We start from the raw sequence: 143844 nt of genomic DNA, 5'->3' as shown, positions 1-143844 counted from the left end.
AGAAAGAGAAGCTGGCAGGTTTCTCTGACCTGTGTTCATCTTTCAGGCTTCATGACGTTTCTTTCTGTCTGACACCCTTCCAGGTACCTGAGGCTATTACCAAGTGCCAGCGTGCAGGCATCACTGTACGTATGGTTACCGGAGACAACATCAACACCGCCCGCGCCATCGCAACCAAGTGTGGCATCCTGCTGCCCGGCGAGGACTTCCTGTGTATGGAGGGCAAAGAGTTCAACCAGCAGATCAGAAACGACCAAGGAGAGGTGAGACCAGTGCAGAAATGTTTTACGGAAGTTTACCGCAGCAAACGAGGACGTGTTAACATTTTTGTCCACAAGATGACTCCACCAATTTCACAGCAACTAAGGCTTGAATTTCTTGTTACTTATCAGTCAATGTATACACAATACGATATATCTGCAATAAGCTAATATCGACTGATGCATTGGTCTAGCTTTCGTTTAGCTGCTGCAGAAGATTTCTGTTTCTCACTCTTGGTCCAGTGCCAGGGTACTCTGGTGTTTTAATCCTGGTTTGATTGGTAGCTCAGGGCTGGACCATTAATCAAGTAATCAAAACTTGAAATTCACAACCTCTAACCGATGTAAGTTTCCCATGTCGGTTAATTATTTTTTTTAATCCTGCCCTACTTCAGTTGTTGAGCATACTTACATTACAGACCTTGTCAGTGAACTATCAGTGCAAAAACACAAAAACATATCGGTCATATATTCCAGCCCTATGGTAGCTGGTTGCTGAGTCTTTAAATGAAGCCCAGACTACCATTCCTCTACTCTTAATGAATTATTGTTTTGTGTCCAAAAGTAAAAAGTTTCCCCATAATACAAGTAAAGTGGAGGGTTATCTTTAAATGAGTCTATATCCACGATGTTCCACTTCCGGGATTGCTCCGCTGCCGTAGGAAATTCCGCTGGATGCATGTTATTTCGCCGATGTCCGTTTCCTTCCGCTTTCTTTGTGTTGTTGGAATCTCGGATTTCTGAGGACTACGGTTAACTGCTCCTCAGATCTCTGCAGGGTAAATTCAGACAGCTAGCTAGACTATCTGTCCAATCAGAGTTTTCTGTTGCACGACTAAAACAACTTTTGAACGTACACATGTTCCACCAAAACAAGTTCCTACCAGAGGCTATTTGGCAGCGGCTCCATGTGGAGCTTAGTGCCGCCCATGACGATTGTGATTGGTTTAAAGAAATGCCAATAAACCAGAGCAGGTTTTTTTTTTTTTTCTCATCACGGAATGCTGTGTGGACTAGCCAGACCCTCCTTCGCAGCACTGTGGAGGATGGTCTGGCAAAGCGAGACTATCTTTACATTGATGAAGGTTTTATGCTTTCATTACTCTGGCAGGGATTGTAATTTCACAGTATTTGGTACATAGTGGTGTTGTGTAAAAAAGGATTTGGTGAAACTATTTTTCTTTCTCAAAATTCCTAGGTGGAACAAGAGCGTCTGGACAAAGTTTGGCCCAAACTGCGCGTTCTGGCTCGTTCCTCGCCAACAGACAAACACACTCTTGTCAAAGGTGGGTTCAGTATTTGACCATGTATATTGTTTAGGATGTTTTACTGCTGCTTATATGTTTATTTGTCTTTGTGTACCAGGTGAGATAGGTGTAGTTCTAAGCCAAGTCTATTATTGGTTGAACTCTAATTGAAGTAATCGTGACATGTTTGTGTTTTTAAATAAATTTGTTCTTCTTTCTGTAATGCTCATTCAGTCACTCAGGGTTGCCAGGTCTGTATGACAAAACCTGCCCAATGGCCAATAAAACCAAACCCAGACCAGATCTCCCAAAACATATTACACTAAACCTTATTCTGCTCTTAAAGTTCAACAGCATTACTATAATTGCCAAATGTATTGTAATATCTGCAAAGTAACACCCTGGATGTGTAGTGTAAATGGTGTACCAGCATTAGCAGTTTGCCCTTAAAGTTCATCCACCTAGGTCCTAAATTTTCCTTGTGTAATTAGATACAGTATATTATCATAAATAAATATGTGTGTGTGTGTGTGTGTGTGTGTGTGTGTGTGTGTGTGTGTGTGTGTGTGTGTGTGTCGGTCTGGTCTATCCAATCAGCGGACAAAACATTCAACCCGCCGCAGCACTTTAAAAGTAGCCTAATTCCGTGGGAAAACCGCAAACCTGGCAACCCTGCACTACACTGACATGGAGTATTGTTTTTTGTTTTGTTTTTGTTGATCAGGTATCATCGACAGCACGGTGGGCGAAACCCGACAGGTGGTGGCGGTGACAGGAGACGGTACCAACGACGGCCCCGCCCTCAAGAAAGCTGATGTTGGCTTTGCCATGGTAACCTCTTCCTTATATTTTCATCTCTTTTTTTTCCCCACAGCTCTTCACTGCTTTACTCATCTGCTGCTCCAGTTTGCTCTGCATCATAAAGAAAAAAAGAAAGAAAAAACCTTTGAGTTAATTACGTGTGTGTGTGTGTGTATGTGTGTGTGTATGTGTGTATATATGTATATATATATATATATATATATATATATATATATATCATACATACACACACAGTCAGGTCCATAAATATTGGGACATCGACACAATTCTAATCTTTTTGGCTCTATACACCACCACAATGGAGTTGAAATGAAACGAACAAGATGTGCTTTAACTGCAGACTTTCAGCTTTAATTTGAGGGTATTTACATCCAAATCAGGTGAACGGTGTAGGAATTACAACAGTTTGTATATGTGCCTCCCACTTTTTAAGGGACCAAAAGTAATGGGACAGATTAACAATCATAAATCAAACTTTCACTTTTTAATACTTGGTTGCAAATCCTTTGCAATCAATTACAGCCTGAAGTCTGGAACGCATAGACATCACCAGACGCTGGGTTTTATCCCTGGTGATGCTCTGCCAGGCCTCTACTGCAACTGTCTTCAGTTCCTGCTTGTTCTTGGGGCATTTTCCCTTCAGTTTTGTCTTCAGCAAGTGAAATGCATGCTCAATCGGATTCAGGTCAGGTGATTGACTTGGCCATTGCGTAACATTCCACTTCTTTCACTTAAAAAACTCTTTGGTTGCTTTCGCAGTATGCTTCGGGTCATTGTCCATCTGCACTGTGAAGCGCCGTCCAATGAGTTCTGAAGCATTTGGCTGAATATGAGCAGATAATATTGCCCGAAACACTTCAGAATTCATCCTGCTGCTTTTGTCAGCAGTCACATCATCAATAAATACAAGAGAACCAGTTCCATTGGCAGCCATACATGCCCACGCCATGACACTACCACCACCATACTTCACTGATGAGGTGGTATGCTTTGGATCATGAGCAGTTCCTTTCCTTCTCCATACTCTTCTCTTCCCATCACTCTGGTAGAAGTTGATCTTTGTCTCATCTGTCCATAGGAGGATGTTCCAGAAATGTGAAGGCTTTTTTAGATGTTGTTTGGTAAACTCTAATCTGGCCTTCCTGTTTTTGAGGCTCACCAATGGTTTACATCTTGTAGTGAACCCTCTGTATTCACTCTGGTGAAGTCTTCTCTTGATTGTTGACTTTGACACACATACACCTACCTCCTGGAGAGTGTTCTTGATCTGGCCAACTGTTGTGAAGGGTGTTTTCTTCACCAGGGAAAGTATTCTTCGGTCATCCACCACAGTTGTTTTCCGTGGTCTTCCGGGTCTTTTGGTGTTGCTGAGCTCACCGGTGCGTTCTTCCTTTTTAAGAATGTTCCAAACAGTTGATTTGGCCACACCTAATGTTTTTGCTATCTCTCTGATGGGTTTGTTTTGATTTTTCAGCCTAATGATGGCTTGCTTCACTGATAGTGACAGCTCTTTGGATCTCATATTGAGAGTTGACAGCAACAGATTCCAAATGCAAATAGCACACTTGAAATGAACTCTGGACCTTTTATCTGCTCCTTGTAAATGGGATAATGAGGGAATAACACACACCTGGCCATGGAACAGCCAATTGTCCCATTACTTTTGGTCCCTTAAAAAGTGGGAGGCACATATACAAACTGTTATAATTCCTACACCGTTCACCTGATTTGGATGTAAATACCCTCAAATTAAAGCTGAAAGTCTGCAGTTAAAGCACATCTTGTTCATTTCATTTCAACTCCATTGTGGTGGTGTATAGAGCCAAAAAGATTAGAATTGTGTCGATGTCCCAATATTTATGGACCTGACTGTATGTATGTATGTATGTGTGTGTATGTATATATATATATATATATATATATATATATGCAATTTTCTCTAAACGTCATCCACAATAACTCTTAAGTTTAATGTCATGGATTCGGCTGTTAAATGGAAAAATATATCAATAAATATTGAGCTGCCACTCTACTGTCACATTACTGCGCTTATTCGCCAAAGACCAACACTCACACACAGAGGGACAACACAGGGACTAATTGTGTCTTTTATACTTCTGATTTATGTATGTCTAATATACAGACAATAATATCAGTCTTACATCCTGGTCACATGATATGTTACATGTTATAAATTATATATAAATACATAAAGCTAATAAACCCTGGTCCCTGATCTCAGTCCTTTTAAATATCAGTGAGTTTTGTCCTATTTAGTAAAATATGCATATACTTTAATATATCAATACTAACAATTTTACAAGCCATGCTGCTGTGTTTTAGACTTTTGGATGTATTTCAGAAATCTATTGGTTTTCCATTCATTGCTGTGTTGTTCATAAGCAGCACTCACCTGCCAAATTATGCCCAACATACAGTAGTGTTGAAAATAATAATATGACATGTCTCTCTAAGACATGTAGTGACTGCAATTAACCCTGTAAATAAAGGGTGTGAGAGCTCTGCTGGTTCAAAGGCTTAAATGCAGTCATGAACTAGCAGCAGCCCTGAGAATTACTGCTGAAATAGAGACCGTTGAGAGAGCAGACACTGATTTGAAACCTGAAGCAGTTCTGCTCACTGCCACAGTGTTTATCATCAATGAATGTTTCAGCTGATCAGAAAATACTCCGTGTCGTTTCTCCCAGCTGACATCAGAGCACAAAGAGTAACACAAATGATCAGCTGATGGTATAGCCCATACTGCTAAATTGAACATCAGCTGCCTCCTCTGTGTGTTGTTGTGACCTTTGTTTACTGAGGAAAGCGTCTCCTGCAGGCTGCTGAGCAGCTGCTGTGCTGTCAAACACTAACTGTTCCTAAACACACTACAGAGGCAGTCTGGGGATTGAAACCTTTCAGTCCTAATGTGTCCCATTTGGAATATTTTCAGTTTACACCCAATTGTCCCAGTTTAATTATCACCTGTTCAGCTGGAAAACAGAGAGCGATCCACCTCTGTGGGATCCTTTTTTTTTAATTTTTTTTTTTAAAAAGGCTCGGTACTTTCCTTAAACAGCTGGTCACTGTATTGTTTTCCCCTCAAACATCTTTTTATTGAGCAATTATATTTCACATACCTTACTTTTTCATAGGTCACTGTAATTTTTAACAAACGTCACTTAAACCGGAAGAAATAGTGCATTTATTGGGGACTCTTTTCAGCGGTAGATTAATCCACATTTGGCGCTCTAGCGAGTAGTTGTGGCAGAGGGACAGTGTATGAATAAATAATAAATGAATAAACTACAATGTGTGTTCATGGTAATGACGGAACATGTCACCCAGTGCAACAGTGTGGAACACTGATGGGTTTTCAATAGTTTTTGGACAACAATGGAGCTCTATGGCACAGAGGAAGAAGCTGCTATATGGTCATTCAATCTAAAATCATGAACCAGGATCTGATCGTCCCCCTCTGCTTCTTCTTATCAGGGAATTGCCGGCACAGACGTGGCAAAGGAAGCGTCTGACATCATCCTGACTGACGACAACTTCACCAGCATCGTCAAGGCCGTCATGTGGGGAAGGAACGTCTACGACAGCATCTCCAAGTTCCTGCAGTTCCAGCTGACCGTCAATGTGGTGGCCGTAATCGTGGCGTTCACCGGCGCCTGCATCACACAGGTAGGCTGCAGGCTGCACACTGACGATTACTGCTCATGGTGTCATCACAGTTGCTCAGACAGGTCTGAGCTAACATAAGAATCTACTGGTAAAGCTGACATTACCCAGCCGGTTTGAACCAGTTCATTTCCTCATTTGTTGGTGTTTATAACTGACGGTTCAGTCTCTGTTACAGCTGGTATCTTTGGTGTTTTTATGGAAGTCCCAGGCTGCCAATATCATCATGAAATCATTCAATCAAATTACAATTTTATTGTCCATGTGTGTGCACATAATGTATGACAAAATTACATTTTTTTTATCCAATTTTTTGATTTAATGTTTGTGTAATTTTCTTAAAGAATACACTTTATTTTCACATCATTTTCCAGAACAAACTCTGATTGGTGTGATCCAGCCATGGGAATAACATCCTGTTCGGGGAAATAAGGACATTTCCACTTGATTTTTCATTAAAACTGAACTCAAATAATGAAAATTCCAGTTTACAGTTTCATTTTCAAGTTTAGGTTTCACATCATCTACCAATTTAAAAAAAAAAAAAAAAGTCCATGTCACACATTTCATTATCATAATGTCAGTGTTTAGCCTTGGAGTACACTGACAATAATTTGTCTGTTTTTTTTCATTACATTTTTCATCTTGTAAGAAATCATTTTTTTAACATGACATTATTTTAAGTTTCCTATTTTGTCATAAATCCTCCACATAAATGGAAAATGAAATTTCAGTTTCATTTTAGTATTGGCACCTCTGGACCTCTGTGTTTTATATCCGTATTAGTGGTATGACTCTGAAGTCATGAACTCTGACTCTGATGAAATGTTGATCGGTCCATTACTCCACTACTATTTGATGGATTGTCCTGATATTTGGTTCAGACATTAACGTCCCGCTCAGGTTGGATTTTAAAAACGTTGGTGATCACCTGCCTTTCCATCATTAGGTCAAAATACTAATTTGTTCAACACCTTTCTTTATGACCAAATACCTGCAAAACTGTCATTCCAATAAGGCTTAGCTGTACTTTGTGTTTACTGCTAATTAGGCCCCCCCCCTTGTGACCCTAAATACGATAAGCGGACAAGACGATGGATGGATGGATGGATGGATGGATGTTAGCATTGACATTGTGAGCATGTTAGCATTTAGCTCAAAGCACTGCTGTGCTTATGCCCAGACTCAAAGAGCCGCTTGCACGTCTGTTGACTCTCAGTCTCGTCAACTAGTTGATGGTTAAAAAAAACCTTCGGACACATTTAGAGACAAGAAATACTATGTACTTCTTTGACAACTGGCAATCTTTATCTTCTACATTATCCGACCCTACTGCCTCTTGAAGTTTTAAACTTAAGGATGAGTTGTGGGCTTAGTTTGACTTCCTACAAGATATAGAAGTCAACTTTTCCTCCACAGACTTCAAGTTTTAATATCACCAGGATTAAATGTTCCATGTCCCTGCCATCAGTCAGCTGAATCAACCTGATTCAGGATGCAAATGAAAGCTTGAGAACAAATGAGTTGTGTAACGTGGTGGCTGCTCTGCATTCTGTTGGGGAATCAGTATTTCTACCTTCTCTGTGGATTTTTGATGTTTAAACATGAACTGTAGCTCATGTCCTGATAGTTATATTGAATGTTGAGGCTCACTGTTGTGTTTTCTGCATCTGCAATTTTCGTTTTGATCAAATTTCCACAGAAACAAGGACGAGAGAGTGTCTGAGCGCTGTGAGGAGAGGAGGCAGCCGTGTCACATTTTCTTTGTTTCATAATGTATCTCTAATCAGGAAACTGAACTCCTGGCACAATAAAAAAAAAAAAAAGAAAAAAAAAGTAACTAGCGGCTGTGTATTAAATGAAAGGCTCACAGCTGGCAGGACAGATAACTAACTGGGCTACAGAGTCGAGAGCACAAAGTAGGCTAAGATACAGCCTGAAACCATGGCAACATGTCGCCATCATAATCCTGCAATATAACGGGAACTCAGCAGGTCTGTGGTCTCTGTGCTGTGTTTATACTCACTGATCATCCGTCGCTTGGTCTCTGTTAGGCCACTGACATGTTTGCTCAGATCATTAAAAGATGGTGAACCGATTTATGTCTTTATTGTATGTACAGAGGAAGGTCTCTGGGGTCCAATAAAATGTGTGTAAATGCTTTTTCCTGCTTTTATATGCATTTAAATCAGTCTAGCAGACAACATTATGATATCATTGGTTATTATAATGGTAGTATGTATTTAAAAATATACATACAATGTAAATCTCTGTATTTTTAAAGCACAAAACCTACTCAAATGAAAACTATCAATTTTACACATCAAAGTATGTTTACAGGTGTTGGGGAGTACTACTGTGTGTACTTGCCTCAAGTGATATCACTTCAGAATCAGAATACTTTATTGATCCCCTCTGGGAAATTGTTCAGTAACACACACAGTTTAAGACATACTGTAAATAAGAGTAAAGTAACATAGTGCAAAAATTAAAAGTCAAGTAAAAGTAAGTAAAATAAGACTAAAACAATTATGTTGCTATACAATGTACAGTATACAGTAGTAGTAGAGAACAGTATTCCATTGAGTAATTATTGCACATAATTGTCGACGTCGATCGGGGCTGAAGACTACAAGTTTAACAAATGGAGAGAAAGAAATTGGACGTATGAAGTTAGTAAGAAGTAAGCTTAACATCAGCATTAGCTGATTTTCTGTCCTGAAAAACATGCAGGAGAGGTGGAAGTTCGTACTTCAGTCCTGAGTACTGTCTGCAAGTGTCATGGTTGCATATGGGCTCAACAACATCCACCATTACAGTACAGTACTTCAGTCAGGACCACTTTGTCAAAATAGATTCATCTGCAATTTGTATTTGGCGGTATGGCTCTGTTCTGGGGCCTCCCCGCACTTCTACATGCATACGTAGAAAGCATGAGGCAGGAAGAGCACACCTCCCTGCCCTTCCATGTGCATGTATGGAAAGCCTTAAGCGGGGAGAGCAGCAGTGCAGGATCCCTATAGGGTACAGAATAGAGCAGCATCAATGACAGAGACAGACATTTAAAAGGAAGAGCTGGGGTGGAGGTGGGTTGCAAGCGCTAGCAGAGATGCAGCAAGGTAGGCAGGGAAAAGCAGTTTAAGTAGAGCGCGCTATTTGGAAATCCAATCAAAAGAGGGAATCGGCTAAGCCATCAGCTGGTGTGCTGGCTTAGGAACTGTCAGCTATAGGCGGAGATAATAGCCGAGCTTGACTCCATGACCTGCCAGAACTTACGCTATGCTTCATATTAGAGGTGTGACTCTTCACTGATCTCCCGATTTGATTCGATTACGATTATCAGGTCTTCAATTCGATATCTCGATGCGTCACGATGCTATTAAAGCCATATAGGATATTTAATTCAAAGCTTTTCAAGCTCAAAAAACAAAACATTCTGCAATGCTCCATTACTAAATAAATTGGATACATAAAACTACAGCACTGAGCACATGGCACGATGGCCGATTATCGATGCAGCATCGTCCATGTCCACGATTCGATGCATCGATTATTTGATTAATTTCAACACCTCTACTTCATATGTGCCATTGGACATTGTGCTTCATTCAACTCACATGTCTTTGAATGTCTCTGAGTTGGCCCGGCTGGGGTCAAAGGGCTGCAGACACAATGTCATGAGCTGACGCTCTCAAAGTGGGTTGAGAAGTGAATTTTAGAGGCGGCGAAATTGCATATGAAGTCAAACCGCTGTTGAAAACCTGAGGTGAAGAGGCGTTTGTAGAAAAATGATTTAATTGGAGATGAAAAATGTTGCATTTATCCCCAAGCTGTATTACTCCAAATGTGCCATGAGGGAGGTGTATTAATGGTTGCGTTTGCTTTGTGTAAATGAAACTCCTGAACTCACCCCCTCCCCCTCCTGCAGGACTCCCCTCTGAAGGCCGTCCAGATGCTCTGGGTCAACCTCATCATGGACACTCTGGCGTCTCTTGCTCTGGCCACCGAGCCGCCCACCGAGTCTCTGCTGCTACGCAGGCCGTACGGCCGCAACAAGCCTCTCATCTCCAGGACCATGATGAAGAACATCCTGGGTCACGCCGTGTACCAGCTCGTCATCATTTTCACCCTGCTCTTCGCTGGTGAGTTTAACAACTAACAACATGCAAAGGGGAAAAAACACCTCTGTGGAAAAAATCTGTTTGTTCAGGTCTGTGAGATCTTTAATTTTTGGAATTATTGTTCAGTTTGGAAAAGTCAGTTTGTGAATCCAGGTCAGAGGAAATTCATGTTTATTATTTGTTTGTTTCTCAGGTGAGTCGATTTTCGACATGGACAGCGGCCGCAACGCTCCCCTGCACGCGCCGCCGTCGGAGCACTACACCATCGTCTTCAACGTGTTCGTCATGATGCAGCTCTTCAACGAAATCAACGCCAGGAAGATCCACGGAGAGAGGAATGTGTTCGAGGGCATCTACAGGAACCCCATCTTCTGCAGCGTAGTACTGGGGACCTTCGTCCTGCAGGTAACTCCACCACCACCGCCACCATCGTGACATACATCATCATCTACTGCAGGGATTCGCAAACTGTTTCTAACATACCCTTCTTTAAGAGATACATAGATTTAAATTAAAGTGTAAAACATGATGAAATTAGATCATTAATATAAATGGAGGGAGGAAGGGGATCAGGGAGTTTTACCAGCTGAAGATAGCTTCATTCTGAAGTTAGTTTGATATTCACAGGGCTGAAGCTAGGCTGACATATACACTAATCTGTGTCGATAAATCCCATTAAACGATCAAAATCAACAATGTGTTAGTCCGTCTCTCAATTACTTCTGACTTCCCTTCTCTGTCTGTGGCTCTCAGCCTCAAGCTCTTTGGTTCCTACTGAAGACATACATCTTTCAAAACAGCTCACAAACATAGTTTCATTTTTAATAAAGTCTCAGTTATGTACCTAAAACCGCTGGTCACTGTAGTTTTTAATCAAACCAAGAAAAGGAAATAGTGCTTTTTTGTGGGGTGAATTAATCCACATAAAGTGCTCTAGTTAGTATTTTGGAGCAGCAGGAAGGTGTATGTGGGTTTGATTCAAAAGAAACTACAGTGTGTGTTCGAGGTAATGAAGTCTCCCAGTGCAACAGTGTAGCTGTTTTTTTGTATAATGAGGCTCTATGGCACAGAGGAAGAAGCTATATCAGACTTTGGAAACACACACAGACACTTGTTAGTCGGATCAATTCATTGTTAGTCTGGGCCTACACACGGGATTTGTTTACAATAAGAAAAAAAATAGAGGTTTACTCCTCAACGCAGCGGCCTCGGGCTTGACTCCGCCCTGCAGCCCTTTGCTGCATGTCATTCCCCCTCTCTCTCCCCTTTCATGTCTTCAGCAACTGTCATGACTAACTGTCACTAACCCCCACCCCCTCCCCCAACTATCTTGTCGGTGTTTGGCTGGAACCTGTTTTGTTGTATTTTGGTGCTCAGCCTGTGCCCCTACTGTTTGTTTGACGTTTACGACCCCTGTGTTGTCTCCTGAGACCGGGCTTTTTCACAGTGTGTTCAGGGGGCAGGCAGCTAGCGGATCAAGGAGAGATGCCTACGATTTTCAGACAGAAATGAAATCGCGCTGAAACCATACAGGAACTCATAGTGCACCTTTAAGACTGAACCATTACTCAGCTAACACGTCCCGTACGTTTCTTTTCCTCCTCAGATCATCATCGTTCAGTTCGGAGGGAAGCCGTTCTCCTGCACGGCTCTGACCATCGACCAGTGGCTGTGGTGCGTGTTCATCGGTGTGGGAGAGCTGCTGTGGGGACAGGTGAGACCAGAACCAGAACCATAGGTGTTTTAGCTCTGAACACACGGCTTCAGTGCTGAATGTGGAACACCAGCTTGAGCTCTGGGAATAAACACGTACTGGGGAGAAGATCAAGAGGTGGATACATCAGGTCTGTGGCAGCAAACTGTTGCCTGTCACATTTCTGCTGCTGCAGGGTTTCCGTCGCGACCATCGCTATGGTAATGAGCGCAGCACATGAAAGCAGCGCTACTCCCATTTACGTGCACCGAGGGAAAACAAACCCAGCATGTCAGTCCCTCTGTGGATGCACACAAACGCACCGTCACATGCAAGATTCTGTTAACATGTACACACACAGACGCACACACAGGCTTAGAAAGCATGCAATATAGAGAGAGAAAAAAAGTTCAGTTACAAGAAGCCTGTTGGGTTCAGTTGGAGGGCAGAGACTACAGAGAGACAGAAAGATGCTGACAGAAACAGACTGATCTGAAGTCTGTAGTTTATTTTAGAGGTCTTTTGAGTTATAACAGAGCGAGAATGTGACAGAAATGTAAAAAGCCGATGTGCAGCTGCAGCAGGAGGCTGGGTGTGTCTCTCGCCTCTATTCTTCTCCTTTAATCCAACAATAATAGTTCAGTCAAAACACCATTACATCACATGTCCATTTGATTAATAATAATAATAATAAGATATGTAAACATAATAGTAATGGAAATAAACAAACAAAATGCATTGTGCAAGGTTGTCATATATATTGGATATATTCCGTTTATTGTTTAAAGTGACTATATGTAACTTTCAGTTTATGTTGATTCTAGCGGCCCCTTTGGACAAAAGCGGTATTGTTTTTACCACACCTGCTGTCATTGAGGTCTTTTCTTTACGGTGCTGTATTGCCCACTGTATATTACTGAGTTAGCGTTACCGGGAGGTCATATAGTTGTGATGAATGTTTTGCAGTGACAGAAAATCATTCATTTACAATAAGAGAATACGTTACAGATGCATCGTTGCATTTCAAGTCTTGCATACGGTAACTTAGCCTACTTTGGATGTCTCGTGAGCTAAACCGGGCAACGTTATCACTGTCACGAGCCAGAGCATTAAAAGATTGTTGTAGCAACTAACAAAATAATGATAGTAATAACTTAATATAGCGCATTTCATGAAACCCAAGGACACTTTACAGGTAGACAGTACAGGGAGACAAAAAGAAAATAGTAGGCCAACACAAACACGGAACAAAAGGAATAACACGACCGCGCTAAATGGAAGGGGGACGTAATTTAATGTCGGCTACAACGTACAACCAAATCTTGCATTGCAAAGTTATTTTATGAATGAAATTACATACCTGAGGGCCAATTCGGGGTCAGTTGAATCATTTACAATCCCGTAATTGTCTCCATCTGTCGAAATCCTGACCGAGTGTGACTCAGGTTTCGGCTGTCGTCTTTCACTTTCCCTTTTAGCTTTTAGTTGTTCAATTTCCTTCTTTTCTGTGATGGTCCTGCCCCAGTATCAGCCATAACTACAACAGATAACTTCTAAAATAACATTAAAATACAAGATAAAGAAATCTCCTGCTACCTTTTACCTGGCTGGATACTCACTAACACAGGCTTTTCCAGTGTTACGCCGAAATCTGTGACCCTTCAGAATGTGTTAGTGTAGCGCCGTCTACCTGCCGGGAATCTTTTTGTGACTTGACAGGAAAAATCGGACCTGAGCAAAGGCATTAATAAAAACTATATAAAAATAGCGTGCTTTTCACCGTTAGTCTTATCTGACACAGTTTCAGAAACATTTAGAATGTACGTATAGTTACTTTAAGGAACAATTGCTTTTTGATTAAGAATTTTACGAGTAATATGTAAAAGACCAAAATTAAGGTGATTTGTTAGCATTTCTACAGTAAAAAAATAAATAAATAAACAATTGAGGTTAATGAAATTTCATCCAAAGAAAGTCGTCAAAAACTTTCCCCGAAACTTAGAAAAACCTTCCTTCATGATGCTGATCATGGTAGATCAAGCACCAGAAACATTGGATCCTACATTTCCCATAATGCAACTGGATAGCATCTTTTTTTTTCTTTTCTTTTTTTACCCTTGCCTGGTAAACACCGACTTCTTTTAAACTCCTCTCCTCCGGTTTGAAATGCAGACTTTGTATGATAAATATATCGTCTCCAAGCCCAAGCTTAATGCTGAGTAGATTTCATATTGACTAGTAAACTGACCTCAATGTGTAAAATCGGTGGAGTGATCCTTTAACAAAATGTTTAAATGTTTACATTCTCAGCTGATCTCGGCCATCCCCACCCACCGCCTGAAGTTCCTGAAGGAGGCAGGCCACGGCACCACCAAGGAGGACATCCACGAGGAGCAGATGACGGAGGGCGCCGATGAGATCGACCACGCCGAGATGGAGATGAGGAGAGGCCAGATCCTCTGGTTCAGAGGGCTGAACCGCATCCAGACGCAGGTACGCCCGCCGCACAGTGACACCCAGCACACCGCCAAGACCAGCTTTACCTGGAACTTCACTTTTCGTTTCAGGTTTTTTTTTCTGATATCACATTTCCAAGGCGGTGACTTAAATATCTATTGTGTCATAATAGCTGCAGAAAACATCAGTTGCCATAGTGATGCAGCGGGCTCTGGAAGAAAAACTATGACTTTTTGGAGTTGTTTATTTTTTGTTTTCATATTATTTTTTGTTTGTTTGTTGTCTCACTAGGAAATTGTCGTTTAAACCTGCAAGCTGTTCAGGTACATTTCTGATCGCTGTCGTCGGCAAAGCAAACTTAAAATCCTATTCAGCTAACGCTCCTAGTCCTCGACTTCGTCCTCCTAAAATCAAACACTCGTCAGCTGAACCAAAGGGAGGTACAGAACGGTGTTTCAACAAGACCAAGAGGAGGGACTTCATTTTTTTTTTTTTAAACATTTCTGTCCGTTTATTAGAGCCGCAGATTCAAACGGGAGTTAGTAGTAAGAAGTTTAGATTATTAGCTTGAACGTGTGCCATTTTGGGCTCAGTGTTTTTGCAGAAAACAGGTAAACACAATATCTTGATAAGAATTATGTCAAACAAAAGATCTTTTAGTTGTTATTACAAACTATAGAAAAGTAGCAGATTAAATGGTTTCTGCAAACCTCGGAAACTACCAGCAGTAATGTTAAAAACAAAAAACTACATACATGCACATACATGATGGTCTATTGCACAATAGTTTTCCTGTCCTCAAGAGAGAGGGGAAAAAAAGGCATAAATACTGTATTTATACATAACCACACTAAGCAGCTAATAACATGTCTCCACTCAGTTTATGTAACTGAGAACCAGAGGCTGAGGGAGAATAACATGTTTCTTGGATTAGAGGTTGGTACTTTAGTGTGGATTTATTTTTGCTGAACTCTGAAGGAAACTACGAACCTCTGGAAGTGAAAAATGTTTTTGGTGTGACATGCACATTTTATGTTCACGTTGTATATTTGCTGCTCACATGTGACAGGTCAGACTCTGAAATAGAGCCGATGAACTGAATTTTAAATCCAGTTCAGACGAGCTGATTGGTTATTTGTGTCTCTGAATGGAGCTTCATGTCGAAACCGTCCTCCGCGTTTAACATGTTCAGCCACGTTTTCGTGGTAAATTAAAACACAGTAGAGTGTGTGGAGGTAAAACCGGGAATATTTAACACAGACACTGTAATTGTTAATTTCACACTCTGCTGCAGAGCTTACAAAAATTAAAGACTGCATCCAGCGTGGGACAAAAGGCTCACTGGATATTTTTATTCTTCAGCCAGTTGGTGGTGGTGGTACACAGCAGCACCTTCACAGAGCTGTCTTCCCTTGTGACTCATCTCACAGTCTGAGACTCTGCTGTGTGTGTGTGTGTGTGTGTGTGTGTGTGTGTGTGTGTGTGTGTGTCTCTCATCCTCCTACAGGATACATCTACACTCACAGAGCATTAGCATGTCCACAGGCAGTCCTATTCAGTCCCTATGGGGTTCATTAGCCTCGATGCTAACACCCACCTACAGTAACAACAGCCAACGCTCTGCTCTCTCACACACACACACACACAGTCAGAGAGGTCAGGTGTTTAACTCTCAGCAGTGGACTAACTTATAGTTATTGTGGCCGCAGGATGAACACATCTGAATTCATAACAACTGATATCTTCTTCTGGTCTTGAGTTTTTCTGTTTAGCCCTTTTGAAAAAGACTCAAACTAACAGACAGAATATCAGACTTTACTGGTGTCTTGTTCCAAATGTGTTTTCCAGACACAACCAACAGTATATTAACAGTAACAGTATCTGGCTGCAACAATCAGATTTACTTTTTTATTTAAAGCAGCTATATACAAATGTTTTTATAATAAATATGATGAATAAATGACTTGTTTTGCAAAGCGGCCAAAGAAAGGTTTAAAAGCTGAGGTTCAAAGCTCATTCTTGACCTGGAAACAGTAGCTTACAAACAGAGTTAGTAGCTGGATGAGAAGTTCTGAAAAATGGAAATTTAAACCTCTACAATTCAATGACAGCTTTGCAACTCCACTCCACTTATAAGCTCATGTGATACGATCTGAGGCCACAAAACGGACGGGCAGGTGCAGACCTGAGATGGAAACCCTGATTCTGATGCGCAGAGTGTCAGAAAATAACCTCCACCTGGCCTTCGTGAAGCCGTAGGGCATCGTGAAAGAAGGAAGTGATGCGTGGAGGAACAGAAATAAAGCTCTGCTGTCCCCATCATCAGACACGCTGTAGAGAAAAGTGGAGGCTCTCTCTTTTCTTTTCATGTCTGTGTATCTGCAATATCAGTCTGTCATCCTCCTGGGATGGGAGGATGAGGGGATGGAGGGGGAGGCAACGAAAGGCTGCAAGCTAATTAGGTTCTTATCTCTCCACGCTCCTCTTCCTGTCCTCCTCCTCTCTAATCCTGGTGGGCAGCGTTATGCCGCTCAACGCCTCGACAGTCAAACACAGTGGGGGAATAATTGGTACAAGCAGCACCTCGCTGCCCAAACTTTATCAGTCATTCGGAGTGACACATTTTCTCCTCTTCCTCCACTGCTTCTTCTCTGAGTGCTTTTTGAGTCTGATTCAAAAGCTCTTTATTCATTGTTGCGTTTTTTTCCGCTATCCCTTCGTTCTATAAGAGCTTCTTCTGGATTTTCACATTTCGTCTTTCACTAACTAAATAACGGCTTTCTCTCTCTCAAAGCGTCCTCCTCGTCTTGTCTTTGTTTCATGTTCTTCTGTGTCTTCTCTGTAGCAGGTTTCTACCAACTTCATGATAATGTCTTTATACTACCGAACAAAGTTAGGGAAAGACTTCTGTTCTTTTGCTCTGCACCGTAGAAATGAAAACTGTCAGTCTGTCCAGCCTCTTTAAAACTCTCTGTAACCTCTCCACAATCTTTCCTCCCTTCCTGTTCCTTCCTCGCTCTGTCTCTCTGCTGTCTAACGGTGTGTTGTGGCTGTCCTTCCTTCAGATGGATGTGGTCTATACCTTCCAGACGGGCCAGGCGCCGGTGCCCGGTGCCCTGCGCCGCCAGCCGTCGGTCGTCAGCCAGCACAATGACGCCACTGCTGCCAAAACTCTCTCTAGCCCCACCCACGTAGGGCTTAGCCCCTCCTCCTCTCTCACCAACTCGGCCGGGGCTCCGCCCCCTGCTGCTGCTGCTTCCTCCTCCACTGCAGGCAGTGAGTCGGTGACCAGAGGCCAGCTAACACCACGCTTCACCCAGCTGGACTCTCTTTCTTTTCTCTCTGTTTGAACTGCATGAACGCTGCATGACTCACCAACACTAAAACTCCATTTCTGTCATCCTGTCAGGTGTCTGCACATCCTGAACTAATTTGAAAGATCTAGATTATTATCTTAGCTATTATTATAAACAACTGACTGATAAAACACGATGTGAATGATATGTCAAAGTTGTTTAGAGTAGAAATATCAGGAAGCGTAGTTAGCATGTGATAGCCACTGTAGTCACTTCGGGAAGTGCTGAAATGACCACTGACCAGTAAAGCTGGCATCGAATCAGGATTGGTATTTCATCATTCAATAGTTTCTGTTTCGGACCGTTGTTTTTTTTTATTTAGTAATTTGCATGTGAAAAAGACATTTAATAGTATTTTTCTATAATGGGAACCGAGCCGAGCTGGCAGACAGTATTTGAAAGTGATCCACTGACAAAATAGCAACAAATAATAATAATTATTTTACAACTATAGTTTTTATAGCACCCCTTACAACGCGCCACTAATCTCAGAGTCCCCTAAATTGCATTGTCTACTGCTGCTTCACAATAAAAGCCTCCCAAAAGGTTTTCCAGTGGAAAGCCTTTAATGTGAAGCAGCAACAGCAGGAAATGCTCAGTTTGCATTTGCAGCAATTAAAACAGAAAATAAACTGAAACAGCTGTAGTTAAGCAAAAAGTAAGCAGACCAAAAGACATTTGAAGCTATAAAAGTACTGAAAGCTGAACGTGGGGAACACTTATACTCGTTTTTTTCTGAGAGTGAGATGAGAAGGTGGATTTCAATCTCACGTCTGTTTGTTAAGCTGGAGTCGAACGTGGTTAGCCTAGTTTAGCATAAAGACTGAAAGCAGGAGGAAACGGCTAGCCTTGCTCAGTTTAAAGTTTAAAAATACACCTCTGAAGCTCCCTATATACACATTGTTTCTTGATGGTTTAATCCTTACAAAACCAGAAATGTAAAATACACCTCTGTCATTTTTTAATAACCGAAATTATATATTTGTGAGCTGTTTTTCAAGTGGTTTCAGTAGGAACCAATAAGATTGGGGCTCAGTGCCACAGACAGCGTAGGGAATTCAGAAAGTATTTAGAGATGGACAACATAGTTGCTTCTTGGTCTGAAAACCGTCTAAAAGAGAACCTGCAGATAACGTGATCTTTGTTTCCACACTGTGCTTCCTACTTCACCTTCCTCTGCTGTAGCTTTTTTTTCTCCATCTTAATCTTTTTTTGAAATACCTGTCATTACTTCCCTCTCAGCCGCCTGCTGCCTCTCCTCCTCCTGCATGTTGTAGAGATTTAAACTCTTGAATATGCGTCTTTTAACCCTGATGTGACTTGCTGCCTGAAGACTTGATGACAGATCACAACTGTTGGCCGACGAGAAGAGAAAGAAGTTGGGAATTGTTCTTATTCGTGACAGAGTGGGGGGGGAAAAAATCCTTCTCTTTGTTGCTTTTTTCTTCTTCTCTGAGGCGACAGCCTGGGCACCAAGATAATTGTATGGGTTAATCCTGAGCAGGGTTAAATCTGTCAGGCTCAGCAAGTCTCTCATGGTTTAACAGCCAAGAGCTTTTTACCGTGTGTGTGTGTGCGTGCGTGCGTGCGCGCGCGTGTGTGTGTGTGTTGGTTGCATGTATGCTCTAAGCTGCAGTTCTGCAGCTCTCCCGTGGTTCAATAATAGAGAGCTTTGAACTGCAGGGTTATTAATTATGACAAAGAGTGTCTGCTGGTGCGTATAAATCAGTGTGATCAGCTGCAGCCTCTGTGGATTCATGACAGAGGAAACGACTTAAGGCAGAGAGAAGAGAGCAGCTAGAGGACGAAATGATTCTGGCTCTGAATGCGATTATAAATACTTACAGTATGCATGTGTTTGTTGTTTTTCCCAAGTGTGTGTGTGTGTTGTTTACTGGGGCCGGGTGTCGTTGGAAACTTCTGTACTGGTGCTGACGCACTCAAGGTTGAAAAACTTGTTGCCAAAGCAGCCTCAGAGCCCCAGGGGCCTCAAAAGTCAAAGCATGTCGATTGGCTTTTGATATGTAGGCTATACATATTTGTTAATGCAACTAATTTTAATTAATATGTGTAATACTGTGTGATATATATATATATATATATTATTTTTATAAGTAGGAATGCGGCCATCACATACAGCTTACTAAACAGGCCTATTCTGGTGTGTTCTTCTGTTCCAACTGGCTGAATGTGTACCTAAACAAGCAGATAGATTTTTGGATTTGTAGTCCCGAACTGCAAACTACAAAAATCTAACCACAGTCTAAGCTACCATGAGCTAATTTTAGCTAACGTTAGCTAACATGTCAAACGGGGCTAGGCTTTCAACGGCTCTGGGGATAGTAAATCAGCATGTAGGAGAATGTAAAGTCGCACGTCAACTATAAAATGGCAAGGGGACCAGTAAAACTACAGCAGACGACTACCCTTGGCTAAAAATAACTTGCTTTAAGATGCTTCTTCAGGTTGGAGGTGGAGTAATTTGGACGCTGAAAGGAGGTTGGTTGCTGGCAAGCAGAAGTTTCACTGCAGTGCAGTTATATTTCGTTCTCCCTTCTCTTTCTTTGCTCTGTTGTGCCGGTTTCGGCTCCATCTTTACCTCTATCAGTGATCACGCAAATGGCAAATTTTTTCGTTTTCATATTGGGGCTTCTGGGAAATGCATGGAGTTGCGAGAGTGAATAAACCCGTGAAACAGAGAAGTATCGTCATGTAATCTATTGATTTCAACAATGTAAATGTATTCTAAATACCAACTATTTAAATTGTAACTGTAACAGAATACAGTTACTCATAATTTGTATTCTGAATATGTAACGCCGGTACATGTATTCCGTTACTCCCCAACACTGTATGTGTGTGTATATATATATATATATATATATATATATATATATATATATATATATATATATATATGTGTGTGTGTATATATATATATATATATATATATATATATATATAGTGTGTATATATATATATATATATATATATATATATATATATATATATATATATATTATAAAAATATGAGCGTTTTTGCTTCTTTTCAATAGAATACAGGTAAATCAGAAATTAAGTCAGCAAGATGATGAATCAAACTTTTGAATTTTGATACTCATTTTGGTCTGAACCAAAAAAAGTATTGCGGTATACTACCTATGCGTAGGGTAGGGCATACAGTAGACTGTACGTATAACTGAAGCCAAAATATCTTGATCGTCCCTGGTGGCTGGCTGCAGTGTATTTAATAAGCCCCGCCCCCTCCATGTTGGTGGATGGGACAAGGGCCAAACAAAAAAATCAAAAGGTGGGTGTGGGTGTGTATGGATGTGTGTGTGTGTGTTGCGTGCGTGCGATTTTCAGCTGTTGTGGTTTGATGGCCCTCCACATTTAGCCGTCTGTTGGTGGTTTTTTTCATCTCCGTTTGTCTTCCTGCACCCAACTGCCTCCAACATCATGTCGACCGTTTTTTTTTTTTGTGTTGATGTCATGTAAAATTTTGGTTTTAGTTCTCCCATCCAGCCGACTTGTGTTTCACGTTGTGTTTTGTGGTTTTGCACATCCCTACCCAGATTCAGACACACGACCACCATGTGTCCCATCAGCCTCTGCTGCTTGTGTGACATCACGCTTTCATAACCGTCTCTAGCTGTGGATGTGCTCGTTCTTTGACATTTCTCTTCTTTCTTTGTTTCAGATTAAGGTGGTGAACGCGTTCCGTAGCTCCCTGTACGCGGGGCTGGAGAGCCCAGAATCCCGTAGCTCCATCCACAGCTTCATGGCCCATCCTGAGTTCGTCCCCCAGTCCGAGGAGGAGGCTCGCATTCCCACCATCGAGGAGACAGGAGACGAGATCGACCTCCTCCCCAGCGCCTCCTCTGGGGCCGGGGGAGGAGGAGAGCCGCCCAGCGCCTTCCCCCACAGCTGCAAGTCATCCATCTGAGCTCCTCCTCCCTCCTCCCTCCTCTTTATCAGCATCATCTGTCATCCCATCAACTGAGCTGTCGCGCTGAGGAGGGAAGTCACTCTGCATCCCCTCATTCTGCACACACACATGCTTCACATCGTATTCACCCCTCTGAGTCATTCCTGCCACGTTGTGTATTTCATACTGACTGTGGCGTCGTCCTGCCTGTAAGTTTGTCCCTCCACCACCACCACACACATGTCTCAGTAGAGGGTGAAGGCCTGCCCATTCATGTATATTTTTTACTTGATGGTCCTTTTGAAAAGCTTTTAAACTATGTTGGGTTCGATCTTTGCGGGACTCGCAGCAGCATGTCGTGTTCTGTACTCGCTTCATTCCCGCTCAAAAAATGGCACAGAACTTTTCAGAGAGTGCAGTGATTCTCATGTACATACGCTTTCCGCTCCTCTACACAGCTAACAGCCGGGTTTGGTGATCAGAAGATTTTTTTAGGCAAATGCAAAAATGTAATTTAGTTTTGTTTGTTTGTTTTGAAAAACCTCTAACGATTGTTAATCGATAGTTCATTCAAACTCCTGAGAATGTCTTGTGAGTGTGACACACCAGTCTTAAAGGTTCAACTGTTAAAAATATGTTCTTCCCTTTTTGGTGTCTGTATGGGTTGCTTTTTCTTTTATCAGCTGTGTTGCTTGTTGAAGGACAGAATGCTTACTACCCAAAAATATCCAACGTGGCGGCGTCCAGAGAGGACTCACTCTCTGCTCAGTGAGGGTCTGACCTCATCTCATCCAGTCAGGGTTCTGGTTCTCTCTGCCCCCCCCCCTTCAGTACGTCCACAGTGTCGATAGGAAATGGGAGTGTGATTTAGGTTTCCAGCTCTAGTAGGATGCATGTTATGTTTCATTCGTGTTGAGTCGCATGATAACTTAGGAATGAGTATTTGGGATTCTGTTTAGACGACTATATGTGTGTTAGTCTGCAGCAGCACCTGTTCAGCGCTTCATTCACTTCCTGTCTTTATGACTGAACTTCCCGTTACCACAACAGCACAAAAAAACAGACTCATCAATACTATGAAAGTCTTGACATACTCCACAGCAGGGGTGTCTCAATAATATGCGTGTACTCCACATGGTCCTAAATGTTGTTCTTGCGAACATGATTTACCCATAAAGACCCGTTGGTTTCCGTTCATTTAGGCGAACAAATAGACCGAAACTAAAGCAGAATATTTCACAGATGAGTGATTTCATTCATTGTAAGTCACGGTCTCAATTGCCAACTTTTCTTGCGTTCTTATCACCTTCCTCCTTCCCCCTGACAGGCTCATATTAGAGAAGACCCGCCCTCTTGAAGTACTGCAATTAATCAAAAATGACAACCTGTGACCGTGACACTGTGAGGCGACCCCCGCTAAACACTGCCCCACTGTGCCACAGATGCCAAAGTTAATGTCACGTGGACCCTTACAGCTATCTGGAAACATTTAGCTCCCATCTTTCAGGGTTTGGACTCCAAGCTGAACACTACTGCCACAGGATGACAAGTATTCATCCCTTTGTCCCTTCAAAAGAAAAGAAAAAAATCCTTAAAATGATCCTATTTTCCGATGCTTATTAAGATCTGGGTATTGTGGCACCAGACTAAAAAAGGTAGCCCCAGCTTATCTTGTCTTCTCGCCAGACACATCTTGAAGCGTTTCCTCGTGTATCCCGAGGTGTTCCCAGACCAGATGGGAAGTGTAGTCCCTGCAGTGTGTTCTGGATCTGCAAGGGGCTTTCCCCCAGTTGGACATGTTGAGTTAATGCCCACAGGGAGGCGTCCTGATCAGACGTTAAACCACCTCCACTGACTCCTTTCAGCCAGAGCTCAGATGAGAGTTTGAATGTACGTAGATCGACTGATAGATCGACATGACTCCAGTATCGATGAGTCTGTTTTAGGTCACAGTGCAGGAAATTCAGTTACAGCAGACAGGAAGTTGATGGAACTCTAAACAGGGCCTGGACCGTCTCTCTCTGTGTTGAAGACAAATCTTATTACCAGTTCTGATGTTTTTGGTCCCCTCGTTTGTCAGATATTTATGAACAGAAAATAATCAGCTGTCAGTGACACACGCTGAGGTTTATGGGAGACTGATGATGTCACCAGTCAGCCTGTAAACTAAAATGCACTGTATCCCTGCTGCTGCTCAGTACTTCCTGCCTGCCGTTGTCCTCAGATTACTGTCATAAAAGAAGAAGGAATCATCTTCCAATCAGAAGCAGCGATGCGTGTAATCCCCCCCCTTAATCTGACTAGCAGCCATCAACCTATCTACGAACTAGGACACGTTATTGACGTAATGTGCTACTACTGCCATATTTCCAACTTTTTTGTCATGACTAGGTTCTTCCTCTCCCCTCTGATGAGCTTTTTCTATGTAACTCAGAGCCATATTTTATAGGTTGTCTGTATTGGGTTTTTTTTTTTATCTCATTGTTATCGAGGTTTCCTTTGGACTTGTTTCACCCCTAACCCCCCTCCCCCTCCAACCCCTGGCCCTTTTCTCCAAACATGACCAAAAAGCAAAGAGAAAATCTTCAGTCGTCACTGCCGAACCATGTTTAAAGGACCTCTACAATGTTTACATGAAAAGCAAGTGGGTGGCAGTTCGCCTGCGCTTCTCTCATCCCACCACTTCCCTTTCATTCCCTTGCTTTCCTGAATCTTAGAGTTACTATTTAACTAAATGGGGAATCTTTCTTGCATGGTTTTCATATAAAATTCAATGTTTTGCTCATTTTTTACAATTCTTCTGTATTTTTATATTAAGTACTTTTTAATATTTTGGAGATATATGAATATGTATGTATAGGCTGAAGAGTTTGGTGACAGTGCAGTACATGAATGAGATGAATCTGACGTGGACTCTGTCTTTTTACAGCTCTCTAAATATTTATGCCACGTGTGTCGTCTTGGTAACCTGACGTTAGGGCTCAGAAACCTGCAGTGACTTGTTTACTTCCTGTCGGCTGTTCAATTGGAATCTCAACAATCTATTCTCATCAGCCCCCTTTTACATGAGTATATTCACTTTATTCAAGATGTTGTGACACACTACACGCTATGTGATTTCGCAGTTATCTAACTAGAGTTCAGCCAATACAAGGTGAATACAGCTAACTGTATCAAACATTAAATGGGAGTGTATAATTATTTATCCAACCTCTGGGTTTCTTTGTTTCTGTACTTTGAAGATACTACGATTGATATCTTTGAATGAGTTGACTGATGCTGTTTTCCAACTAACTGGTGTCGGAGCTGACAACTTTAAAGAGGATCACAGCTGTGTTCCGCTTCAGGCTCCGCCTCCTTTGAACGGGGCATGGCCTATTACGTCCAAAACAAGCTCTGACCCTCTCAGACGGACCAAAACTTGAGAAAGTAACCTGAGGACCAAAGCAGAGGCCGGTCCCAATCATAAAACAAACCAATGAGTTGCTTTGAACCCCTAGCCTTGAGGTCTTTAAAGTGGACCCATGAAAAACAAAAGCTACCCAAACCTAACTTGCATAAATCTTTAAAGAGACCCAGTCCAAATTGCTCTGACACCTCGGGCAAAACAGCAGGACCCTACACACCCCAATTAAACGTAGTTATATAATATGAACCCAGCTCGACTTGGGTCTTGCTGGAAACCAATGGGACCTAAGAAGACCTCCGCCAACATGGGCCAACAAACAAAATGTGAACTCTCTTTGAGTTCGTCTGTTAATTTATTTTTCATAATCCCAGTATTTAAAGATACAAATAATTACTGTGACCAGCAGCTGTAAAGGCTTTGCGGGTTGACTTTACAAAATGGTGTATTTTTTATAATTTGAATTTTGATATTTGCACATCCCACAACAACTCTGTGCCAAACAATTTTCGTTAATTTAAAATTTTTCTTTCACTGATTTAATTGTTATAAATTGTACTTAACTGCTGCTGTGCTTCTTTGTGTACTGGGGTGGGGGGGCTGTCTAATCATGACTAGGCTTGGGCGGCCCTGGACCTCAGGTTAACTTAGCCAAAAAACGAGGGGATGCCAAATTTTTGTTTTGGTCATGAAATCCGCACATTAAAGGGGGGTGGGGAGCCTGTGACGGTGCACAGCTGCAGCTGTAGATGTCATTGCCATTTAATACAACTACCAACTTCAGAAACATTTCCCGGGAAGAGAGCAAGACTATTAAAGCGCTCGTGACATCACTTCTTCTTCCTGCCGTGTGTCCGTCGGCTATAAATGAGACGCACCATTCCCAACGATGGCGCTTTTCCTCTTTGTTTTTGTTCTGCTGAATCTGACAGAACACCTGTGCTCCTGCAGCCAGTACAATGTAAATATTGTCATATAAGTAAATGAAGTGTACCTGCTGTCTGTGTCGGTGACAGGAAATGGGAGAGGGGGCAATCAGCCAATCATCACCCGGCAAAGCTTTAAGGATGTTCGGCCAAAGTCGTTTTCTCTTTTCATTTTTTTCTTTTGTGCAAGTTTGTTTTTAGAAAGTTTGCAGTCACATGACCCCCCCCTCCTCCCTGCCTCCCTCCCTCCCGCCTGGATAGGACTGGCCCTCTGCTCCTGCCGTAGCCTTTCTGTGGCTGTGGCAGTCGTCTGTTGGACTGGTTGCCCTCACATCTCATGCCAGGTGCACAGTACAGCCCCACCATCAGAGACGTGGAGTTCAGAAGATCTCAGTTTTCCAATAGGACTTCTATATGGAAAAGGAACTCACTTCTTATCCAGTCATTGTTGCATTTTGACTGCTTCCTCTTCAGAGCACCGCCTTTTACCAGAACAGCTTCCTGTTGTCGGATTTTAAGGTATTCTTTGGAGAACCTTCACTTCAACATTCACAAATCAAAAAAATGGTTCAAACTAACTGGAATTTCACAGTTGGAAAAGTCATAACCACTCAATATGTGTGTGTGTGTGTGTGTGTGTGTGTATGTATGTATGTATATATATATATATATATATATATATATATATATATATATATATATATATATATATATATACACACATAAATATACACACATAGATAAATATACATAGATAAATATATGTATATGGTTTCTCAGTTGAACTTCATTGCAAAAAAGACTGAAAAAGATTTGTTTTCTGTAATTACTATGATACACAGTAATAGGCGTTGGTGTTATTTTTGTATAAACATAATATCATCAATGTGGCATGCATGACATATATACAAAACTTGGTGGTTTAAAGCAATATGTCCAACCTGGTGCGATTGGTTCTGTCGTGTTCCGTGTAGCCTAAAGCCACTCCGTGCGAAAAGAGTTTAAAAAAAACTAACTTAAGTATATGTGTTCAGTGTTCTGTGTTCTGCATGTTTTAGTATGGAATGAAACATCCCAAAATGTTGACTTGTTTTTACCAAATGAATCTCAAATACACGCCCCAAACACACGCACGCACACACGCACACACGCACACACGCACACACACGCACGCACGCACACACGCGTATTTGCACTGTAAAATGAAACACACTGAGGAAATTACAACTGTGTGACTTCTGATGGATGGATTGATGAAAGATGAAGATTCTTATTTTTGTTAACATCGTCTCATTTATACAGAAAAAAAAATAACTTGGAACAGATCTGTCTGCTCATCCACCTTTCCCCTTCTCATCCTACTGTCCCAACACACACACACACACACACACACTGAAATACACAGATTCTCCTGAACCCATCATCCAGCCATCTGTGCAGTGAGAGGAGGAGGAGGGAGATGATGACAGTTAACCTGAAACATTCAGGTAGGCTTTATCATCTCACCGATCACCGATCCATTGATCTCCATGATCCATTATCATCTGCTTCTCTCTACTGGTCCAGGTTGTGGAGAAAAAAACGAGGATAATGGAGTTTGTCGCTCACCTGTAAAAATGTGTGTGTCCTTGTTAGAGCCCGACCGATATGTGGGCTGATTGTATATGTCACAGATTAATCCGTATATGTATCAATATCAAAGTCTGCTGATAAGAAATGTTGGTACAGAAATGGTCATTTAGTAATGTGTCCACCTGACGAGTTATGTATGGCTGAAACTAATGGTTATTTTTAATATTGATTCATCTGCTGAGGATTCTTTTTTTTTTTTTTTTGGATCGATCGATCAATATATCGTTTTGTATAAATCAGTGGAAAAATGCGCCCATGGGTCCAAACCCCAAAGATATTCAGATCAACTTCATATGTGACAAAGAAAAGTATCAAATTTGAGAAGCAGAAATCAAAGAACGTTTGACATTAATAAATTATCAAAACAGTGGCTGATTAATCGATCAACAGAAAATTAATCAGCATCTATATTGTCTTAAAGGTTTAGCTCCAGTAAAATATCCCACGCGTTCAACTTCTTTAATAACCAAATGTAAGGGATCCTTATAAAATATTTTTTTGTTGTTGTTGATCGTTTTTGTTTATCGTTTGTTTATTCATGTGTTCAGACACATGTGACATCGGTATTGATCAGGCTCTAATTCACATCACTGTCAGTCTGATAGTTAAAACTCTGGATTTCCATTTGAATCTGATCATTCACTGCTCTGGATTTTATTCTCATCGTGGTGTTAAACTCTAGAACAGCATAAACACAAGACACCAGAAAAAGTGCTAAAGCCACAACATCTCCTCTTTAGATTTCTATTCCTTCACCTGAACAATAAACGACATACAACAATGTAAATCAAACAGGAGTTTTAGGATTCGATTTAATTTTCTCTCTTTTGATGGAGGTAGACTAGCAGTTTCCCTCTGCTTTCAGTCTTTGTGCTAAGCTAGGCTAAACATGGCCTTGTCCTATCTATGTGTACTGGAAAAACAGAGATGAAAAATGATCTGAAAATCGGACTGGAAAGGAGAGAGAACAAAGGCAACGGGATTCAGAGAATAGTGAGTGCTAATCTACCAGAGTGTATGTTTTCATACATCTGCTCAGACTCACTTCAGTTATCAAGTCAGTTTACCTGTTAGAAACAAACTTCTGACTTCACCATAACGCAACTGAACATTTCTCCTCAAATTTGAAATCCGTATAAAAATGTGTCTTTATTGACTTTTTGGTTTTTATCTGGCTGTAGAAATGGCCGTCATGGCAGCAGTGTTGACAGCTGTTTTGCATCAATGTGGGAATGAATGTTGGACTTTGTGGTCATGTTAAAGTTCACTGAGTGTGTTGAGATGGTAGTTTTGGCAAATCTGGCAGCCAGGATTCAGGACAGAGAGGTCATGAATCCAAATCGCTCTCAAATGCAACCGAAAATAAAGTCTTGTTCTTTAATTTTTTGGATTTATGCTACTTTATTCAGTTACCGGTTCATTTACTGTATATATTTTCTGTATAGATTATTCCCTAACATGGAGGTCTAAAATTTCAAAGCCTTCTGGCGAGGTCAGTTTTTTTACCTAAAAGCAGTCCAGTGATTTCTTTGGTCCATGCTGAAATATCCTCAACTATTTAGTAGATTGCTATAACATTTTGCACAAACATTAATGTTCCCCAGAGGGTGAATCCTTATGACTTTGTTATTCCTTGATGACTTTTCCTCTAACATCACCATGAAGTTCACATCAGTCGTTTTGAGTGAAATGCTTCAACAACTATTAGATGTATTGTCATGAAAATTGCCAAAAACATTCATTCCCCCTAATAATTAATTAGAATAACTAAAGTGATCCTCTCATTCTGAATATAGTGCCATCATCAGGCCAAAGTCTTCATTTTTCAAACAAATACCTGTAAAACTGACATTCCCGTCAGCCTCAGCTGTACTTCGTGTCTAGTGCTAGTTAGCTAATCGTAGCATGTTACTGTAACAGGCTAAACTGTGACAGTGAGCCTGCTAAACATCAGCATGTTAGCATTTAGCTCAAAGCACTGGCACATGACTGTAGACTCTTGTTTAAGTGAAGAGAGGACTCCACCTTGCTGTCTTCAGTCATCCTGTCTGGCAGATTCTGAGCCTCAGCAGTGATTTGTTGTTTGTTAGTCAAAATAAAACTTCCTGTGCTTCCGTGTGTGTGTGTGTCACATCCAGTCTGTTTCGATCAAACACCCTCCTCCTGTTTGCTTCAATCTATGCAACAGAATCCTCCAGTTCAGCTCCAATTGATTCATCTGGTTTCTCACTTTCTCTCCCTCGCACTCTCACTCTGTCTGCCCGTCTCTCGTCTCTTTATCGGCTTTTTATTTTTCAGTTCTTTCTACAAACAGAACCACTGTACCTGTACATTGATGTATGTGTGTGTATGTGTGTGTGTGTGTGTGTGTGTGTGTGTGACAGGTGCACACACACTCATGTTGTTTTCTTTACTCTTTTGTAAGATATGATCATGTGGAATGCCTTGGTCTTAGTGTCATGTCGTTTGAACTTAAGCTGAACAAAAAGATGATAATCAAGCAACTGAGTAAAAGTTGTGACATAATATATAATATATAAATATATATAAATATATACAAATATATATATACATAAAATAAAGCCATTGGAATTTGAAATAAATCAGTGTCAATTTGTGATTTTTTTTTTATTTAAGATTGTTTTCATACAGATTTCTTTTTTATTTACTATTTACTTTTCTTCTGAATGAATGGATTCTACTGGGAGAGGAAGGATCTCAACACCATGAATTATTATTAATATTGCTTTAGTCAAGAACAACGGTTTAAAGATTTTTAGACGTCTTGTCTTTAAAGGTCCATTGTGTAATGTGTTTAGTTGTTTATTATCAAAATCTGTGTTGTCCGTTCACAAACTTGTCCTTTTTCATGAATATTTACCACCACCATCAATTCCAAGTATTCCTTTTGGCTTGAAATTTTACATTTGCATTTGCATGAACTGGGGTAGACGCTCCATATTCATGCACCATCTTGAAATACGTTAGCCGGTAAGGGACATACAGGACATACTGCTCCGCCTTTCACGTTTTCGCTGTCACATGATAAACTCACAGGTGCTGCTAATGCGGCTAATGGGTATCGTAGCTTCCCGGCCCCGGCAAGTTTGAAGAAGGAAACATGGAGGACCACACGCATTCAAAATCCAAATTTCAGGAACAGGAGTCTTCTTCTTCGCCGAGAAAAAGAAAAAAGATATTAAATAGAGCAAGAGACCGGCTTTTTGAAGCGTGAAGGCTACCGTAGCTGTAATGCGCACTTTGAACTGCGTGGTGCGAGAGAGTTGATTGACATATATGACCTCAATGCTAGATGGGAGAAATTCCTACACAAAGCATAGATCTTCAACAGGGTGTCCGGGACCCCTAGGGGGTCCTCAGAGTTACTGCAGGGGGGCAGCCAAATTATTGTTTATTTATCGGAACGTTTTTTTAATTAAAATATGTCTGAAGATATACATTAACATGAATCCAACATATTCTTGGCAAAGATGAATCGGCCTATTTATACAAAAGAAACTATATATTCAAAACTATGATAGCCACTATGGTAGCCATCCACATGTACAGCTAGGCTGTACATGTGGATGGCATGATGTATCAATAACATATGAATATCCATCCATCCATTTTCATCCATCCGGCCCAGCTCAAGAAAAATACAGAATAAAACTAGATTTATCCTTGATAAGAACCTCTTTTTTTAGGGATACTTTGCCAATTTTAATCCATCTGATTTAAATCAGCAAAATATCACTTTAAATGATCTGATGCTCTAATTTTATTTACTTGAACAGGTTTATTTGGTAATATCCCCATTGTTTTATTGGTCTTATTAAAGGTACCCTGACTCCCAAAGTAACTATTTGTGTATGAGCTCTGTGTAATTATTAGAATCATTTATTATTAAAATGCTTTTAAAGGGGTGATAGAATGCAAAATCGATTTTACCTTGTCATAGAACGACAAAGAAAAAGAAGCTAACTAGCCGCGATCTGTACACACAGGATTGAAGGGACAGTAGCAGCTAACGAAATCCCTAATGTTCACAAAAATGCATTAAATTGCAATCGGACACCATTGTTGGCTTTATAAGACCTTGGGGTATATGTTATATAAGTGGTGTGACGAAATTCAAACTGTAAATATGCTCTAGTTATGCCGGCAGCTGGCAGCCAGCCAGCTCCGCTCCGAGCCGGTAGTCCAGTAACCGAGAAACGGTGACTTTCACTGGGTATGGAGGTTGCTGTTTTCTCGTCAGACTGTGTGGAGCTCCTAAAGTCCGACACGTCTTACCAAATTTGCAATTAGCCATCAATTTTCGTAAAACGGCCCATATTTGAGCTTTATATAGCTGATTTCTCGCATGAAAAAATCTCAGAAGTGAATTGTACGAAATAGCAGACAAACAATGTATAACTTTGCAGTGTCTGAAATATGAGACCTGCTGTCTCGTCTCCAATGTGTTTCTATGTGGTTCGCTCAAACCAATTAGTCAATTATCAGTGCGCAGCTCATCTAAATATTCATGAGCATACCATATTTGGAAGAAAAGCTCTTGTTACAAATAGGGCCATATTCACAGGGTAGTTAAGGACCCATAAAATAGCATTGAGCAATTTTCAGCCCAACCAATGTTACATACCCTATTAGGAGACCTTAAGGAACAGTGTGAAATACCCTATATAATCATTATATCACCCCTTTAAGTAATTTGGAAAGCTTTTTAAAGATAAAGTGCATAGTTTCTGTCTCCCCCATGAGGAATTCTAAGTAATGACAACAACACTGTCGGAGCATCCACATGATACAAACCTTCAGTGATTGTGCACCCCACACCACCCCTCCTCCACGCAGTTGCTAGGAACTAGCCATACTGAGAAATACAGAGAGAGCTTTGTGGAGCTGATAGGCTTAATTAGATTTGTAGCAACTCATTTGGCAATGGCTTGAATGTAACAATGTACATGCACAATGTGCAAGAGTTGTCTGGTGAATGCACGCTGAAGAAGAGGTGCTGGTCATATATTAAGGAGAACGCACACATAAGCTCCAGATATTATTATACACCCATGTTTCGACCACTCCAGCAACCAGTTCACAATCCTTCCTTTGGTCTGTACGGGGATTTGAACCGGCGACTCTACGGTTCCCAACCTAACTCCCTACGGATCCCTACATATATTTCTAACGATTTGTATGATATCTAACAAAAAATTGTGTGTTGTGGCCGGGTTGGGTCAGTGGGTAGAGCAGGCACACATATACTTTGAGGTTTATGCCTCGACGCAGAGGTCCAGGGTTTGAGTCCGACCTGAGACAATTTCCTGCATGTCTTCCCGCCCCTCTCTTACCTTTCTCACCTAGCTGTCCCATCAATTAAAGGCGGAAAAGCCCAAAAAATAATCTATGTGTTATCCTATGAATTTCCAGCAACACAAGCGATCAGTGCGCCTGCACAAGCCCCTGCAGTGCAGAACCTGTTTAGGCAAAAGAACGACTTGGTTAGGTTTAGGAAAAGACCGTGGTTTGGGTTCAAATAGGTACGCAAGTTACATAACAAAAGTAAGTTTAAATAAGTCAACATTGCCTTTTGGTTTTACACGGGACAAAAACAGCGGTCTCCTGGGTATGCAGATTTAGTCGCTCTTTATATTATATGTCACCTGACTTCCTCCTTGAGGCAGCCCTTCACGTCCTAGCTCATAATTACATGGGTTGTATAGGAATTAAATAGTGCATTACTTTTCGTAAGTACGAACAGTGAATGAGAACAGCCTGATATATATACATACTGTATATATACATCCCACAGCTGATGGTAATCCCCAATCAGTAACATTAGAAAAAGTGAAATTTGACCGTTGAATTTAGTTGAGGGTTGGTGGGTGGGAAGCCAGTGAGGGATTATGTCCTTGTCGCTGTGGTTACACTTCCCTTCTGACACAGGTCTGTGCATTTTCTCTTTCTGACCACGCTAAAGGTCTTCACAGGTTGAAAAGTTTGTACCTGATCAGAAACAGAAAATCTTCCTGAACTGTAAAGATGATTCAAAGAGAGCTGGGGACAGTCAGATCACGTTTTAATGAGCCTGTGACCTTTCCTTTAGAGCCGTTATCAGGATAACCTGTACATCTTTAGCTCCATTACTGGTACGTCTCTTAAAATATTGTGGCTGTAATGAACACTTCCATCTCTAGGGAACACCTTTGACTATGTATTTTTAGTCTCCTTTCCTTCTACTGTGAATCAGCAGCTCCATTAAACAAGACTTCCTCTTTCTCATTAGCACTCAGATGCTCAGTGCAACACTGCCACCATGTTGATATCAGCTGCTTTACACCGGAGTAGGGGTGGAACGGTATACAGAAGTCACGGTTCGGTTCATACCTCGGTTCAGACATCATGGTTCGGTACGAGTTCCGTACAATGGAGAGAAAAGCAAAACAAAAAAGCAGAAGGCAAGTTTTTTATTTTTTATTGTGCATGTCCAGTGTTTCCCACAGATTCGAAAGCAATTTGTGGCAGGGGGAGGGGGTGTCAGAGTAAAAAATGAGATAACATTATTTATTATACGTTTATTTGATTCACAGTTGCTATATAGTGTTTTGACCTCGACAACCCAACTGCATTTTACCGCAAACTTGCAACTAGTTAACTTTCTAAAGCAGGCGCAATCGCTTGTTTGCTAAGAGTCGGGTCGGTGATTGTGAATGTGTGATTGTGTAAAGGTGTTCATGAGATAGATACCAACCTTTAGTGAACTTGTGAATTTCGCCAGCCGTCTTCTCTCCTTTATGGAGACAGACGCTGTGTGCACAGTGGGCTCAATGGTGTTTTAAGCCTCCAATGTCGCCTTACAGGCAGCTAATGGTGCGTTCCATTATTTTCTGACGTCACTTCCACACTTCAAGCGTTCTGGTATGTTTTGCGTGTCCGAGTCAGAGAAAAAACATGGACGCCACCCGAAAGCTGTTGCTATGGTAGCACTGGCCGAGTTAGCAACGCTAGCCACGTTAGCAAACAAGGCTTCATTCAATATTGCACTCACAACAAGACCGATTCCCATAACCACAGGCACTGAAACGGACGCAGTAAGGTATTGCAGTAATACAAGTGATTAAAATCTTCATTTAAACAGCCAAAGCGGTCCAAAAACAATTACAACAATTCATACTACAAGTCACACAGGGCGCTGCCGTCTTGGAATCCGTATCGGAATTCTTGCTCGGTGTCAGTACCCGATCCGTACCGCCTGTAAGATCCGTTCTGCGCATGTGCATAATTACGTAGTAGAAAACTAACAATGTCCCTGTGTGATTTGTACCACACATGCGTTGAAACACTTTACGACCAAACATCACAACTTTTTTATTAAATCTTTATTATACAATAGTCATAGCTACAAACAATCAAGACTTGTCACTGATCCAAAACCGTGTAGCGATGTCGTTGTTGTGTTGTTTATGTTAATGTTTTTACTTTTAATACTTCGTCTTGACTAATAACCACAGACTGTCTATTATTAATGCGATGAAGTGTAAACGTACATAAGTGTCCTTTTGAAGACGAGATGACAGCTCTTCCAGCCACCACTGCTGTATACTACTATAGTAGCTACATGCTAACGGCAGTAAACATGTCATCTTAGCTGGCAATGTTGTTAAATTCTCCCCAATTCCGGGTCACATTCCTGCTGAAACATGTCCAATTGTGTAGTGTTTGGTTCAGAAGCCTTTATCTGCGATTTTTGACATTAGAAAGTGCTGCTTCGTTCTACTACAATCTAACGTTAGCATACTCATAGCTAACTATTGTAGCTGCATGCTAACGCGACATAGCGGAGAATATATAGCTAGCTATATATGTAGCTACGTATGTAGCAGTACTTTGTATCGTAATAAATCACCAATAAAGGCTTCTAAACCAAATATTAAACAAATACAAATACAGTAAAGTGACTGGAATTTGGGGTGAAATGTCCAGCATTGAGCTACATAATAAAAAGTTTGCTAGGAGTTAGCTGGTCTCTCACAGAGATATCATTTGTAGCCCTGTTTTTACCTGATACTTTCATAGAAGTACAAACACATGAAGTGAGAGGTATACACATGCTTAAACTTTATTTAAAACATGATTAATCTGAAGCAGGACGGAGTCATGACTTAAAACACCAAAGCAAGGCTTCTAGCTCAGGCTAGCTAGCGTTAGCAAATTACCTTCAAAGTTGCAAAGAAATGATGAAAGCCTTTGAAGCCTTTATTTAATTTGCTACATGGTGTTGTACTGGATGGCCGGACAACCCTCCGTATATCATTAACAGATACTTTAGGCAACTCCAGCAAACACCTTGTAAACTTCATCTCTGCCATCATAACGGTCTACTGTCATTGTCTAATGTTTTCTTCTGGTAACCAGAAATGTCCAAACATCCTTACGCCAATGCGTGCATAGAGCTGTGAAGTTTGCCGGTGTTTGCGCAAGCGTAGAACTGATCAGGCAGTGTCATAAAACACGTTGAGTTTAGAACGGATTTTACAGGCGGTTCGGATCGGGTACTGACAATCGGCTACATAGGCAGCGCGCCAATCAGCTTCACAGCTAAGGCAGGGCTACAGATTAGGTGTCCCTAAAGAACCCGCGTATCTAACCGTAGTTCCGCATTACATTAGTTCCACATTACATTAATTAATTTGCACGCAAGTTTTATTTATTTTTATACTGTGTATTCTCCGTGTAAATTCATGCACCGAACCGTGACGCCCGTACCGTTTCGGTTCAATACGAATACATGTACCGTTCCACCCCTACACCGGAGGGACCTACTGCTGCAGAACCATAGACTGTATAATATTAATGGACAAAGCATCAGGTTTGTCGAAGTGCTGCAAATGCGGAAGTGCCTTAAACCTGCATTCTATCTGAATTCCAGCAGGGGGAGAATCCTTAAACCTGCATTCTGTCTGAATTCCAGCAGGGGGCGACACATGCGGTTGCAAAAGATGGTCGGTTTCTGTAGAAGTCTATGAAAAAGTGACCCATTTCTCACTTGATTTATTACCTCAGTAAACATTTTCATAATGAGTTTATGGTCTCAATCGCTAGTTTTAAGTCTTCTGCAACACAGAATGATGTTCATTTTTTGAATTACGGTCTCGTTGATTTTAAAATCGCCGATAAAGCAGGGGGTGTTTTAGGGCATAGCTATGATGTGATTGCCAGTTAAAGTGTGTAATGTAACATGTGTAAGGGCTCCTCCCTCACTCCTCCCTCTCGTCTAAAATCGTCACATCCGCAACCAGGATGGCTGCGCGAAGTGGTGTTTTGATTGGTAAATTAAGAGCTTCCAACTCAGCTCTTTCTTAACCCTGATGGTCCAGCTCAGCGCTGCCCTGACTGCACCAGTGCACCTACTGATCCCCAGGTACTTGAGCTCCTTCCCAACCCAAAGGCAGAGCAATTCATTGTTTGTAGGCAGACAATCATGGCCCAAATACTCAGGAATGTAGATGAATTAAATGATACCGACGTTTAAATTATTTATTGTGCTGTCTGAATGGGGTCATATGCCGCATTTCCACTGCATGATACGGTTACTCAGCTCAACTTCTGGTTTGGTTTTCCATTAGCAAAAGTTATGGATAGTACCTGATACCTGGTACTTTTTTTGGTCCCAACTCAGTCGAGATTCCAACTGAGTTGAGTCGATACTAGAAGGTGGAGTCAAAACACCGCAGACTACTGATTGGTCAGAGAGAACCGTCACTAGCGCGACACGGGACATCCTGTACAAACCCACCATTTTAAAACAGCCAAGCTACCGTCAATAGCAGGCAGATTTTCTTATTCACTCAACTCTTTTTTTTTTTAAATGGCAGCCCACTAAACAACACTGTACATGTACACTGCGCCGTACAATTGTGTGCAGACGTTCCTTTGTTTAGTTGCCAATTAAAAGTTTCACGCGGAGGCGCTGTGGCAATCAGCTAAGAATCCCACCTGCACTGAGGCCATTGTGGCCATTACAGTTTTTCTTAATCGCTTTGGCACAATCGTCAAATGACTATTAAACTTTGTCAAACTATGTGACTATTTATATGAACATTAAGTCAGTTCTTCACATGACTATAGTCATTTGTCATTGCTTTGGCACAAAATGCACAGAGTAAGCCTTGCAGATCAAAATCGTTTGCATTCATTTGCTATTGAATCATGTTACTCTCAAATGCAACTATACACATGTTCATTGTGTAAATCCCTACATGCAAAATAGAGCAACCAATGATCACAATAACCTGTCACACATATATTAGATATAAGACATAATAGTTTAAGTTAAAAGTTTTCAGTTGGATAGACGTAGCCTAGATGGGGAACAATACCATTTCCTCACCATTTAGAGCAACCAAATGCAAACAGGTGACAGGTGAGGATGGCACTGCAGATTGTTGGAGTGGGGGATGGCATCATGTTGCTATGGATTTTGCCCCCTGTGCTTCCTGCTGTGTGAAATGTTTCCCTCCATCTGCTGATTACTTTCTTTATTCCTTTTCAGCCTGACCACTTGTCTCTTTCTTCTCTGTCCAGCTCCATTTGTCTCTGACTTTCCTCATGCCGCCGCCATTTACTCTCTAATGGACTAAATCCCTTGTCCTCGCTCCATCTCTCCGCCCACGGGCCTCTGGCGGCAGCCTACATTTCTCACTGAGGGAAACTCGTCCTGAAAGGTGTTGTCACGACTACTGTGTTTATAACAGTGACTGTGGTGACACTGTGGCAACCAAAGACTCTAGTTTATTTGGGGTTCATTAGTGTTGGAGGTGGTGGTTGTAATGTCAAGGAGCTGGAGAGGAGCTTCAGGCGACAAGCATCTTAGTGTGTTTAGAAAAGTTTCAACCTGAGCTGGTGGACAGTTTGCTGACGTTCAGTTTATCCACACAGACTCATCCTTGTGTGTCTGCACCCAAAACATCAATAAAACCACGCAGCCACATTTTTATAAATTCCTCTTTGTCAGACGCATGAATCTCTCCAAGAGGAACGGGGCGGATTAGACCAGAAAATAGAAAAATGATAATCCCTCAATCAAATTTCATCCTCCTTTTCAAAACACCTGCTTATGTAAAGAGTTCCTGCGAGTGTAAACCTCCTCCACTGCCACAGGAGCCTATTTGGGATTGTATTCACACAAATAACCCCAAAAATGTTTGATGTTTTTCACTCCGTAGACACAAAAATGACATGTCAGAGAGATGGCGGTGCTGACGTTTGTTTCATGAGCAAATCAAAAGCCCCACTTTGAATTGAATTTGAATGTTATGACTCTCAAGCCTGTGGGAGGGTGTGTGTGTGTGTGTGTGTGTGTGTGTGTGTGTGTGTGTGTCTGTGTGTGTGTGTGTGTCTTGCAGGGGGCTTTATAAAGAGGTCTGGAGGTCGAACCTGAACTCAGTTTAGTGTCTGATCATTAGAGGAGCTGCTGTCACCAATACAGCCAATGTAAGTAGAGAGATCATCACTTATTGAGGCTCAAAGTGTGACTTTTGTGATTTATTTCTAATTTTGTGTTTTGGTCACACTTCTGTAATCTGTTTTTTCTTCCATTCTGTTAAAGGTTACTTACTTACGTGTAAATGTATGCTCAACATGTCCGTCTGTGTGGAACAAACTGCTTTGTGATTCTTTCAGGCGACACATTTCCCTGTCAAAGTTTATTAAGAATTACTTTATACGTAAGTCTGTGTCATATAGTAAGTAATGGATATATATGTCAAATTTAATAGAACTTTTCAGAATATATGTTGTTTGTCAGATTAACATGAAATCTTTTTAAGGAAAGGAAAATTGATGAATAGAAGATCAGAGAAGTTTCTATTTTAGTTTGTGGATTCTGTTGATTAACTGAAGGCTGTCTGGTCCGAAGATTTTAGCGACCTGGGGGGAGTTTATATTTATATTCAATGAGGGATATTCATCCTTTTTAGGCACTAATCAAATCAAGTTGTGTTTGTCATTACTTACTAAAGGACAACACTGAGGTTTTGCGCAGGGTAAAGTGAAAAATAAAGTGGCTGAAAATTGTGTGTTTTGTTTTTTTGTGTGTTACTGTAAGGAGCTCCTGCTTAGAGGCACGTCATATTATTATTACATAGTATTATATCTATCTCTGCTACACAAAAGTATACTTATTTTCCTGACTTTTCTCAAATCTTTGCTCTTTTTTTGTCGGTGACTGCACTTCTTCAGAACTCAAAAAGATATTCAAATTTGACAGCAAAACGAAAAGTATTTCTTTGAACTGGTCACAACTATAGGCAACCAATGACAAGGAGTTGCAAGTAGATATTTCTTTACTTTCTTCTTTTACATGAAGAGTTTTGATGTGAGTGTTTCTTGCTGGGTTCTTTTTTTTCAGAAGATGCAGCTGTCCCACAGGCCTGTGCAGTGGCTCGCTGTCATGCTTCTCGCCATCTTTACAACCGGCCAGTGTCAACAGAACGAGAAGTGAGACTCCCGTCTAATTTACACAGTTTAACATTGTGCAAAGTTGTGAATGAATTTCAATTGCTTTGACACAAAAAGTGGAGTTACTTTATAAGTAAGAAGTAGGAAAATGTTTGGTGTGCATCAGCACAGCGTTGCCAATATGTTCGGTAACTACGTTAGGTAAGCATAACGCTCCTCTGTCAGTCACTGTTATATACCCGCCCCGTGTGAGATAAACGGTTGCGATTGGCCCGTCCAAGTTCTGGCCGGCTAAATATCGGTCTGAATTTGAGGGAGGCCTGACATATCTGCCAGAGCAAATACAACTTGCAGATTTGTCTGGTTTCCAGGCTAGGTATGATCAGTACCGGAGCGAAATTGGAGAATTAGAGAATGGAGAAAAGAAAGGGTGACGCTCCAACATTTTTATTTTTTTTAAATCCGCTTTGTATGGACACTGAGTTTTTCTTTATAGATTTTGGGTAAAGGGGCTGCAAAGAAACGATATCTAGGTCTGATTACCAGAGGTGGAAAAAGTACTAAAATATTGTACTACTTGTAGTAAAAGTACCAATACTTGGATGAAATATTACTCAAGTACAAGTGAAATTACCTATCTGAAAAATTACTCAAGTAAAAGTAATAAGTAGTTCATTTAAAATGTACTTTAAGTAAAAGTTACTTAGTTACATAAAAAAAAAACTGTAAAACGGGGCGGGGAGGATTTAGCCAGTGTCCTACATACGTTGTTCTACGGGTTGCTAGTGCTAGACAGAAATTAGCAATGCCACGAAATATGTTGTTTTGCTATTTGGCAATTTGCTAGTAGTCATGAAAACTTCGTTTGTAAGTACCAATGCACAAATACTTACCAAAACATGCTTCCGCAGATTAGATGTGGAGTTATTGAATGCTGCCAGTTCAGTCACCTTTGGCAGGCACATCTGGCATTGCATGAAGATACAATTGGCCCTCTTGAATTTAAATGAAAAACATCTTTCAAATATGGCCAAGGATTTTCGTTGTTTTGGGCCACAGAATTCGATGTTTCAGCTAGCATTTCTACTCAAACAGTCTCTGAACCGTCGTCGCTCGCCTGATCCACCTCCATCTCGTTCTCAAGCTCCTACAGAGAGACTTGGCGCCTGGTAGGCAGCCAAGATGCTGATCATTTGTCACTGTAGTGGTTCCGGGCGCAATTTTTTTTCTTTTTTCTTCCTTTCAGTTTTCGTTTGTCGAAGTTTTTTTTTTATTCAGTAACGGATGGGATTTGTAATGTAGCGAAATACAATACTTCACTCAAAACGTAATCAAGTAGGCCTACATTTGAAATTACCGATTTTAAAAACTACTTGAAAAATACAAAATACACAACAAAACTACTCAATACAGTAACGTGAGTAAATGTCACTTTTAATTAAATGCATTTAATTCGTCACTTTCCACCTCTGCTGATTTCAACTCTACTAATTCCTGTTGCTGTTATTTTCCCTGTCTATTGGTATATGAAATAATAGTGCCCCTAATACTAACTACCTTCAGGGTCTCCCATAGTAAGCAGGGGGAAGTTTCATCACTTTTGTTAGTCTCCAGAAAAAGTTGATGGCCCATAGGGACTAATTTTACAAAAAACAGCATCTGCTAACAAAGTAGGATCTAGTTTTCAGACGTTGTATTATTCATCTAATTGAGAGGTAAGTTAAAGTTGAGACACTGTAGTAAAATTACTGGTATTCATAATGAGAGCTATTTGCATGACAGTAAAGTAACCCATAGCCTAAGTAAAAATAAAAAGTTACGCATTAAAACATTTCAATGTATGTATTTTTCTTTTTTTTGCTTAGGCTACACAAGGGCGTAATTGGGTTCAACATTGGGGGGGTTGAGATTTCCACTTTTAAGCTAAATTAAAATTTTGAGCATATCAAACACTTAATGTCCTGTTTCTGCAACAATTGGTGCCTTTTCTGCATCAATTTATGGTGCACATGTCTTTAATAATGTAAAGGAAATTATTATTAGATATTTGGGCGGAGGAGGGGGTTTGCATTGGCCAGTTTTGATTATTGGGGGGGTTGTGACCCCCCCACCCCTGTAAATTACGCCTATGAGGCTACATGTATTTTGAATCTGACTCTGTGTTTTGGATCAAATGTATGATTTCTGACCTGTCCTCTCCCTGCAGTCGGCGAGCTGTGACCGAACACCAGCTGATGCACGACCGCGGCCAAAACATCCAGAGCCTCAAGAGACTCATCTGGCTGTCCAGCGCCATCGAGGGTCTCCACACTGCCCAGACTCGCTCTGCTGCTTTCAACCCCACAAAGGTTCTGAACCTGGCTCTGAATCCAAAACTGGTCCCTGCTACTGGGATCCCCCAGCCCAACCGGGTGGAGAGCCTCATGAGAGACTTCTTTAATCCCTACCTGATTCAGCAGCCAGACAGAGAGGCGTAACATCACTTTAATGCAGAAACATCAGTTATCATTTATTTTACACACTTATAAAATAAATTAGCTGTGTCCATTGTTTGTCCTTAGTGCCAAGACACTCATTCAGCTGAAAACGTGTCCAAATGTCTCTAAGAGTTTAGAAGCAGATTACATTTTTAGTTTTGTTGAGTTTAAGCTTCCTGAAGGTACAGTTTATGTACGACATTACGCTTACATCAAGCGCTGGATAATACAACCAAAACATTTAAATGTTTTCAAGCATCGGGGCGATTCACAATTTAAAAAAATGTTTTTCCTATAATAAACACTGCAAAACAGAGGCTTGGGTACGTGGCTTGTTGGTCTAGTGCAGGGATCTTCAACAGGGGGTCTGGGACCCCTAGGAGGTCCTCAGAGTCAATGCAGGGGGGGCTCCAAATCATTGTTCATTTTTGAAGTTTTTTCAAAAAGTTAAAATGTCTTAAAGTGCTCATATTATGCTTTTTGGCTTTTTCCCTTTCCTTTATTGTATTATATATCTTTTTTTGTGCACATTATAGGTTTACAAAGTGAAAAAGCCCAAAGACTTACCATCTCCAACAGAAAACACTGTTCACAAACTGCTCCAAACAGCTCTATTGTAGTCCAGCCTTTACTTCAGAGACAAACGTGCATCACTTTGTAACACATGTTATAATGCTCGCCTAGCTGCTAGCGTGGCACGCCCTCATACTCTGCTTCTGACTGGCTAGTAGTGCTTACCTGGGTACTGTGCATGTGCAACTCCCAACAAAGATGGTACAGAAGTGAGATGTCTCACTCTGTAGCTAAAACAGAGAGCTCAACACACAGGGTGAAAAGAGGAGCTGCAGCAATGTGCAGTACAACACATATATGGTGTTTTCTGAAAATTAAACCATGTAAACCTATGCTGATATAACCTTTAAATACAATTATGAACCTGAAAATGAGCATAATGTGAGCACTTTAACATAAATCTAACACATTATTAGCAAATATGATAAATCCCTACTGCGTACTGGCCTGTAGGTAAGGTAGTCACTAAGGCCATCCACTGAGTAGATACAGATTTGCATAGTAGACAGATTCATCCTAAGGATTCACTTACACATGTATGTTTAACATTAAAACATGATTTATAAAAGCATGCCAACAATATTAGGTTATTTTAATAGCTTAGTATTCTATGCAAAAAAAATTATGTATAGAGGTTTTAGGCCGCTCTACATGTTATTGTAGGCCCAGTTTAATATGCAAATTAATTTTATACAATTTATGTAGTAGGGGGTCCCTGCTCGGTCTCAGTTTCAGTTAAGGGGTCCTGGGCTTAAAAAACATTGAAGGCCCCTGGTCTAGTGGAATGATTTTTGCCTAGTGTGAGAGGTCCTGAGTCAAATCCTGGACGGGCCCTGCATTTACTGTTGTCTCAGTACCTGTAGCCTACTCTGTGCAATGACAATACAGTGGACTCTAATCTAATAATTAAAGATCTGCACCACCTGCAATTACACATTGTCTCACACAGACTGTTAGTACCAGATGCTTCCGTTTGAGCAGAGACTTACTGATTTATCTGCTGTTTGCGTTTCTTGACATCAGCCTGATATCTGCAGACAGCTGGCTAGCTAGTGTTAGCTACCTGGCTAGCATGACAGGGACAGAGTGAAAAAAAAAAGTCAAATCTGAACACCTATTGAAGCAGAGATGATGCCTCTTCCAGAAACAGAAACCCTTTTTTTTTTCAGTCTGTCCCTCTTAAGGATCGTTACATTTGCTACGAGATAGCCAGAATATAAAAAGTAAAATCTGAGTAGCTCGAATTGATATATCACCCAGCGCTGCTACTACTATCATACTCATATTTGCCATCTCTTCAGTTAAAAAGTTGAAGCATGTGTTTCCAGTTCAAGTTTTTTCAAATTTTACCTGCAACTGTACACAGTCAGCCAATAGAAACAGACACACTTATGCGTAGTGTAAGATTATTTCCAGTGTAGCAGAGTCTGCAGGCTACTTTTGTTCCTTGAAATAATCTACTGACTACTTTTATTTAATATTGACTGTGCAGCGCCAGGGAGTAAAGTCTGGCAATGCAAGACTAAATAGTGACTGAATCATGTTCACTTCACAAACCCCCAGTCGAATAACTATCACTGTAGACTTCAGTTTCTGGTACCTCCCAACATGAACAGAGCATGTGCTTGTTGCAGAAAATATGTTTCAGAGAGTAGGAACATGCACATGATGAAAGAAATGAAACGATTAGGGCTAACAGGTGCAGGAGTAAATACATACTGGAGTGTGGTCAAAGTGGACAAGGCAGAAGATGCTTGGTCAACTTAATGAGAACAGGACTGGTGAGGAAATCTGACATACTGGACACTGTAGGAGTTTACTAACTCCAGAAGGTGGCAGTAGTGCAACATTAAGGACTCCAGCTGCCGTTAAAACCCAATGAAGAAGAAGAAGAAGCTACGCGAGATTTACGTGATGGCTAACGTGAACTAGCTTGCTTTGACAACCACAGTGACTGACACCGGTCTTGGTGATCCACCTCCAGCTGCAAACGTCCCTTCGGTGGTGTCTAAGTCATAGAGAGAAACTTTAAAGCTAACCATCCACAGAGGAGTCTTGTCTGCCGGCTTGAAGCGCCCTCACCGCTTCTCGGACTGCCCACGGCTCTCGTCCTTTAACCGGCCAGGTCAGTTCAGAAGCTCGCCAGCTGTCTTTGGGGGTAGCTAACTCATATATATGTAGCTAACTAGTCAAGCTAGCTGCAGTCATCTGGGAGGTGTCAATAGTATACTCTGGTTTAATCAATATCTTAATTGGGGGATGATATTTTCACCAATGTAATTATGGAGAAATTATTACAAGCCAATAGCAAGCGAGTGACTTTAAATTACCAAACTGACACAAGTCTTCCGTAGCTACCAGTCCAGAAAATGCTAATCGTCCCATGCTAATAGCGAGTGTGCCAAGCAGCATTAGCAGATCGCTGAAGAAGCAGGTTGTTTTGCGATCGTCAGTAGCTCATGTTTTGCTGACAGACACAAGACATAGTTTAGTAACCCACACACGGTCCTTTAAGTTGATCTTTCATACTGTCTTTGTTCAATTATGCAGATAATGGTGTCTTTGGTATTGATGTCATAGGTGTCATGTGGTAGTTGTGTACACTCCTGATCTAATCAAAAGTAATCAGTAGTACTAACAATAACACGTGGTAGTTTAGGGCAGGTTCTGATCATTTTGAGTAACTAATACTTTACTTGAGTATTTCCATTTTTTTTTTGCTGCTTTATAATTCTATTCCACTAGCTACGTTTCAGAGGCAAATATTGTACTTTTTACTCCACTACGTTTATTTGATAACTTTAGTTACTTTGCAGATTCAGATTAGCACAGAAAACAATCAAGAAATAAATGTATGATGTATTATTATGGATAAAGATAAGACTTTATTAGTCTTGCATTGTCAGAGCCATCTCCACACAACTGTGGAGTAAGGTCTGGCTACACCGCACATACATTCAAGGATAGGAGAAAAAAACTCTCTGTGTTTGCATTTCTTTAAACCAATCACAATCGTCTTTGGCGGCACCAAGCACCGGACACAGAGACAGTGGCTCTGTCTGCAAATAGTCTCAGGAAGGAACTTGTTTTACATACAATACTAAATGAAGTTCGCACAATACAGTAGCGTGAGCTGTTTAAATTTGCTGGATCCATGGTTAAAGAACAAATAAACTGAGAAAATGATCAGCTTGATCGATAATAAAAACAATCATCAGTTGCTTCCCCGGTTTTGTGAATCTGTATTCGTACAGTATTGTGCTATTGTCACAGGACAGTATTGTGATATTGGATTCTTGTTCCGGGGTGTTGTCCAGCCTCATCCAGCCCCGCTGTGGATCTTTAGACCCAACGGCAGGACAGTGGCAGAGGCGGAGCCAGAGCCATCGGGGACCAGACCAGCAGGCAGAAGGGCTCCATGAGTGCCACGGGGCAGCAGCAAGCGGGGGGCCTGCGTTCTCGCCGAGGCCTTGGCCGGGACAAGGACCCTGGGCAGGGCATGGGCATGGAGGCGGCCTGCTGGCTGGCCCCCGGAGTGCTGCGCAGGCTGATTGAGTTGCCCTCACCCCCCCTGTCCCGACACCAGCTCAAGAGACTGGAGGAGCACAGGTAACACACAGTCCTGCTCTGATAACTGAGAAAAACTGAAGTAAAACCTCATGTGGTGTTATTTAATCTTATGTTAAGTGAGTTTATGTAGGTTTGTGGTTAAGCAATGATATGTATGGAAGTATTGCCATTACTCCACTATTACAATGCAAATATTTGTTGTGCTGAATGTCGAGTACAGCAACAGCAGGAGATTCGGATATTTCTATCTGCAGAGCTACCTGCTACCTGTCTGAATTTGAAATCGATGTGAAGTGACCTAAATAATTTATGTAAAAATGTTTTTTTGCTTTCAACAGCAAACCCACAAATGTACGGCAGTTCGGTAGGCTGAGAGCACATTTACCAGACAACAGCCAAGATTAACTTTTAGTTCTTTTGCAAAGTTAAAAAATTATCCTTGACTATCTACTGCTGAGATGACAGCTTTCATTATAGCTGATGAAATCAATGGTTGCTGGCTTAAGCTGCCGCTTGCTACGCTTGTTGAGACACCGTAAGTTCTAATTAAAATTGCGCTTTCAAATAGTAATTAAAATATAAAAACAAGTAATACTTCAGCCCTAATTATCAGCCAGCCCTCGTCACGACTCTAATATTGTGTCACCATCATCATTATTTCTGGGACGTTAAAGTCATCTGAGGCCTGCACTACGGAGCAAGATTTGGCGTTAACGAGCCCACTTCAGGTTCAACCCAGGGTTTTCTGTATCACGACGGTGGATCAGTTGTTACCGGGCTCAATCGCCGTGGTAACTTATGCTGAACGCCTAACCTGGTCGGGAGCAGGTTAAGTTGCAGATCAGAGATCAACTGGTGTAAAAAGCACCGCCTACTGACCAATCAATACTCGATTGATAACGGCGTCACCGTTCTTAAACGTGCGGTATACCAGCTGCACCCGAGCTTGCGCGCGCCAATGTGAAGTCAAAATGACGTAGATCTCGTTGGCGCGCCAGGATTTATAGCGCCAGAGGTCGTGCGCCACTTTATTTTTTTTAAGCGGCGCACGACAAAGCAGAAACGGGAAGCCTGAACGAGCTCGAGAGCAACCAGATGCCAGGACTCTCAGAGTGACTGCAAGTCTCTCTTGTAAACGTACTGGGTTAAGAGGAGTTCTTTTTTGGCGAATGAAAGGCTTGATCCGACGAAGTAGGTCATCGAATCAAATCGAAGCATTGATGTCAATGCTGCTGCCAGTTCTGTCGTTCTTTACCTTTTTCTTCTTCTTCTAGTCCGTAGAAAGAGCAAAGTCAGTAGTCTTTCCTCATTAGCGCCACCTCTGTTCAGGAGAAGACTACAACTAGTGTCGCGACCACCACGCGCGAGTATAAACAGTTACGGCACTCTCATTACATCACATTTGCGCGCGCCAGCTCGGCTGCGGCTACTGAAAAAAGGACCTTAGAAGATCCCGGGGGGGGGGGGCTTGGTGCGCAAAGAGAGAGAGGTTTGCTCATGAAAGTTAAAACATTTAGAGACTGACAACCCCGTTAACATTCCCTGATGGGTATTTTTATGAAAGATATGTATTTTCAGCGGCGTGAATTACGTATAGTCTATTTATCGGCTTGTTGAGCTGTGTGTTGCCAATGCGCACATCGGTTTGAATTATTTTTTATATTTTTTTTATTTTCTCTCACGATCGCTTCCCACTGCCAGGGTTGCAACTGAAATACTAGGCTAAAGCAACGGCAGTTTATGGAAAGCAAAAGTGTAATTATAGTCAGTCAGATCTTGGTCCTGACTGATGGGGAAGTGATATTGATTAGCGTTGTGATTTACGCATAACAACGTTGGCTATGTTTTTGCCAGCTTTCCTCCTGTTTCAGGAAGCAGCGACTGTATTGCGTTTTGCCTGTAAAACCAGGTCTGTATTCTTGATATTTATGTAGAATTATAGTTTGCTCTTCTTATATAAAATATGCGGTTCTGGTAGATGTTTGCGATTGGTCGTGCTGTGCAAACAGCCTCTTTTATGTGAATGCATAAACCCAACCCAGGATTGGGGAAACCCTGGGTTGATTGAACTAGTTGATAACCAGCGTCGTGACACAGCTTATGCGGGACCGCGGTGGTTAGGTAACGGGTAACTGAAATAAATCCAGGGCATGTTGATCTTGATTCGTAGTACAGGCCTCCTCACCTGGCTGTTGTCGGTCCCTGCAGGTACAGCAGTGCAGGACGCTCCCTGCTGGAGCCTTTGATGCAGCGTTACTGGGAATGGTTGGTGGGACGGGTCCCTTCCTGGATTGCTCCCAACCTCATCACCATCATCGGCCTGGCCACCAACGTCTTCACCACCCTCGTGCTCATCTACTACTGCCCAACTGCCACTGAACAGGTTAGTCATCACTCTGGAACACCGTTCTACTGGACGCTCTTTATGTTGAAACATATTAAAATGCTTGAATTTATGTTTTCATTCACCAATTAACTCCAGTGTCTGTTTTTGGCTCTCTATTAATCTACTGTCAATGCAAATGTGTCCTGTTAAAGGATTTCCAGGAAAGATCTGCTGTAATTTTATGTGAATGTTTTAAACGGTAGGTTAACAGGGAATTTTGTGTAACTGCAAAGGAGAAAGGTGGAGAAGGTGCGTCTGCATGTATCAAAGTGTTGTTGTTTATTGACTGTATTATTGTCATAAGCTCCCCACCTCCCCCTCCCCCTTCTGTTCGTACTGCTCAGCAGCCCGCTCTGGGCATATCTGATTACAAGGGAACCAGATCTCAAACACAGCAACGACAAGGGACCCCTGATTAGGGTTGGGTAATAAAATCAGTACTTTTTTTTTGGGTACCGACCGAATTATGTCGGTACTTCCGAGTACCGATTCAAGGTTAAATCAAACAGTGCCAAATTTCGGAACCTGAGAGCATGTAAGGGCGAGCTTCTCTGTCCTTAATGCATGTGTTGACAGAGAGCGGGGCTCAGCTCCGACAGACAGACAGACAGAGACACACACACACACACACACACACACACACACACACACACACACACACACACACACACACACAGAGCAGTTTGTTAAAGTCACAATGATTAATCCGTTTGAAAAGTAGGTACACTTTTCAAAACTCCATGCAGACAGTCAGACAGAGCCGAAAGCGGTTGCGGTGCTGTACTTCCTCTGATACAGGCAGGCACACCAATTCAATTCAATTTATTTATAGTATCAAATCATAACAGGAGTTATCTTGAGACACTTTACAGATAGAGTAGGTCTAGACCACACTCTATAGTTTACAAAGTCCCGACAATTCTAGTAATTCCCCCAAGAGCAAGCATTTAGTGCGACAGTGGCGAGGAAAAACTCCCTTTTTAGGGAAAAACCTCGGACAGACCCAGGCTCTTGGTAGGCGGTGTCTGACGCTGCCGGTTGGGGATATGATGAACAGTGGCAATAATGGTCACAAAGATAATGGAACAGTGACTACAAATGGTAGTTGTAGTAGTTCATGTCATAGCAGGGCGTTACAGGATGTAGCGTGGCACAGCAGAGTAAACTCCCCAGAAAACGCCAGTGTTCTCTTATGCCCTGGGGCATGACTGACAGGCTGGAGGTTGTAAGACAAGGTATCTTTATTTGTATAGCACATTTCAGCAACAAGGCAATTCAAAGTGCTTGACATAAAACATTAAAGAGCAGTTAAAAAGTAAAATTAAAATAAAAACAAGCTAAAAAAAAAGAACAAGATAAAAGTTACAGTGTGAGAAATTAATAATTTATAATTTTATAGTTTGTAGGGACAGGTTTGGGATAATTTTTTGTTATTACAGAGGGTACCGAAAAAAGGTACCGTTGGGTACTGGAAAAAAAAAAATGTGAACGGTACATAACCCTACCCCTGATTTTGACATAGGGTATTACACACACTGTATGCATTGTGATTTCATGTATTGATTTGTATAGCTAAAGTCACCTGATTGGACGAGATCTGCTTCAGCTTGTTTTGGTTTTCGGGCTTCGAGATGGAGTGACCCCTGCTCTATATGAATGTGTTGTTTCAGGCTCCTCTCTGGGCGTACCTGCTGTGTGCTGTGGGCCTGTTCATCTACCAATCATTGGACGCCATTGACGGGAAGCAGGCCAGACGCACCAATAGCAGCTCTCCGCTGGGCGAGCTGTTTGACCACGGCTGTGACTCCCTCTCCACCGGTCTGTTTTCTCCTATTTGACTTCGTTCCACCATGTCTCAGTGAATCTGAATCTTTATATCTTTTTTTTTTTTTCCCAATATCCGTTTATTGGTATTTCAGATAACAGTAAATACTGCATAAATATTGTATAAAAATATTAAAAAAATGTTTTACATTTAGATAAACTGACACAAAAACAGGTCCTGTACAATAAATAAACGGTTTAGATATTAATCAAAGTACAAAGCTGCCTCACATATATAAACATCTCACATATTATTGACATCTCACATTAGGTTGTTATTGTAGCAAAGAGTTAAGAGCCAATGTATTGCCTAGCCTCTACTACATAATCATTGGTTATGAAAGGTTACCAAGTCTCATGAAATGTCTCACTGGAACCACGTAATGTAGTTTTTCCAGTTTTACTGTAGGTGGTGTATAACGTCTTTGAGCAACATAGGGAGAGTGGGAGGCTGTGCCTGTTTCCATTTCAGTAAAATACATCTGCACGCTAAAAGGGTTATGAACCTTGCCACCGTGAAAGTGGCTCCTCTAATGGCGTTTTTCCACAGCTAGCACCAGCTCGGCGCGACTCGGCCGCGGGGCGACTCGGCCGCGGGGCGACTCGGCCGCGGAGCCCCGTCCTCCATTTTTCCATTGCAGATTTAGTACCGCCTCGTGCGTGAGGCGAGCTTGGCTGGTCGTCATAGCGACGCCGCAGCAAACTGCCGTGACCTAACGCACCACACACACACAGAACGTCAAAGGTGTGTTGTTGTTGCCACAGCCAGAAGACACATTTTGTTTCAAAAGAAGCTGGAAGCAGCAAAAAAACAAACGCAGCTGGCTAAACTATTTAAAAATGGCGAGTTTGTTCAGGACGCCCCTGTCTGTCACTTTCACGTCACCTTTTGGTATCGGCTCAGATCGCGTGGAACCTCGACGGAGGTGGTACGAAAAAAAAGTACCTGTTAGCAGGTACTTTTTTTCGTAATGGAAAACCAAAAAAGGCGAGGCGAGTCGAGCAGGTACCATGTAATGGAAAAATGCCATAAAAGGACTGTCCTCTCCCAGTACTCCAAATACAGCCAACACCGTCAGGTTCTACCTCATGTCCCAGAATGTCAGACCGTTTTAAATATTGAGTTTCAAATACTGGAGCCATAACTGAAGCCCTTTTATTTTAACGCTGCTGGTGTTCATGTGTTTGTCTCTGCAGTGTTTGTGGTGTTGGGAACCAGTATAGCAGTGCAGATGGGCACCAACCCGGACTGGATGTTCTTCTGCTGCTTCGCCGGGATGTTCATGTTCTACTGTGCCCACTGGCAAACATACGTGTCAGGAACGCTGCGCTTCGGCATGTGAGTCAACAAAGCTGCTTTTATTTTTTATTTTTTTAAAGCATAAACATCATTTCCAGCCATTTGTCTATTAAGTCTGCTAATATCAGGAGTTACAATTCAGTCCTTAGCAGGTCTAAGTGTTATTTTTCAATATTGCCACCAATACCTGAGTTCACTGATTCCACAACAGCCATTTTTAGTACATATAAAATGCATCAGTATTTAATGTTATCTTGAAATTCAGTTTGGTCTGTAATCAGTAATGGAGATAATAAGGCAAGAAACTATAAATTAAAAACAATACAACATATTCATACAACATAAAGGTTTCTGAAGCTACAGCTTGTTATGCCTTTACAATACACCACATTTTACATCAAAAGCTAACGGCAATATCTCAAGACCATTTACTCCACTCACATTTTCAGACACATTTCACTCAGTGTTAAGGAAAAAATCAGCACAACTAATTTCACACTCGCGAAGAAGGTTCGGGAGATGTTGATGACTTACACAGAAGCATTTCAAAAGTTAAAGTAAGAATACTAGTATTAGAATTCCCTGTCCGTTAGTAGAAATGATAAAAACAAATTCCACCTGGGAAATTATAACTACGGCCATATTTTGAATCGTGACAGAGGGCTGTGGGCCCAGAAGAGTGACGTTCTTTCCTTAGTATGTAGATTACATGTAAATCACGCTCTCCTTGCCCCAACCCGTGAAAACTTCTGCCCTCCACACCAAATCACTTTATCTTAAAAGTAGTCTTGAAGCAGGGGGAAACGGCCAGCGTGGCTCTGTCCAAAGTTCCAAACTTCACCTACCAACACCTCTAAAGTTCACTGATTAACACGTTGCATCTCCTTTTGTTTAATCTGTGTTCCGGCAGTGTGTTGTGGAAGAAGGCTGCAGGATGACTGTGTGCTGCTTGCCATCACTAATCCTCACTTTCAACTCTCTGCTTTCTCCTCCCACTCAGCATTGATGTGACTGAGGTGCAACTCTTCATAATAATCATGTATTTGCTGGCCGCCGTGGGAGGATCTGCTTTGTGGCAGTCAATGGTAATTGTGATCGGTTCTACTTGCTTCAGTTGAGATTAGTGAGACTGATGATGCCATATTTATATAATGTTAGTTTTGTTGCTGTAACATTCTCGTTTTGACTGTTTTACTGTAATTGTTATCAGAAATACCAAAAAATGTCACTCTGAACGCTTTTACCACTCTCTAACATTACTCATAATGCTTTCATTGTGGATGTACATGTAAAGGTGAATGTGCTCACAAACTACAAAAATAGCTTGGAAATTACATTTAAGATCAACACATCTTTTGATGTAAACTTTGCGTCTTTGAGTCTGAGTTGTATTATCATTCCTTAATTTCAGTGTTTTTGATGTCTTGATTCCTAGATTCCGATCCTAAATATCCAGATGAAAATGATTCCTGCCATCTGCACTTTTTTAGGAGCCATCTTCTCCTGCACCAATTACTTCAGAGTTATTTTTACAGGAGGTGTGGGCAAAAACGGATCCACAATAGCAGTAAGTCTGGAAACATCTGCACTTCTCCTGATAGGTTGGTGGTCGATGGATGTTCTCCCAGAGCCTGACATGTCAGTCAGAGGGTGGATATTGTTTTATCACAGATAAATCATTGCGGAAATGCTTCCAAGCAACCTCATTGCGAGATGTTCTTGCATCGTACATGTGTATAGTGACAATAAAAGGCATTATATTCTATTCTATGCAGGGGGTAGAAAACAAACCAGAAGCACAGAGTTGTTTTTGTGCCATTACCTATTCTATAACCCAAGAAAAAAACCCTCCCTGTTAGCTCAGAGTGCATGGTTGGGTATCAACATCTAGTTTAGCATATAAACTGGGGAGGAAGAAACCGTTTTGAGACACCTCACACTGTTACTGTGTGTTTATGTCTGTTTTGATGAGTATAGCAAAAGTTTATCAGGTTGGGCTTTTATACCGTGACACCTGTTGATAGTTTGGGACGCACCGTTATCGTTGTTCGACTGGTCATGACTGTTTTCCAAGATGGCGCCCACATGTAAACCTAAACGCTACTGTCTTTATAATCTGTATGTACACTTACAGAGTTCTCGATGCTTCGGTTTACATGTAGGGACCCTCATTACGCTACCGTGGAAGTGTGGTGCTATTTTGAGCCTTGTTAGTGGTATAAAATAGCGATTTACCCTCTGCCCCGAAAGCTAGCATTGGCAGCTAACCACCGGTTTGCTGTAGCTTGTTTCAAGCTAGAAACACATTCGATTAGCATGAAAACAGATCCCAGAGAACGGTCGACTCGGTACACATGTTATTAACCCCTAGGTTCATTTTGCGCTGGAATTGTCCTTTAATTTCTTGTAGAGTTAACTTTGTGTAGTCCCAGTTAGCTTCATCACTGCTACCAGCCAATATTTTTCCATGTGTCATGTTGCCTTGCTACAGCAAACAAAATGTCGAGTTTTGTTTTGCACTAAAACGTCCAGATTTGGACCCGACTCCATCAACAACACTACCAAATACCCTTCTACATTGGTTTTCAGCTAAAAAGGTGCTTTAGGGGTTTACTCTTTAAATAACAGTAATTCTGTCAGTTTGCCAAACTAAAATTGAAATTGCCGACAACTGTCTGTATGCACCCCTCTATGGTTTTGATATTTAGAAAATAAGAGTGGATGGCTATGTAGCAGTCATTGATAAATATTGTGGTACTTTTGAATGTTATTCAATGGGTCCATGTGACCTGCTCCCAGGCAACCAAACTCCTAACTGTAGAAATATAATGTGCTTGAGTTAATACTTTTTTTTCTTATAATACATTCGGTACAAATACTAGCAGCTCAAAGTTTCTGAGCAGAATAAGTAGATTGTTGTTGCAGATTATGTCTGTTTCTACTGCTTTTAACCATCTGTGGGTTTGTTTTTGTGCCTCTGTCCTCAGGGAACCAGCGTCCTCTCTCCAGTTTTACATATTGGTTCAGTTATAATTTTGGCGATGATGATATACAAGAAGTCTGCTGTCCAGCTCTTCGAGAAACATCCATGTCTTTATATCCTGGCGTTTGGCTTTGTCTCGGCCAAAATCACCAATAAATTAGTTGTAAGTCTAACCCACTTTTTACTGTACAAGGGGTCAAACACAATGCTGTGGTCACAGAAAGAATAAACTAAAAATGTTGGCAATATATCATCTCATACTGACTGAATTATCATGGTAATCACTGTGGTTTACTGCTACTACTTTATTCTGGAAAAGGACCGATGTTCATAACCATGTCAAAAGAGTTCATGGCCAAATTGTTCTACTGGGTGCTAAGACTCGGATAATAAAATAGTGTTATATATTAGGGCTGTCAGCATTAACGCGTTAATCGTGATGCGATTAAGGGCCGAGCATAAGGCGTTAATTTTTTTTAATCGCATGCCGGCATTTATTAATTTATTTTACACTTCACTGGGCTTTGCGTCGTGCCTAACAGGCTACTATTTTGACCCTTTGCAGCACCGTTACTTATCATCAAGCTGCCACTTCCTCGTAACACATCCTGCTGTTGCAGGCTGCAGGCATGATGAGAAAGACAAGCAAGCTTGAGCTACCGCCTACGGAGCTAAGCATAGTAGTTCAGTTAACGTGACGCTACCCGCTAGCATGCTACTCACTCAGGCAAAGCACTATTTTGGAGAGTGCTACTTGCCGACCTGTGGATGAAACCAAATCCCAAAAAATGACTACAGCTCTTGCGAAATGTGTGGCAACTAACTGCAGACCTGTCGGCATCGTAGAGGACTCGGGTCTTAAAGACGTACTACGGTTGGCATGTTCTAACCCGTCTCATTGCCGTCGAGGGGAACAGCAGCCCCCCCCACAGAGCCTGTATGACACAGAGAAAGCAGCCACACTGGAACTGCTGCAAAGTGCAAACGCTGTCTCATTAACCGCTGATCACTGGACATCAGTGAGTAATCAACATTATTTAGGAGTTACTAAACACTATATTGACTCTAGTAAGGATAGGGATTTTTAGTTTTTTAGTTGGGTACTTGGAGGAATTGTGCAATAATGACAGATTCACACATTTTTCTTTTGTTTACACAGTAAATAAATAATTACAAATCTTAAAATCAAGTTCATAAAGTAACTTTCTTTGCATTCATTTGATTCCCAATCAAGATACACTGGTAAGAATTGCTTTCAGTTGTTAATATGTACTTAAAAACTGTTCCAAAATGCAAAATAATAAAATCATAAAATATGCGATTAACTATAGAAATTCAGCGATTAATCGCGATTTAAAAATATTAGGGCTGTCGTTTGACAGCCCTAATATTATTCTCTTCAAATAGCTTTAAAATGTGTAATTTCCACTTTAGAATGTAGTGTTTTGCAGAGATTTAGTAGTGCCAATAAAAGAAAATGTGTGTGTGTGTGTGTGTGTGTGTGTGTGATGCTGACTGTGTGTGTTTTTCCGTCTGTCCACAGGTAGCACATATGACAAAAAGTGAGATGCATCTCCACGATTTAGCCTTCCTGGGACCAGGGCTACTGTTCCTAGATCAGTATTTCAATAGTTTTATTGACGAGTACCTGGTGCTGTGGATTGCATTGGTAAGTACACACATGATGCTAGCTTTGGAGAAATGTGCTCAGGAATAGTATGTATTTGTGTGTATGTTGTCGAGTATGATTTTATAAGTTGCAACTATTGGATAGTATGTCAAAGTTACGAGATACCAAGTAACAATTATGAGACCGATATACAAATATAAGATGACATACTAATTCAAAATTACTGAATCATAATTATGACAAGTCAAAACTATGATTTAAAAATAAATAGAAACTATGAGATAGTAAATCAAAATTAGGATGTATCAAAAATGATGAAGTATTAAGTTAAAGAACTGAGATATGACCCTGAATTGCATAGGGCTGGATCCGAATATTCGTTCCGTAGGTAGGGATTTGATTTAAAATTTTGGGATTCGAATACAAAAAAACGTACAACATGCATGCACGCTGAAATTTACTGTGGAGTTTTGTCTCAGCCAGGTACGGAGAATAGTTGTTACCAGAGAGCAGTCTGACGTTTGTAGAGGTCTGTGTGGTCACACTGTAGCCGCCTAGTGTCGTTGTCAGGCAATATGATAAAGGTAAACGTAGTATAACCGTTCATAACGCTAAAGCTCTAGTGAGGCACCGGCTGGCTGCATTCACTCACAAACACTGCGTCGATGGGTGGGTGGGAGGGGGACTGGTTTTAGGAACGATTGAGACCATGATAGTGTTTCTTTTTTAATTGTAAATTAGGTGTGACTGTGGTTGTAAAATTGTATATTCTGATGTTTTGTATTTCACTTGCGTTGAATATTTATTGTTTTACGGACCTGCCCAGGGACTACGGGCGGAAAATAGCACTTGTGCTACACCCTGGTACAATGCATTTCTCCTTGTTCTTAAACAAGGTTAATGTTAACTTGTGCATTGTCCCTGTTTTAAATGAAATAAATGAAAGGTAAAGATCATCACTCGTCAGACAGTCCAGCAAAAAATTCAGGTCTTTCCGTTTGTGCCTGCGGCCAAAAGTGAAGTCAAAAAAAGCAACGTGAATCTGCGGTGGACAATCTTGTAACCCGGAGATCAGACTCGGACTCAGTCTGTCCGTATTGCGGCGCGTGAGTCACGTTACTGTAAACATGAAACGTCACCGCCTCGATCACCGCAACAGAGACGTTTTAAACACTGAAGGGAACAAAAATGAAAAACACAAGGTGAAAAGTATGACAAACTAAATTGAAATTGTGATTTTTATAAGTTGAAACTATGAGATAGTAAGTCAGAACTATGAAATTTGAGCTACGTCCAAAATGACGAAATGATAGATGACTCTTTTCTTTTCCTGTCAGTGGTGTAGAGCTCCTGTTTGACGGTGTTTCCTTCTCTCCTGCAGATCATTTCCTTCTTTGACTTGGTGCGTTACTGTGTCAGTGTTTGCAACCAGATTGCCTGCCATCTTCACATTTTTGTTTTCAAAATCAAGCCTTGTTCAGTGCTCAGTTCAGCGCCTCACTGAGGACACGCCGGCCATTACTGACTCTGTCCCTTTCCCGTTAGTCACACTCATCTTTTCTGCCCTCTGTCTTCCACGACGCAGGGGATGACCTGGTGTAAAAGTATGTGCTTCTGCCAACTGAATGTGAGGACAAATAATATATATTAAGTTACTGGAGTATTACTGTCATCGTTTTCTTTTTCACCAGTGCAGAATTTGAATTTGTACCCGTTTTCATCTTTGGCACCCGTAATAAGCATTCTCCTTCTGACAAACTCATGAGCAAATATTTCAGGAGAGTACAGGTGCTACTCGCTATGTTCAAGGAGAGCAACTTAAATGTCTTTTAACTGTTTGTGTGCAAAGAAAATGTATAGGAAATGAATCAAACTATTTGCTTTTCACAATTATAATTTTTTTTAAACATTTGCATAACTTTACCTTTTGTTATTGTAAATACCAAACTGTTATACTGTCTGTGCGTTTTCACTTAAGTTAAAAATCCTGTTTTGACACGTTTATAAACCTTCATGTATATGATTTTTTTTAAACAACTATCTCCTGCCCATTACACAAAACTGTGCAACTGATCAGCAAAAATGTGGTTTTGGAGGAAACGTAATGCCGACTTCAGAATGTTGTCATTGAACAAACCTGCAAAATATTCACTGCCAATGTTGTTTGTTTAGTTTGTCAACTGAAACCACTTGGTTAAAACAACACATTGGATTTTAATCTCTGGGTAGGGATTTTGTGTGCATTTGTCACGTGCAATGTTATTTGCTAATATATTCGTCGTGACGGTTTGGTTAATGCTTAATGGAGTTAGGCTTCCTCTACACTTTTAGTCACTTTTATAATGCACAACAGAGAAACGCAGCCACAATCAGATTTTTGTTCACACATGTAAACAAAAAATATCTAAACTCAAAGGTCCACTTGCTAGCATTCAGAGCTATGTGGATGAAAGGTCTGAAAGCTAGTAAGAAGGTCTTTGAGGTCAAGAAGGAACTTCGATGCGCAGATTTTCACACATTTTGATAGAAAAAAAAATATAGATATTTTTCACTCCACCAGTGGCCACACTACTTTCTGTCACTTTACATTGTTACACTCCACCTGGTATTATGCTATATTTATCTCATTGTCAACAAATCCCATGAAAAGACCAAAACCATATTGTTGGTTTTGGTTGGGAACTGTTGAGCAAAAGAAAAGTACAGAATATCACCAGACTTCTCCTCTTAAAATGAATGACTCCCTGCCACCATGACGCTTATTTAAGTTTACATCACACTCCTACCTGTGTTGCCGGTGGATACCGCCACTTAAGTGAACCAGCGTTTTTAAAATGTGTCCATTATTAACATTGTCTGGTCGACATTGTGTTTCCCCCAAAACGACATACTGTACATGGTGGAAGCGAAACGGGTGCAGGTGGCCTAAATGAGGTCACAACAATGACGTCACAGTTTTTAAGGTGGTGACTGGCGAGACTCTGATCAATTATTTTTCTTTTTTCTTTTTTTTCTTTTTTTTTTTTTTTTGTCCCTGACCGTTAATTAAAAACCTGTTTTTATTTCAAGTGGCTGCTGCTCACTCCGCCTCCACATCTAGCAACATCGTCTGATACTGAGTGGGTGTTTTAATGTTGCTGCTTCTGAACAGAACCTGTGCTGATGTATTAATGTTGAGAACATGTTTGTTCTTGACAGAGATTATAGTTTCTTGCTTTTGCATATTGTGCCTGTTTGTTTTTGTCGAACAGCTCCGTTTGCAGACGCTTTACTAAGCCGCTAATTTGTTTAAAATGTTTAAGAAGATCAACGATGCCAAGTGTTTAGCGTCATTAATTACAGCAGCTTCAGAACTTTGTCAGTGTCTGAACTGAAGTTCAGGTTCAGGGTGGGTTGGTTGCAATCTGAACACTGTTGGGGGGGGAAAAGAACCTTCCACGCACACAAGTGTTAAAGGGTCACTTCACCCAAATCACAAAAATATTTGTCCTTGAAACACCTTGTGGTATCTTAAGATGGAATATTAAAGAGTATTATGAGATTTATACAATAAAGATGTAACATTCTTAGAAAAAAAGTTGTACATCATTAAAATAAAGTTGTAGTTCCGAGTAAAGAAAAGTTGTAATGCATATAAAGTTGGCTTTACGAGAATAAAGTGATTGGAAGAATAAGGTTTCAGTATTTTGAGAAAAATGTTTTGTTAGTTTTAGCCAATAAAGATATTTTAAAGAAGAAAGTTAAACTCCCCAGTTGTAATTTTAAAAAAAAAGTCAAAATATTAACTAAAGTTTTAATTGATAAGTCACGATTGCTTCTGAAAAGGCTCACTGCCAATAGGAAATAAAATAATACATGTTTCGACATATTTGGAGAAAAAAAAGTTCAATTATCAGAATAAAGTAATTGAAGAAGCCGCAATATTTGGAGAATAAATTCATACGTTTTCTTTTTAAAAGACAGGACTAGCTGTTATTTTGAGAAAAAGTCATATTATGAAGTAAAAGAAAAAAATGTCAATACTTCAAGAATAGTTATAATACATTAATAAATACAAAGTTGTTACTTTGGGAAATTTGTATGAGAAAGTTGCAAGATTTCAAGAATAAAATCAGTGTTTTAAGAAATCACGTTATGAGAATAAAGTTGTGATTTTATGAGGAAAATTGTTAATGAAAACTTGCTGCAGTTGAGTTTTTCAAATGTAATTTTCCAACACTGAGCACCACAAACTGAGTCTTATTCTCCTGAACTGTGTTGGCTTGACGGCAGAAATCTTTGCTGTGTAGATCTTCAGATTTGTGTGAAGTGAGCCTTAAAGGAACAAAACTCAACGTCAATTTTTCTCAAAGTGTTTTCATTTGACAGATCACATGCAAACGACCAGGTACATTATACATTATAGAACAGCGTTGACTACATACAGTCTTTGCTTGAATGTCACATTTAGATGTTTTAATCCTTTATTTGCTACAGTGGATGTCTCAGTACAGCTATGTCTGGTCAATTCAGTTGGGTGTTTCAGGAGAAATGGAAGATAAACTGATGATTTGTTTGAGTATAGGCCTACTAACGCATACTGCTTTACAGTGTGTGTACGATAGCTGGAGATTGTGATCAACTGTTCATAATAACTCTGCAATAACAGCATCAATAGCTCATGTGCATATAGTTACTGATGTCAGGTCGACTCTCATTGTTAGTAATAGGTTTGCCTTAAACAAGTTTGTTTTCTATTTTTTTGTTCAGAGCTGTTGTCACTGTGTGTGTGTGTCTACTCTTGAAAGCTTGTGTAGAAGTTTGTCTTGTGTTGGCCAGACTGCCAAGCTCAGGTATACGTATATCACCAGTGTGCAGAACAGTGTGTTCTTAGAGGAATACAGTAAACAAGATCACCTGACAATCTCTCCATCTACCAATGCAAATAAATTTCATACACACCAGGAGCCAGGTTTCTACTTGTGTTTTAATGGAAACGGTCAAACTGATGGAGTCACATCCTCGTTCCTGCTAGCATGACAAGCCAGACCCACATCAAGATGTTGAAGACCCTGGCTGCGTCTAGATTTCTAGGCTATGTTCCTGCACCTTTTTGTCACAAACCACTCAGGATGAAAACAACATTCACTACAGAGCTTTAAATGGTGGTATGTTTTATTTTTATTTTGTGTGAACAAGTTTTGGAAATACGCTTATTCGCTTTGTGGCAAAGTGCAGTGGTGGATGAAGTAGCCTATCATTTACTTAAGTAAAAGTAGCAATACTACAGTGTAGGAAAAAACTTAGAAGTAAAAGTCCTGCATTCAAACTTTTAAGTACAAGTACAAAAGTATTGGCATCAACATATACTTAAAGTACCACACAAGTGACCCACTTCAGAATCAATGTGTTCATCACTTTAATGTTGCACCTGGTAAAGATGGAGATCATATATATACAGTGGGGCAAAAAAGTATTTAGTCAGCCACCAATTGTGCAAGTTCTCCCACTTAAAAAGATGAGAGAGGCCTGTAATTTTCATCATAGTTACTCTTCAACTATGAGAGACAAAATGAGAAAAAAAAATCCAGAAAATCACAATGTAGGATTTTTAATGATTTTATTTGCAAATTCCTCGGGGAAATAAGTTTTTGGTCACCTACAAACAAGCAAGATTTCTGGCTCTCACAGACCTGTAACTTCTTCTTTAAGAGGCTCCTCTGTCCTCCACTCGTTACCTGTATTAATGGCACCTGTTTGAACTTGTTATCAGTATAAAAGACACCTGTCCACAACCTCAAACAGTCACACTCCAAACTCCACTCTGGCCAAGACCAAAGAGCTGTCAAAGGACACCAGAAACAAAATTGTAGACCTGCTCCAGGCTGGGAAGACTCTATCTGCAATAGGTAAGCAGCTTGGTGTGAAGAAATCAACTGTGGGAACAATTATAAGAAAATGGAAGACATAAAAGACCACTAACAATCTCCTTCGATCCGGTCAAAATGATCACAAGAACGGTGAGCAAAAATCCCAGAACCACATGGTGGGACCTAGTGAATGACCTGCAGAGAGCTGGGACCAAAGTAACAAAGACTACCATCAGTAACACACTACGCCGCCAGGGACTCAAATCCTGCAGTGCCAGACGTGTCCCCCTGCTTAAGCCAGTACATGTCCAGGCCTGTCTGGAGTTTGCTAGAGAGCATTTGGATGATCCAGAAGAGGATTGGGAGAATGTCATATGGTCAGATGAAATCAAAATAGAACTTTTTGGTAAAAACTCAACTCGTCATGTTTGGAGGGGAAAGAATGCTGAGTTGCATCCAAAGAACACCATACCTACTGTGAAGCATGGGGGTGGAAACATCATGTTTTGGGGCTGTTTTTCTGCAAAGGGACCAGGACGACTGATCCGTGTAAAGGAAAGAATGAATGGGGCCATGTATAGTGAGATTTTGAGTGAAAACCTCCTTCCATCAGCAAGAGCATTGAAGATGAAACGTGACTGGGTCTTTCAGCATGACAATGATCCCAAACACACCGCCCGGGCAACGAAGGAGTGGCTTCGTAAGAAGCATTTCAAGGTCCTGGAGTGGCCTAGCCAGTCTCCAGATCTCAACCCCATAGAAAATCTTTGGAGGGAGTTGAAAATCCGTATTGCCCAGCAACAGCCCCAAAACATCACTGCTCTAGAGGAGATCTGCATGGAGGAATGGGCCAAAATACCAGCAACAGTGTGTGAAAACCTTGTGAGGACTTACAGAAAACGTTTGATCTCTGTCATTGCCAACAAAGGGTATATAACAAAGTATTGAGATGAACTTTTGTTATTGACCAAATACTTATTTTCCACCATAATTTGCAAATAAATTCATTAAAAATCCTACAATGTGATTTTCTGGATTTTTTTTTTCTCATTTTGTCTCTCATAGTTGAAGTGTACCTATGATGAAAATTACAGGCCTCTCTCATCTTTTTAAGTGGGAGAACTTGCACAATTGGTGGCTGACTAAATACTTTTTTGCCCCACTGTATATATATATATTGCTAGACAGCAAAATCTTTAATAATACATAATTTATTAGTTGATTTACCTGTCATTTCATTGTTATGCAGATGATTTGCTAATTTATTTTCCTATGAAGGCAAATGACCGTGTCGCACTAAACTCCCTGCTTAGTTGTATTAATGATATTAAGTTGTGGCTTTCACAAAACTTTCTTAATTTGAACGAAAATAAAACTGAGTGTATTATTTTCAGTACTTCAGGCACATAATGGTCCTGCTTTGAGTTTGGGAGCTCTGGCATCATACACTAGGTCAGCTGTCAAAAATGTGGGGGTTACTTTTGATTGCAGCATGAAATTTGACAAGCAGGTCAGTAATGTTAGACTGAGCTTTTTCCAGCTTTGTCTCCTGGCTGAAGTTAAGCCTTTCCTGAACAGGCACAACCTAGAAAAGGCTATTCATGCTTTTATTAGTTCAAGGTTGGATTACTGTAATGCTCTTTATGTTGGTCTGAATCAGACCTCCATATAACGCCTGTAACTTGTTCAAAATGTTGCTGCTCGCTTTTTAACAAATACATCTAAGACGTGCACACATCACTCCTGTTCTCTACACCCTACATTGGCTTCCTGTGCGTTTTAGAATAGATTTTAAGATCTTATTGTTTGTTTTCAAGGCCTTACAGTTTTTGCCTATTGCTTACACACTTTTTGCAGAATTTGGCTCATTACGTCAAAACTCTACACACAAGCCAATCAGACATAGCACTTATTAACAACTCACTTCTATGCCAAAATGAAACACTCCTTTCTAAAAATGAAATTCTTGCAACAAAATCATACACACAAGCACCATTTGAAGTACTCTTTCATATCACCAGCAACACACTGATGGGCTTTATAGAAAACACTGCAGTCTTTGGGTTTCTATTTTTATTGTCATTTTCTCAGTCTTCTGTAAAACTCAAAAGCAGAATTTTTGCAGTAATCAAATAAGAGTTTTTACAAAAAAACATTCTTACAGAAATAAAGAAAAATAGAATCACAAATCATCAAATTTAGCAACAAAACAAAAGTAAAAAAAAAAAAACTATTACTGGATACTGTAAATTGCTATTGGGAAAAAAAAAAAAACTATACTTGTTTTGTGTGTGTGTGTGCGGGTGTCTGTGTGTGTCTGTGTCTGTGTGTGTGTGTGGTGGGGATCTGGCCACAAGACCTCTTCAACATCAGAGGCGATGTCTCTTCCATGTCCGACTCCTCTCTCTCTCTCTCTCTCTCTCTCTCTTTGTCCTCCTCTTACTCTGACTCTCATTGCCTTAATGCTTGCAAAGTTCTCAAAATGGTTTACCTGAGGCCTATTTGTAGTGCTAAGGCTCAGACCGATTGGTGTTCTGTTTTCTGTGCAAGTGTTTTCAGGTCTGTATGTAAGTGCCTACAATTGCCAGATGAGTTTTGCGTTTTGAACAGAGTGTTTTCCCAATGATAACAGGTGATTTCGTTTTTGAACAAAGTGTCTAATGTAAGAAAATGTGTGTGGTGTTTCGCAACAAGTGTGTTAAAGAATTGCAAACAAAGTGCAAATTTGACAATGTGTTTAAGCTATGGTTACACTGTGTTTAAGGAATGCTACAAGAAGTTTAGGTATTGGGGCTTTGGTCTAAGCATTCGTTTTTAGCGTGTAAGCAATGGGCAAAAACTGTAAATGGCCTGGCCCCGGAGTATTTGTCTGAAATTTTAACTTTGCGTGAGCACAATCGGTCATTGTGGTCTTCAAATCAGCTGGTTTTAGAAGTCCCAAGGTCAAGGTATAAACGGTGGGGTGATCAGGCTTTTGCAGTTGCTCCCCCGAGACTCTGGAGCAAGTTACCCCCTGATATTCGCACTATTACGGATGTAGCTCTTTTTAGGTCCAAACTCAAAACCTATTTGTTTAGAATGGCTTTTAATACGTAGTAGTGTGACAATTTCACTCTCCTGTTTCTTTGTAACCTTTTCTGATTTTACTGTGTTATATGTTTCATTCCTTTTATTGTATGATATGTTGTTTTATACTTGATTCCTGATGTAAAGCACTTTGGATACCTGCGGTTGCTGTAAAGTGCTATATAAATATATTTTGATAGATAGATATATATAGATTTATATATTGTGACTCTGCAAAGTAACTAAAGTTGTCAAAAAAATGAAAGTACAATATTTGCTTCTAAAATGTAGTGAAGTAGAAGTAAGCTTTAAAGTACAATAACATGACACATGGCAATACTCAAGTAAAGTACAAGTACCTCGAAATTGTACTTAAGTACAGTACTAAATGTACTTAGTTACATTCTGGCCACTGTTCGTGATCATTCACATAATCTGTTTGCAAAATACTGACAACTGTTAGGCCTAATTCTATTTGGGATGTATATTTTACAAAGTTATGAAATATACTTAGAACTTATAATACTTATGACTTATCAATGGCATCTGCTGAGTATCGCGGAATGGCCATAAGTACATGAAATAATTTTTTATCAACACACTCTTCCTCTCACCTGCTTCGGTGTCAACTAATGCCACCACTCTTGCTAAAGTACATCAACTAAAGAACAGAAATTGTATGAAACCCATGACCAAAATAGTCAGACATTCTGCCATACCAGTGTGTTACTTATGGATGGAATTATAGTGAAAATAAATGATTCCCCTTTTTGGTGGGGACGATCTGGGACTCCCATAAGGACCCCAGGGAGTCCCCGGACCCCATGACCCCAATTAGGGAACCACTGAAGGTCCCACACGTTTGTTTTGTTTTTGACCGTCAGCGCATGCGTGCTTCACTCTTAACTGAACTCGTAGCCTACAAGGACAACGAAGCTGTGACAACTTTTTAAACAATTTTTTAAGTGAAAGTGTGGCTCACGACCCCTGCATTATACCGAGGATTGTTGACGCTCGACAGAGATCGGAACACCAGAGTCCTGTTTAAAAATAAGTGATTAAAGGCTTTTTTTGAAGCATGAAGATTGTGGTCGCTGGAGGACTCGAATAACGTGAGTGCCATTACCTTTATAACCCGACTTTATATCAGTGTGGCTGGTTCACGTGATGCTATTTCCTCATTGTAACTTAGCCGTATGGTCTAACCAACACATACAACAATAACAACTTTGACATATAGCTATATCGTTAACATTTTGGTCGGCGAAGGTTATTGGCCGTAGCTAACGTTAGCTAGCTAGCTGCTAGCCATAATCTTTGTGATTTGAATAGTGATTTGTACAAACGTAGCTAACGTTATTGATGCGTATTCGTTAAACGATAGTAGCTCAACGTTATGTGTAACGTTATATGTGTGCTTGTACATAACATTCAGTGTTTGGTTTCTGATCTATTCTCTAGTAAAGTTAAAGTGAATTAATGATATTTTGCGAGACGTGCAAACTTGGGTTTTTTGAAAAAGCGTGAACTGCACATTTTTTTAATGGAGTTTGGTTTGTGGGACATTCGTTCCCTATCAACGAGAATAACAGCGAAAACAGCTAATTTTACAGACCTGTGTCTGACTTTCTCGGTTTCAATTCCTCAGGGAGAATACGGGGACTTTTTACACTCTACCACAACCCTATTTATCACTTTAAGTTTTAGGTTACAAGTCCCAGGTGAATCTGGATGGATGAACTTCTTATCAGGCTCATTTGAGATTAATTTAGCCTCCCAGGAAGTCCCATAAACATATCACGAATGAATAATTTAGTATGTATTATCTGTCCATTGGTGTTTATACTTCTGTGACAGATTCAAATGCTCATTACCGTTATTTTGACCGGTGTTGCACCTTTTATGTGACCCACCTATCAGATTCTGTGATCTCAGTAGGAGCCATGTTGCCACCACACGTTTTTATTGAAGTCACATACAGTATTTTACCAAAAATGAGGCTTCCATAGTATTATGAAAGGGTAACAAATTGTGATTGCAAAAATAGTCAATTAGTTTCCCAGAGCCGAAGATGACTTCTTCAAATGTCTTGTTTTGTCCGTCCAACAGTCTAAAACCCAAACATATTCAGTTTACAGTGATATAAAACGGAGACAAGCAGCACATTATCACATTAGAGAAACAGCAGCTAGAGAATGGAAGGAGTTTTTGATAAGTGACTTAAACGACTAATTGATTCAGTTGAATTCAGTCTGTTGATTAAACAGAATCATTTCAACACTACAGTGGGGATATTTTGAGACCCAAGTGTGAACTGCATAATTCATCTTTGACTGTTAATGTACAATTGGACTTTAATTTAGTCTTCTTTATTAAATTCTATTTATTGCACATACTCAAGAAGACGATGAGACCGTAGGAGGATGATGGCTGCTGTGTGTGTATATCGATGTATGTATTACCGTTTGTGTGTTGTGTACAGGACACACAGTGAGGAGACCATGTGGTGGTTCCAGCAGGGTCTGTGCTTCCTGCCTGCGGCGCTGGTCGTCTGGACAGCGGCGGCCTTTGTCTTTGCTTACATCACAGCGGTGTCACTGAGACACGTGGATCCTCTGGTGCCTTACATCAGGTCTGAGTCTGGACACACACACACACACACACACACACACACACACACACACACACACACACACACATAGTAGTTCCCATATGTAGAATTAATTTGGCCCGCACTCCTTATAATGAGCAAATTTGTAATATTACATTTATTTTTTCTTTTCAAATGTCTCCATGGAAACGTAGCTGAAACGTATTGTTTTATTTTTTTTATCTTTTAAATCTTTTCATTGAGATTTTCAGCAAAAATAAATCAAACTTCAGTGAACTTTGTTGTGTGTTGCAGCGACACAGGAACGATGGCACCAGAGAGGTGTGTGTTCGGCATAATGCTGGATGTGTCAGCCTTTTTAGGTAAAACACGAATGCACACACACACACACACACACACACACTACACTCTATGTGAAACTACATTGAGTTTCTTTCATAGTTATAGACATAACAAACAAAACAAAACTTCTATAAACTGAATAGTGGGGGGAGAGTCTCAGAGGAAGGAATCTAATTAAGTAAATCAGTCAAGCTAGCTCTCTGAGCTAATGCATGGAAACTACTGTTGTAAAAAAGCAAATACACACACACACACACACACACACACACACACACACACACACACACACACAGTACAAGTCATGCATTAAAATGAAGAGTGGACGCACAATGTACTTAATTTACTCTACTTCTGTTTAAGGTGGAGCTTTCAATTCTAATTTAATGATGGACAGTTTCATATATAACAATGCATTATATTTTGTGATATTTTGTGAGTAAACCTGAATCTCCAACGTAACCAGTAATATTTCTTTGTCGGGTAAATGTAGTAGTACAATGTTTTCCTCTGAAGCAGAAGTACACAGGTTGAGTAGTATACAGTTGGGTTGCATATTAAGCGTTTGGGGGATTTCTGTAAGTTATTTCGGGAGACACTGGTTCTGAAGAAAGCTGCAAGCAGCAATACCAAAGGCCAAGCTCTTTGAATTTGAGGGATTTCAGCCAAAATGTTTTTGTCTATGTAAAAAGGAAAAAATAATATCAGCTGTCAGCTGATATATGGTTGTGTGTGTGTGTGTGTAGGAATAGCCACGGTGTACGTGCGTTACAAACAGGTGGAGGCTCTGACAGGTGAAGGCGAGTTCAAACTGAACAGACTGAACCGCTTCGGGCTGCTGCTCGGCTTGATCAGCTCTTTTGGGATGTGCGTGGTCGCAAACTTCCAGGTGAGTGCTGCTGGTCCTAGATCAGTCCCCATCTGTACAGTGTGGTGAAGTGTTGAACATGTGTGTGTGTGTCAGAGCAGAAGACCACGCTGTTTTCCATGCACCTGGTGGGGGCGGTGCTGACTTTCGGGGTCGGGGCTCTCTACATCGTGGTTCAGACGGTGCTCTCGCTCCACATGCAGCCTCACGTCCACAGCAGGACCACCTACCTGGTCCGGCTCGGCGTTGGTCTCTGGACCATGAGCAGCATCATCAGCAGTATCCTTTTGACAGGGTGACAGCTGGAAACACAGAGCCCAGACTAACAGCGTCAGCTTTTTTCGCCAGCTTTCCTTCCTGCATTTTGCCTGTAAAACGTGTTTGTGTTCTCCATATTTATGTAGATTTATAGTTTGCTCTTGTTGTTTAAAATATGCGGCTCTGAGATGTTTGCGATTGGTCGTGCTGTGCAAACACCGCCTCTTTTATGTGAACGCGCGCGCCGCTGGATTGGGAAACCCCGGGTTGACTGAACTAGTTGATAACCAGCGTCGTGACCCAGCTTATGCGGGACCGCGGTTGTTAGGGTTAGTGAAGCCGGGTAACTGAAAGAAATCCAGGGCATGTTGATCTTGATTCGTAGTACAGGCCTCCGGTGTCCTTGTGTGCCACAAGGTATTTCTAACGTACCAACCCTGGGGCTTCCTGTAACCTGAACCTTTAAAAACCTGTATGACTGGTTCTAGGTTTTGCCTTTTGTTTACATTGGGTTTTACAAACTAGACCGTTTTTGACACACGTCATTCAAAAATGTGACACAGTGACAAACGTTATAATTTATGTGCTGTTTGGTAGGTGAGTGCAGTTAAGTTGTGGTACAAAGAAACATTAGGAAAAGCTGTGCTAGTATTGATGTTCTTTTATATAAGATCTTCATTCTCCTAAGTGAAATTGTTTAAAATAAGAGAGCAAACTGTTGCTGGCTGCCACTCATACGGTGCCGGATCCTGATATATACATGTTTACATGCAGTGACATTTAAATGTCGCTATCATTAAATTAATGGAAGGACTCTACTTGCAGTTACCTTGCACAACAGCTGGATTCTTGCGATACCATGAGATCACGCAAGAATCGCACATGGAAATCCATCTTGTCAGGCTTCAAGTAACGCGTTTGTGTCCCAACAGCAGCGGAACAAACCAATCAGCGTCTGATCAGGAGCTACTGCCAGCCACAGGCGTGTGCACGTGTGTGTCGGCCGCCACTGTTCAGTCAAAACGTTAATGACGGATGTGATAGACAGATGGTTCATCCAATCACCTGTAAGGCATTTTTATTGAAAGTGCCTGCCCTTTGCCAAACAGTTTCCAACGGCAGCTTTTCAGATGCTTCTGTGTTAACAAACCATCTGGTGCGTCAGGTTCTATTTGCAGTAGAAGGTTAACTTAAAGCTATAGTGCGTAGTTTCTGCCGCCCCCATGACTAAGTAATGACAACAAAACTGTCAGCGCGTCCACATGATACAAGCCTGGACACGGAGACCAAGATGGACTCTTCAGAAGAGGTACTGTAATTATCTTCACTCGAGTTTCTGCACGGGAAAGTCACCGGACGCCACAATCTTCTGAACACAGCCACACTGAGAAATACAGAGAGAGTTGTGTGGAGCTGATAGTGGTAATTTGCTTTGTAGCAACTCATTTGGCAATGGATTGAATGTAATGGACGTTCAATAATATCAAAAAGTAACACTAAAGCTTTACAATGGAACCATTGTCATAGTTTCTGCTTAAGTTTCCACTGTTCTCTATCAACCTTTAAAGACGTCTGTGCAGGAGATTGTACTAAATCCAAGTTCCAGGTACTCTTGGGGGGAGGAGAAAGAAATGTAAAGGCTTCTGTGCAAAAACCCCACAATTAATAATGTTTAGGTGTCACTTTTTTAATAATGTATATCCAAAACCTTCTGCTTTTGTAAAACACAAGGCACAACCCAGAACCAAAGAGGTTTTTTACAAGTTGAGGTTATGCGAAGCTCAAAGTTACAGGTGGTTGAGCTTTATTAGCGAAAAAGACCTGCGTCGTTCAGGACAGGTCAGCTCTCTTCCTCTGCTCCATACCTTCAAATCATCTTACATGAAAATACCAACCACAATACTTAAGTTGTTGTGTGTACACACCAACACTGTGCACACAGTTTACACGGACAACAAATAAATAATAAGGCAGCGAATCTTGCATGTCGGATATTATTTTTTTCTTCTTTTTTTAAAGATTATATTTTAGGCCTTTATTATATAGGACAGCTTAGACGTGAAAGGGGAGAGAGAGAGGAGGAATGACATGCAACAAAGGGCCGCAGGTTGGAGTTGAATCTGCGCCCGCTGCCACAAGGACTGAGCCTTTGTACATGGGGCACACGCTCTACCAGGTGAGCTATCCAGGCGCCCCCATGTTGGATATTCTGACTCAGAATATCACCTGCATATTTATTATGTATGAATGCTGTGTGTTGGAGCAGTGAGCTGTGATCCTTAACAGCATCCTCTCCTGTCAGTGTTCGTATCATCAGTCATCATGTACAGCAGTCTGCCAGGAGTGGACGTACCTCGCAAACTGCACTGGATTCCTGGAGAAACGGTCAGTTCTGCAGCATCAAAGCTGGGTTTCTTTTTCAATACTTGTGCTTTAAATAAATGATGCCTTTTATATAAACAAATGTACTGTATATGACGAACCTAAAAGTGTGTTTCTAACTTCTCAGATGTTAGAATGTTGTCTAAACACAAGCAGCTACACAAGAACTTTGTCTAATTCAAAGTTGCACATTTTGGTTGGTAACACAGCTCTTTGCAGCATTACATTGATGTTTGTATGTCTTTTTCAGGGTTACACGGCTCACATTATCAGCACCGTGTCTGAATGGTCCCTCGCCTTCTCCTTCATCAGCTTCTTCCTTACCTACATCAGAGATTTCCAGGTAGTCTGTCTTATCTTTTCACCCCCACAGCTGCTGTTAAAGGTTCATTTTTGCTTTGTTTGTCCTATTTACTGTAAAACGACCAGACAAATGATGTTGAAACAAAGAACATGTCATTTGTCTAGTAGAGATACCGTAGATCCAGATGTACAAACTTTGTAGGTTCATGACTTAAAGGAATAGTTAGACCTTTTGGGAAACTGCTTTCAGAAAATTGAATGAGAAGATCAATACCACATTCATGTCTGTACAGTAAAGCTTAATTTATGCTTCTGCTCCAAGGGTTTACACTGTACCCACAGCAGCTGGGTAGGCCCTATTGTGGTGTAGTGGCCATACTGTGTATTGCAGCATCATGTGACACACAGTGGCCCAATATTTCTGTATGAAAAGGAGCGGCTGTAGAGCTGTGAATATATTTTTCTCAGCGTCACTCAAAATACCATGAAATGACTCTTCAATTTTGATCTGTTCGGCCTATTTATTTGGTTCAGTAAAATTAGGAAGTCTATAAGACAACAAATTTCATTCCACAGGAAGTCTCTAACGTGCATGCTCTCAACCGGCTCGGCCGCAGAAGGACTGTAGTTCGCTCTGTAGGGCCAAAAATGCCGTGGAGACTTTTTGGGCGTATGCACCCACTGAGCAACATTATTAGAAATCAGTTGGATGCCGCGTTGGAACGAAGTATGCAGTTGTTCTCAATACATCCATGCTTAATGTGCCTAAAAATGTAATTACACAAATTGAAACCTTGCAGTTGTATACCTCCGTCAACCAGTCAATTTGCAGTTTACATCCATGTCGGTCCAGACTCATATAAAATATGTAGCGAAGACTTTGAATGGAATTTTATTAAAAGGTTTTGCAGAACATAATGATTTCACAGTGAAGTTGACCTCCGACCACCGAAATGGAATCAGTTCATTCTTGAGTCAAATGAGAGAAATTGCCAAATTTGAAGAAATTCCCTCCAGGGGGGGGGGGGGGGGGTCATGAGATATTGCAGTCGCAAGTATGGAACGTACGAACAGACACCCTGATAACATAATGCCTCTGGGTACGCCTGTTGTCGGCGCGGAAGAATAAAAGGCTGTGTTATTTTTTCCCTTTTCAATAGCGCACATTTAACATTCCATGAACCACACAGTTAATCAAAACCTACAGACTGGACAGGACCAGGCTTGCTGTTTACAGACTTTATGCTAAGCTGAGATAATTGACTGCTGCTTCATATTGAAGTATTTTGAATTTCCAAAATTCAAAATACACCTACCAACACCTCTTAAGCTTACTAATCAAACATGTTGTATCTCATTTGTGAATTTGTTTAAAGAACTGCAGTGTAAGGTGGCAAATTGCAGCTTTACAGGATTCATATTATTATGTGCCGTTTCTTGATTTCCGGTTGTTCCCTAAGAAATTGTGGCAGCACCATCTTAACCCCATAAGATTTTGTTTTAACATTTCTGTTTTTGCACTGAATACACAACATGTTAATTTTTTAGCTTCAGCAACGTTGGCAGGTGTTTTTTTATTTAACGTTGAACAAAGCCAGACTAGTTGTTTCCCCATGCTTCCAGTCTTTATGCAAAGCTACTCAACAAAAGGACATGAGATTGATATCAATCTGAACATCTCAGAAGACTATTTCCTAAAATGTTGAACTTTCAAGGTCTTATTTAAGATCTGTGTTGACAGAGAATATTTCCTAACTTTTTTTTTTGTTTTATGTTGTTTGTTTTCTTTTTTTTTATGAAGAAAATTCATTTGCGAGCCGAAGCAGATGTGCAGAGCAGCCACCTGTACGACAGCTGGCCACACGATGGCGTCGCAGCGTCGCATTACAGACGTGAAGCCTCTGAGTCTTCTCCACTGCTGGCAGGAGGAACATGACCAGCTGCAGAGCACCCGGCTGCTTTTACACCAGTTTTAACTCTTTCTAATCATGCTCAAAGGCTTTTTATAAAGACTCTCTTAAAGCTGGTTTGGTGGCTCGTAAAGGGGTCAGTACACCTAAAAACATATCCTCTCCTTTCTAGTGTTATCTATCCAGTCAAATAGTTTGGGTTTTATTCATCCATGTTTGGAGATTTCTGCCTCACCCCAATACGATTTAAGGTGTGTGGAATTTAGTTTAGTAAACATGTCAAACCTGGACAATTAAAATCAAAACTATCTGACTGGGGAGATAATATGAGGGGGAAGAGACAGATTTTTTATTTATTTTTTATTTGGGGCAAATTATCCTTTTAACCCAAATAATAAGGCTTTGCACTATTTCCTCAAACTGCATCAGTCCTTCTCTGTGACTTTCTCCACTTCAGCACTGCACTTTTAGAACATCCATTGTGGTTTACTTTCAGTTATAAATTATACCTACTCACATGTCTATGAAGCCCACTGGGGTCATATGGTAGAAAAAAACATTTATTTAAAAATTAAACATTATTACATTTGCCAATTTTATTATTTCTTCATTCTGCATTTAAACAATTAAATGGGACATACAACGAAGCTCAAAATCCTTTGATACCCCTTTACTCTGCAAATCTCACATTTTGAAACTGCCGCTGAAAATGGGCGAATCTGAACAAAGCTAAAAGTTGACATAAGCATCTCAACTCCTAGTCTTTGTCACGCCCCAACATTTGCATAGGCTACACCACTGACCTGAGGTCAGCTTAGTCTTCTGAATCTAGCTAGGGCATGCAGATCTCCAGAGGTCCGCTATTTAATTACTAAATTCACTTCTGAGACTTTTTTATGCAAGAAATCAACTATGTAGAGGTCAAATATGGGCCGTTTTACAAAAATTGATGGCTAATTGCAAATTTTGTCCGACAGCTGGTGCTGCCTCGCCGCAGCGTGTCCTACTTCATAGACTCCAGCTCGCTGTGAGCTAGCTGGATCTCCGTCACGAAGGGAAGCCCGCGGCGCTCCATACCCGCGCAAAGTCACCGTTTCTGGGTTACTGGACTACAAAATGCCGAGGCCCTGATGGAGCTCCAGGGCCTGCAGCTAGCCGCGATTCATATTGAAGGGACAGTAGAAGCTAACGAAATACCTAATGTTCACAAAAATGCATTAAATTGAAAATGGACACCATAGTTAGCTTTATAAGACCTTGGGGTAGATGTTATATAAGTGGCGTGACGAAATTCAAACTGTAAATATACTCTAGTTATGCCGGCAGCTGGCAGCCTCCGCGGAGCCCCAAGCCGGTAGTCCAGTAACCTCCAGTCTCGTCAGACTGTGTGGAGCTCCTAAATTCCGACACGTCTTACCAAATTTGCAATTAGCCATACATTTTTGTAAAACAGCCCATATTTGAGCTTTATATAGTTGATTTCTCGCATAAAAAAAGTCTCAGAAGTGAATTTAATAACGAAATAGCAGACAATGTATAACTTTGCAGTGTCTGAAATATGAGACCTGCTGTCTAGTCTCCAATGGAGGTGTATGTGGTTCACTCAAACCAATCAGCGCGCAGCTCATCTAAATATTCATGAGCATACCATATTTGGAAGAAAAGCTCTTGTTACAAATAGGGCCATATTCACAAGGTAGTTAAGGACCCATAAAATAGCATTTTCAGCCCAACCAATGTTACATACCCTATTAGGAGATCTTAAGGAAAGTGTGAAATACCCTATATAATCATTCTATCACCCCTTTAAAGCTGCAGTGGGTAGAATGCAAAAAAAACAAACAATGGGCAATGCATGCGCAGAACAGCCAATAGGAATGCTCTCGCTCTCTGAAATGACCTGTGATTGGCCAAAGTCTGAAGCCTAGTTTTCTCTCAGACAAGTTGAATTTCAATATGCTGAAAGATTATAATGAGATCTTTGCCTAATAATGCCAAAAACCAAGAGCATACCAGTGCTTTAATAACTGAATTCTAAGCTTTTAACTATTATATTTATTAATGCTACTTTCAGTTATATTCTGTTCATTAATGTTTGCCTATTTCATCTCAGTTTATTTGTCTACTGCTTTAACATTCCGTGTCTAACAAATGTACTGAATGCATTTTTTTTACTAATTAAAAATTACGATTTCTTTCTAAATGTTTTGAATCCTGCATTATTTACGTTCATGTTTACTAGCTAGCAGTCTTCTTTACTGCCTTTTGTGAGGGATTCACGCGCTACGATTGGCCTGGCATCCATGCTTTGTGTGAGGTGATGGACGCCGATTTGTTCAGGTCCTATATCCTGACCAATCGGCTATCCTGACCTTAACTATTCGCGGTCCATGCCTAACCTCAACCAATCGGGCTGCTTCGTAGGGCGGGTCTTGCCCATAACTGCAGTGGGTTCCATAATTGTGCCTACCAAACAAAAACTCTACAGAGTACGTTTAAATTAAAGACCACTCTGTTAAATCTGAACAGGGGCCCGTTCAGTCTCAAAACGGTGTGCACCGCTGTGTTGTGGCACTTTTCATCGGAACAGTGTGAACTTTGAGGTGTGTTTTCTCTAGTTTGGTGGGTGCGACAGACACGTTACCCAATTAGCAGCGACATATATGTAAACTTGTGATAAAAGGAAAGGTGGTGCGCTTGCACACACAGCAGGGTATTAATTTAACGTACCACTGTTTCAGTTTAAATAAACATTTTGCTATTTTCTTTTGTCAAGGCTGAATGTGGCCCAGGTGTAAGCATCCAAAGTCCAGACCCATAGAGACACAGCAGAGCTCTGATTGGTCAGATGTCAACACACAACAGATGGCCAATCAGAGCTGCTGCTCCTGTTTGGATTGGAGTGTCACACCGCTGACACCTAAAATAAAAATCAATATGTTTTTAAACTTATTATTTAATAGTGTATATTCTGATGGCACATTCCAGACTCCACAGTACCTGCTGTCTGTTGACTGAGAACAGATCTACAGATAAACTTTTAATATTTCATCAGATACAAACCTACTTAACTTCTAACCCTGAGTTGCTACTGTACTATTGTGGGGACGTTATCCTTGTTAAGACTAATAAAGATGTATTCGTTGTTTGTAGCTAAGGTCACCCTTTGTCTACTTCAGACTCAGACTGCAGCCAAGTAAAACATAAACTTCATGTTTAACCTCTTATTTGTTTAATTCATTTTGATTTAAAGCTACTAATTATTTTTATTTTAGTTTTGGTCAATGGATCAACTGACTATACAGAGCTTTTAGCCTCTTTTAGCTCCTAGTTTTGGTTAGTTAGAGACTAGCTGGTGAAAAAAATGGAGGAAGCAGATAGTTAATAAGGAGTTGGTGGAGCCCAAACAGAGCTAAAAGGGCTTGAATGTTGGTCTAACAACTTCGAGTCAGTGGTTGGGTTTTCTGCTGTCCCCAAGTGGCCAAAACCTCAATTAATGGTGCTGTTATTAAAGAACTATTATTATAATTGTGTCAAATTTAATCCCAGCCAACAGGTCGAGGTTCCTCTGCCATCAGGTCGTCATCGGCTGTTCTCTGATCAGCTGCTTCCAACAGGTTGGAACTAAAAACAACTCAACACGCACTATTTACCAGCCGCGACAGCCATGCTGGTATTGTTTTCACTCTGTGTGTGTTGTGTGTGTCCATGGGAAACACCTCTTGTAGCAGGAACTCCAGAGGCGGTTTTGAATACTTGCCAGGTATGGTAATTAGGGGTGCACGATGATTAGGGGGTCAAATGATATTACTGATAGATTAATGAAAACTCTGGACTTAACTGGAATAATGATTGCCCAGTTTACAATTTCTGCATAAAAATAATCAAATTTATGAATTGGCACTATTGGCTGTTTAATTGCTCCAATATTGTTCTGATTATGCGAAGAAATGATTCATTCAACAGCACAAATCAATTCATTTGAGAGTGCAACTTTGTAACTGGTGGATGTGGCAGTTTTGCTTTTCTCTACGATACCTACCAAGCACTCGTGAGGTAACGCCCGGTTCTCATTGAAACGAAACCAACGCGCCTCATTTTCAGCCACTCGACTTCAATGTGCTTCAACAAAAACAATAACTCCACACAGATGGAAGCAAGATTTAATCAAGTTTTAATTTTCTCATAAAACTATGACATTTCTGTTCAAAGCGTACATTTTAAAAGATTCACTCTTGTTGCCCCCAAATGGTGATGTTTGGAAAACTTGGATTTTTGGGACGCTAAAACAAAACGAGGGAGACTTGACTATTAAACACTGAAAGTCAGATTTCACATTAACTTTGGCAAACTAATTTAATATTATTCGGACGTTTTACAGACCCATTGAAATTATTATTAACCCAATATATCGTTAACGGCTTCATGGATTTAATGGGGGAGGGGGGGTGTTCATGTGAATCACGAGTGATGAAAGTCTGATATTACAACAGATTACTATTAAAATATGAATGGCTTGAGCATACAGTATATACATACAATCATAACAATAAATAACAACACTGAAATTAGAAAAGCGGCTTTGTCTGTAAAATCAATGAAAATGAAAACATCTTTTAGGTTAAAGTAGTAACTGGTTGTTAAAGGGTGAGCTTACCCAAATTCGAAAAATTTATATTCTCTCTAGTATTATCTCTTCTTTACTTTATGAATGTCTCTGCAAACTGCAAACGGTGTTCCCAAGGTTTAGTCTCCAACCTTTAATTTGGCTGATAAAATGACTCCGCTGTTATGTTAAGTAACAAAAATTAAATTTTCAGGTGGTGTCCGTACAATTTACAGCTGGCAGAATGAGCAGTATTTAAAATAAATAGAACGCTGCTTTTGAATGTCACAATTATTTCTGCAAACTGTTGGTTAGCAAAAGTACGGGCACAAATGTAAATATAATTTGAGATTTCTCTGTAGAAGAACTAAAAAAGAACCCTGGAAGTCGTCAAGAAGTAGCATTATACTTGCATCTATTATTATTCTTTTCATGTAGAAATAAGTTTCATAGGTACAAACCTATCATTTATTAATAATATGTAGACAACCAAACAGTCCTCGATACTAATTTACAGAAAATAATCAATATTTATGTTAGAATGGTAATTAAAGCAGCACTATGTAACTTGCAGCTGTAGTTCCAATGAGACAACCTGTAGGGGGACCGAAGCAGGAAAAGTTACATAGTGTTGCTTTAAGTTCCAATGAAAACTGCTGCCAGTGTGTTCTAGATACCACTAGAGTTACCGATAGTGTTTTTTTTTTTTTTGTAACTTGGGTGAACTGGCCCTTTAACAGCGAGGAACAAACCGGATGAAGAGCAGAGTTGTGAAGCTTCAGGTGTGTCTCAGAACTACAGCAGGTAGTGAACGTCCAGCAAGTCTACACATCGAAAATCATTCAAAAGTTCCCCATATGCACTGCAAAAACAAGTGCGTGCTGACTGACTGGATGGACTTATCAGCCAGAGCCATCCCTGTGTTCCTCTAAACTTAGTCTGGTTATAAGCTGATTACGTGCAAGAATATTGTGGGCCATGTAAGCTCCAGGTTCCCTGATAATCAGACTGAAAGTTGCTTCTCCTTATTCTTCAGTCTGACTTGGAGTTCATGTCAGCTGTTTGGGACGGGGTTATCTTTAAAGTTTTGACATGAAGACTGAAGACTTCTTGAAGTCGACTTAACCCTTGTGTTGATTTCGGGTCACATTGACCCGTTTTCAATTTCCATTGAAATATGGGATGTAGAAATAAGTGCTGAAAATGTGTAGAAGAAAAATGTAACAATTTAAAACGTTTTTAACGAAAAAGCAAAAACAAACGTCGAAAAAAAAGTGTTTTTTTCAAGGTTGACGGTAAGACAACACAAGGGTTAACATCAACCTGTACAGCTGCAGACATTTCATCCACACCTGAAGACATTATACTGCCTCTGGCCAAGAAAAGATGGCTTCCCTATTTTTAATCCCATCTACAGAGCTTTGCTTGGCTAGTTTCTTTTTAACCGAGTGAACGGCCGAGGAAACGAGCACCAGAGATGTGGGTCGTGATTCAGAGGTCTGGAACCAGTGTAATGCCGATGCACCCAACAGTGATTCACTACCTTCTGACAGAGACACACCCAATGATTTCATGGATTTCTTTTAATTGCTAAAGATCTGCTTGAAGCTATGGCACGAGCACAGCACATCCAGAACATCTGAGAACCTGCAGAGTTTAAAGACACATGGACAAAGATCCTCTGACTTCGGCCCTTGAAACCTGCAGGAGGATCCCTTTTTTCCAAACTGAAGTCATGTGTGCAGTGGGTTCCAGTTCTCCGAGGACGCCGGGGGGGATTTTCGGACGGATAGGGGCGTCAGGGAAAAAAAAGCCTGGAGGGTTTAAGGCATCAGTGGGCGGGGCCATAGAAAGGCCGGCGAGCTCTGAAAATTCAACATTCACAGCCGTCATTTGCACGTCCTGTCCTCCTTCACTTAAAAGGCAGAGCCGTCACAGATGATGTTCTGGCCTCGGCCAGGGAACAGCTCCATCTGCCAGTACCGGGGGTCAGCGTACACTACAAAAGGTCAGAGGGAACAACCGTCAACTGCGTGTTCAGCAGACCGGACAGCTCATTCAACCGTTTGATTTTAGGGATCTGGAGAACAGATGCAGCATGCAGACTCTTCAAAGACTGTGAGGTACAGTTTAAGCAGTGGCTAAGATATAGCTTTTTATGGTGGGGGCACGAGACCAAAGTTTGTCTGTTCTGCGTGAAGTTGTCGCTTTGTCCCGCTAATGTGTTTGTGGATTTAAAACGGGTGCGGCAGGTGTTACCCATGTCTCCAGGTGTCAGCCACAGGTTGAAGGAGCTGCAGTGTTTCTGGCAGCGCTGAACAGGCAGAACTCGAACTGTTGGTAGCCCCTCGCCCACCACCAGCCAGCCAAACACCCCGACACCCTGAAACACAAGTCAAAGTTAGAACAGAGGCCGAGAGTTCATTTGTGGCGAGTGATGGAGGGCTACACTTAGGGGTATGCGATATATTAGATTAAACGATCTGCCTTTACATAAACATCGTTATCGTGCCACAGTACACAGTCTATCAGATGCAGTTCAATGGCTCCAATTTTTCCTCCGCAAATAGCGGCACAAGGCTAGCCGCGAGCTAACGATGCCAACAGTGCTCCAGGCTAGCTGGCTAGCTAATTGCAAAAACCAGCAACTGTCACGGAGAAAAAAAAAATTGTACGCAAATGACTACATCGAAAGAAAGGGTACTGATTCATGTCCATGAAGTAATGCAATATCAAACTTCCCTGCATCAATACACACATTTTAAAATACATTTAGGAAAAAGGAACTGTATTTAACCTGCTATGGTACAGTGTTTCCAACTTTAAAATGAAAGTAGATAGCACTAGTTCCAAAAGTTGCCATAAGACATACGATCATTTGCATATGGGTGACGTCATTGCGTATCATTTGCATAAAGCTTAGTGGCTGTGTTAGCTGACGGCCTGCTGCTCACAGCGCAGGAGGAGAGGGAGAGAAAGACCTTGTGGTGTTGGCAGAAGAGCTGTGGACTGTGATTACTCTGAGCAGCATGCGTGGAAATCAATTACAATATACTGAAGTCACTAAATTGGTGTTAGCCGCTTTTTAGAAAGAAAGTCGCTAAGAGGGTCTGAAAAGTCACTACATTTAGCGAGTTATTGTTAAACAATATTTCTGGTTTATTACAACGTGGTTCTTACGTTTGTAAATTTGTCCATCACTCCTGTCAGTAACAAGAACCCTGTTTTCCTGTGCAGTCTCTCAGTCTTGCAGTGTGGGGACGTCTGGACATGTGAACTCACCTTACTCTGGGAGTTTGTGCTGTGGGTGACCAGGCAGCGCTGCACGATGGTCCCAGCGCTGTCCAGCAGGGGGCAGAGCTCAGCCTTCGGGAAGAGCCACCTCAACACCTTCTCCCTGGTCCCAGAGCTGAACCTCCTGCAACAATCGACACACACTAACAATCATTAAATACCACTGGGTCTCGCATTGCCAGACCTTCCTCCACAGCGTTGCGGAGGAGGGTCTGGCTAGTCCACACAACATCCCGGGATGGGAGAAAAATGTGCTCTAGTTTATTGGCCTCTGGAAGGAACTTGTTTGGGTGGAACATGTGTACGTTCAAAAGTTGTTTTAGTCGCGCAACAGAAAACTCAGATTGTACAGACAGTCTAGCTAGCTGTCTGGATTTACCCTGCAGAGATCTGAGGAGCAGTTAACCATAGTCCTCGTATATCTACCGGAGTTTAGAACGCCAACACAAAGACAGTGGAAGGTAATGACATCTGGCAGAACCTCCGGCAGCAATCCGGAACAATCCCGAAAATGAAACGTCATGGATACAGACCACACTGTCTATCGTTATCAAACATTTACTCCATGTAGTTTCTCCATCAGTAAATATAGACGAGGACAGATTTTCAGTCCAGTTTTTTTCTGTAACCATCTGGACAATAGACGAATAACAAGATATAAACATCTGTGTATCGAATGCCAAATAATAATGATTATTTGACAGCATACACCTTTTGCATAGACTACTGAGTTCCTAAAATATTCTCCCCCTGTGATTATGATGCAGGTCAGGTCTGGGTTCCTCAGAACCGAGTGGACCAGTGAACTGGACTTTGAACCTAAATGTGTACCAGAGCAGAGTGAAGTTGGCGGGTCCCTGGGGGAGCCCGAGGTTGTGGTTGTGCAGACCGTCGTCCTCCTCCAGCAGGATGGACATGGAGCCTGAGTGGGCCAGGTAGAGCTCCTCCAGCTGCTGCCGCTGGACACTGAGGGACTCCCCGCCCTGCACAGACCAGTAGGAACAAACACAAACCAGCAGGATTTAGACTTTTCTGATACTGTTTATTCATATTATTATTTACATTCTTATTATTACTATTATGATTTTATTTCTTCTTTTTTATGCTCACCCTTGGTTCACCACCCCACCCATCCACCCTAACAGACTTTGTCCCAGACTGACTGAGAACTAGGGCTGTGCAATTAATCGAATTTTGATCGCCATTTTCGATTTTGGCTCCTACAACGATCACAAAAACAACGTTAATGAGAAAAACTATACATTTTGCACATTACGTTAAAAGTAAAATCTAATTGTATATTGTGTTCTGAATGACACGTGGACTTTCGCTTATCCTGAAGGCTAAACTCTCTCAGCCAACTAGAGGATGGATACCAGAACCGAGCCCGTCGGGCCAAGTTCAGACAGATATTTAGAAATGATGTTCGGGTTGGGCTCAGTCACATATAAGGTATTGAACATTTTAAATTAAACAGCTTATTAACGTGCGCTTGTTGCCCCGTGTGCGCTGATGCGCTCATCTGTTGACATTTCCGAATGCTTTCCTACGGTTGCTTAATAAAAGCGGGCTTTCCACACAAACAAACGTACATGTGTCATTAGTATGAGGAACATTTTTTTGTCAGGACATAAATATCTTAATGCCTGTAGGGCTCGGTTACTGCTCTGTTGGACGCGGGCCGTGCTCGGACAGAAAAATGCGTCCCGATCCGCACTCTACAGCCAACATTTGAATATATTTTTCAAACAGGTAAAGCATTAAGGGAAATCTCACAGTTCAAGGTGTTTACACTGTTGATTTGTTTAACTGTTACGCTGTTAATGTTCAATAATTGCAACATCTTTCCAAAAGTCTATGAGTAATCGTGTTAAATAATCGTGATTTCAATATTGACCAAAATAATTATGATTTTTTCCATAATTTAGCTGTGGACACATACTGTACATGCACACACCCACGACAACTTGTTGCACTGTTAATGTTTACTACTACTACTACTACTAAACATTAGTCTTCTGTTTGAAAAAGAAAGCAACATCGTTTACAAAGTTTGCACCCATGGGTGTCAGAAGGAGAGGCCCATCGGATTGGCCTCTGACCTTTAGCAGGACGAGCTGTGGACCCCGTCGCAGATTCACCGTCCCTCTGAGGCTCTCTGGGACTTCCAGCACCGAGGAGATCTCTGCACAGCCTGAACAGTTGACCAGATTCTGCCTGAGAGAGCCGGCACTCCACCATTCATGGAAACCTGCAGCACACACACACACACACACACACACACACACACACACACACACACACACACACACACACACACACACACACACACACACACACACACATTCAATTAAGTGTAGAAAAAAAGGAAAATCCAAGGCACTCTTCTTAAAAATAATTTTAAAAGCCTTTATTTTACTGGCAATATTATAATAGAAAATGAAAAAGACATGGGGAGAAGCAACCCACGCGTAGCAGCACAGACTGCCAAGGCACTCTTCTTCAAATAATTTTGAAGAAGAGTGCCTTGGATTTCCCTTTTTTTTCTACACTTAATTGAATTCCCGACCCCAAAGAGCACCTTCAAACATCTGACTGAACTTCCTGAGCACCCTGGACTTTTTTGTCTTTCCATACTACAAGTCAAATTCATCTTTTTTTCCCCCGACGTTGGAAAGCGTGGGTTGTGATTACTTGTAGGAGTAACGACTCACTCCTATACTTGGGTTACACGACTCTCGACGCAGCCAACGTGTGTTGCACTTCAGTAATAAATAATTCTTTTTTTTTTCCCCCCATCCTTAAGATATCCAGTACTTCCTCATTGAAACGTGTGTTTGTGTGCGCAAGTGTTTCTCTACGCTTCACACCTTGCAGATTGTACTTCTTGGCGATGGGCAGGGACAGCAGGCGGACGTGGCTGAGTGGGGATGACCAGTTGTAACAGCCCAGGTTGACCAGGCCCAGCTGCGGGGCGCTCTGAGGGTATGTGAAGGCCAGCACCACCACCAGCAGGAAGCCCACTGCCACCACAAACTGCAGAGACAACAGAGACATTACCAACACTTCCGCTGCAAAAGGTAAGTGATTTTGTATTTTCTTGAGACTAAACTTCTCATCGGTTGGATCTTTATCAGTTTTTTTGGTAGCTGTAATAGCCCCTCCTGTCCATATTGGCCATCACATGATCACTCCTGTACTGTTTTTTTTGGTTTACTGTACTTGCTGAGCTGCAGTGGACAAATAGTTATACTAATAAAAAGAGAGAATTACCAAAGTGGAAACACAAGGGTCCTGCAGTGGAAAATTAACTATTTATGTCTGACAAACAATAATAACCTTAAAAAAAGATACAAAGATAGATAGATAGAACAATAACAAACTGGCAGAGCAACCAAAATCCTCATATTTAAGAGGCTGTAACCTGCATTTTAAGAGCGTTCATGTGATAAAGGCCTTCAGTGATTCATTGATTACATTTTCTGTCGACGAGGAGTATTAGCAGTAATATTTGCGTTGGCAGGCCTGACCTTTATGGTGGCTCTCAGGATGGGGAACTGGGGAGGCTCTCTCCTGGGCTCGTTTGTCTCCAGGACCTGCTTGATGAACCTCTCGATCTCCCTCTCCGACATGCCGTAGCGGTAGCCCGACTGGCGGAGGATGTCGATGCTCTCGGACAGTTTGTCGTAGATACACGGCTCGCTCATCGTCGTTCCAATGATGGCCGCAGCGACGGCAGCTTCTCGGTCAAACACGTCGATCTTCAGCTGCTTCGGGATCCAGGAGCATGGTGTCACCTACGAAGTCATCCACAAAAAACAGCTAGCGATCATAACTTACATGATTTAAAAGGTGTTATCGTGTAAATTAGTAATTAATATGCAATCTAAATGTAATTATAGTTTGCTGTGAGTGTCAGTATGTGTTGTTTTCTCTTGCATGGAAACAATGGGCCTAATGCCAGAGCCACACAAACAAACATTCATTGTATGAGTCATTTAAGAGAATTTGTGGCATTTTCCCAGAGTGGTCCAGACCTGTTGAAGGAGTCTTGTACTGATACTTCTCTCTACAGTTAAACTGAAGACCTGAAGTTAAATATGATGCAAAACTAAAACAAAATAAATAAACATTATAGGTATAAAAAGTATTCTGTTCACCTCTTTGCATTTTACCCGTTTTTATTTTTTAGAAGGGACATCTTCTGCCCTAGGTCTATAGTTTGTGGTTGTAAAGTTCCATGAGGCTGGGATTATTCAACAGGTCATTTCATACAGTAAGGTCAGAGTACAGTACGTTATCGAATAAGATCAAGATACCGCCGTGGGGGGCGGCAGCCTCTGTTTTGTGCTCTCTGGTACTTTTTTTGTTTTTGTTTATTTTCTCACAGACTGTCCCTATGATGAACACCTAAAACCTTTCCATGGTGTCAGGGCCAATCCCTGCGTAGTAACCCAGTAACACCAAGCATCCACCTCAAGTGAATTATATATTTTATAGTGTTAAACACATCATTTAAACATGTAAATGGCTGTCAAACATACACTGTCATATCCTCAGATATATAAGCAATCTGTTATATTAATAATTATTTATTCCAGTACAATTTGCCCTTTTTCATTACTAAAATCTTCATAGAACAGTTTGTTTACATGTGTTTATATGTGTATGCATAGCATACATAATGCATGTTTATATGTATATATGCACTTTTTAAATACAAACTGTACATCTCTACATAGTAATCAAATGGTTATGTTTACCTTGTTCAGCTTTACAGTCCTTGTGTTTAGCCGTATGTCTATTTCTGTGTAAGTACTTTGAGAGCAGGGTCAGGGTCAAATTCCACGTAAATGTTCACACTTACTTCGCCATTAAAGCTAATTCTGATTCTAAATGTACTTAGCTACTTTCCACCACAGTGGATAACACAACAGACGCCATCAGTCCAACTGTTGCCTGCCGCATTTAAAACAATCAGCTATATAAAGTATAATGTCAATACAAACTTGTAGCCAAAACAGTGAGATGGCACGATTGTGATTTAAAAACATAGCTACCACCACAGTCAGACTGACTGCGCTTAAATGACATGTTAGCTTGTGCATGTTAGCCTTGATTAATACTTTCAGTTTACGTCATTTAAAGAAAACTACAGAAGACTGAAAGCCTCACCTTAAAGTGACATCCACCGCCGTATTGGGAGTCTCTTCTTTCTCACGTTACGAAGGAAAATAAATGTTTTTTTTAAATAAACTAGCTAGCTTGCTAGTTAACAGCCAAGGAACCGTTTAAAGAAGGAAGAGTCATTACTCGTCACATGCGTCATTGGTGCCAACCCAGTAGTATTCTAAAAGTATTTGATTGTAATAGATAATCTTGTTATCAATAACTAACCAACCAACCTTTTTCAAACTGTTGTTGATATATAATTATATTTAAGAGGAGTAACATTAGCCATCTCTCTCCATAATAGTTCCTATTATTGTCAGGAGGTGACGCTGGCTCCGGATCAGTTATAAGTTTCCTCGCAAACAGCCCGGATACAGGCTTCTTCTTCTACTATTAGCTAGTTTCTAGGTTTTAACGGCGGTTGGCAAGCATCGGATCAGCAGTACCTCCACCTTCTGCTTTGGAATGTGGATCAGAGATGAATCCTATCCATTAGTCCCTTTTGACTGATCCGATGGATCAGATCAAAGACAATTATACTGCTTGATCCACTTGACATGTTCAATAACGTTTTAAGTGTATGTCGTCTTCTTTTTTTCCTCTAATGTTTCTTTTTCTTGTGGCATTTTCCCAATTTGCGCTTGGCAGCAAATTTTCATTACAGGAAATTACAGCAATTACAATTACAGTAATTACATTACATCGTGACTGTAAATACAGTCTATGGTGGTCCTAACCAGTAATTGGTTCTTTTCTTTCGTTTTGCCTGTGGTCTTGCTGTTGGAATATTTTGTGTTTTTGTGTGTCCTATGTGTATTGTATATGGTTTTGTCTTTAATAAAATGTATAAGCTAAAAGAACAAATGTGTGCACATACATGGAATTTGACTTTGGTTTTTGCATTGCTCTCATACATATAGTCTGAGAATATTGAATCAAACCTGGCAACAGACAGCATGTTGTCTTAATCTTCCATCTGAATCCACCTCTTCCTCTATAAATGTCAAATATAATCAACACATAAATTAAGTTTTATTATAAATTAAGACACTTTATTGATCCACTGGGGTAAATTCACAAGCTACCCAGCAGGTAAAGTATATATTAAGTAGTTAAAATGAGCTCCACTTAAAGTAATGTACATATTCATGTATAGCCTTATAATGTAATACATATTATCATTCTGCATAATGATATAGGCTACTTAAGTACATAAAGTATATTTGTATGCGAATATTTTTGTACCTCTACTCAAGTAACATTTTGAATGCAATTCAAATAGCACACCGTGTGCTAAAAATCCTGATTTACATGTGACGATTGTGCCAAGCTGTAAATCAATTTTATCTATAGTTTTTTTACCCATATGGCTTTACCTGAATATTTTATATTTTTTCTATGGTTTGAATGAGACATTACAACAGCGGTAATGGTCAATTCCGCTTCCAACCTGTAGGGGGACCGAAGCGGGAAAAGTGCTTTAGTGTTGCTTGGTTGCTTTAAGAAGCTGAACCCGTGTTGCATCAACTCTTGACTGTAACCAATCACAGGACAGAGAAAGGCCTCAAACAGGACCAAAACATCACATATCGGCCAGTGAGACCTCGGCCTATCAAAATGAAGTTCCGCCCCCTGTTTCCGTTTATTTTTTCTGTGTAACTCGTGGATTGGATGTGCGACTATGAAACAGCAGCGACACCGAGCTGCGCCAGTCAGAGACTCTGAGGATCAAGCTCCCAAAACAGTAAGGAGTAAAAATAAATAACTTTGACACACATTAAACATATTTTATTTTGAAAGTCGTCATCGGAAGTGTTCGTTGTTAGCATGTCGACCATGACACTGTGTTGTAACCTGGATGCATATATGACAAGCGGCAACGTTACGAAACCAAACTTCGCTCACATTTAAACAGTTCTCTTAAATCGTAAATCTTATTCATTTTCTTCCACAGAAACCAGCAGGTTAAACTGGTTCATCCCGGTGTAGCTAGTCTTGTGTTTTGGTCGCGGTCAGCGTATTGTTGTTGGAGGTCAGCGTGTCTCCAGTTGAAACCAGCCAGCCGACCAGATGCTTTCCCCGGGCAAGACCGTCTCCTCCCGGCTGCTCAGGCCGTTGTCAAGGCTTCCTCTCTGGCTGGGCTCCGATGGTAGAGCCGCCAGCTCTGTGCATAAAGGTAACAGCCGTCCAGAGCACGTTAGCCTGTTTATTTGAAGGCACAGAGCAGCTAGCATGAAGCTAATCCCAAAGTGACGCAGTTTGGTACGGAGACAGGAAACTTCCCAAAACCTAACGTTAACCCGAGTGATGAACATGGATGTATTAATATCCAATGCAGCAAACAATTCTGGATTTAAAGTAGCTAAAACAAAATGCCAGTGTTGTTTACACACAACCAGCGTTCAAAATTAACCATTTCATTAACCAGCCAAATGGCTAGTGAATGTTCAAATTTCACCAGCCACTCAATAGATTACCATTGTTTTTTGGCTGATGAGTGAAGCATTACCAGCCACTTGGATATTTTACCAGCATTTGGCTGGTAGATGGTGCCAATTATGAACCCTACACACAATGTGTTTTGGTGAGTAACATTGAATGTAAACAAATCATTAGTTTGTTAACAAGAAAACTGTACAGGGCACTAGCAAACTAACTGATTATAGTTTGCTAAAATAAGGGCTATTAAAGTTTAGTCAAATATAAGGATGTGAATTGTTTTGTTATATAAAATAAAATCAACAACATTGATACTAATAATACACTTGGCATACAAATATGTTTTGATACATTATACAGTGTTTAATTTTCAGAACTTGACAGTTTACCATACTCTGCTTTCCAGACACAGTTGATGAATGACTCAACACATACTGACCTGCCTGTTGTCTGACCCAGTGTTTCAGACCAGGAACATTCAGTTTGGATTAAACCCCAGCTGACTGTGTGGCTGATGTTGTTGTTGTTGTTGTTGTTGTTTTGTGCTGCAGAGTTGATAAAAAAACATGAACTGGAGAAAGATGAGCTGCGCCCCCTCTACATGGACTTCCAGGCCACCACGCCCATGGTAACCATTACCAACCATGTTTTTCCAGCTGATGTCAGAGAGTTACTTATACTAACTTGCACTTACAGTTTCACACGTGTGTATTTGTGTGTAGGACCCCCGGGTGCTGGACGCCATGTTGCCCTACCAGGTGAATTACTATGGTAACCCTCACTCCAGAACACACGCCTTCGGCTGGGAGAGCGAGAGCGCCATGGAGACGGCCAGGAAGGTATAGAGACACTCTGTCTGTACAGAAAGAGAAACTTGTTCTTTTCTTATGTTTATTTTTTAAAAGCTCAAGTAAATCTTAACTTTTTAACCATTATTTCTTTACATTACAGTGCACTGTAGTAATGTTTAAACCATCCACATTGTTAACCTTGTACAACATTCAATTCATTCAACAAACATACAAGAATAAACGCCATCGCAATCATTCAATCAACCAACATGTCAGTAGCAGCAGGTCAACAAATAGGAAACCCGGGCAAGTGCAACAAAGCACAAACAGGTTGCCGAATTTAAGCTAAATTAAATAAATATACAACCATAATCCAACTTAAGTAAAGTTGTAAATAAATCAAAGCATTATGCTTCCCCATAATTACAAGCTCTGAATGTTACAGGTTGCTGCCATCAGCACCATTTAAGAGCCTAATGGCAGAAGGAATTCAAAAATCTGTTGGTTTTACATGGGGGGGGGCAAGATAGCACCACCCTGATCTACAAGAAAGAACATGGCCATAATTCATAATTAGGTCATCTTTCCAGTTAATCTGAATTTGAGAGAGACGCTGACTGTTCTCTCTCTCTCTCTCTCTCTCTGAGCAGCAGGTGGCTGATCTGATTGGAGCAGATCCCAGAGAGATTATCTTCACCAGCGGAGCCACCGAGTCCAACAACATGGCCATCAAGGTCTCACTCTGCTCCTCTTCTTCATCAATTCCTCTACGTTACCTCCTCTTCATCGCACCTTCTCTCCCTCTCCTCTTACTATTACCTTCTCTGGTTTTGCTTCACAGTGAGAACAGATTAAAAACAGAGGAAACATATAGAGTACGGTGAGAACAGGATGAAGGTCTGGTCACATCAGACATTAATGCTAACAATTGCTCTTTTTGGAGCAGTTTATACTCCGACAGGGGAGGTTAAATTAGACTTGATGGTGACACGCAGCTACAGTACGATAGTTTCCTAGTTAGTTTCCTCCATTATGGACTCTCTGTTCAGCGCTGTCAAGACAGTTTGCTTTTGGTCATTGGCCTGAATTAGCTTTGTTAAAGTTTACCCAAGTTTAACATGACACAGAGAAATTGCCCAAATTTACTTCACCTGGATGTGCGAAAAACCAACAATCCCGAATTTATCGGAATGAGTTGATTTCACCGCAAAATTTTAATTCAAGCCGTCCTAAATGCTGGTGTGATCATATCCTGAGAACACATTAGGAACAGAATGACAAGGCAGTGAGAACAGTCGAGCGGTGAAAGTACAGTAAAAACAACAACACTGAGTTAAAACCCAGCCTGTGATGTCAATAGTGACCCCGCCTCTCCCATCTCCCTCTCCTACAGGGCGTGTCCAGGTTCTACCAGACCAAGAAGCGTCATGTGATCACCACGCAGACGGAGCATAAATGTGTTCTTGACTCGTGTCGCGTTCTGGAGTCTGAAGGATTCAGTGTGACCTACCTGCCAGTCCAGCCCAACGGACTGCTGGACCTGGAGGTATTCATGAACGTACAGAGAGAACACACAAGAGAGAGAGAAATGTCATTGTGTTCATTAAAAACTGTTGTGGTTGTGTGTTTTCAGCTGTTGGAGGCCTCCATTCGTCCTGACACCTCTCTGTTGTCGGTGATGACCATCAACAACGAGATAGGAGTCAAGCAGCCAATCAAGGAGATCGGTAACCTTTGCAAAACAAACATGTTAATTACTCCCTGCGTAAGGCAGAAATCAAATTTCTGAAACATCCAGTGTTTCATCCGTGTTTCAGTGAATCACCATGACCAAGTAGAGCAGTGTTTCTCAAATGGGGGTATGTGTACCCCTAGGGGTACTTTGGAGTACTGCAGGGGGTATGCGAGATATTTAACAAAATGTTAATAGTTACAAGGCCAGAACATTGTTGCATTGTCCGACTTTTTACAAGTTTCTCGCTTTTTTCAAAGTTATGTCACTGTTTTTGAAGTTGGTACTATTTTCGACCTATTCTTGCCTTACTTCCTTCTTTCTACCATCTTTTTCCAAGGTTTTGTCTTATTTTTTACAGTTTTTGTCTCCTTTTCTCATCAGCATTTAAATGTTTTTTCAGTTACAAACCTGTTTAGTAAATCTATCGCTGATAGCGCTGTACTGTTCCTCTTTTATATAGACTTTTTTTTTTTTTTTTTTACCAAAAAATGATTAGCGCTGGTCAGGGGGTACTTGGCTTAAAGAAACAAATCAAAAGGGGTACATTATTGAAAAAAGTTTGAGAACCACTGACGTAGCGTATTCACCAGTTCTCCTGATCTTTACTTTTTCATAGGGAGTCTCTCGTCTGATTCAGTGTTCCGATGAAAACTTTTGAACAGTTGAACTTTACTCTTCCTGCCCACAGGTCAGATTTGTCGTTCCAAAGGAGTATTCTTCCACACTGACGCCGCTCAGGCTGTCGGAAAGATTCCCATCAACGTCACGGACTGGAAGGTTGATCTAATGTCCATCAGTGGCCACAAGATCTACGGACCCAAAGGTTAGCCATAGCATTACTGTAGATATATTCTTAACTGTTAGCTCTTTAGAAAAGGAGAGGCAGTTTATTTATACAGCACATTTCATACACGTGGCAGTATAAAGTGCTTTACAAATTGCATACTAGAAAATGCTTACGTTTCTGAAAGAAATGTACTAAAATTTTAAACACAAACTGAAATTCTGATAAAGTCAAATTTGCGGTTAAAATACAAATACTGAAAGAAGCTGAAGTAGTGGTTAAAATGAAAGTGAAGAAAGAAGCTTAAGTTTCAGTGCAAGCACTAAGTGAAGTCGTGAACATTTTTGAATTATTAAGATTAAGAGATTAAAGCAGTTATGTCAGTTGATGTGTAGGCTGATTTACAGGATGTAGAGTGTGGGTCTACTCTAGACCTTTCCAGATCGTTCCGCCCCCTTGTTACAATAGTCTGACCTGCTCAAGATGAGTGCATAGATGAACTTTTCGTGATCATGTTGGGACCCTTACTATAGCGATATTTTTTAGATGATAAAAGAAATACCGATATACACGTAATACAGATTTCAGACTTGACTAATCATTTTAAAGATAAGAGGTGAAGGTGTGCAGTGATTTTCTGTCTTTCGTAATGAGTGTCAAACCCAGTCCCCTCTGTTTTGTCTTTATTTAGCAAGAGACAATTGTGATACACATGGTCATTACTTTACTCAATGCACTGACAGTGAGTCAATGGGACCATAGTCACCTGGTGAAAGACAATTTTAGATTTCAGTATCTTCAGAATAAATGTTGTAATTAATGTTGTTTTGAATAACTGCAGCATGTATTGATGGAGCATACATGTTCAGATCCTTTTGGTACTCCACATGTCATGCTGATCTGCTTGGAAGTTACATTGCCTGTGTGTGTGTGTAGGTGTCGGTGCTTTGTATGTGCGCCGCCGGCCCCGGGTGCGTCTGGAGCCGCTGCAGAGTGGGGGTGGGCAGGAGAGGGGTCTGCGCTCCGGAACGGTCCCCACCCCTCTGGCTGTTGGGCTGGGAGCCGCCTGCAGCATCGCAAAGCAGGAGTTGGAGGTAAAACTAACGCACCCAAGCATCCACTCAGACTTAAAAATACATCCAAACGTCCTGGGACTCAGAGTAAGTGTGTGTGTGTGGGTGTGTGTAGTATGATCATCACAGAGTGTCTATGCTGGCTAATCGTCTAATCCAGAAGATCATGTCGGCGCTTCCTGACGTCATCATGAACGGAGATCCAGAACAACGCTACCCTGGTACACACACACACATACACAGAAGTGAAACTCTTACACAAAAAGACACAACTGTCACATTCTTGAATTTTAACCTTCATGAACCTGAAAGTCTTTGGACTTGATGTTAAAGGTTTCTGTAAAAAGTGTGTTATATTGACAAAAACGTGTTACTGCAGTAGATGTTGTTGGTGTACTTTTCAGGCTGTGTCAACCTGTCCTTTGCCTACGTGGAGGGAGAGAGTCTGTTGATGGCGCTGAAGGATGTCGCTCTGTCATCTGGGAGGTCAGACACACAAGCTGTTCAGTCAAACTATTTTTAAATATATAAATGTAACTGTACCCTGTGGAGTTTATTTTTTATTGTATTTTTTTTGTTTGTTTTTTTTACCAGTAGTTTCACTATGGAGCAGTGTTTTTGCAAGTGGGTCCCCATTTTGTTTGTATCATGTATGTTTGTTTGTTTGTGTGCCCACAGTGCATGTACGTCAGCGTCTCTGGAGCCATCATACGTCCTCAGAGCGATCGGAGCCGATGAAGACCTGGCTCACTCTTCCATCAGGTACAAACCCTGACATCGGCACTGTAATCCAGATCATAATTCAGATAATGTTTGTCATTTTAAAGAAATCCCATGTCTTCAGAAGTATATTATGATCCTGTCCCTGACCCTAACCCTCTAGCCATGTACAATGACATCACTTGTAGGGTTAATGTGTGTGTGTGTGTGTGTGTGTGTGTGTGTGTGTGTGTGTGTGTGTGTGTGTGTGTGTGTGTGTGTGTGTGTGTGTGTGTGTGTGTGTGTGTGTGTGTGTGTGTGTTAGGTTTGGTATTGGCAGGTTCACCACAGAAGAGGAGGTAGACTACACAGCAGAGAAATGTATCCTGCAGGTCTCCAGGCTCAGAGAGATGAGGTGAGTTTAGCTGGACTGATAGTTCTGTTTTTTCTAACTGATGAAATTTTGGTTAAGTAGTTGGTAATGTAGTAGTAATGATGACACTGTACTCACCAATGTAAAATCTGAGAACAGGGTGACATCAATTAGAAGAAATCTGACTGGTCAAGAAACGCAAGCAGTCAGACGACAGGTTGGACAAACCTTTTTGTAAGAGAAACCGAAGGTGAACGTTAAAATAATTACCCAAATTGTCCGTTCAGTACCCACTTCCAGCTTCAAAGTCAACCTACTATACCTACTGTTCTTGTGTGCACAGTTTTCCTGTTTAAGGAGGGAGCATTACTGTTGTTTCACATGCCCCTTACTTTCAGTTCAAATGAAATGGTTTAGATCATCTGAATAAACCAATTGTTTCCAAACTGTCCGATCGTCAGACTTCTTTTAGTGATGTCACTCTGTTCCAGGATATCAAATATTAACTTGGTGAGTAAAATGTCACTGACCCATGTTGTAATAAATTAGAATTGTACTCTAAAACTGACTCTGTTGCTCCATACATAAATTTCTCTCTCTCCTATTGTCAAGTATATGTATTTATTTGCATGAATGGGTGATGGCAATGTTATCTATAATGTGTTCTAAATTGTAATATTGTTGTAGGTAAAGCCCAATAACCTGTCTGTCTCCCTGTCTCTCTCTCTCTCTGTGTCTGTCAGTCCTCTGTGGGAGATGGTTCAAGAAGGCATCGATCTGAAGAGCATCAAGTGGACGCAGCACTAGACTCGTCCCACTTCTTGTTTACTTCCCTGGCTGCCGATGATGACAATTGATTCCCAGGGAACTCTGGGAATGGACTAGCTGTTCCTTCTTGTACACAAACACGCACAAACTTCCTGTCTGACTTGAAGTCTGTTTGTTACTGTAGCTCTGTGTCTCCGTAGAAGCTCCTCTTGTAGCTCTGTCAGGAGATGATGTTCAGAGATTTGACCAGCACATGGCAACCTTCGCTTGTTGAATGTCATTCTGTCACACCTAGGTCCTGTATCACAAAGTCAGTTCATCTTAGTCTGGCTCTCTTTTGGGTTACCTGGCTTCACTTTCAGCTATCTCTGGGTTTACTAATCCAGCTCTGAGCATGTTCACCAGAAACGGTGAACAATCATGTTCTTCATGGAGCTGATGACGTCACATGTAACGTCATCAGCTCCATGAAGAACATGATCTGACATCAGATGAAACTGCGGGCAAATGATATTACTGAGGTGGCAAAAAGAAGAGATTTACATGGAGGTGAAATATATTGAGCATAATCGCACAACTAGAATAAAATAAGCTTTTGTGGAATTAATGTTTAAATATAAAAGTAGGGTTAAGTCTGTAAATCAGTGTGGGAGTCTGCTGATCTATAAAAACGTATCTACTGCTCCTTATTTCTTGTCACTCTATTGTAAACTCAGGACCTTTTGTCCCTGTCAGGAACCAGTAGTAATGATAACTTCAGTTTTTCATTCGTCTGATTGGTCAGTACTTTGCTTCGTGATATAGCCTCTTGTCAACATGTTGAGCAGGGGGCTGCAACTGTAGGCAGCAGACTGAAATGTACTAACCTGTCTTAATATACAATAATTCCCAGTCAGAACTCTTTCATTTTATGATTCACAGATTGTCTCCTGCTTTATTCACATGGGATACTCACTGCCCTCCCTGTCTCAGAACCCAGTCTTGTAGTTTTGCTTTCTCCTCTCCCATCAGTTTTTCAGTTTTCAATAAACAGCAGTATCATGGCAGTTCATCAGCAGTGTTCAGTGTTGGCAGCCGCAGTTTGGTTATTCAGTTAAAGTCTGGGACACTACAAGACTGTAGCCTTATGACCACAATTGCTGACTTTCGAGAAGGCGGAGAGTAAAATCAGCTCAGGTCCAGGTTGTTGATGGGAATCTGAACGTGATTTTGTATCGTGTTCCTGGATGATCCAGTCACATTTATTAGACTCCCTCTACTGTCTTCTACTGTTACTCTCATATACATTATTATCCAATAAAGTGCTGCTTCAATACACGTTTTGTTGTTTGTTTTTTGTTCTTTGTTTATGTGTATTGGGATAATTACATTTACTGAACAAATGCTACCCACCACACAATGTGAAGCCTTTGCTAGTTTGCAATGCCTGTCCATAGTTGCGCTTGTACACAACACACAAATCAACAAAGTTTATAAATAATAATTTACACCATACAAAACAGACAATACATTTAAATACCATTAAACACTGAATTAAAAGCACCTGATTTGTTTTAAGCATTATATAAAAAAAATTACACTACAGTTCACACCAGCAGAAGCAATGTACATAAAAAATAAGCACATTTTGTACTCCATTACTGCCCCAATTTTTTTATTCATACTGTTTTTCTTACATACTATACAAGTATACATCTAATATTAGTAGTATAGTAAGTATACTGTAATACTAATAATTCCTAATACCCAGTATTGTATAAGTGTTTTATGAGATTAACCTGGTTGAGGGCCCTATTAGGGTCTTTCCGACCGGAGGGATTTTTGCAGTTCTTAGAACTAAACGTTCCTAGAACACTTTTTTCGTTGTGTTCCGACAGGAAAAATGTGGGGATTTTTAAGTTCCTCTGGCCTCAGTAGCATACTTTTTTAGCTCCTACTTCAGAGCAGGGTCTTTTCCCTTTTTCAAGGTGTACTTGATTGGTCGAACTTATAAGTCACGCCCACTGCCAACTCGGAAACTTGCAGACAGAGCAACAACGGGACATTTTTAACAATTTTCACCATCTTATTCATCATTAAATTCACTTCTGACAACGTTTTAGGCGAGAAATTAACTGTTTAGATTTCGAATATAGGCAGTCTTGCGAAAATGTATGCCGAATTGTTCAGAAGCTCCATCTAGTGAGGCGACAGCCAGCAAGCGCCTTCCCCGGCTTCTAGCTCGTTGCTCGGCCAGTCATGCTCAGACACCTCGCTGTAAGCTGGAGGTCTCTCAGACCGCTCTCGTAAATAAGAGGCTTTTTTATTTCGCCGTTTGTTTAAATATCACAAGACATGTCCATCATAAGATTAACGGGAACCTGTGGTTAACTGTCTTTTCGGAGTTAAACTCCACAAGCGTGTCCTGCGGCTCGCCGGCCGTCACACACACACACACACACACACACACACACACACACACACACACACACACACACACACACACACACACACACGTCCACAGCATAGCAGGCAGAGGCAGGGTCTGTTCTGGCTGTGTTGAGCAAAACATTACGTGAATTACTACGAGAATGGACGTGCATTTAATATAGGAAAAGTGCACAAGTATTTGCATCATTTGTTGTTGCTGTATGTGGCGCTAAGGTCTAATGACGATGCTATAAAGACCGTTGCCGTGCTTGCGTCACTCCCTTACCCCTCCTACCAGTCCCTATGGCCACTTGGCCAGTGATGCAAACGGAAAAAAAGGTTTTGGGGGAGAGTAGTTCTTAGAACTGCTTAGAAGTGTATTTTTCCTCTAAAAAGTACAAGTACTATCCGGTCGGAAAGCACCTATTGACACCCCACAACGTTTGTAAGTACCCTGTCACAGTCAAGTAAACAAATTAATTTATGCACCAAGTGTTTACAATATAAGGTTTAGTTTGAAGTTATTAATTGCCATATGCACAACAATTACAAAGTAGCAGTTGCTGACAATAACAATCACAGAGATCTCAGGTTCCCTCCAACAATGCTCAAACAAATATGTATGTCTAAAAAGAAAAAAACAAGACTCTAAGACATAAAATAGTGCAAAATTAAAATATATGTTACTTCATCTGTACATTTTATACTAGATTTTGGAACCTAGCTTATTTGCTCCAATTCATCCAGAGGAACAGTAGTGAGGTCCAACACTGATGTTGGGCGATGCCTGGCTCACAGTTCTTGTTCATCCTAAAGGTGCTGGATTGAGAGCTGAGGTCAAGGCTCTGTGCACAGGACAGGGTGTCCACATGCTTAAGGACATACTGTATAGTGTTCATGTTTATTGTTATGCACCAAAAACCCCAGAAAGAAAAAGAAGAAACTCTTGTGTCATTAGCCCACATTATAGTTCATAAACAGAGGTATACTATAAACAGATACATAGACAGTACAAAACAAAAGAGAAGACAAGACCTTAAAAAACTAAAAAGACTACAATTATTTATTTTGTAGTGATAGAATTTGTGTTATGTGCATCATAGTATAATTATGTAATACCTTGAAGGTGTTAATGTCTTTTTTGTTTGTCATTGGATAAGATGGTGCTATATTGCTGACACTCATTAATAAAGTTGGCCCTCTTCAGTCTATAGGGGGCGCTGTCGCTTTGACGTCAGGGAAACGCTGGCCGCAATCTCGCGTCACCACGTCTGGTATCGCGGTGTTTGCACCGACATTTCGTGCAGCAGCAACTTTCACAGAAGATACCGGAGAAGACGAGCGCTCCGTTCATGAACTAAACCTCAGTGTGTTTGTTGACACATTTCTCGGTAAGAATCTAGCAGCGGCAGCCCGCTCAGTGACACACACACACACACCGGGAGCCGAGCACGAGAGGAGCCGCTTAAAACGCGCATCTTGCTCGCTGCTCTGCTTCAACACACAAAGCAAGGTTCACAGCCAGCTAGGTGGCTAACGAAGTGTTAGCATAGCTAAGCTAAACTAGCTTGGTTACACTGAGTATTTATCTTGGGAATTGGATAGTTAGCTATGACTCTTTAGGATCTTTCTGTAGAGGTTTTTTGTCAGATACTTATTATAATGACTGCTTTTTTTTTTAAATGTTCAGGCAGGTTTGTTTTAAATGTCTTGTCTGTAGCTGCTAGCTACCGTTAGCTAGCTAACCGACGCAATATTAATGTTTTAATGTATTTTTCATTACGGGTCCGCTTATGTTGTAGCTTCCTCACTGTATGAACTGATGAGGAGATGTGCGAGTCTTAGCTCTGTACAGTTTTGTTTGTAGCTCAGTTTTTCTCGGTTTCCCTGCGTCAATGCCCACTGCAGACCATAAGCACAGGCCACGCCCACTGGTCGTGGCGTCACTCATCCATCACCAGGTGACTTTTGATATGAGAAGGGTAAAGATGAGTGACAGTGGTCATGGAGACAGTCTGGGTTTCAGATTGTGTTTCTGTTAGCTGGTAAGTTACACACTACCAGCTAACAGATTTTCAAGCCCTTTCAGACATGGATTCTGCAAAAGAAATGGCCGTTTTTCATCCAAACAAAGGTCTCTGTTATGTAAATGCTCATAGTGGTTGTATTCAATTATGACAGAACCAATACAGATGGAGCATCAGCATATGTAAACCGATAAATGACAGAAAGTGAAGTACACACAAACAGTTTGTCCACCAGAGAGAGTAGTGACTAGTTTGTTTTTCAACTGTAAAATGTTCTGCCCTGTACATTTCCTGACTAAAATTGTAAAAAGACAACGCACTTATGTAAGGGAACCTTATCAAAAATGTTTGTTATGGGCATGCAAAGAAATTTAATATCAACCAATGTATCAGCTTTTTCTAACTTTCAAATGCCAATGTTGTTAGGACGATGAGAATCAGCTGTAATGGCCAAAAAAGTGTAAATACGTACAAGGAAAGGAAGACTGATCAGATGTGAATCTGCTATTAAAACCTAAAATAGGCTCATTCACAGTGTTTTCTGGTTTATTAAACTAATTTCTTTCTTTTTAAATTAATTAATTTTATTTATTGGTAGAGAAATGTTACAGGACCACCCTCATCAGATTGCCGTTATGACTTGTACATAAAAGCAACAGAGTCTTTTTCAAACATGAGACTGACATTTGCCTGAACATTTATGTAACAAGATGAATATCTGAAAGGGGCTAACATTAAGTCAGTGAATAATAGTGCATATGGTTAATTTGTGTGGAAAAGAAGAAGAATTTCCATAGTTCAGTTATCTGTACTGGATTTGTTTGTTTTTGTCCTGTGCAGGTCGGTGGAGTTCTGTACAAGCAGAACCAGAGATCAGTCAATTCTGAAATAGGTGAACTGATAAGGTCTGGAGAACACAGCTGTAGTTCAGGTTTAATAGGGTGCAGCCAAAGGCTGTGTGCTTCAGGTTTCATCACACCAGATCCTGTCTCCTTGTCCTGTCTGTTGAGATTTGAGCTCCAAGTTGGGTTATGTGTGGAGAGTCCCTCATCTTTCAAAATGGATTCAATCTTTTTTTTGGAATGATTTAGTCCATGGATGTCGTTCCACTCTTCTCGTTCAATCCCAATCTTTTTGCTTTGTTTTGAGGTGGATGACAACATGTGGACAGTTATGTATTCCAGCTTTAAACTGAGAAATCAAGGCAGCGCTTTGCTCTTTAATTCTGAATTTGCGGTTTCTGGCTGTTTTGGTGGAGGTTATATTTTTTTGTTGCCTCTTTTCAGCTCTATTTTGTTTCTTGGCTTATGTGAGTGAGAACTGCAGTTTAACCTTTTTGCCTCTCTCTGGATACTCTGGTTGTTTCTGACATTATTAGGGTTTGCCGATTTCGCTCCTGCTGTGTTTTATTCTCTTGCTGCTGTTGATGTTTCACAAAGGCCGTTAGCAGGTCTACGCCAATGAGTAACAGGAGGAGTAGATGTCCAGGTTGAAATTTGGTGGTGGGTGTGAATTGTCTGTGCTGAGATTGAGCACTGAAATCATTGATGATGATGATACCTGGCATCGTGTTGAAAGCTGTGGTGGGCTGCAGGTAGCAGCCTCACACCCAGTGCAGGTTTTTTATTTATTTTTTTTTAATTGTATTTTCAACTAACACATTTCATGAGCTTCAGAGTGCCTGAAATGTCCGTTTTAGTGAGATATCCATCCACAACCATAACGTCTGCCAGTCCTGGATCAAGGTTAGTTAGAGAACAGAAACCTGAAGATGTGTCTGAGGATTTAGAGCTTTGGGGAAGCAGTGAGCGTTGCTCCACCTGCTGTTGTTCAGTTGGACATCATGTCAGTTTTACTCAGTTTGCACCCAACTTCTGTTTGCTTTCTCTTCTGATCAGCTGCTGTCTTTGGTGCTGTGCTGCCAGTTGCTGATGTTGCTAATTTACATAATGCATTACATAATTCTAATGTCGCTCTGGTTGATATATTGCTAATGTTGCTCTGGTTGATCTGATGCTAATGTTGCTCTGGTTTACATGTACCTGACATTGCTCTTGTTAAAAATACTGGCGACGTTGCTCTTATTGCTCTGGTTGATAAGTTAACATGATGTTTTGTTGACAATGTATTGCAGATTTGCTGGTTGACATGTTGCTTGTGTGGTGGTGTTCTACAACCAGTTGCCAAAGTGCTGCCTGCTGATTTGGTGCTGCTTGAGGATTCAGGAAATGGAAGGATTGGTCCTGCTCACCTGTGTGTTGTTGCTGGATTGTTACTTTGTGTTTTGCAGGGTGTTGCTGGCTGGTTGCAGCTCAGCATGTCCTATCCTCAGTTTACTACTTAAATTGTTCTGATGACAGTTTGAGTCTAGTTTGATATTTGGTGTGCACCGCCAGCTTTCGTCATTACGGGTTTTGGAGAGGTGTGTCTCAGGTAGCAGAGCTCCTTCAGTTTGATTCTGAGATTTGTTGTCCTGCTGCTAGTTTTAAAAGTCTCTTGTGGCTGTTGAGTTTAATTTTTGTGTGCCGTGTTGAGGTTAAAGACAACTTTTTAGAACTGAGGCTAAAATTAAATCATACACCACACAACGCTTTAATATTCATATCGTTGTTTAACCTGACTCACCCCGATTTTCCGCCAGACGCGTCTGTGCTGCATTCCGGCTGCACCGCTGTTCTGTCCGCTGTCACGCGCCATACTTCACTGGGAGCATCTCAGAACCGGAGTGCCTTGCCTGCCTGACTCGCAGATTGTATTGTCTCTACAAGTACTTGAAAGAGCAACCACGTGTTAAGCTAGTATCTACCCTCCACTCCAAGCACTCCTGCAATTAAACTCCATGCCTTCTTTTCTGGTGTTGTTCAGATAAAAAGGATCTGTGGTATCAAGTTTTTTAACCTCCAAGATGAATCTCTCGTCGGCCATGGTATTGTAGAGGAGACATACGATATAGGGGGTGTCTTTTGGTAAATTGACTGGATGCCCTCTTCTAAAAATAGACCTGGCGCGTTAACTTTAGCTGAGCGGAAACCAGCTTCACGCGTGCTTCTGGGACCTGACGCGGTTGGTGGAATATCAAGCATTGACTTGAATGGCCACGTTGCTCACGGGGCTGCGGCGCCTTCGGAACGCAGCACAGATGCACCCAGTGGAAAATAGGTCTAAGAGTCAGTTATTAACACTGATTAACACCTAACAAGTGCTGAAAACACCTAAACTTACTGTAAGTCTGTTCTGAGAAAAGTTGAATTCCATCGAGATGTTTTAAACAGGAATGTTTGTTTTGCTGACTTTTTACCAGGTTTCAGTGTCCTGCAGAAATCCTGTCTGTTGAAACTATACACACATCTTAATTGCATTGGTAAATTGCAAGTTGCATGAAATTCATGAAGGTTTACTGTTGCACAAAATATTTCCGTCTCAGCCAAAACTACAAGCAATATCCTTGTACTGCCTTACTGTAAGGGTTACTTTAAAGAGCCAAATTGCACAGTTCTCAGTTATGTACGAGGGCTGATACAGAGAGCAACTCAATTGAGATTTAAGGTCTTCAGTAATCTTCAAAGAAATTGTATTCTATGAAGTCGTCATTCAGAATCAGAATAGGTTTATTGCCAAGTAAGTACTTACAAAAATGTTGCTATGTTGGTTGGTGCATAGGCTACATTTCATAATTTGCTTTAAGTTCCAAAAGGGTTGATTTCACCTTTTGGAAATGGGGTTTTGGAAACTTTTTTAATTAAGGTCTTTCTTGCACATATACATATGTTCTTTATATCATATGTATTGTCTATTTACATTGGTGCCATTCCTTAATTCCTTTATTCTTTGCCATGGATTTCTTTTACAACACAAAAAATGAACTGTGGTGCTATGTTAATGCTTAAGCTTCTGTTGGAGTTTAAAAAAAAAGTCTGACATGATCTCTTAATTTTTAAAGATCTGATAAAACTTAGTAAAAGCTGCAGATGTATAGAGACTGTTTCAGTTAAGCTTTTTTGCTGTTTCCTGCTAATTTTACACCCCCAACCCCTTCCAAATACCACTGGTTTCCAAATGTCAGGACCCAAAAATGGGAATGCATAACTTTTAAAATTGGTTATTCTGAAGAAAATGAAATGAAAGCAGTGTTGATTAGGCCTTTTATTGGCCTACGAAGTAATGTCTGACATTCCTGAGGAAACATCTGGAAACCACTGGTCTCCCTCTTTCTGCTCTTCATCTGACGGTAGTGTTGCTTTCTCCCCAGGTTGTAGGGCTGTTGTTTAGCAGTCAATATGGCGGTAGTCATCAGGCTGCAGGGTTTGCCCATAGTGGCCGGAACCATGGACATCAGACACTTCTTCTCTGGGCTAACCATCCCTGACGGGGGAGTGCACATCGTGGGGGGTGAGCATGGCGAAGCCTTCATTGTCTTTGCTACTGACGAGGACGCTCGGCTTGGGATGATGCGAACAGGCGGGTCCATCAAAAGCTCCAAAGTGTCGCTGTTGCTTAGCAGCAAGACAGAGATGCAGAACATGATTGAACTCAGCCGCCGCAGGTTTGAGGCTGGGGCGGGCGCTGCAGAGACGGCTGCACCTACAGCAGGAAATGCCAACCGGCAATCAGGCACCGCCCCCATACCCTCAGTGCAGTCAGGGGCTGGGGGGAGAAGCAGTAGCCATGGAAACCAAGGTTTTGGTAACACCTCAGCCTCAGGGACGGCAGCAAGCTCATCTCAAGAGCCACCGAGCAACAAGGCAGTGGCCAGTGTGGTGTCCAGTTTCCCCAACAGCTACAGCTCCGCCCCCACAATCACCACAGCTCTGGCATCGCTCAATGCAGGCCCCCCACCCATCCCGCCACTTCCTAGCATGCCTTCCATGCCCACTCTGCCCACTATTCCAGTTCCTCCTCCAGTGTCCTCCCTTCCCCCTGTACCTACTGTCTCACCCCTATCCCAAGGTCCTCCCGTGCCTCATATGTCCCACCTCGCCCACATGTCCTCTATGCCTCCCTTCAACCCCTCCCTACCTCCCCCAGGGGGAATGGGTTCCGGCCTCCCTCTTGGAACCCCCAACCCCATGCTATTCAACCCTCTCTCACCTCTGGCCTCGCTGGGCCTCCAGGCCCATATGAAGGCTGCTGCTGCCGCAGCTGCAGGGGTTGGCGTGGCCCATCCCGATGAGTTGTTTGTCCTTCTGCAGAACCTCCCATTCTCCTGCTCAGAGATGGATGTCAGGGAGTTTTTCCGTGGTCTGGGGGTGGATGGGGTTCGCCTGCTGAGGGACGGGCAGGGTCGGCCAACTGGCAGGGCTATGGTCAAGTTTTTCTCCCCCCAGGACAGCTTCGAAGCTGTGAAGCGGGGAGGTGGCATGATGGGCCAAAGGTTCATTGACATCAGCCCTGGCTCTGAGCGGCAGTGGGCCAGCCTCAATGACGGCATGATGGGCCACGCTCCTCACAATATCAGCAAATCAAATAACAGCAATGAGTCACAGGACCAACATCACCGCCGTGGTAATGCTGGGGCAGGAGGCAGGGATCAGCGAGGAAGGTCGCGATCTCCCCACCGGCAGGAGTTCTGTGTCTACCTGAAGGGCCTTCCCTACGAGGCCGACAAGAAACAGATAAAGGAGTTCTTTAACAATTTGGCCATCTTGGAGGACAGCATCTACATCGCCTATGGGCCAAATGGGCGAGCCACAGGAGAGGGCTTTCTTGAATTCAAAACAGAACAGGACTACAAGACTGCTCTGGGTGCTCACATGCAGTACATGGGCACTCGCTTCATCCAGGTCCACCCAATCAGCCAGAAGGGAATGCTTGAAAAGATAGATGCCATTCGCAAACGTGAAGCAGTACAGGGTGACGGCAAGAACCAGGATGGCTTGAAAGTTCCCAGGAACTGTGCTCACATCACCAACATCCCTTACAATGTCTCCAAGAAGGATGTCCGTGCCTTCCTGGAGGGTGTGGGGCTTTACGAGGACACCTTAAAGGTTCTGACGGATAGCCACGGCAACGGTTTAGGACAGGCTATTTTCCAGCTGCGCACCGAGGAAGACGCCCGTAAAGCTGAAAGACTGCACCGCCAAAAACTCAATGGTCGCGATGCCTTTGTCCACCTGGTGACATTTGAGCAGATGAAGGAAATTGAGAGGAATCCTCCTCCCCAGAACAAGAGGGGCCAACGCAACCAGAACCAGCAGAACCAAAATCAGAACCAACACCAGCAAGCCCAGCCCAGTTCCCAGCAACCACAGATCAACCCATTTGCAGGGATTAGTGGGGAGGAGTTTAACTTTCTTAGAAACACAATGGGGAATCTCAACAGTGCCCCCTTTGTGACTCAATTCTCAGCTCCAGGGAATGGGCTGGCAGGCCCTCCTCCTCTCCCTCCTCTGGCAGCAGGGCTGGGGGACATTAATCTGGGCGTTGCTCCTCCACTAGTGGCTGGTCTTCCTGGAGGCCCGATCCTGGAGCCGCTAGGCTTTCGACCCGGAGGTGCAGGAGGACCTCCGTTTAGCCAGGATGCGCTGAGAGGATTGGTGCCCTTTGACAATGCCAACAGAAAAGGAGGTGGAGGAGGTCAGAGCAGAGGGGGAGGGGCTAACAACAATCAAGGGCGTCCAGGGGGCGGGGCTGCTGGTGGCCAGCAAGTGTTCACTCCAGGAGCTGACAGTCTCCGTAACCAGCAGGCCCCTGGAGGATCTAACAATCCCAACAATCAACGCGGCGCTGCTGGCCCGACAATTGTAAAGCTTCAGAACATGCCGTTTACTGTAACTGTGGACGAGATCATGGACTTCTTCTATGGCTACCAGGTCCTGCAAGGCTCAGTCTGCCTGCAGTTCAGTGAGAAAGGCCTGCCAACTGGCGAGGCCATGGTGGCCTTCCAGAACCACGAGGAGGCCACTGCCGCTGTTATGGACCTCAATGACCGACCTATTGGTGCACGCAAGGTCAAGATAAGCCTTGGTTAAAGCCCCACCCAGAACAGACAGACTGTATACAAAACACAATACACATACCTGGATCAACCATCCAGGTAAAACAAAGCCGACATAAACCCCACCTGATTCTGGACACAAACTCAACTACAGCCCAGTTTAGACCTTGCCCAGCCCCAGACCCAAACAGTGATCCAGAATGCATTTTTTTGTTGCTAGGGGTAGAGATGTGTTAAAATTCTGAGTTTTATTTCTCATTTGTTTAAAATCTGTTGAGGTGTCATCTAAATCCTGCGGCCACATATTCTATGTGGGCCTGGTCATTACTGAACCTCCTCCCCGTGTATAGATAATAAAAGGTAAGCCCCCCCCTCCCCCCGTCCAGTAGGTAGACTGCTCTTTTCTGCAGCTTCTCCACCAACTCTGGCACAAACTGATCATGTTGATGTTGACTTTTTACTCTTTCCAATGCAAGCTTTTTGTCAAATCATGTCCAGAGTTGACACACTGAACATAGTCACCTGTTTTGTTGTAATGGCAACATCATGATAATAATGAGTTTGACAAACATTTTTGCTATATGCGCTTAAATATGCTGTGCGGCTGTGGTTAACATTGTACATGCTCTGTTTCTATGGTAATATCTTAATATGCTCTGTTGCTGTTGTAAAATGATGATGAAAAGCCACAGTATGTTGCTATGATAAAATGTTTATGCTCTGTTGCTACGGTTAACATCTTCACATGCTCTGTTGCTATGGTAAAACATGCTTTTCTACCACAGTGAAGTGTTGGATCTCTGTTGCTATGATAATGTCTTCACATTCTCTGTTGCTATGGTAAAATTATGATTAAAAAAAAAAGCTATGTTGCCATGATCAGATGTTTATGCTCTCCTGCTATGGTGAAACGTCGACACAATTCTGAGTTGCGACACTGCTCTGTTGCTATGTAGAGAATGTGGGATGGACAGATTGTTTGTTTGTTTTTATTTTGTAAATAATGAGTTTTGGCCACTGAATCTTTTTGCTCTGTCACATTTTTTCTGATGTTGCTGTGTTTGAACATTGCCACCTCCAGCCCCTCCCTTTCTGCAGCACATGCCCAATAGGTGTTTGGACTATGGAGCGCTGAGATGAAGTCTGTAGCGTTTTTAGTTGGGTAGCTTTTTGTTGTATGTATGTTTTTGATAATGTTTTGGATGTTTTCACCTTGAAGCTCGTTTTTGTTTCTATTGTCAGTGTGAACAAATGACCATACATGATGTGGAGTCTCTCTTGCTCTGGCTAATAAAAGGACGTTCCTGATGGTCACCTGCGATCAGCTCTGTCTGTCTTCTCTTCACTGTCTGATGATGCTCCTCACTGTCTGATGATGGAAACCTATCAGGTTAATGGGTTCATTTGAGTTAATGACTTAAATCTTTATGTTGTAAAAGTTGAATGGAAGTCTGGTTTGGTTTTGTTTGGAATACAGATGACCTTCTCGTTGACATCTTTAATGCAGTATAAAGTACTTAAAATGATCAATATTCAGCATGCTCTAGGTGGTTCATGCAACAGCTGAGAGCTGCTAGCTTGCTAATAAGTAGTGATAGACCAATTAAACGGCCGTTAAGGCCATTTTGAAGTAATCGGCCGAGGCCTGCACTCAGGAGGCTGATTAACAAACATCCTTGTCAGTGTGGCTGCTGTAGTATGAAGTTAGCGCGCCCCTTTTAGTCAATTTCGCCATTTTATGAGCAGATGTCAGTGTCGCGGTAGCAAGCCTTCAACCAGCTAGATTAGTTTCCAGGGTTCGCAAAAGTACTGCAAGTGAATGTAAATATAGATTACTGTAACCTTTTAGGGGGCTCAGCAGTGATCAAATTAAATGTTTTTTAAGAAAGTGCCCACGTCGATAAATAAAGCTCATATTAAGCTTTTTAAGTCACTTATTCCGAGGTTAGGATTTAATGATCAGGTTTATGTAAACGGTTTGTCGTGATCTCAGAATATCGGTTTTAATGTCCTAGAGCTGGGCAATATATCGATATCGTGATATGAGACTAGATATTGTCTTAGATTTTCAATATCGTAATATGGCATAAGTGTTGTCTTTTCCTGGTTTTAAAGGCTGCATTACAGTAAAGTTATACCATTTTCTGAACTTACCAGACTGTTCTAGCTGTTCTGTTATTTGCCTTTACCCACTTAGTCATTATATCCACATTACTGATGATTATTTATCAAAAATTGCGATATCGAGGTATTTAGTCAAAAATATCGTGATATTTGATTTTCTCCATATCGCCCCGCCCTATAAGAAAGAGAACAAAGCAAAAACACATAACAGTTAACATAATTTATCCTGAATTAAGGATATTAAAGATATATTAAAGTTTTAAACCATGCATAGCAGACTTAAAAATAACATCTCCAAAAGTATCATTAAAGGTTAATAGGTAATATTTCACCCCACAACAATACACATTGTATATTGTTCTCACTTTCCTAGGCTCTCGATCACAGAAAAAGTTTTCTATCAAATGTTGTTTAGGAGAGCAGAGCACTTAACAAGCAGGAAGCATCAATTGAAGTATTTTTTGTCTAAAGAGAGACCGTCTGCTATTAGGTAGTGGTTAACCTCCAAACGGTTACAATGATACCAATGTTCGTGTGTGTGTGTGTGTGTGTAGGAAAAGGATACACAGGCTTTAATAAAGTGAACTGAAACCCTGTCTAGAGAAATGGTTTTTGGTAAAGATGATTGTGTTGTGGACCTGGTGTGTGGAAAAAAGGAAAACATGTATTGGAATAAAAGAAAAATCCTGATGACAGACTTGGTTTATGCAAGGGTGAGTCTGTGTGGGTGGGTGTGGGACAGATGTACTGACCATAATTCACCTGCTGAGGTCCCCCCCTTCCGACTGATCAATAGACAAACAGAAGGCAGGACTTGCAGGTGAGTGACGGACACAAAGATGCTCAAATCAAAACATGAGAAATGATGATAGAGACTGATACACTATCCTCAGAAACAATCTTGGATTCACCTTAAAGGCATACTATGTAGCTTTTCCCTCTTCGGTCCCCCTACAGGTTGTCTCATTGGAACTACAGCTGCGACAACCTGTAGGGGGACCGAATATGGAAAAGTTACATAATATGCCTTTAAATGAGGGAGGGAGAATAAATCTTGTTTACAATAGATGGTAGCATTTAGGTCATGGTGGTGGCCTGTAGATGGTAGTCTTTAGATGAAAGAGAGTGGCCTGTAGATGGTAGTATTTAGATAAAAGATGGTGGCCTGTAGATGGTAAATGGTGGCCTGTAGATAGTTTTGGTAAGTTGTGGCCTGTATATGGTAGTCTGTAGATAATAGATTGTGGCCTGTAGATGGTAAATTGTGGCCTGTAGATGGTGGCATTTGATACCAAATGGGCATTAAGAGAGTAGTCTTTAGATGGTAACCTGTAGGTGGTAGTGTTTAGATAATAGATGGTGGACTGTGTGTTTACTGTATAGAATATAATATTTGTATTGTCATTGTACAACATAATCAAGATTGCAACCTCCATATCAATACTATAAAATAAGGTAAAGATAAAAAGAAAGCACATGACAGAAGTACAAATAGGTTAAAAAGCAATGTGAAAGTAATAATAATAAAAATAATACGTTTAATTTGAGGGTTCCTTTTAGGGCACACAGGTCGCCTTACAAAGCATAACAGTATTCATACAGGTAAAAACAGTGAGACGAGACAAAGAAACCAGCGCAGACAACCAGTAAACAAGAGACATAAGGTGGGCAGACGTGTAGGGGAGATTAAAAAAAAAAACTAACATTTTGAGGCTAAAGGGAATCTGACAAAGCGGGTGGGCATTAAAGTGAGCAGGCCAGTCTGAACGGTGGGATTTGAATGTTGCTATGGTGTCAGACTGTCGAATGTGTGGGTGCAGGGTTTTGGAGGGCCTAGAGGAGTGCCGCTGTAAGCCCTAGCACCCATGGTGCTGAGGAGTGAGGTGGGGGTGGTCACAGGGAGTAAGTGAAACAGTATCCAGCAGTGTAAGCGATGTACGACAGCATTCTATTAATAGTGCAATAGTCAGTGAATAGCCAGAAAATGGCAATCGAGTTGTAACAATGTATACCAGTATATGGTGATTTGTAGATGGTGGCATTGAGTGTCATTTTTTAACATTCTTATTGGTTTGACTGTTTCTTTCCAAGCAAAGTTTAAAAAGTAATAGATCAGATAAAGTGATCTTTACACTATAGCTTTAGTGCAGGTCCTGGAAGGTGCAGTAGCTCAGTCCAGACCTTGGGATAATAAACTCAATTCCAATTGCAAACTGCTGTGTCTCCTTTGCAACTAAGGACTAAAGGAATTTAATTATTTGACAATTAAAGTGACATGGTATTGTATAATTTATTTGAATGTTGAATGATAAATATAGAATTAAATCATTAAATTACAACAATTGAAGCATCCAGCTTTCCCTTATAATTCCCCTTAAATCTGGCTGACAGTATCACATACAGTATGTTGTGTAAAAGCTTGTTCCAACTCTTCATTGAAGCTGTATCATGGTATGAGCAGTTTATCCATGGCAGTAGATCAGTAGAGGATAAGGATGATATGATGTCAAAGACAGCTGAGGCAGGAGCTCACTGTGTGTGTGTGTTTTTGTGTGCATGTGATTTACAGTGTTTAACAGAACACTAAGGTTCTGTACATGATGACCTTTTCTTTCTCAGGACTGTATTTTTCTGTGTTATGGTCTTTCCTGTTCTGTTTCTCATCTGCCATATGACGCTCTGCTGCCCTTTCTGACTCCATGGTGGCTCCACTGCAAAGGGTGAATAAAAGGAAACTGTGTTGTTCTCTGTGAAGAGGTTGGATTATGCTGTTTTCCGTTTGTTCTGCCCCTCCTCTGCTTACTGCTCTTAATTATACTTCTGAGACTTTTCTGGTTGCTCTCTGATCATCTCGGTACAGCTCATTATCAAACTGACTGCATTTTCTCTTCAGCAACAGTACTTCCGGCTTGAGTGTTTGCCCTTCAACATAAAAGCACGTAATGTACTTTTTAACCAGTCTTGAAGTGAGTGTGAATGTTCATTGCTGACCTTGAAAACGGTAGTTTGAACCCAAAATCTTGACTAAAGGTCCGCTTACTAGCATTACTACTATTGTTACCAGGAGATTTCAACCGCATGTCACAGTCTTCCTCAGCGGATGTTGTTGTCAATTGTCATCACAACCATATACATAAACACCTGCTGTCATCTTGAGCAAACTCCATCTGCTGATAAAGATCTTGAGATGTGATTGAAAGCTCTAGAAAAAGTGACATAATGTGGTATTTAATCAGAGCTAATTTGGCTAGCTGAGACAGCATGTAATAACTTTAAAAGACCCTCAAAATAAAACCTGAAAATAACCGTTAAAATATATAACAGCTGTTACTTCAGCTGTAGACGGCTTTACCCAGTGTTTAGTTTGAGTTAACATTATTTTAGACTGAATCAAGCTGTCAGCTAGCGGTTAGCCAAATTAGCTGTTAGCTAAACTAACGTTAGCTTCCCGGTGGAGGCTAATGGCAGAAGCATGGAACCGATCGTCTTTCGTGCAGTGTCGTCAACCCTCGTAAAATAGGATTATCATTTTGGGCATGCGCATGACGGATCGTGCAGGCAGCTCCCCCTCCTCACCAGCATGAGTTCCACCAATCAGAGGCATCACTGTGGGATTGTGGGATTGTTCAGGATGGTGGGTAATGGAGTACTTATCCAAGACATCGCGAATAAAAGACATTTATCTCAAAGCAAGGTTGGTGCTGTACTGATACTGGCTATACAGCCAACCTACAGAAGGCGCTGTTTGTACATGTTGTTGCATTATGTTGCATGTAAAGAAGAGGGGCAATAAAGTGGTTCTAACAAAATGGCAGTCGGTGTTCGGAGTCTAGTCAATACAGGTGCCCCATGAACTTTTGGCATCTGTATGAGCATATACAATCGCTTAGTCATGTCGTAGCTGGTTTTAAGTCTACCATCGACTGTTACGTTTTTATGGCTTATATTCCAATTTGTCAATAGAGAAATTGCATTGTATTTTTACTTCTGGAACCCGCTACGGGGACATTACTCGCCAGGGAAGCGAAAAAGAGAATTAAAGCGACAGGCAAAGCAACAAGACCAATTAGAGTGGCTAGACCAGAGCTAATTTTGGGTTCGGCCACCGTAGGAGGTGAAACGCGCTCAGAATGGGAGGGGCTAGAAAGTAATATTCAGTTGATTGTCATATACAATTTCACCGCTAGATGGGAGAAATTCTTGCACGATGTAGCTTTAATGAAAGCACAGATTAAAATTGGTCCTGTCTAAATAATGAATATATTAAATTACATTTTTTAAATGTAAAGGCTGCATTTAAGAGGCTGTCAATTATCCAGTCAGAGAGCAGTTTTTAAATTAAACAATGCACAACTAATATATTTGGTAATGCACGAATGTAATGTTCAAACTCTGCTGCTCGTCTGTACTTTATCCTTAAACAGCCTTGTGAAGCTGCTTTGATTTGATTACTGTAAGGATCACTTGCCAGAATACTCATTGTTCAATACAAATGTATCAAAATGTTCAATAGTGTTACTTTGGCCAAAAGATTAAAAATGTGTTGTATTGCACCTACCTTTTATCTGTTAAACAAAGAATATTATTGCACTAAAAATCACAGAAACCTGCATAGACAAAGACATTTTAGACTTTTAGATGGGAGAGAACAATCTCAGTTCTACAGGACTGGAGGGACCATGGACTTTAATAATGTAATTTAAAGAATGTCCTTTTCCCTACCCTTTCGTTTCTTGGTGTTGTGTTATTGGCTTTTTGCAAGCAGAGTAGGGATTTCTGGTTAAACTTCACCTACTTCCATGTTGCATGGAGAAGGAACAACATTAACAATACATTTGGTGTTTGTAAGTGTTGCTGGAGTTTTGACCTCTTCATATTGGCTTTGTGACAACTTGCAACTTAATTCAAAAACTATTTCATTATACTGATATTTAAGGTTGGCGAACTGCAGAGTTTGTCTTCAAATTGTCTTCTTTTAACATGTTGTGTGCAAACAGTCAAAAGGAGCATTTGCAACGAGGTGATTAAGTACGATTTGTTGGGATGCCGCTTTTACTCTGAAGGATTCGGGTCGGAAGTTTCTCATGTTGTTGCTGCAAAGAGCTAGAAACCACTGAACCAGAGGCGTGACTGATAGTCGTCTTGTCAAATCAGGACGTGGTTATGGAGCTCCCTGTCCAATTAGAGCGCGTCAAATCTGTGTGCCGCTCCCTGTTAGCTTAAGCTGCTGAACGGACATAAGCTGTTTTCCTCCTTATTAGTTACAGTTAAAATACAAGCTCCATTTTTGATTAATCTTTGCAAAAAGTCCAAAAGATTGGTCAGGTAACGGTAAGTGCTCTTTCAGGTGTGTTTACTCTGACTGAAAAGGTGTCGTTATCTTTTCCGGACTGTGTGAGTAACGTTAGTTTGTCCTCCGCCCTGGTGTTTGTTCCTGGTCTGAAGAAGATATAATATAACGGCTCTGATAAGATGATTTACAAAGTTATAGTCACACAATGCCGTGTGTGTGTGACTTTAAAGGGCTGTTTGAGGGTTAAGACTTGATTTTAGAATTAGAATAAGGTTAGGGTATGGGTTAAGGTTAGGCATTTAGTTGTGATGGTTAAGGTTAGGGTAAGGGGCTAGGGAATGCATTATGTCAATGACGGGTTCCCACAAAGATAGTGAGGCGCACTGTGTGTGTGTGTGTGTGTGTGTGTGAGAGAGAGGGGAGATATTGGTCTACTGTTTGAGAACGCAAATACAGTTGCTCAACTAGTTTCCTCCTTAGAACACACACACACACACACACACACACACACACACAGTTATTTACTGTGCTGTTAAACTAGTTTTACTGCCTCAGTCAACAGAACTCTCATTCAGTCTGAAATGTAGTGGAGTAAAGTATAAAGCAGTACAAGCACCTCAGAATTGTCCTTTTAAGAACAGTACTAGAGTACATGTACTTTCCATCACTCGTTATCAGCTAGAGGGACTTCAGGTAATCATGACTTATTTGTTGTCTTTATATTTAGCAGCAATAATGCAATAATAATCAACCTATTCAGTATGTGACATTTAAGTATCCTAAATACCAATTGTAAAAGTTAACTTCATGTTTCTTCCATTGAGTGATGTTTTTTACTTAATACTTAAACTTTTTACTTTAATAAAGTCCTTCCAAAATATCTCACGAGTATTTTCCATCACTTTTTTGGCAGATTTTGGTATTATTTCACTTGTTTTCCATTTCGACATAACGACAGACTGACCACGTATCCATATAAGAGTTTATTCAACACAACATCAAATAGACAGTCCAGCCGGAGTTTATAACTGCTGTTGAAGAAGATCCCCGAGGCTTCAGCTGTGGTTTAAGTCCGTTTATTTAGTGTCTGTTGGAGGACTGTCTGCCTCCTTTGCATGTGGAAAAGATAGAATTGAACAGTCATAGTGTTATCTCAATAGAGCTTGCGACACACTATAAAGGAATGTTAATTTCATGTAAAAATACAAGATAAGTAAGTAAATTAAGTAACTAGCATGACTCTCTGTGAATCCAGATGGTCAGAGAAAATCATACGTCATTTGTACCTTACTTTAAACTGTTCACGACTTTTATCTCTGTGGTGCAGCAGTGATGTTACTGTGACATAAACTGTTTTAGTGCAGATTAAAGTTTGAAAAATCATGAAGAAACTGTTTTCTGGATTCAGTGTTAAGCAGTTGAGACTGCAGTGAGGGTCTGTAGCTGTAGTTCTTGGGTAATATATGTTTTATTGGTGGTGTTAAGTGGGGGCTGCAACTGGCAATTATTTTTATTATCACACAATCAGTACTATTTGTTGATTAATTGTTTGGTCTCTAAAATGGTGACACGTTGATCACAATTCCCTAAAGCCTAAAAGGTGACATCTTCCCATTGCTTGTTTTGCCTGACAGAAGAGTTCAATAAACGCAAATATGTAAACATTTGGCTTGACAAACGATTAATGAATTGTCAAAATAGTTGCTGGTTCATTTTCGGTTGCATTGAATTCTGATCTGAAGGTCTCTCTCTGTCCACCCCCCCCCCCCAGATGGCGGACTGTGTCACTAAAGTGGAGCTGAGTATTTCCTGCTCTGACCTGTTGGATAAAGATGTCGGATCAAAGTCTGATCCTTTGTGTGTGCTGCTGCAGAGCTCAGAAGGAGACCGCTGGACCGAGGTAAGATTACACTACGGGATGCATGTGTCTTACTGTCTTTGACCAAAACCTCACGCCATACTTCCACTGTGCGGTCAGCCTCACCAACAACTCCCCCCCAGCTGACTCTGATTTGTTTGTTCATGTATGCTGTATGCACCATTCACCAAGGCAAATTCCACATAAGTGTAACTTATTGTGGTAGGCCTGCACGATTCGGGGAAAATAATGAATCACAATTTTTTAGCTTAGAATTGATATCACGATTCTCTGCCATCATATTTTTCTCACGAAGTGTAATGTTTATTGCACACATGAACCATGACAAAACCCCCCCACCCCTTTCTGTCTGTGTCCCTGTCAGCTGGGTCGTACTGAGCGTTTGAAAAATACCTCCAGTCCGTCCTTCAGTCAGCGCCTCAGACTGGACTATCACTTTGAGACGGTGCAGAATCTGAAGCTGGGGGTCTACGATATCGACAACTCCAGCTCTGATCTCGGCGATGATGACTTCCTGGGAGGGGTGGAGCTAACACTGGGACAGGTACACACCAGACCAACTTATACCACTCATACACGTTCTCCTATTGACTCGTTGACTCATTCCAGTGTGTCAACTCCTTGGGCCGTATTGCTGCTTCATTTGATTAACCTTCGTAATACTGTATGTTACTGTTACTTCTAATGGTTTGGAGGCGATATCATAACAGCTATTTAATGGATTGACATTACATTTCCAGTGAGCTAGCTACATTTTTTTCTTGGAAATCCTAAACCTGACTAACAACCGTCTTAACTTTGATTCAGTCTACACTTCAACCTTTTCACGTTTTCAGTTTTTCAGAAATATGTCTTGGTTAAAACAAGAATTGGTCGGATCACCGAGAATTTGACTGTTAAATCTCAAAACAAGCTGATGATTTTCTTTTGTAAACAAGTGAAACCTTCTCAACCTGTCAGTAATATAATTCATTTGTTTTAATAAAAAGAATTTTAGGACTCTATTAACCGGTTTTATCATTATGTCCAGGTTGCAACTCATGGATTAATCTGCTGATTATTTTCTCAATTCATAGATTAATCCTTTTGTCTTTAAAGTGGAGTGGCATATGGAGTTGTGACCCTCTGTAATGTCTCTGCTCTCAGCTCAGTGTTTGAATTTGACATGATGCAGGAAGTTGTTTGTACCACAGTAACCAGTGGAAATTTATTCTGCAGGTTAGAGGCAGTAAAACCGATTGATTTTCAGTTTTTTTTCATAAAGTCAAATTTAAAAATCACTTTTAGTTGAGATCCCTCAAAATTGTTACAAAGTTACTCAGGCACAAATGTTCCTCAGGTCAACACCGCCCTCTGGTGGACAAACTGTGATATCACAACACTGTCTCTGAGTTACATAGACTGCATTTCTAGAGTGTTTTTATCCAAAGTGCTTAGAGATTGCTGCTGTCACTACAATACTGATACATAGACTAATCTATGTGTGTATTTCAGATAGTTTCCAGTAAAACTTTGACCAGACCTCTGCAGCTGAAGAAAGGCAAACCTGCAGGCAAAGGAAGCATCACTGTATGTACTGTGTGTGTGTGTGTGTTGAAAGGAGAACTTTCTAATATTATAAACTGACTATCACTATCAAGCTGTATTACATATTTATATTACATTGCCTTTATGGAGAATCTTGTGTGATGGTCAAAACAATATTTAGATAATTGTGACTATTAAGTAAAGACTGTGTGTGTGTGTGTGTGTGTGTGTGTGTGTAGATCACGGCAGAGGAGATAAAGGACAACAGAGCCATTGAGTTGGAGTTTCATGCCCAAAACTTGGACAAGAAGGTAACTCTTCCTCCTCACCTTCCCACTTTTCTTCATTGTTTTCCTTCTTATCTTGCTCTTCAGCTTTCTCGTCTTCCTGTTCTCCACTTCCACCTCTTAAAGGAACACGCCGACTTACTGGGACTTATTCACCGTATCTCCCCCCCAGAGTTAGATAAGTCCATACATACTCTTCTCATCTCCGTGCGTGTCGTAACTCTGTCTGACGCACTCACCGCTAGCCTCGCTTAGCACAGATCCTGGAGGTAAGCGGCTCCATCTAGCCTACTGCTCCCAATAAGTGACAAAATAACGCCAACATGTTCCTATTTACATGTTGTGATTTGTATATCAGCGTGTACAAATAACAAGGTCACATGAGACACAGCCATCTTCTAACCGTGTTCATACTGGGAACTATATTCTCAGAAGGTGAAGCACTGCTTGGGCGGAGTGATTAGCGCAAAACCTGAAAAGCACCGTTGTTACTCTCTGCTCCTCACCACGGGGCTTCTCAGTTCCCAGTATGTTTATTATTATTATTTGTACACGCTGTGACTATACAAATCACAACATGTAAATAGGAACATGTTGGCGTTATTTTGTCACTTATTGGGAGCAGTAGGCTAGATGGAGCCGGTTACCTCCAGGATCTGTTCTAAGCGAGGCTAGCGGTGGGTGCGTCAGACAGAGTTACGACACACGGAGATGAGAAGGGTATGTATGGACTTATCTAACTCTGGGGGTGATACGATGAATCCCCCAGTCCCAATAAGTCGGCGTGTTCCTTTAAGACTGTGTTCCAACAGCTCTTTATAAATCCATTACTAAGGCACCTTTCACACCTGCACTGCAAACCTGGAATTATCTAGACATTACCGGGGGGAGCTGTCTGTGAGAACGCAAATGTCCAAATCAATTGGATCGGACATCAAATGGTGTTTACATTGCCAGCTCCCTAGTGCAAAGTCAGTGTAATCTCCGATTGAGCCCAAAGTGTGAAAATTCACAGCAAGCGAGTGGGCGTGTTGATGACGTTTCTATCAGCTCGCACGAAACTATAAGAAAACAAACATCCGATGGTGAAGGGTGATTTACATGGAGACGTCAACGAAAATGTCTAACTGACGGAGACAGTGGCTCAATCCCAAAGTGAGCCCTGAGGACTAAGGACTAAAGACTCACGGGCTTAATTGATCTCAGGTGCTAAGTGAGTGAGTGTGTGAGGCCACATGGGCTCAGATAGGTATAAATGGGATTGGGACAGCACTTCACGAGATCACGTTACCATGGCGACGTTTAATAACAAAGATGTTGCTGACACTTGCCGGTTTGGGAATTTTCATTTTAAGTTTGTTGCTTTCCACACGACCAAGGCACAGGAGACGGCTGCCTGAGTCCAAATTTTTTCAAACTCTTGTTTTACAAGCTGGACAACAGGTTGGTCTGTGTTCCGTGGTCGTGTGTCGTGCTGTTGTTTACCTTTGTAATTTCCGGATTTCCCTATGGTCTCCATAGCCCATAACTGTGGGTAATTCCCTTTAGTGAAGTCTGCATCGATGCAGACTCACGGAAATGGCTCGGTAAGTGTGTACTCAAACCCTCACGCCCTTTGAAATTCGACATTGGGACAACCCTAAGCCCTTACGAATTTCTGTGAGTCCGGACTTTGGGATTGGGCCAATGAGATGCAAAAACCATCAGACAAATTCAAGGAGCGGCAAGAGACCTAGTGGTTTATGACCAGATTACGAACTGACTCCAACCGTGTCATACTCTACCCAGCGCCAAGGGCAACTCCGGACAGTGTTTGGACCCGATTCCTCAGAAATTGTCCAGAGTTAATTAAATGTGGCTTAGGTTTGTGTGAAGGCCTTCGTTAGTTCTCACTTATTCACTCAGATTGTACCATTAAAACTTAAGCAGTGTTTTAGCTATTAAAGACTTCTCAACAACTACATAAATAGGAAGTTACTGCGTCATGAGCTGTTGCATAACTTCCAAAAATAACAGTTCTAGCGGGGGCAAATGTTTTATTAAACTTAACTGGAATTTCCTTTGAAACGTAAATGCGTGCACACATAGTTAAACAAAGCCAGACCTCCATTTACAGAGTTTTGTCATTTGAAATCACGTTTCTCTAATCCCTTAACCCTATTACAGAAACCAGGTTTCTCGTCGTTTACATGATGTTTAAGAAGTCTGCTTACTGGGGCAACAAGGCTGTTAAGCGGTTACCTAAGTATAGTAAACGCACTGAATGACATGGCAGCATGTTGTCTTTTCTATGTTCAGGATACTTTTGGGAAGTCTGATCCATTCCTGGAGATTTTTAAACAAGGAGACGATGGAAAGTGGCAGCTGGTCCACAGAACAGAGGTACAAAGACACACACACACACACACACACACACACACACACACACACACACACACACACACACACACTCTCTTTCAGAATTTAAAATCATGCATGTGCATCACACAAAAATCGAAGAGCAGACACACAGGATGATGTCATTGTAATGAAGATGATGGTGAAGATTGTGTGTGTGTGTGTGTGTGTGTGTAGGTGGTGAAGAACAATCTGAATCCCTCCTGGAAGAAGTTCTCTGTTCCTCTACAGACGTTCTGCTGCAGCGACCTCGACAGACCCCTGAAGGTTCCAGCAGTCAGAAGCTACCTTCACTCATACCAACCAATAAAATCTTCAACAGTTACATGAAATCTACTCCTCTCTGCAGGTGGATTGTTCTGATCATGACAGTGATGGATCGCATGATCTGATTGGTTCTTTCACCACTAAAGTCTCTGAGCTGCAGAAAGCGGAACAAGGTGCACAGGTGAGCTCACTGATCATCAAAACATTGAACGTCTTTCTGTTGGCTGGTCAGAGGTCATTAAACCGTCTGATGTGTTGTCCTCCAGGTGGCGTTTGACTGCATCCACCCCGAGAAACAGAAGAAAAAGAAGAGCTACAAGAACTCTGGAGTCGTCTCTGTGAAGAGCTGCAAGGTAAAGACCACATCACCCAGACTTCTCTGCTTTGTAAATCGTAAAGCTGTCGAGTGGAACTTGTCAGTTCGAGAACAGTTTCCTTCGATCTTCATTTGAATGATCTGAACATTACTGTCTGTAAGAGGATGTAGCAAGCTCCCTAATGAGCTTAAAAAGCTAAAGAGAAGATATTGTTGTTACATGAAACTAGACGATCTAAGGTTGGTACCAACCATGACATGATAGCTTGTTGGGAAGAGGGCTAAATTACGCTCCAAAATTAGGCTAACCTTTTTTCGAGGGAAAAACTGGCATGGCCATTTTTAAAGGGGTCCTATGAACTCTCACCTCAAAATATCTGAATGACCAAGGGTTCTGTGGGTACCGACGAGTCATACCTGTACCCACATTGTGCTAATCCCATGCAGTTTGTCTGCAGTGAAATACATATGTTATTTTTGCCTATTCTAAAATGATGCATTTGAATATTTCTGCATACTGAGGTCCCAATTGTATTTATTTGTGATGATGTTAGTTCCCATAGTAGCCATTTCATTGTAGCAAGACCAGTTTTTGAAACTTTAACTCTCTTTTAAAAATAGAGATATTGCAAATGTAGAAAAAACTTTTCCAGACTGTCTACACTGCACAGCTTTCAGCGACATTTTGCGCCGTAGCATGTAGAACTACTCAGGCTTTGCTTGCGCTTTCGTGTGTAACTGCTTCCCGTACCGTATTTTTATACTTCCAAGTCTATTTTCTTCTGATTTACTTTGTGATTTTATTGATTGTGTATTTTGTAATAAACACATGAGTGCTTCTTTCATTCACACTCGTGTTTCTGTGCGTTTGTAGATGTTGACTCAGTACACCTTCCTGGACTATGTGATGGGCGGCAGCCAGATCAACTTCACCGTATGTCAACACAAATGATCTTAAATTCTTTATTTTAATTCATTATTCACATTCAAGTTAAAGATTGAAATAAATCAAGTTCACAAGATTGAAAAAAAATATATAAAGGATTACAAAAGACAATGTTCTTGAGATAATGGGATGATTGGTCTCGGGATCCTAGTGAACTGAGATACATACAGACTTACAGTTATTAATCATAATCTTTTAATTGATCTTAATCTGTTTTTATTAAATTAACTTAACTCAACAGTGTATTTCAATAGTGAATGAATGACCTTTGTATGAACGTTGTAGGTGGGGATCGACTTCACCGGCTCTAATGGGGATCCTCGCTCACCCAACTCTCTCCACTACATGAGTCAAGACGGGACTAACCAGTACCTGTCTGCTCTGTGGTCTGTGGGTCACGTGGTCCAGGACTACGACACGTCAGTACACACTCAACCTACACTTGAAATACTACACCATTGAAAATACGCACAGAAAGCCCTAAACTATGCAGACACAGGCCCTACACCTATAACCCTAAACCCCACGCCCTACATCTGAACCCTTCACCCCTAAATTCTATATCTAGCATCACCAAATGGCTGGCTGTCTGGACTAGAGTTGGGTTGATTTCTGGTTTTGCCGGTCCAAGCTTTTACCGGTTGAACCGGCATTTGTCATTATGACACCTGTTCCGACTACTGCGTCAGTAGCTTATCATTTTTATTGATCAAGTAGTGCGGTAGTGTCCACACAAGCTACATTTCCTCAAGCCTTTGTGAAGCTGAAGCTCAGCGCGAAACTGCTGGATGTATACAAATTTGCTTCGATGTAGTAAACTACTTTTGCCATGTTGACGTAGCTTAGCTTGCTACATTTCTTTGGGGGCTAACGTTAGCTTAGGTGTAGTGAAGCTTCATTTAATGTCAGTAACTGGTAGCTTAGTTTACTACTAGGGCTGTCAGCATTAACACGTTAATCGCGATGCGATTAAGGGCCGAGCATAATGCGTTAATTTTTTTTTTAATCGTATTAATCACATGCCGCCATTTACTAATTTATTTTCACTTCACTCGGCTTTGCGTCGTGCCTAACAGGCTACTATTTTGCCGTACTTCCTCGTAACCCATCCTGCTACTGCAGGAATAGCAACGCGGATTTCGGTGCCTCATGCTCTGAAACAGACGTTACAGGCAACAGAAACACTGCTGCACGTGACGCTAGTTAACACTATACTCACACTATACACACTATACAGCAGCTAACGTTAGCCTACCGCTAGCTAGTAGCTGAATTAAACACGGTTACAATGCTGACAGCTAACGCTAAACGGTGTAAAGTTTGTCTGTATTTCACTGTAGAGGATTCCGACACCGGGATGTAACAATCTGCAGCTGCTGTTGTCGGAAAAACACAGACGGTGCGTTCAATGAAACTGGTAATTTACATTCTCGTGGTGCATTCAAAGTTGTTGTTAAATGCCCTTTTCCCATCTGGTGGATGTTTTTCTCATTCAACAGCTATTTACTAGTGAAATAAGTTATTGTTATAGTGATTACATTATAATTAAACATTTAATTTTGACGATATGGCCTTAGCAATAAACAAGCCATTTTTTAATGTGGCCAACTGTTTAGTACCCTTCTTTTTTTTTTACTTTCTTAAAAAGTATCGGTTCAGGCACCGTTAAGGCATCGGTACCGTTTTAAAAGTACCGCTTTAGCCCCGGTATCCAAACCAAACAATACCCAACCCTAATATTGACTCTAGATTCAAATGTATGACTAGATTCAATATATAATAACAAATACAAATCTTAAAATCAAGTTCATAAAGTCATTTTCTTTGCATTCATTTAATTCCCAATCAAGATACACTGGTAAGAATTTCCATTGTTAATATGTACTTAAAAACTGTTCTGAAATGCAAAATAATAGAATTTTAATCATAAAACATGCGATTAACTATAGAAATTCAACGATTAATCGCGATTAAGAAAATGTAATCGTTTGACAGCCCTACGTACTACACTTTCCAAGTAGCTTGCCCAACACTGGTAATAAGCAATATGACAAAGTGATTAACATAATATTATGTATATTATGTTTATAACCGGACCAGACGCTGAGAGATGTCAGCATGGAGTATGAAGCAACTGACCTGTTAGTAACTGAGCTCTGAGTCAGCTTTCTCCGCTATGAACATTATTAAGCACCGTTCCAGGCTCACCACTAATTACCTACACATCCGATGAGAATGGCAGTAACTCCATTCAAGCTAAGAGTCAAACTACTGGCAGGGCAGTCCTAGGCCCAGCTCTCTCACTAGGAAAGGACATAGAAAAAAAATTAAAATGAAGGCGAAGGGTCCGTATCTATGTGTACCTGCGTATGCAACTACATCGTCGATTCGAAGCAGAACCATAAATGAGGCTTACGCTCTAAACTCCACACCCTGAACTCTACACTACTCCCTAAATCTCACAGGTTGAACCAGAAGTTCTGAATTCTTATAAAGAGTATGCCTGTAACAGTGGTTGTTTCCTTTTTCAGTGATAAACTCTTCCCAGCGTTCGGTTTTGGAGCCAAACTGCCTCCAGACTACCAGGTCAGCTCTCTAACCAACCAATCACAACACAGCATTCTACAGGCTCTATTTGTCTCTCAAGTTTGACATTCATTCATTCATTTTAACCCCACCCAGAGTCTAGGGTGTAAAATATTTTTTTATTTCATTATTTCTAAGAAGCCAATCAGCTTGTAGATTGTCACTGTTTATTGAACTGTTGTGTTGTTGATCTTGCAGGCTGCACACCATGAGTTCGCCCTCAACTTCAACCCCACTAACCCCTACTGCAAAGGTACACACACACACACACACACACACACACACACACACACACACACACACACACTAGTTTATGCATTTCCATTCCCTCCATTCAGCCCTAATTTCATAGCCCTATATGTATGTGTATATATCTATATATACAGTATATGTTAATTTCCTCCCCTTCTGTCTCTCTCAGGTATTCAGGGGATTGTTGAGGCCTACAGGATGGTTTTGCCTCAGCTGAGACTCTCTGGACCCACAAACTTCTCTCCCATCATTAATCACGTCGCTTCCATCGCTGCCCAAGCCGCGCAGAGCAACAACGCCTCTGTGAGAACACACACAGAAATGCACACAAACACACAAACAAATGAACCAAAAACACACACTCAGCTATGTCTGTATCTCTCTGCAGCAATACTTCGTCCTCCTCATCCTCACTGATGGTGAGATCACGGACTTCGATCAGACCCGCGACGCTATCGTCCGGGCGTCACGGCTGCCAATGTCAATCATCATCGTTGGGGTGGGGCCGGCGGACTTTAAGGCCATGGAGCTTCTGGATGGAGACGACGGCAAGCTGAGGTCGACAGTGGGGGAGGCCGTCGTCAGAGACATTGTCCAGTTTGTCCCCTTCAGACAGTTTAAAGATGTAAGTGTGTGTGTGTGTGTGTGTGTGTGTGTGTGTGTGTGTGTGTGTGTGTGTGTGTGTGTGTGAGAGAGAGTAGTGTGCTTTCCTTACACAGCTAGTGGACAAAAAGTGAGAAAAGAAACAAAGTTCAGGTTCATCCTTACTGTTCATCCACACCAAGAATTGAAATCAAGAGCCAAAGAATGGAAAAAGTACCAATGAAAAAGTACTTGCACCCTCCGATCACTTTCATGCCCACGTGGAATTAAATAATTGGGAATGTAATAGCAGTGTATAGTTCCCTTGTTCTTGTGCAGATAATTACTACGGAGCACCTGCAAAATCTTTGTTTCAAAGGGTTTTTGTGTGCAATAAAGAATGAGAATTAGAAGCAATGCCAGTCTGCAACGTTCTGAAACCTTTCAGTTTACACCAATGCAACCAGTCGGTGTATCATCTCCATAGCAATAGAGTACTTCCTTTCTACCTTCCTGTTTTTTTTTTAGCGAGATATAACTTGAGGCGTCTTAAAATATGAATGATGGTGACAGTGAAAATACTTGCTACACTACAACGAAAACATTTTCTTTGATATACTTCTTTGTTCTCGCTAACGCCATCCCCTCTCTTCATTCACTCATTGGCTCGCTCGACCACCGCCGCGGTCTCTCTCTCTTGCGCGGGTGCACACTCGTCGAGCATCCATCCAAAACTCTGCCATTTCAACCAGCTGACAGTTTGTAACTGACTTAACCACCTGACTTCGCTATGAGTTGATTGGCTGTTGAAACCGGTGGCGTGCCTTATGTTCTAAAACCAGCCACTGGCGACACCATCGGCATGCTTGAGTCAGGCTGAAGTTCACACAGCTGCAGCGATCCTAAACAGTTTCATCTCATCGGAAATGGTCTTAACTGGGCTTAAAACAGACTTGAGAAATCCATCCTTTGAGGGCTCCAGATAGGCACTTCACCACATTGTGTGAGTTGTGCAACGTGTCTTCATTTTGATCATTAATACTGTATATCAGATATATAGTTTTAGTGGAACACAAGTGAGTTATTTAAGTTTTTATTTAATGTTTGAAGAGTTTAATGCATATAAGTTTACAGCATTAAACATTTTTACTTTTTAATGGTGCAGACATTTATGTATTTTGACATGAGAAAATGAAAAAAAGACTTCTATACTTTATAATGTACTGATATTTTAAGTTATACTCTCTCTCTCTTTCTTTCTCTCTCTCCTCCAGGCTCCACAGTCGTCTCTGGCTCAGTCTGTCCTCGCTGAGGTTCCCAACCAGCTAGTCTCTTATTTCAAAATGAGAGGCTTAGAACCAGCTAAAGCTGCCCCCAAATCCTAAACCCTGCACGCACAAATCCTAAACACCACCCCTGCACTCCCTAAACCCACCCTTAAAGCTGAAGGCCCACCCTTATCTCATTCCAGGATCAGTGGTCCCACAAAGTCGACCACCCTTCAGGGACCAACCCCATGTGTTGCTAGAGTCTCAGCCAATCAGAATTCAGCATTTAGCTGTCAGCCAATCAGGATGCCATGGGCAACCCTCCAGTTTAAAAAAAAAAAAAAAAATCTGTTTTATATTCACTTTTTAATTATTTTTGTCTACAATCAGTGGACCGATAAAGATGTAGTATAGATGATTGATTACTGATTCCCTCTGCTGCTTCCATACTAACTATGCAGATCACGTGTGCTTACTAACGTGTTTAACAATCACAGAGCCACACACAAATAGAAAAGGGTCGGCCCACATTCTGTTTCCATTGTCGACTGAGAGCTGAATCTGTTGTGTAAAAGCTTTGTGAGTTTTCCCATTCACTTCAATACAGTCAAAGTCAGAGCTGTATATTCGAGAGAGTTTGGCCAACTCAAATCATGGGCGCCATATTGTATACCATCGTCAGATGACTCTACAGTATAACCCTATGGGGCTAATATGCTATCTTGAAATAAATTGCTTATATTCACCATAAACAGGCATATACATGTTATTATCAACGTTCGTCAATATGTAGAAGGCCCTTACGGAAATATTCCATTGTATATTTACGTAAATGGGCCTCTAAAAATGCCCATTGTAGTGAGTGACCACGTCAGGGGAGAAAGACAGGCCAAATACAGAAGGGCATTAGTTTTTACTTGCGCTACAAACACGATTTCTGTACTTCCAAAAAACGTCATGATTAGCAACTGAACTCTTAACAAAGTTACTTTGCGTTACAGCCAAACGCGCAACAGTTGGGCATTTTTTTTGTGATTTATGTCATCTTTTAAATAATTTATTACCTTTTTCCACTATTCCCTGCACTATGTCAATGGGAATCAGATGAATGTTGGTATCCAACATGGAGTCCACGAAACACGTGACCACCTCGGGACCAATCGCATAACGGGATAGCTCAGAACATTCGATTCCCTAGTCGGCCAAACTCTTGGCCTCTGGCTCGCCCAATGGGAGTGTTCTCCCCATTTAGGCTGAGTCCTGCAGCGGCGCGGGTTCGAATTCGCCCTTCTGCCCTTTGCTGCGTGTCATCCCCCATCTCTCTTCATCTTTCATGTCTATCCATTGTCACTACATAGTAAAGGGAAAAGCCCCAAAGGTTGGCCAAACTCTCTAATATACGGCTCTAGTCAAAGTGTTATCACAGCAGCACCTATTGGACATTAGAGGAAGTGCAGCTGCACATACCTCACCGTAACCAGTGGTGTCCATATTGCCATGGTGACACACTGGACCAGCTGTGTGCGTGTGTATGGCTCTGATTAGCTTTATTGATCAGGTATCGATACTTAGCACTTTGCTCTTGCACTAAACGCTGGAATATTGTATCATGAATGATATCATATACTCGTCTAATAGCTTTATTACTACAGCCTTACTATAAAACCTTACTATAGCCTTACTGGAATCTTTAGTGTAGCCTGATAGTCAGTAGTCTGACCTTAGCCCACTGTTTTAGCTTGAATGTTTCCAGACTGTTCTGTCACGACTCTCAGTGTTTTGCTGATGCTGCCATCTTGGCTCCCAGTGCTGAACTCATTTCTGCTATCAAGCCAAATTCATCTTACCTTGCACGGCAGCTGAATTCTGGTGATATCATGAGATCTCGCAAGAATCAAGAGAAGACTTCAGTCTGAGCTGCTACATAAATACACAGTCATATTTTACGTACTACAGTTGTAGTCTGTACAGTCGTCATATTGGCTGTTTGTGGTAAATAAACAGATTAGAGTCTCTTTCACATTCAGTCTAAACTCCCTTTTAGACTCATAATTAAGAACTCTGGCTGTTGCTGTCTTAGTTGTCCAGTGACGAGAGCATTTGGAAGTCGTAAACGTGCTAACCCTGCATCCCACATGACCTAAGCATCGCACTGAGAGTCTGTCTGAACATCTGCTCTGATTCTTTACCAAAGACTGTCTTCTGAATAATGTAAATGACCTGAACACACACACACACACACACACACACACACACACACGCACAGACTATTGTCAAAATGGGTCAAAACTCATGTTTACTGCAGCGAAGCCACACTTAATGTTAAATTGCTTATTAAAAGAGCTATTGCCAACACTTTATCTGCAACCACTTTAAATGACTTAGAATTCATTTAAAATCACCTTTAACCACTTCAAATCACCACTTTTGTTGTGGATGGCGATAGCATTTTTCCTTTTTTGAAGGGTCCATTTTAAGTGAAATATTTGTACTGCATATTTTTTTTAGTGCTCAAGGTTGTTTTAACTTTAGCAAAAAGGCTCATTCTTCATGTTCGGGAAAAAGAGTTTGCAAGTTAAGAACATGAGTAAAGATTATTGTGTCATATCAGTTGTGTATTTTTAGTTGAAGCAGTGTTTTATGTTTTCAGCTGTTAGATTTCTGTCTGCCTCTCATGTGCCAACAGTTTCTGCTGCTTCAGACTCAGACAGAAAGTTGTTTTTGGATCAAATTTGTTCCACGTTTCTATCCAAGAAAACAATAGAAACTGCCACCTGCTCACTGACTCCTGTTCACCTCTTACGTTCGCCTGCGAGGGACAGGAGTCGCTAGAAGTGTTTACACGGTGAGATGAAGTGAAAAAGATGCTCAAGTTAAGAGAGTCATCTGCTCACCCTTAATTCCAGTTTTTAGAGAAGTTTTGAATCTGAGGGTCAGAGTTGAACAGGCTTTTATGTTTAAAAAAAAAAAAACATGTTTAAATCAGATTCACAGAAAGTAAAGAGGATGACAGTGTTAATTTGTAAAGATGTTTTCTAGAAAGACGGAATGATTGCTGAGTCTTGATTCATCCAGAGTTCAGGAGAATAACATGTCTTGTTATTCTCCTGAACAATGTCTTTCTGCTTAGGAGTTGTGACCTCATAATGTCTACAATTCATCAGGAAAAAGAGGCAGAGAAGAAGAAGCAGAAAAAAATCCACTTGAAGCAGTTAAAGCTGCAGTGGGAAGAAAGCAAAAAAGCCAGAATTTGAAGTAGAGTAAGACCTCTTCCTGCAGCTCTCCCTCTCCCTCCTGTCACACGTGCAATACATGTACAGAACAGCCAATAAGAACTCTCTTACACTCTCTCGCTCTCTCTCTCTCTCTCTCTCTCTCACTCTCACTCTCACTCTCTGAAATGAGCTGTGATTTGCCAAAGTCTTCTGTTATGGGTCAGATTTCCTAAAGCCTGAAAACTAGCCAAGAGGAGAAGTCTTAGTTTTCTCTCAGACCCCTTGAATTACAATATGATGAAAGATTATTATGGAATTCTTGCCCAATGTCGCTAGAAATAAATTGCCTACCACAATTGCTTTTTCTTTATTGCACTTGGATGACAATGGTATATTTGGGTTGCAAATATTAGTATGTTTCAGAGGGTTTCCTTCTCTCATTCAGTTCAAGTGAATTGCCTCTTTGTGTTTTTTGAATACATGGAGTAGTAAAATAATCCAGGAAGAAAACAAAGATCATAAAAAAGTTTGAAAAAATGAATGAGCGCAGTTTGGGAACCACTGGTTGCTTTGCACATCAAACGTTGGAAGATAATATACATGCAGTCAAACCATTAAAAAAACTGTTAAAAAAATAAATAAAACTTTAGTGAATTCATCTTCCAGGAAAAACAAAGTGTTCAAAGTGTGAACGTTCATTTTGATCATGGAAACGGTAGTTTTTAGTAAAAAACGTAAAAGCACCATAAAAAGCTAGTCTAATTAAAGATGAAGTCAGTGATTTTAATCCAATACACTTTTTGTCAAATTCAGGGATATCTCCTCATGGTCTGCCAGCTGTCTGTTCTGTGTGCACGCTGAAAAGAAATCCGGTGTTTATACACTGCCCTGGCTCTGTGAATAGGAAATAAAGTGGCTCGGACCAAGCCAAACAACATTAGTTAAGCTACTCTCCCACTTCCATGTCCTCCTCACCCACAACGAACGGAGCAAGACCATGATAGCAATGAAGAAAACATCGGAGGTGTCCCCTTGCTAACTTAGTATAAAAATGTTGTTTGGGTGTTGAGCTCAAATGTGAACAATCTTTCTCCAGAATTGCTGACTCCACCTCTTAAGTGGACCATGAGTTCAGATTTGGTTGTTTAATCTTAATCTGTGTTGATGCCAAACTGCAGCAGATTATGTATAGCCTATTGAAGTTTGTCCGTGTCAGACTGCCATGATATTCTTTTATTTTGTTTTCTTCACTGTTGCCAAAAACTTGTTTTATGTATATGTTCTAGTTAAAGGGACATTTTGTTTTCACACATGTGGTTTAAAGTGTTAAAAGTATTTGAATGGTAGAAATTTCAGCCAAGAATCTGCATTTTTCATTTTAAACAGACTGTTTATGAAGTAAAGGGGGGAAAAAGATCATTATAGAAATATGATCAGAGTTCAGCCGAACATGCTGTATTGTCATGGCAACACTGGCTACATGTGTTGTCATCAAGTAAAAGGGAAAAAGTTGTCCAAATTCTGAAAACTACAGTCACTGAAACCATCACACTTTAAAAAAGAGGGAACAAAACAAGAAAAAATACTGCCTTACACTATCTTGATAAAGAACTACACCTCCTATAATGCTTTGCTCCACAGTGCTGCCCACCTGCTCACTGTGATCAAATAAAACCATTTAACTGGTTGACCCACAGCACTGTGACTAGCTCCATTGCTCACATATTCAACCAACTGCTATTACCTAACCAGTATTCCTAAACCAGTATAACCAGTAACATGTCTGCATGAACGCTGCCTGTTAGAATACAACAATAAAACAACTTTGTAAAAGATAAACCAACGTTTCCTGTGTTTCAGTGGAGAGAGCTGCTGCCGCTTTATTCCAACTTGTATTTTCATCGTTTCTACTGTCATGTCTGTCGTCTGATCGTCTTGTCTCGTGTTTCTTGACCTGTTGGACTTCTTTTTTTATTGATGTCACTGTGTTGCCAGATCTCAGCTATTGGTGAGTACAAAGTTGTTTGTCACTGACAGAAATGATGGACTACTTCATCAGGTATAGTAGTCCTCTTCTTGAAATCAGTTCCTCATGTGAAAGTGAAACTGCTTTGTCTCAAAATACGATATTAAAGCCTAAATTGAACTTGTCTTGTTTGTCCAAGTAACTTATTATGTATTGCTACAGTAGTGGTGGAAAGTAACTAAGTACATTTACTCATCTACTTAAGTACAATTTTGAGATACTTGTACTTTACTTGAGTATTTCCAATTTATGTTGCTTTATACTTCTACTATACTTCTACATCTCAGAGAGAAATGTTTCACTTTTTACTCCACAGTTACTTGACAGCTTTAGTTACTTTTCAGATTAAGATTTTATAAGATAGTATCAGATAGTTTAATTTAAATAACAGTTTGAGCCCCAAAGAGGTTAACTTATCTGATATGGATGAGGAGGAGGGAGGGGCGAGCTAGTCTCAGTTTTGTTTGAAAACACTTTGAACGTCAACAAGAAGTAACGTGACCCAACATCGCTTAGAGCACCTTTAACTTATTTTAATGTAATGGAGTATTTTTACATTGTTGTATTGGTACTTATACTTAAGTAAGTGATCTGAATTCCACCTCTGTAGTAACAAACCAAACAGCGTTACATTAGAAAGTATCTATCTATCTTTTTATGTTCAAAACATTGGAGATTGTAGCAAATCTGGATTCATTTTAAAATAAATTATTAAAATTAGCAAGTTAACAGTAATTCCTGGTTCTTGTTTTCACAATATAAAATTTGCTTCTAGCTCGATTTTTTTCCAGTGATACTTATCCACTTGTTGACTACAAGATTGGATCTGCCCTCATGGTGACTTTAAAAAGGCATATTGAAATACAAGGTGAGCTAGCAACGGAGTTGATGATTTACTTTTGTCTACGTTAGTAAATATGGTTATGGGATTGTGCAGCTTCTTATATTCTTCCTGCTTATTTATCTAATGCAATACTTACCTACTATATATCTTAATTATATCCCAGGGTGTCCGCGGCTCCTAAACATGTCTGAAATTCAATTTTATAAATAATAAGCAGTAGAAGGGAAAGTTCACATTTTAATTCATAAGGTCTAAATTTGAACCTAAACTTTTAATTTATTAAAGAGAATCACCACCGTCACACTTCAATCCAAGTTTCTGTCTCAGCTTGACCTCCACTCTGACAAACTGATGAAGCTGTTTGAAAAGAGAGGACAGCTAGGGGAAAGGCTCAAAACAATCATTGCACAAATGGCTGATGTAAGTAGTTCCTAGGGGCCCCCGGGCCAGAAAACCTAGATACGTTAAGAATTATGAGTGTGTTATTTAAAAACGTTAAGATTTTAGAATTGTGGAAAGGTTATGTAAAATGGTAAATTATTTTACTTACCACAATTTATTGGCAAGAACGGCATACAAATTGTATAGAAAGAGAGGCCCTACATCTATTTATTTTTCATCTTTTTGTCTCAATTTTTTTATTAAGTTTTGGTGTAATTATATATATATATATAATTACAAAACCCCACAAACCTTACATAACCCAAATGAGTGTAAAAGACATGTAACATACAGTTTACAAAGACTATTTGACATACATAGTTTTGAGTACGTTGGATTAGGTGAGGCTCACCAGAAGGAAGGGAGAGTAAAAACAAAAAGGAGTGGGGTGGGGGTGGAGCTTGGTAGGAGGGGTATTTGTCTATGGGAATTGAGGAGCAAGGTGAAAGAGCCAGTTATTTCCTCCGGGCACAGGGCTTCCGAGGGGGGAGGAATGGGGCGTCCAAGGGCGCGTGATGCCAGAACCATCCCACTCCCGCCCTCCCCATCCCAGACAACAGTTGTTATCCAGCCGACAGACCAGCTCATCTACAATCCCACCTTCTCCGTGATATGTGTGCCTTCTAACGTCTAGGTTCTTTAAAAGAGGTGCGAAGCAGAAGGGAGAACTTACAGGTCTCACCTCAAGCACCGCCCTCGCCCTTCCTATGGACTGATTATGTGTCTCCTCTAATATGTGATGCATTAAAAGAGGTGGGGCGCGACTGCGCAGGGCCTCTTCAGGCCCCCCACAGAGCGCTCCACCTGGCTCTATTCCTAGTTGATTTGGTTGTTGTTTTCTTGAATGGTAGTGTGAATGTTAGACATTTAGCGTGAGGAGCATTAAAAGGTGAGGTGTGCAGAGTGGAGCTGGCCCGGGCAGTCACAGGGGAGGAGGAGGGCTGCAGAGGTGTGGTGGCAGGGAGGCCGTTCTGGGCGCACATCCTCCCTCAGGGTAGACACCCCCCTCCTGCTCATCCACCCAACCGCCCCACAAGGCAGCCTGTTGGGGTCACAAGGTTGATTTAATTGCTGATTTAATCTGTAGCTATTGTAGGAAGTGTTTGTCGGCCCTGAACTTCAGCTACCCTGCTGACCTTCGTTATACCTTTAAGGTAATCCAAAATTATTTTCATGGAACTTGATGGAGGGAAACTTTCCAACAAAGCACTTGCTCTAAAAAACAGGCTCTCTTTTAGTAAAGACTGAGCTGTCAGCAATAAATCAACAGTTATCTTTGGTACTGCTATACCAGATGGACCACTTTTTCCGGCATTATGAAAAGAATTTTAAGAGTTTTCGAAAACGTTTTTCTCTTTGTGTTTATTCCTCAGGGAAATTTTTTTTACACAGGGTTGATATTTTTGTTTGTTTTTTGTCATTTGTATCTATCTATCTATCTATCTATCTATCTATCTATCTATCTATCTATCTATTTTTTCATGTTCAAAACATTGGAGATTGTAGCAAATCTGCAAGGTAACAGTTAGTATTTCCTGGATCTTGTTTTCCAAATATAAAATTCTTTGCTTCTAGCTCGATTAGCCCCACCATCAGCTTTTGGTTTTCAATGCAGAACTTGAACCTACAATTGAGTAGATTCACATTATTGTTGTGACGTGTGTGTGTGTGTGTGTGTTCTAAGGAGGAAACTGCTACAAAAAACTCTATTTGCTTTCTCAGTAGACCTGCCCTAACACACACACTCAGGTACCCCCCCCCATGACACTGTTCTTAAAAACACACACAGCAGTTAGTTTCCAACTGCAGAAGAGGGACACGATGTGAACAGGTGAACAGGTAGACAGTCAGCAGGATCATCATGTCCATCAATGTGAATCTGAGGAAGATCTCCAACCTTCCGGGACGATCTGACAGAAAGGTGGAACTCTGCTTCAGAGGTCAGTAACACACACTCACCTGTTTGTAACTACATGGATAAATACCTCTGGAACTCTACGGCCAAAAGTATGTGGACTACCCTGACTTTAATCTATAGTCATTTTGGTCGCTGTCTGTTTTCCTGGTTTGTTGTCGGCCACTTGGAAAGTAACTAAGTACATTTTCTCAAGTACTTTACATTACTTGAGTATTTCCATTTTATCCTGCTCATATTCCGGTGACATTCTTTTGCAGTAACGGACATATCTCTGATTATTTCTCTGATGCAGGCATGACAATAGTTGACAGAAGAGACAGACGTTGGGCTGGTCAAAAAGTTAGTCGAAGTAACTAACTAATTTAGGCAGAAGGCCTAAAAAGAAAAAAATAGTCTATAAACACTCTGAGCGAGTTCTTGACTATTTAGAGACAGACTGCAGAAGAAATCAAATAGTTTAAGAACACGTTCTGGACTATTAAGAGATTTTTGTCTGCAGGGCTTTACCGGGTTTTACAAGGTTTGCCGAAGAAAAGAACTAAGCATTGCGGTGACGACCACATCGAAAATGATAAGAGTATACTAAAGGAAAAACTTCTGTAACTATGGGGAATGAAACCTCAAAACCTTGCGAAGCATCTGGACCCATAGTGGGTGAGATGGTTAGAAAATATGGACCGGACTGCTTGAGATATCTGTCATATTGGTCAAAAAGCTTTGGCTTTCCAAAAACTGGATCACTGAGTCCAGGAAAGTTATTTTATCTGCTTTTATCTGTTGCTGAAATGTGCTATACAAATAAAGCTGCCTTGCCTTGCCTTGTCTTGCTTATACTCCATGACAATGAGGCAAATATTGTACTTTTTTAGTCTGGGAAAACCCTGACGAACTTCCGGCAAATTTGAGATTTGCTCTGCAAGTCAGTCTGGCCAAGAGCCCATTCAAGCCCATTTCCAATTTTTCCAAATCGAGGCACCAATCACAACCGTTGAGGCGGGCTTTACGCGATGATGATAGCGCAGCGACGGCGAGCAGCTTTTTGTTTACATTCAACATGACGGCCACCGAAGTGCAGCAACCTGTTGATGCTGCTGTCGCTGCCACGTCACCAAGATCGTTGGTCTGATTGGTTGAAGGACTATCCAATTGCGCCCATTTGAGCGGCGTCTGTTGGTGACACCCCTTTGGAAATGGGCAGTGAATGAAGCTTGCCCAGACCCACTCTGTTACAACTGAGAAGGGTCTGGTGTCAACCAGGCTAGTACTTTTTACTCCACTACATTTATTTGGCAACTTTAGTTACTTTGCAGATTTAGATTATTCATACCATATATAATCAACAAATAAATATGATGTAATATTTAAGATTAAGATCCAACTTTATTGTACAGAAGTATAGAATATGAAAGTTATTCAAATTAGAGGTGGAGGAAGTACAATATCTGAGTACTTCCTCCACCTCTGGGCAGCGATGTAAGACCCTTTAAAAGTAGAAATACCACACTGTTAAAATACTATATTTTATTGTAAGTAAAAGTCCTGCTTTAAAAAAAAATGTATTCAATTAAAAGTAAAGTAGTATTAACAGCAAAGTGTCCTTGTTCTTGAATCAACATGTGGCTTTCCTGATCCAACAACAGCTGGAGTAACTACACAGAGTTATGTGTTGTTGTTGTTGGTATTTACTGCTGATGTTTGAGTAAATGTATGAATGAAAAGGAGAAAACATTAGTGTAACCTCCACTGCAGTTCAGCAAGGGACCACAAAGAGAGAATCCTCTACTGAAAAGACATTCACTTTAGAATTACTTGATTTGACTAACTCAGACTGCTGAAGCCTTATTTTAACTTCAGATAAGCTAGAATATATGTTTCCATTTTAGATTTTGTACCCAATCCCTTCTACTGGAAACATGTTATGAATGAGTGTCTTAATGTGTAGATTGAGTCAAATCCCAACAGCAGTTATCTCATCCCAACACTTTTCATGTAGGGCAGGATCCCAACATTCCCCCATGAGCAAGCACTGGCGACGGCGACAAAAGGAAAAACTCCCCTTTAACAGGAAGAAACCTCGAACAGGAGGAATAATCACAAGAAGCAAAAAGGGCACCTGACTATTGTTTTAGGACTGACTTTAAAAATGTGAACATTTCCCTTAAGACTGCAAACGTGTGGAGGTTTATCAGCACTCACTGGGACAGGCTGGGTTAAAGTACATGGCTCTATTAAACTTATATCTCTGTTGGTTTAATTTATGTCCACATAATGAACAAATAAGGAGGATCAAACATACAGTATTATAGTGACATTCAGATGATGGTAAGAAATGAACGCACCTTCAGATATAAAGCAATTAACTTGAGTTAACTACTGTTCAAGCACATATACAAATTGTACTTAAAAGAGAAATAACATATTACTTTGAAAGTAATCTGTCTGATAATATATATTTTTTTTTTATTGCTTTTTCCTTTGGTGCATGACAGTTCAGCGTATCACATACAGAGACATTTCCTGTTACAATACAAACCGAGTCTTAACCATGGACAGAACAAACAAACAAAAACAGTAATAATAAAAATAATAATATACATATATATATATATATATATATACACATACACATATATATATATATACATACACACATACATACATACATATATACACATATATACACAAACATATGCACATATATACATGAAATCAGTTACAACAACAAGACTATAACATCAGCAGCTTTAGGGGCACATCAATATTAGAATAATTAGCAGAGTTGTTCATAATACAGGCTTATCAGTCAGTGTGATGTATGTCCAGAAACTATCCCATTCTGGTGCTTTATCTTTTTTTACAGTGTTATCCTGTTTAGCATATGCTCATATGAAGCTGTTTTTACCATGGTGTTGGCCCATTCTTTTAATGCCGGGGTTTTAGGTGTTTTCCAGTGTTTAAGTATCGTCCTGGCAGCCACTGTAATGCCAACCATGATTACAGAGAACTCTTTACTTGATATGTTGTGTAATTGACTTCTGTCACCTAATAGACAGAGTCTTGGAGATATTGGCAGGTTTCTTCCGGCCCAGTTACCTAAATATTTCAAAATGATTCTCCAGAAGGGCTGGATAGTTGGGCATTTCCAAATACAGTGTAACAGAGTGCCTACTTCTTTCATTTCCAACAAAAATTGTTATTCATTACTCCCATTCTGTATAATCTTAAAGGTGTCCAATAATATCTGTGTATTATTTTATATTGGGTGAATTTCCCTTTTACTTCCCTTATGTATTTTCCATTGTCAGATACTATTTTAAACCAGTCCCCGTCCTCCATTATACATCCTAGGTCTTTCTCCCATATTACTTTTAGGTTATTACAGTCGTTGCTGAGCAGTTGGTTGGTTGTTTTGTAGAATATGGAAGCTCGATGGCACTCCTCGGGTAGTGTGAAGTAGTCCATGATGTGGTTTCCAACTGTGGTGGTAATACAGCTCCTGATTTGTAGGTACTTCCAAAAATGGTCTTTCCCCTTGAGCTTGTATTTTCTGGATAAGTCAGAGTATGACACAAACAAGTCCTCTTCAAAAAGATGTTACATATACCATTATTATGCCATTTCTTTCAAAATACTGATGTCTTCCCAATTTTAATCATAGAGTTATGCCATAGAGAGGAGTAGGATTGCTTATGGTGTGACAGTTTAAACATTGTATGTATTTCAGTCCAAATTTCTTTGGAGTGTGACATGATAGGATTGAATAAGTCAGGTGAAGACTGGGAGAGTCTATCTAAAGGCGAAAATGGAAAAGCCAACTTATTTTCAATAGCAACCCAATCTAATTTATTATCTTTAGTACAGTGCTTGGCTATTTTGGCCATTTTGAAGGCGATACGATACAATCTTGGGTATGGCAGTCCCAGTCCACCTTTATCTCTAGGTGAGCACATTTTGCTAAGCTTAATTCTGGGCCTTTTCCCCTCCCACAAGAAGTCTTTAATTATTGTGTCATATCGTTTAAAAATCTGAGGAAAAGTAGTAACTGGTACCATCGTAAGTATGTAATTGAATTGTTATATTTTTATAACGTTAACCTTTCCCCATAATGTAAGCCTTATTTTACCCCATTTATCCTCAATATCCTGGCTTAGTTTTATTCCCAAATATTTTATCCCTTTTGGAACCCATTTAAACCCAAACTGTGACACTGAAGTTGAATTACATAATCCCGAAATAGGCATACCCTCTGACTTTGTCCAATTAATCTTGTATCCTGATAATTTGGAATATGATTTTATTGTGTCCATTAAGTGGGGTATCGAATTCAATGGGTCTTTTACCAGCATCAAAATGTCGTCCACGTACAATAGCAATTTGTGCTCTTTCCCGCCTCCATCCACCCCCTTAATATTTCCATTCCTTCTTATAGAAATAGCCAGAGGCTCCAATACGATATTGAACAATAATGGTGATAAAGGGCAGCCCTAGCAGGTTCCTCTGGTGAGGTTGAATAGGGATGATATTAAACCATTGGTTATCACCGCTGCCTTTGGGCTTTTATATAATGTTTTGATCCAGCTAATAAATGTTTGTCCGAATCCAAAATGTGATAAGGCTGAAAACAAAAATTCCCACTGAACCCGGTCGAATGCCTTCTCAGCATCAAGTGAGAGGGCAACGACCGGATCCGTTCTTGTCCTACTGGACCACATCAAGTGTAAGTCTTCTCATATTGTCTGTGGATGACCTGTTTTTCATAAATCCCACTTGGTCAGGGTGTATGATGCTTGGTAATGCACTTTCCAGATGTAAGGCCAAAATCTTAGTTAAAATTTTGCAATCCAGGTTAATTAAAGTCAGAGGTCTATAATTTGCAGGACCTGCTGTATTCTGATAATAGTTTTAAGAAAGCAACATATCTCCCAAAATCATTGATAAAAGGAAATGATATTTAATATTTATTTCGATTTCTCAATATATATTATCTACAACATTTACACTTGTAATACTTCTCCCCATATGTTTTTAAATTGCGTTAATTTGTTCTTTTCAATTTAGTTTTTCATAATAATACAGTGTAGCAGTGTGGGAGGGTATATGGATTTCAAGTCTGTTTAAATACAATGATAAAGAAAAGAATAATCCAACTCTGCAGATAACTCACTGTATCCTGTAATATATCTAGATTAATATAATATATATATAATATATATATATATATATATATATATATATATATATATATATATATATATATATATATATACTTCACTACATCTATGTGACAACCTTAGTTACTGGTTACTTTGCAGATTCAGATTATTAATGCCAAAACATATATCACCTAATAAATAATGCTATATTGTTACAGGTTAAGATACTCAGCAATAAAGTTGTTAATTAGCTCCACCTTTACCAGCTGCAATTTTAAAGTGATTAACGCATTTATAAATTCAATAAAATGTATTTAATGAAATGTAATGAACGTTTTCAGGATATAAATCCTCCATACCAGACTCTCCAACTATAAAAACAAATGAAACAATACCACAATATTCATGTTCCAGATAACAATCATTTTACAAATAATTTCACAAATAATCCAAGAATCTGCTTTAAAATTATACAAAATATCCTTTGTTGACCAGAATTTATCTAGTCTATTTTTAAAAGAGTGAACTGAGGGAGCCTGCACTACATCCTCTGGAAGCTCCTTCCCCGTCAAAGCATTAATACTTTGATATGTATTATTCTGAAATAAGAGTACTTTTATTTTTGGCACTTTAAATATATTTTGATGCTAATTCTTTTGTATTTTTACTTGACTACGACTTTGAATGCAGGACTTTAGTATTTCTACATGGTGGTATTGTTACTGTTACTTAAGTAAAAGATCTAACTTCACCAGCCAGTTAACAGTTATCAGTACTGTTGCTATGGTTACCTGTCTGTTTGTCTGTCCTCCAGGTTTCACCCATAAAACCAGAGTCCTGCATTGTGAGAACTTGGCCATCTTCAATGAGGTCAGTAAAACAACGCCACTGATCTGATGTGTGACAGGTGGACAGAACCAATCACACAGAACACAGAATGTTGAGGTCATCACATAGAAATAAAATGGATAAAAATCAACATAGCAGAATGGTCAGAGTGGCAGCCATTTTTATGTGTACCATTGCCATGGCATTGTAAACTTCCGTATAAACTGACTTGCAGGAAGTCGCAGCGGTGAGGTTTTGCAGTAACAGCAGGCTGGGTCTTATGGTACGTTCACGCCACCTGGGAATATCAGGGACCGCCCCCGTGATTACGTTGTTTTTCCAACTGCCAGCGTTCATGTGCTTCACCAAAGAATTTCTAATAAGGGAAGAAGTTCCACTCTCTCGTTACTTCAGGCTTCTGAACTAGTTGCAGTTCCACTCTTGATCCATATAGGGGGCGCTCACAGGCGAGTGCAGAATGAATGGGACTCTATGGAGCTATACCCCTCAAATTCCACTTTTCTCAGGATATAATTTTTTGTCTAGCAATTTGAATGTTGGATTCGAAAGGGGAGGCAAAGAAAATACACACTGCTGGGTGTTAGATTTTTTTAAAGTGGCTTTTTTGTTCTAAAAAGCCTTTTAAAATGTCAATGACGTCATACAGATATATAGCCAGAGATACTGCTTTACGGCAAGCTCTGAGTCGATTCCTTTTTTGTCTTGAGGCATCGACAACACAGCTGACAGGTTAGGCTCTTCCTGTCAATACACGTGCTAGAAAGAAGTTTGCTAATGTTTTAAATACCACTCCGAAATATTCACTCAGACATTCTGGTTCTGCTTCGGATGCCGTCAAGTGGGATCTCCGATCGTAATCAGTCCTTCACTGACCAATCAGCATTCATTAGCAGAATGCTAGCGTGTTATGGGCAACAACGGCTCAACCTGTAAGAAATCAAAATGACATAAGTACTTGTTCATTCAACTTTTGACCTATAATCCATGTTGAACTTGCAAAAACTACAATCAAATCTGAGATTTCTCAACGACAATAAGGCGAAAGAGACAAATTTAGCCGTCTAGCTCCATAGAGTCCCATTCATTTTGCACTTGCTTGCGATCACCCCCAGTGGAACTCTGTTGGAACTGCAACCAAATTCCGTAGAATGGGGCTAAATAGGGGGTGGAAAGGCTTCTGTAGACCGACTTTGGCTTCATTGTCTATGCGTGTTCTTCTTCTGTTATATTGGCGTTTGGCATAACAACTTGTTGCATGACTGCCACCAACTGTTGGGCATAGCCTAGAGCATCAGGTGTGTGAAAACATGGAGGCCACAATAACAAAGATTTGCTGCTGTTTTCTTATGCAAGTGCCTGCTTGACTTGAATTGGTTTACTTGTTACTGGCAATAGCACACAACTTTTACAACTAATTTAAGTTACTCTGTTGAAACCAATGGACGACTACAACCTAAATCGATAGCACATTGTGGATGTTGGCAAAATATATTACATGCATGCGTGCATTTTCTATATTTAGGAAACGTTTCTCACCCTTCAACACATTTGAACAATCGACGGCCATGTTTCTGTACGTCAGTTGTCAACAACGCGTCACCAACGACGTGAGAGAACGCTGGCACTGTTTATTCGCCGCTTCTCCATCTGCTATTCTCTTGTGTTCCTGTATGTTTGTGTTCGCTGTACCCCTACCTCTGGACAGCCTCTGTACCTCTGGACAGCCTCTCAGCTGGTTCCTGAAGCCGCCTGGGCTCCTCGACCGGACTGTTGCCTCGTCGGTTAGCCGCTAGCTGGCTGCCCCCGTTCACCCAACGTGTGGCGGCTAATCCTAGCTGCTACAGCGGCTAACCCGATTGCTGACTTCCTTCTCACAGGAAACCTCCACCAGATGCGAGCCGTGACCGAGACAGGACTTTCATCTCCTCCTGTCATGCCGTGGATCATTTTGGCACTCCCATCAGTCATCCACCTCTGTGCCCCTAGTCCACAGCTAACCGCAGTCACGGAGCCGTCAGTCCCTCCGCTCGGCATCATGTTCATTTGAACATTCAACTCTGCAACTGGTCCAACTCCTCAACTACTCCATTCCTTCCTGCATCCCAGTCATCAAACAGCTCGGACTTTTTCGTCGACCCCATTACATCCATGGAAGCTCTCGCCGCAAGTTTGTTTTCTTCCACCACGGACAATCCATCTGGTCACCTGCACGCTCTGTCGCACCTGTCCCACGACATCAGAATGCTT

The 143844-nt window shown here is 41.0% G+C and overlaps 7 protein-coding genes across 16 annotated transcripts in view; 6 read left to right on the top strand and 1 right to left on the bottom strand.

The window, feature by feature from the left end:
- The window catches only part of LOC144517220 (plasma membrane calcium-transporting ATPase 1-like), a 103507-nt gene extending 78729 nt beyond the window's left edge, over positions 1 to 24778 (top strand). For both annotated transcript variants that reach the window (XM_078249183.1, XM_078249185.1), the window contains exons 13-21: positions 84 to 263; positions 1459 to 1546; positions 2232 to 2338; positions 5825 to 6016; positions 9942 to 10155; positions 10328 to 10539; positions 11741 to 11848; positions 14138 to 14320; positions 21341 to 24778. In XM_078249183.1, the coding sequence (XP_078105309.1) occupies positions 84 to 263; positions 1459 to 1546; positions 2232 to 2338; positions 5825 to 6016; positions 9942 to 10155; positions 10328 to 10539; positions 11741 to 11848; positions 14138 to 14320; positions 21341 to 21586 (1530 nt within the window). In that variant the 3' untranslated portion in view covers positions 21587 to 24778. The remainder of the gene's footprint in view (positions 1 to 83; positions 264 to 1458; positions 1547 to 2231; positions 2339 to 5824; positions 6017 to 9941; positions 10156 to 10327; positions 10540 to 11740; positions 11849 to 14137; positions 14321 to 21340) is intronic.
- Positions 24779 to 39947: 15169 nt separating this feature from the next.
- Positions 39948 to 42471, top strand: pth4 (parathyroid hormone 4). The gene is made up of 2 exons (XM_078247601.1): positions 39948 to 40033; positions 42201 to 42471. The coding sequence occupies exons 1-2, from the start codon at positions 39948 to 39950 to the stop codon at positions 42469 to 42471; spliced, it is 357 nt and encodes a 118-aa protein (XP_078103727.1).
- Positions 42472 to 44961: 2490 nt separating this feature from the next.
- On the top strand, positions 44962 to 61683 carry cept1b (choline/ethanolamine phosphotransferase 1b). 2 transcript variants are annotated; one of them, XM_078249182.1, is made up of 10 exons: positions 44962 to 45169; positions 46391 to 46653; positions 48823 to 48997; positions 50671 to 50818; positions 52022 to 52163; positions 53125 to 53209; positions 53560 to 53691; positions 55112 to 55270; positions 56651 to 56776; positions 58119 to 61683. In XM_078249182.1, the coding sequence occupies exons 2-10, from the start codon at positions 46463 to 46465 to the stop codon at positions 58239 to 58241; spliced, it is 1281 nt and encodes a 426-aa protein (XP_078105308.1). In that variant the 5' UTR covers positions 44962 to 45169; positions 46391 to 46462; the 3' UTR covers positions 58242 to 61683. The 2 variants fall into 2 exon arrangements, with proteins under 2 accessions (XP_078105308.1, XP_078105307.1); XM_078249181.1 differs by having other exon boundaries at positions 46362 to 46653.
- A 4857-nt stretch (positions 61684 to 66540) lies between these two features.
- Positions 66541 to 76526, top strand: dram2b (DNA-damage regulated autophagy modulator 2b). The gene is made up of 8 exons (XM_078249180.1): positions 66541 to 66764; positions 68135 to 68284; positions 68558 to 68625; positions 69349 to 69491; positions 69572 to 69749; positions 72031 to 72113; positions 72361 to 72453; positions 74215 to 76526. Exons 2-8 carry the CDS (start codon positions 68154 to 68156, stop codon positions 74347 to 74349), a joined length of 831 nt encoding a protein of 276 aa, XP_078105306.1. The 5' UTR covers positions 66541 to 66764; positions 68135 to 68153; the 3' UTR covers positions 74350 to 76526.
- A 1944-nt stretch (positions 76527 to 78470) lies between these two features.
- c4h6orf89 (chromosome 4 C6orf89 homolog) lies at positions 78471 to 87773 on the bottom strand. Of its 5 annotated transcripts, XM_078249179.1 has the most exons (8): positions 87399 to 87773; positions 85754 to 86020; positions 85094 to 85259; positions 84272 to 84474; positions 83055 to 83206; positions 82212 to 82347; positions 81189 to 81312; positions 78471 to 80928 (listed from the first exon to the last, which is right to left on the bottom strand). In XM_078249179.1, the coding sequence occupies exons 2-8, from the start codon at positions 85928 to 85930 to the stop codon at positions 80846 to 80848; spliced, it is 1041 nt and encodes a 346-aa protein (XP_078105305.1). In that variant the 5' UTR covers positions 85931 to 86020; positions 87399 to 87773; the 3' UTR covers positions 78471 to 80845. The 5 variants fall into 5 exon arrangements, with proteins under 5 accessions (XP_078105305.1, XP_078105300.1, XP_078105304.1 ...); XM_078249174.1 differs by having other exon boundaries at positions 78471 to 81312; XM_078249178.1 differs by having other exon boundaries at positions 78471 to 81312; positions 84326 to 84474.
- A 1259-nt stretch (positions 87774 to 89032) lies between these two features.
- On the top strand, positions 89033 to 97374 carry nfs1 (NFS1 cysteine desulfurase). 2 transcript variants are annotated; one of them, XM_078249173.1, is made up of 14 exons: positions 89033 to 89139; positions 89350 to 89571; positions 90386 to 90462; positions 90557 to 90673; positions 91276 to 91359; positions 92019 to 92171; positions 92259 to 92352; positions 93049 to 93183; positions 94081 to 94238; positions 94333 to 94438; positions 94622 to 94703; positions 94896 to 94979; positions 95242 to 95331; positions 96033 to 97374. In XM_078249173.1, the coding sequence occupies exons 2-14, from the start codon at positions 89466 to 89468 to the stop codon at positions 96094 to 96096; spliced, it is 1350 nt and encodes a 449-aa protein (XP_078105299.1). In that variant the 5' UTR covers positions 89033 to 89139; positions 89350 to 89465; the 3' UTR covers positions 96097 to 97374. The 2 variants fall into 2 exon arrangements, with proteins under 2 accessions (XP_078105299.1, XP_078105298.1); XM_078249172.1 differs by lacking the exon at positions 89033 to 89139 and having other exon boundaries at positions 89211 to 89571.
- Positions 97375 to 99750: 2376 nt separating this feature from the next.
- cpne1 (copine I) lies at positions 99751 to 128528 on the top strand. Of its 3 annotated transcripts, none has more exons than XM_078249170.1 (16): positions 99751 to 99857; positions 116616 to 116744; positions 117088 to 117267; positions 118218 to 118292; positions 118490 to 118561; positions 120836 to 120919; positions 121112 to 121201; positions 121284 to 121382; positions 121468 to 121554; positions 122392 to 122451; positions 122749 to 122882; positions 124995 to 125049; positions 125248 to 125302; positions 125471 to 125604; positions 125690 to 125926; positions 127158 to 128528. In XM_078249170.1, exons 2-16 carry the CDS (start codon positions 116616 to 116618, stop codon positions 127266 to 127268), a joined length of 1602 nt encoding a protein of 533 aa, XP_078105296.1. In that variant the 5' UTR covers positions 99751 to 99857; the 3' UTR covers positions 127269 to 128528. The 3 variants fall into 3 exon arrangements, with proteins under 3 accessions (XP_078105296.1, XP_078105295.1, XP_078105297.1); XM_078249171.1 differs by lacking the exon at positions 99751 to 99857 and adding an exon at positions 114752 to 114882; XM_078249169.1 differs by lacking the exons at positions 116616 to 116744; positions 117088 to 117267; positions 118218 to 118292; ... (10 more) ...; positions 125690 to 125926; positions 127158 to 128528 and adding an exon at positions 104743 to 108748.
- The last annotated feature ends 15316 nt before the right edge of the window (positions 128529 to 143844 follow it).

Source organism: Sander vitreus, chromosome 4 (genome assembly GCF_031162955.1).
Source record: "Sander vitreus isolate 19-12246 chromosome 4, sanVit1, whole genome shotgun sequence".
Lineage (NCBI taxonomy): Eukaryota > Metazoa > Chordata > Actinopteri > Perciformes > Percidae > Sander > Sander vitreus.
The sequence above is the reverse complement of the archived record's forward strand: the minus strand, read 5'-3'. Positions and strand labels throughout refer to the sequence as shown.

Coding starts and splice junctions, on each gene's coding strand:
- pth4 (XM_078247601.1), top strand. CDS start 39,948: ATGCAGCTGTCCCACAGGCCTGTGCAGTGGCTCGCTGTCATGCTTCTC. Junction 40,034..42,200: donor CAGTGTCAACAGAACGAGAA/GTGAGACTCCCG, acceptor CTCTCCCTGCAG/TCGGCGAGCTGTGACCGAAC.
- cept1b (XM_078249182.1), top strand. CDS start 46,463: ATGAGTGCCACGGGGCAGCAGCAAGCGGGGGGCCTGCGTTCTCGCCGA. Junction 50,819..52,021: donor CTGTGACTCCCTCTCCACCG/GTCTGTTTTCTC, acceptor TTGTCTCTGCAG/TGTTTGTGGTGTTGGGAACC. Junction 56,777..58,118: donor TGGTGCTGTGGATTGCATTG/GTAAGTACACAC, acceptor TCTCTCCTGCAG/ATCATTTCCTTCTTTGACTT.
- dram2b (XM_078249180.1), top strand. CDS start 68,154: ATGTGGTGGTTCCAGCAGGGTCTGTGCTTCCTGCCTGCGGCGCTGGTC. Junction 68,285..68,557: donor CCTCTGGTGCCTTACATCAG/GTCTGAGTCTGG, acceptor TGTGTGTTGCAG/CGACACAGGAACGATGGCAC. Junction 69,492..69,571: donor GCGTGGTCGCAAACTTCCAG/GTGAGTGCTGCT, acceptor GTGTCAGAGCAG/AAGACCACGCTGTTTTCCAT.
- c4h6orf89 (XM_078249174.1), bottom strand. CDS start 85,930: ATGAGCGAGCCGTGTATCTACGACAAACTGTCCGAGAGCATCGACATC. Junction 85,260..85,753: donor TCCTGAGAGCCACCATAAAG/GTCAGGCCTGCC, acceptor TTGTCTCTGCAG/TTTGTGGTGGCAGTGGGCTT. Junction 82,348..83,054: donor GCCAACTTCACTCTGCTCTG/GTACACATTTAG, acceptor CGATTGTTGCAG/GAGGTTCAGCTCTGGGACCA.
- nfs1 (XM_078249173.1), top strand. CDS start 89,466: ATGCTTTCCCCGGGCAAGACCGTCTCCTCCCGGCTGCTCAGGCCGTTG. Junction 92,172..92,258: donor ACGGACTGCTGGACCTGGAG/GTATTCATGAAC, acceptor GTGTGTTTTCAG/CTGTTGGAGGCCTCCATTCG. Junction 94,704..94,895: donor GTCGCTCTGTCATCTGGGAG/GTCAGACACACA, acceptor GTGTGCCCACAG/TGCATGTACGTCAGCGTCTC.
- cpne1 (XM_078249169.1), top strand. CDS start 104,771: ATGGCGGTAGTCATCAGGCTGCAGGGTTTGCCCATAGTGGCCGGAACC.